Source organism: Lissotriton vulgaris, chromosome 4_1, assembly GCF_964263255.1.
Source record: "Lissotriton vulgaris chromosome 4_1, aLisVul1.2, whole genome shotgun sequence".
NCBI lineage: Eukaryota > Metazoa > Chordata > Amphibia > Caudata > Salamandridae > Lissotriton > Lissotriton vulgaris.
The window spans coordinates 1,847,761,882-1,847,906,060 of record NC_141691.1 but is presented as its reverse complement, the minus strand read 5'-3'; the positions used below and the strand labels follow the sequence as shown (position 1 = coordinate 1,847,906,060).

Sequence of the window (144,179 nt, the reverse complement as noted above, 5' to 3'; positions counted from 1 at the left end):
AGTGCGCTCTATAAATGTCACTGATTGATTGATTGACCTCTCTCCTCACCGTGGGCCTCGTACCGTAATAGTTGTGATTCTATTCTAGTGAGGTCATGTTGTAAACTCTTGCGAATGTTCCAGGTCGTGCCTAGACAGTGCCCCCGCATTGTGACCTTGAAGGCCTCCCACTCCACTATCTTGTCTCCGGTTGTGCCCTCGTTGAGTTCAAAATATTCGAGGATAGCTGTTCCCAACGAAGTGCGAAAGTGCTGATCCTCGAGTGCCGAGGTTTGTACCCTCTAGGTGGGTGTAGTTGGGCGCCCAGGTTCCCAATTAAGCTTGAGGAGTAGGGGGTTATGATCTGAGTGTGTGCGGTCTAAGTATTCTGTATGTTGTATCAGCGGGAGTAGCGCTGGCACCCCACTATCCTATCTAGTCTCACATGCAACTTGTGTACCGCCGAGTAATATGAGTATATCCTAGTATCGGGATTATTGGCACGCCATATGTCTATTAGTGCCCAGCATGTCAGCCAGTCTGTGACGGCCCTTGCGTTTGAAGCTGCAGTGGTCCTTGTGAGAGGCGGAAATGCTCTTATCCAGACAAGTGCACCCCGCGCATGAGCCGAGTAAACTGCGCCAGGTATGTGTCCTCTCCATCTACTTCACAGTCTACCGAGCTCTGCCTGCGACATATGCGTCTCTTGAAGGAACGCAATGTCAACTACTCTGCGCCGCATATAGGCGTAAATGGAGTATCTACGTGTTGGCGTGTGTATACTGCGCACATTCAATGTAATTATGTTGACTTGTACCATAATATAGCTGTTTGGCAGTTAAGGTGGAGCAGGAGGGGTGGGGCATCATGATGTGTGTGTCATGCGCATTGATTCCAACCCAGCAACATTAAGATAAACAGGGGGGGAAATGAAAACCAAGCTAAATAATGTTTAACTGTGGGGCGATCCCCAAAGAGGTGTTCATCCATGTGGATCGCCTCTTGTCGTTCAGCCTGTCTCTGTTCCAGGTTAGGAGAGGAGGAGGGTGCAGTGACCCCTATCCGGGGTCTGTTTCGCCCACCGCGTCAACGTCGTCTCCTGCCCGACATCCTTAGTTCGTCTGACCCAGGAGGCCTCGGTCCAGACAGTAGGCCGACTTCTCCAACCAGTCACAGGTGTCAGAGAGGGAGTCAAAGAAAAGCGATGCTCCACTCGCAGCTTGGCCGGAAAGAGCTGTGAGTAGTTGAGGCCCAGTTCACGCAGTTGTTTCTTCACCGGCACGTATGCACTTCTGCAGCGCTGCTCTTGCGCTGTGAAGTCTAGGAAGAACATGATGCGGCTATTGTCTACTGTTATGTGTGCCAGCTTGCGGGTTTCTTTGAGGATCGAGTCTCTGTCCCTGTAGTTGAGGACTTTGAATAGGAAAGGGCGTGGGCGGGCACCCGGTGGTGGTTTTGTGCAGGGACTCGGTGAGCTCTTTCGAATGCGAAGTGGCCAGACAACGCACCATCCGGGAGCAGTTCGCTAATCCAGCTTTCGGCGCACTCTTCCTGGCGCCGCCCCTCTTTGCCCTCCGGCAGACCCACCATGCGGATGTTAGTGCAGCGGGAGCACCCTTCTGCATCCTCCACTTTGTCTTCCAGGTCATGCACACGGTCGATATGGTCATGCAAGGCAGCCGTGTGACTTTGAGTGATTGGCCTCGGTTCCGAAATCGACTGTTCCTGTGAACACACTCTGCCTCTGAGTATCTGGTGATCGGCGCGAAGTAGGTTAAAGTCTGATGTGACTTTATCGATTTTGGACTCAAGTGAGGTGCGGGTCGGGTCCAGTGAGGATCCTATCTTTTCTACTGCTGCCAGCACTGAGACCAGTTTGATGGCCAATGTACCATGTGGTTTTTCAGTGATTGTACCTCCTTGCGTCGTTGATTGTTCTGCATTGCTGCTGCATACATTAAGGTGCTGATTGGTGGTGCGTAGGCGACCCTTCGCCAGTGTTGCACTGTTGGCATCCGGCACTCTATTGTGGGAGCAAATCTAGAAGTCGGGTCTTCTCAGGTGTGCACCATTCTGGTGATGTCCGGTCTCTTCTGCTGTGGGTCTCAGCGTTCTCTAATTGACATGCACTTCTCCCGTAGGTCCCAAGCTAATCTAGTGTGCTCAGGTCTTAATTGTCGCGCGGCGTAGACACAACCGAGGGTGGACCGGTGGCCGCTCCCAGCAACCCACACACAGCAGTTGCCCCGAAGTGCGGAGGGGGGACCTGGAGGAGGGCAGGTTTGCTTTATCAGCGAGAGGTGTCCGGTATCTGGCGCGAAGAGCCTCACCCCAGCGACACCAGACCAGGGGGAGGGGAGAGGAGAGTCACAGGTGAGGTAAGCGTCTCAGTATTTACGCATCTGTCACCTGTTACAGCTCTGTGGTGCATCCCCTACCGAGTTGCTGCAGGACAGCCAGTTTTCCCCCCAGAGAGCCAGAAGTGTAGCCCCAGGTGTCAGTCCGTGGCTGGGATTGCAATAAGGTGCAGAGGGGCTTCCATGTGTCGATTCGCCGCGTGCAGACAGGCGGCGGGAAGGCCAACCGATGAAATGGGCGCTCAGTCCTGTTCGCGCCAGTTGTCTGTCTCCTGAGTGCCTTTTCTACAATGGAGTAGCAAGCAATGCTGCCTTTTGTTAGTGTGCACCAATGTATTGATCAGTTGAAGTGCGAGATCTCGGCGCGTCACCACTCAGGATCCGTGAGAAGCTAGGGAGGCCCTCGGCTGAGTTGCGCCTCCCCTCGCGGTCTAGGCCCGTTCCGGCCCGAGCCCGGTCTATGTCAAGGCAATGTTGCACCGCCAAGGCTACTGATTGGGTCAGGTCCGGTGCAACCCGCTGCTCCCTCTCAGGGCCAGGCAACGAGAACGGACCGTTCCCAACCCGCATGAGTAACACCAGTCTGGGGGCAGGGAGAGAGTTTTCTCACGTATGGCTGCCTCACGCAACAGCCCACTCGCTCAGGTTCGCCAGATCTCCGGCCCAATGGTGTTCCACTCACCTGAGAATGATGACTGTGGACTGTTCTCGGGCAGTAGATTCAAGGTTGTGACCTCAGCAGCTGCGAAGGTGCCGCTCAGGCAGGCTCAGAGGCGCAGGATTACATAGCGCATCAGCAGGCCTCAGGGACGTCTTGTGGGGCCCGTGTGGAAGTCATGCCAAATTCAGGTGAGCTTCCCCAGATCGTGCCTGATGATCCTCACCCTCACTTTTGCGGCTACAACCGCTGCGTCGCAGGTACCGGGGAATAGTGGTCCGTCTCAGCCGCAGTGTGCGTGATCCGGCAGGGCCCAATTCCCAGGTCAGTAGTCTGGTATATTTTTGCTGGAGGGCCCCCAGTATTTAACCGCTTGTACTGAAAGCGGGGTTCAAGACCGGGGAATAGTGGTCCGTCTCAGCCGCAGTGTGCGTGATCCGGCAGGGCCCAATTTCCAGGTCAGTAGTCTGGAATATTTTTGCTGGAGGGCCCCCAGTATTTAACCGCTTGTACTGAAAGCGGGGTTCAAGGTTCTACCACGTCCAGAGCACCTCACCAAGTCCTGCTTCGGTCAAGGTTCCACTAAAGTTAAAAAACAGAAACTTAGAGCAATCAACAATATATATATATAAGGTACACCTAATAAACAGAAATTGTGTATGTTCAATAAGAATAAAAAGGTAAACTTATATACGCTAATAAGTATCCTGCTTGTTTACAGGTTGACAATAAGGCGCAGCGCATCCCGGTGAGGATTCAGAACCTAGCAGGTCCAGACGGTTACTGTCTCTTGTCTTTTCTCTCTCTTCCCAATTCCCCTTCCCTTTTGGAACATCTACCAGAGCTTCTGTTCTCATTCAGTAGTGCTGGGAGTTGTTCCAAGAGGACTGGAGAACTACCATCGCCCCTGCCAACATTCTTGGACTTCAGGTGAGTTGCTGGAGTCTAATTTAACATAAAGCCAAGCCACAAAATCCTACGTTTGCCTGGGTATGTATCTCCCAGTAGATAAAGACGCTTCCCTACAAGACCTGTCAAAAGCTTTTGCAGCTTTACAACATGAGGTTGCGGTTCTTAAACCAACCAACCACAATTTACAATGTGAACTTCAATGGTAAAAACCACGGGAGTGACCTTGGGAAGATGATTCAGTACGTCCAAAGCAGGTCCTCCAAACACCACGTTTCCACTTCACGCCACGCTCTCCAGATACTGCTACAATTTATAAAACACTTACTTAAAGTAACTAATTTCAGAAATGACTACTACATTTAATTATTCAGACACTGTTCCTCAATATTCACCTAACCCAGGATGTGCCGCCCATACACTCACCACTCTTATTTATTCCTCAACACCATGCTCGTTATAGCCATGCAATAATGTTGCTGGAGTGGTCTTTAAGAGAAGGCTGCAGTAGTTTGTTTTACATATGTGTCAGTGATAGTAGATACTATCATCTTGATTAGCAGAGGAATAGTCCACAACGTCACAACTTCTTTGCTTTCTGTAATAGTGTTTGGAACGCTGAAGTGATACACTGTAAAATAAGTACTGGCATGGTATGCACGCTAAAATTGGAAAAAGGGAATCTCAACAGTGTGGTCAGGTTTATTTTATAACCAAGAACAAGACAAGTGAAGGCATTACATATTTAAATTACAGGTAATCAGGTTCTCATGATAAACTGCATAGCTGGTATGAATTTCGATCCAAGTTTTAAGCCTCATTCACAAAAGACTGAGAGAAATTACAAGAGGGGACCGTGTAGGTGTCACGGTTTTATCTGAATTTTCTGACTACCAAACAGATGAGGCAGGGAGCCATTGCACCGTATGCAGTGGAAAGATCATGCAGTGCAGAGGTAATGAAAATAAACACCGGCAAAGCAAACAGGCCTTAGGTGTGACATCAATTGGCTTTTCCAGTACTCATTTCGAACCTCCCCCACCCCATATGGGGAAATGTGAGTAGCCCATTATAAGAGTAAAGCTGCCAGGTCCTCACAAAAAAAACAAATAGATAAAAATTTAAGTAGGTTTGGAGGGACCAGGCAGAGAGCAAGGAAATCACTCAGGCTCCCAAAGTCACTTGTGAAAGTAATGAACTTATCAATCAAAGATGATGTGTGGAAAATAGTCAGGAACTACATCAAATAAGGAACAGTTATTGAAAAAATAGTGTTTTATGAAAAATAAATGGACTATCCCAAAAGCTCACTATATGGACTGCATTTTGGACACGAAAGGGCATATTTACAAAAAAGTTGTGCTGCGCAGCAAGACACCATGCTGTGCTGCATGAAAGGGAAAGGGCAGGAGTGCGCCATATTTAAATGAATACCACACATTCCTGTCCTTGCCGTTTTTCCTGCCTAGTACCAATGCAGGCACTCTTGCACCATGGTGTAAGGGTGCTTGCGTTGCATACAGGATTGCTTTTGTGCAGGAAGGAGCACCTCCATGCACAAAAACAATCCCGGTAGGCAAATTCCCCTCGGTATGCCTCCCCTGGGAAGGCGTAAAACTTTGGTGCATTCCCAGATTATTATTTTTTTTTATTGTTTCAAACACGTAAAATTCCCAGATTTACAAGTATTTGTAAATCTGGGAATGCATCGAAATCCATGGGAGTTGTGCGAGAACACCCACCTCAATGCCCATGGAATGCCTACCCGATACAGACTCTCGCAAAGCGGAAATTTGCGCTGCATTGCACTACTCCAGATTTATGAACCTATTCAGAGCCACGCAATGGCTTTGCGTGGCTTCATAAATCTGTCTTAGAGGTTTGCATCGTGCTATACTGCGTTCTCTAGTGAAAATGTGACAAGTCTCTCGTAAATATGCCCCTTAGGGCCAGATGTAGGTAATTCATATCTACTGACTCTTAAATACCGAATTTTACCGATTCGGTATTTAAGAGTCGGTAAATATGAAGGGGGGAGATGTAGGTATTACAGATTCTGTAAATACCGAATCATTAAGATTCGGTATTTACCGAATCTGTAAATACCGAATCGGTATTGCCCATTGATTCCTATGGGCCTTAAAGCCCATAGGAATCAATGGGCAATACCGATTCTGTAATTACAGAATCAGTAAATACCGAATTTTGCAAGGGTGCAGGGGGTGTCACTGTGACACCCTCTGGCACCCCAAAAATAGGCATGTGCGCCATGTGGCACACAAACATGCCCTAAGGGCATGTCTGTCTGTCACATGGCTAGGTGTGCATGCACACATGTGCATGCACACCTGAATTCGGTATTTTAACACCCAATTGGATTGGGTGGTAAAATACCGAATTTGTAGGGCCTTTGGGACTCAGAAGAGTCCCGCCTACATCTGGGAATTACCGAATCGGTAAAAATACTGATTCGGTATTTTACAGATTCTGTCAATTTACCGATTCGGTAAATTTACAGAATCTGTAAAATCTGGCCCCCTACATCTTAAGATGCCAAATACCGGTCGGAAAAGGCCGAATTCGGCCGTTTCCGACCGGTATTTGCCACCTACATCGGGCCCTTAGTCTTTGACAGCAGCTGACAGTAGAAAAATCTTAAGCAATGTGGTTCTCTTAATTAAAACATGAAATGAATCAGCCTAAAAGATACCTCTGACTGAGTAAATATATATTAGACATCCAGATGAAACAAGGAATCACATTCACATCAAAATTATGACAAGAAGATAGTAGACAACAAAATGCTTAGACAGCACTATTGCAGCACATTTTTCATCATGAATGCATTTTCTCAATTGAGAAGACACGTCTTTTGAATGTGCTGCTTTTGAAAAAGCCAATTTACCATTTAACAACCCCCCCCCCTTTTTAAATCTTTTTAAAAAAAATATGTAAATTGGCATCAGCGTTTTACAAAGAGTTTGGATCCTGGATCTAGGACACCAAACCATTGTTATGGTATGTTCACACAAGATGGACTAATCAGAGGGAATAGGAGCGTCCCATTATTCAGATAAAAAGAGGGAGAGCAGAGGTTCTATCACAGTAAGTAAGGTGCATGTAGAAGGAGAAAACCTTTGGGTACTTAGACTATAGGTGCTCTACGCATGCAAGGGTGTGCACAGACATATACTTTCAGAGTTGCAAGACTTTGTGGCCTACCAATCGCCAAATTACTGGATAGCATGAAATAATGACATCCTTCAAAGAGGACACATGCCTTTCACTCACCTTCCAAGATATCCCTGTACCTGTCAACCATAGAAGGAAAGTATGGCTGGCAAGAGACAGAGTACACATGCAGAATTTAGCATGTTAGACTTTTAGTTCCCCGTTTTAAATAGGTTACCTGCCAGAGGCTTGAACAGTGTGTCCATCCCAGGTCGTAGAGAAGGGTTTTGAGTTCCTAAGAACAGCACCGCAAGCTGTAGAGGAGTGCTCAAAGATGTGGGCCCAAATGGAGGATCGGATCAGTTTTCTTTCAGATGTGTCCTTCGACAGACTTATGGCTGTGGACTTGGCAGCAGAGGTAGCCAGAAGAGAAATTCACTGGATGTTTCATGTATCATTGAAAAATCAAAATTCTTTTATGGGGATCAGCAACAGGGCAAAGTGTGAAAATCCTTCAAAATCAGCAGCAGATACAAGATTTCAAAGGCAGATAAAGAGTTCATCGTTAAGGGATTTCATTGGCATCAGACAAGGCACTATGGAGCTATATTTAAAACGTTGCCATTCATGATGCGTAACTTTCGACAGAATGCAGGGGACAATGCAGTCGGCACTCTATCACAGTAGTACTCGTTATTATGTTGCCCTCCTGACACATAGCTGATATGGGCTGCAACAGCTGCTGGACTTCTGATAGGGCTGGGAGGAATTGTTGTCAAATACATGCAGTCTCCATATTACCGGCAACAGCTACTCAATACAATTTGAGGTTGTGAGAAATTGGGTTACATGTTGAGGGGGGGGGGGGTTAAATCCTTCTCAAGCAAAAACCACAAACAGTCACTAAATTAATCAGTGCTTAGCCCTCTGGTAGCTTCGCATAAAAGCAGTCAGGCTTAACCTACAGGCAATATGTAAAGTGCTTACACAGCACTCAGACAGTAATAAAGTGAAAAAACACCATGAGCAAAATCCCAAACTTATTTGGAAAAACAAAGCAAATTCCAGAAGTACAAAAATCCAATAAGAAGAGCTGAAGACATACAATTTCAAAATTTTAGGTCAGAATAGCACTTAAAAACACAAAGTGCCATTCCCTGTCATCTGGTCTTGCTAGACTGGGGGAAAGTCACAAGTTCAGGTCAACAGTGCGAGTCACATACATTTACCAGGTCGCCTGCTGAAAAACATACATTCTCAAAATCCAGCACGAAGAGTCCAGTTTGCGGTGGAGGAGGCCACGAGGAGCAGGAAAAGGGTCATGGATAGTCCCCGCTGTAGAGGGAAGAGCAGGCCTGTCATTGTGGATGGTTGTCACTGCAGTGCAAAGATCCGGTCTGGCTTCACATATGGCTGTTGCTCGAGTTTCGCATTGGCAGTCACTGACAGCTGTTCTTCCTGCAGCACAAAGTGCAGGTTTTGTATTGCTTGTTGACACTGGTGGTCGCTGTAGCCCCAAGAGACATGTTCACCACAGCTTCGTGTAGGCGTTTGTCAAGTGCGACAAAGTCTCAACACAATCGGGCCCGTTCGGGGTCGCGAAGAGCCCAAAACCTCAGGATTTCTCCCTTTCTTTAAGAGGAGGGCGTTCTGATGCAGCCAAGGAATCAGTACTTGGGAAGGCACTTTTTGACTATCAGGGACTCACTGTAGCAGAGGTCAGCAGGTGGGCAAGTGTGCGTGTGTGTGTGTGTGTGTTCTTTGAAATGTAAGTAAAGAAGGTAACAGCTCCTCTGCAACCATCCTGGCAGGATGGCCCATCTGGCAAACAACGTGTCCCTTTTTGTCCTACCTTGGGAGGAATACAACAAGGCTAACAGCTAAGCTAATTCCAGTCATGTGACACAGGATACTAACAGGACAACAAAGTGCCAACTTTCTAAAAGCAGCATTTTAAAAATTGTGACTTAAAATCAGACATTACCATTAAAGATCGTTTTAAGTTACAATTCATTTGAATGTAGACATCATTCTCCTATCTGCCCCCAAACTTATGTTAGCACTTATTAAGTATAATAAGGGAACCCAATGTTATCATAGGGGGGGAGATAGGACTTGCAATAGCGAAAAACAACTACCAGGACATATAAGACTTAAACCTATATGTATAAAAAAAAGAAGGTTTAGGCCTGACAAAAGCATTATTTTGCCAGGTCGAAAAATGGCAATTTAAAACTGCCCTCACTACAGGCTGCATTGGCAGACATGTCTTAAAAGGCTACTTTGGTGGACGGCACAATGGGTACTACAGGCTCACTGGTAGCATTTAATTTAAAGCCCTGGGTAATTGGAGTACCATTTACTAAGGACTTACATGTAAAATTAAATGTGGCAATTAGGTGTAAGCAAATTGTACCATGATTAAGGGAGAGACAACAACTAGCACTTTAACACTGTGTAGTTCTCCTAAAGCCAACAAAAATATATTCAGCCAAACAGTAGGGGCAAATGCAAAATGTTTGGTGAACTATCACTGAAGAACGCCAGATTTAACAGAGGTGTTGCACCAGACTAAGGCTGGCTTGAAACACACTGACCCCTAAACTTTGCCAAGAAGCTGGCTTTGCACTCCATGTATTATTGTAATCTGCTGCAATTTTGTTGTATGGGGTACCATCTTCTGATTCTTAAGGCTGGGACCTTCACTGAAGGAAATTCTAAATGTGAGCTATTCTCATATATTGGCTCTTCACCCCACCTATTTGTATGTTGTGTGTGTCTTGTATATGTATTTGCATGTCTCGACGCCACTCCAGCTCCAGGCAAACATTTGGGTCCACATAAATGGACATCCTGGTCAATAAGATGCTCCTAAGCCAGGAACATGAAAATTCTGTCTCTTTTGACACATTTGTGGGGTAGGAAGATTCACTCACTATTTCTGTCCGGAAGAAGCATCACGGATCCTCCTGTCCACTAGGGGCACAAAACATATTGACTGACTAGAGTTAGACCCTAAAGAAGGAACTCGCATCAGATTACCATTAGTAGCATTTACCTATAAAGGTTTTTAATCTGACAGAGAGGTATAGTTATTAAAAGTAGTTGGTGGTCACCCAGAACTGTTTTAACCCACATCATCACACATCAGATACCACCCCACCTAGACTCTACCTTGCATTCATCATACATAATAACAATAAAAGATCTCCGCCAAAGTGACCCTTCGGGGGATCCGTTGGGTACTGCAGCACCGGCCCAACGAGGAGCAATAGCCCTATGATGAAGCATGACATTCCATTAGGATGTGTGAGGGGAAACATGAGACAGTCCTGTTGACTGCCACCGTACATAAGCATGAGTCCTGCACAACCGGTCGATATCTTCTCTTTCTCCTTAAGAACAGTAGCCCAAATTTTTGTTTGTAACATAAACCAAGGAGCACTAAGGGCACTGGACCGCTCATCCAGCTCCTAGTCTCCCACCTCCCCTCATTATACGGACAATATCTCATATCTCTTCTACCTCTAATTGAGGTGCTAATGTGCATACGTGCTTCACAATATCAACCATGTATCATCTCTCATGCTCCGGCACCCATATATTATGCACCTCGCACCGAGGCCGCATTGACGTACTGGAATAAAAAATTCCATCTTTAGTATTAATACAAATGGGCATGCACCCATATGCTTACACATCCTTTATATGAATAATTATGGAGGTGCGAACGAGGACACATGCGTCACAATTTGACCAGGAGTCACCCTTGACTCTCATGCACCGGCACTTTTGACCCACATATCATGCACCCCTCGCTGAGGCCGCATGGACATAGAATACATCCTCGAATAACCATATTTTTAATTTTCATTTATAATTTTTCCTTACCAACCTTATAACGCGAACGGGCATGCACCCTTATGACAGTAAATTCCCTACATGATTAATATATGGCATTCCTTTTAATAATGATCATGGGTAATCACCAGGCTTCTCAGCGATTACAGATAAGCATGCAACGATAATACTTGTTGCTATCGGCAGTGATGCCACGCCATCTGTTTTTACCGGGTAGAGCGCACTTCCTTAAATAACCTCCACACTGGAGACGGAATCACGCGGATCTCCTTCATCCCTCCGTTGATCCAAAACGAAGCTGACAAATGCGGCCTAGAGTATAATACATCGATGAATCATCCTTGACTCTAATCTCGGTAACAGCATATGGGAAATTAATAACGATCCCATAGCGGAGCGAACAAATAATATGCACAATACTGAACCATCGGTTTTATTACTTTTCTAGAATACCATACATCAACACGGATCTTTGTGGTTTAAACAATTATAGATACAGCAAATACATTCTTCTACGCTTTAAGACTGTCAGTTCTCCCCCTCACTGGGGAAAGTCCCTTTACACAATAGATATTGTACTTTTTCATTTAGTAGGTCTAGAATAAAGCTTCATTATTCCTTTATTTTTCATTCTCGCTAAGGCCCGGCTGGGTTCCACATGAGTACCCTCCTTTTACACTCACTTCCTTGTGGTGCACAATTGTCACTCTGACAGCGGATTCTATTTTCAGGTACAAAAACCAGTCTCTAATTAGCTTATCCTTTTAGCTTTCTTCTCCTGGGCCTTATACTGACCCCATGCATTATCATGCTTTCAGATGTCCCGCATTGTTAGGTCCTTAAGTGCCCCTTAGTGTTGGCGGGGGTCAAAACGTGGTCGACAAACCCAAAGCTAACCATTTACCAGCCTCTACCACTGTATTAGAAGGCTGTGATCATGTACTTCTCATAATCCGACATTGCATTTGAAAATTAGAGAACCAGGCGTCAATATTAAGCCCCTGCAGTGCAGTGACAACTTCAGCAGAGGTGAATCCCTACACTGGAGCTCTGAACAGACACATTTGAGGCAGCGGTCTACTAGAGTGAATACACCGGGACGTGGAGTAGATAGACCTGCTGAGTGCCTGGCATTGGTAGCTATGAAGTGGCTTGGATGCACCCCCACCCCTCGGAAACTGGTTTGGGGGGGGGGGCTGGGAACACGGAGTCATGTGCGAGACAGTGGGCGCCTCAGAGTGACTTAGTGAGGGGACAACCCTAGCCTGGAGGCGAGGGCCAGTTGGCGGCCCATCCACTGGATCCAAAGTAAGCAAATTGGGAGACCCTACAAAGCCCAACTGGCCTACCAGAAAAGGAAAAGTTGAACGAGAGCCAGTTAAGGTGATCAGGGGTGTGCCTGGTATATAGACACAGTACAAAAGGGGGTGGTGATGGACGGAGCATCTGAATCAATCAAACACTCACACCCAGTCAAAAGATCTGAGTTTAAATCCTTCACCATTCTTTAGCCCACTCTGCCACCCCAGTTCAGACATGGCTATATGCAAATCAGTCTGACCCTGTGCCTCATGGGAACAGTCCAGCCCGAACTGCCAAGCCATGTCTTCCCTGGACCGGAAACAAGCTTCCGAGGACCGGTTTCTGGCATTCCAGCCGTCTTCAGCCCGGCGTGCTTGAATCCAGTGGCAAAGTGAGCAAGGGACTCACGTCTGAGCATACCCTGCCACACTTATGGCGGCCAAAAGCGGTACAAAAGGGGGTGGTGATGTCCACCATAAGCGTGGAAGGGTATACTCAGACGTAAGTCCCTTGCTCATTGCACCATCAGGATTCAAGCAAGCCGGGCTGAAGACGGCTGTAATGCCAGAAACCGGTCCCCGGAAGCTTGTTTCCGTCCAGTGAAAGAATTGGCTTGGTAGTTTGGTCTGCCCTGTTCCCATGATGCACTGGGCCAGGGACAGACTAATTTGCATATAGCCAGGTTCTGAGCTGGGATGGTGCAGTGAGCTAAAAAACGGTGTTGGATTAAGCCCTGATCTCTTGACTGGGTGAGAGTATTCTGCTTAATTCAGAAACTCTGTCCATCACCACCCCCTTTTGCTTAATTTTTTTGTCCACCATAAGCGTGGAAGGGTATACTCAGACGTGAGTCCCTTGCTCATTGCACCATCAGGATTCAAGCAAGCCGGGCTGAAGACGGCTGTAATGCCAGAAACCGGTCCCCGGAAGCTTGTTTCCGTCCAGTGAAAGAATTGGCTTGGTAGTTTGGTCTACCCTGTTCCCATGATGTACTGGGCCAGGGACAGACTAATTTGCATATAGCCAGGTTCTGAGCTGGGATGGTGCAGTGAGCTAAAAAATGGTGTTGGATCAAGCCCTGATCTCTTGACTGGGTGAAAGTATTCTGCTTAATTCAGAAACTCTGTCCATCACCACCCCCTTTTGCTTAATTGTTTTGTCCACCATAAGCGTGGAAGGGTATACTCAGACGTGAGTCCCTTGCTCATTGCACCATCAGGATTCAAGCAAGCCGGGCTGAAGACGGCTGTAATGCCAGAAACCGGTCCCCGGAAGCTTGTTTCCGTCCAGTGAAAGAATTGGCTTGGTAGTTTGGTCTGCCCTGTTCCCATGATGCACTGGGCCAGGGACAGACTAATTTGCACATAGCCAGGTTCTGAGCTGGGATGGTGCAGTGAGCTAAAAAACGGTGTTGGATTAAGCCCTGATCTCTTGACTGGGTGAGAGTATTCTGCTTAATTCAGAAACTCTGTCCATCACCACCCCCTTTTGCTTAATTGGTATATAGACACAGCATCCGGGCAGGGCATCCACACTCAGCAGCACCTTAACTATGGCCCCCAATAAGCAGCCAGCGGGAGCAGGCTATGGACTTACTGGTGTAGGCCCGGGAGGAAAGACGTCCTCCTCTGGGAGTCCTTGCAGGGTGTGCTGGGAGCAGCAACTAGGCCCAGACATGAAAGTGTAGGTGGAGGGAGCTCACTTTTGAATTAAATTGACCAGTGCCTCACCAAGACTCGAATCTCCAACTGGTGCTTGAAAAGCAGCAGTGCTGGTAGCATTGCACCTGGATGGCCCCCTCAGACAGGGTGGAGGAGGCCCTGCCCGGTCACTCTCAGGCTGCACCTCCTGTATAACTAGACTAAACAAGCCTCCACATCGATTTGAAGAGTTACTGACACAAAGGAGCGGCCTGGCCCCCTGAAGTATAGCCACTAACGCACAAGTAACTACTTGTGTAACGATATATCTGTAAGAGACATTAGTTAGTGATAGATTCCTTACCTTAGAATATCCCCGGGCGTCAGACTGGATCCGGAAATATTTGCGTAGCAGTACCCTTGCACGACGGTAGGCATAGTCTGCAGCTCCGCGTCCGTCGTCTGAGTACATAGACGCCGCCTCCGCGTGCTGACGTCAGTTCTTAGACACAGCTTTTCCGTACCAGAAATGCAGAGCCATGCTAAAAACCAATACTGGTGCCATTGAAACTAGGGCCCTGAAAGGGGATGACCTTAACCCTAGATATCGGTTCGCAGAACGGGGAGGATGGGTGAGTCGGTAAGGAATCTATCACTAACTAATGTCTCTTACAGATATATCGTTACACAAGTAGTAACTTGTGCATCTGAAAGAGACACATTAGTGATAGATTCCTTACCTTAAAATAGATACCCCAGCAATACCAACCCCGGTGGTGGGTCTGCGAACCAATAATCACACCAGAAAGTCCTGGATGACAGAACGGCCAAAGAAGCCATCCCTCCAGACTTGGCTGTCCAGGCAGTAGTGTCTTGCGAACGTGTGCAGCGAGGCCCACGTAGCTGCCTGACATATGTCCTGCAAGGGGACTCCTCGGCCCAGGGCCGTAGTAGCCGCCGTGGCCCGAGTGGAATGGGCCCTCAGCCCAACAGGAGGTTCCTTTTTAGCCAAGGAGTAGCACGCTTGGATGCACAACATGATCCACCAAGAGATGGTTTGTTTGTGCACCGCCCGTCCTTTCTTAGCGCCCACGTAACCAACAAAGAGTTGGTTATCCACCCGGAACTGGTGTGTGCGATCCAAATAGAATGAAAGCGCACCTTTTGGGTCCAGGCGGTGGAGCCGCTCTTCCTCCTTTGAGGGATGCGGAGGCGGAAAGAAGGTGGGCAAGGTGATAGACTGCCTGATGTGGAAGGCTGTGACTACCTTGGGCAGGAAAGAGGGTTTTGTCCGCAACACAACCTTGTCCGGATGGACAGAAAGGAAAGGAGGTTTAGAGGATAGAGCCTGGAGCTCACTCACTCTCCTGGCAGAGGTGATGGCAACCAGGAAAGCAGTCTTCAGAGTAAGAAGGCGGATAGGACAGTTGTGAACTGGCTCAAAGGGAGCGCACATCAGGAAAGTAAGAACCAGGTTCAAGTCCCACTGAGGCATCACAAAGGAAACAGGTGGAAACATGTTTGTGATGCCTTTCAGGAATCGATTAACAATAGGGGACTTGAACAATGATGGTTGATCAGGCAGCCTTAGGAAGGCTGAAAGGGCAGAAAGATAGCCCTTGATAGTGCCCAGAGCAGAGCCCTGCTGGGCAAGAGAAAGAAGGAAGAGAAGAACCTCAGAGAGAGGGGCAGAGAGAGGATCCACAGCCTTTGCTGTGCACCAGGCCACAAATCTGTTCCACCTACAGGCGCATACTGACTTTGTGGAGGGACGCCTGGCTGCCAAAATGATGTTACAGACTTCAGGAGGCAAGTCAAATGGCCTCAACTGTCGCTGCTCAATCTCCAAGCATGGAGGTGGAGACTGGACAGGTTCGGGTGGAGGACCGTCCCCTGCTGCTGCAACAGAAGGTCCTCCTGAAGAGGCAGACAAACCGGGGGATCGATTGACATACTGAGTAGCTCGGAATACCAGTACCTTCGTGCCCAGTCCAGAGCCACAAGGATGATTGTGCCCGGTCGCGCTTGATCTTCGTCCGAACTCTGAGCAGAAGTGGTATAGGCGGAAAGGCGAACAACAGACCGCAACTCCACTCGCGACGAAAAGCGTCTCCGAGCGAGTGCCGCCTTGGAAATTCCAACGCGCAGAACTGATGACATTGCGTGTTCTCTTCGGTGGCGAATAGATCTAACCAAGGCTCTGCTGAAAGAGGCCTTGCGCCACGTCCGAGTTCAGACGCCATTCGTGATCCATCATGCACCGGCGGCTGAGTTCGTCCGCCCTGGCGTTCAGAGAACCTGCCAGGTGTTGAACCACCAGGGTCACACCCTGATGTTCCAGCCACTGCATAAGGCGCAGAGCCTCCTGGCAGAGGGTCCACGACCCCACCCTGCCCTGTTTGTTGCAGTACCACATGGCGGTGGTGTTGTCCGTAAACACCTGCACTACACTCCCCCGGACAGAGGAGAGGAATGCCTTCAGTGCCAGACGAATCGCCCACAGCTCCAAAAGGTTGATATGGAGCCGGGACTCCGCCAGAGGCCTCTGATCTCCGCCTCTCCCATGTGGCCTCCCCAGCCCTGGAGGGACGCGTCCGTCACATCTACGTGCTTCGGTTGGGGAAGGGAGAGGGATCAGCCGCTGACCCAATCGCGGTCCATGAGCCACTACTGCAGCTGTCTCGCAGTGCCCTCCGAGATCAGGACATGGTCGGACAGGTTGCCCTGATGCTGGGCCCATTGAAACTTCAGGTCCCACTGCAGAGCCCCCATCCGCCAACGGGCGTGATGCACCAGAAGGATGCAGGAAGCCATCAGACCCAGAAGATGAGGGTCAACCTGACCGAGACTCCGGATAAAGGCTGAAAGATCGGAATCAGAGCCTGTATATCCCGAACTCGCTGTTCGGGTGGGTAAACCCGAAACTGCACAGAGTCGAGAACCGCTCCGATGAAAAGGAGCTTCTGAGAGGGGCACAGGTGTGACTTTGGCACATTGATGGAGAACCCCAGCTGGTGCAAGAGGTCTGCCGTCTTCTGGAGGTGGATGACGACTGTCTGGGGCGAGCCCGCCTTCAACAACCAGTCGTCGAGGTAGAGGAAGACTGAAACCCCTGACCTGCGTAGATGAGCTGCGACCACCGCCATCACTTTCGTGAACACCCGTGGGGCGCTGGTAAAGCCGAAGGGGAGCACGGTAAACTGAAAGTGCTCGTGGCCTACCGTGAACCGCAGGTAGCGCCGGTGGGCCGGCAGAACGCGAATGTGGAAATAAGCATCCTGCAAGTCCAACGCTACCATCCAGTCTCCTGGATCCAGGGCAGCTAAGACCTGAGCCAGATTCAGCATTTTGAACCGAGTAATGTTGGATATGGGGCGGTGCTATTACAGGTGTCAGATAGTAATGAAACTATCATTGGGTTTGCATCACGCAGATTGCAGGGAGCGGAAAAATCTTATTCTACTATAGAAAAGGAAGCACTGGCGTGTTGTTGGGGAATAGCACATTTTAGGTATTATCTGTGGGGGTTGCCTTTTGTAGTCTAAAACAGATAGCAACCACCTCGATATACGGGGAGTTACACTTCCATCTAAACCCCGTCCACCTTTAAAAACATGGACCAAAGGTTTATGATCTGTTTTCACAACAAAAGGCAACCCCCACAGATAATACCTGAAATGTGCTATTCCCCAACAACACACCAGTGCTTCCTTTTCTATAGTAGAATATGATTTTTCCGCTCCCTGCAATCTGCGTGATGCAAACCCAATGATAGTTTCATTACTATCTGACACCTGTAATAGCACCGCCCCTAATCCAACATTACTCGCATCCGTGATCAAAATAGACTTTTTCTTAAAGTCAAAATGTCCTAATGACGGGGCATTGGAAAGACTATCTTTCACCTTAACAAACGCATCCTCACACTCAGCATTCCATTCAAACACCATTCCTTTTTTTAAAAGAAGCCTCATAGGTTCAACTAAATCAGCAAATTTGGGCACAAACTTAGAACAGTATTCAGCAAGACCTAAAAATGACTTTAATTGTTCCTTATTAATAGGAGAAGGAGCATCCTTCACAGCCTTCACAATACTACTCTTTGGTCTTATACCAATTGCTGATATCTGGTGACCCAAATAATTGACCTGACTCAACCTTATTTGACACTTCTCCTTTTTAATTGTCATCCCACACTGAGAAATTCTACGCAACACTTCATCCATCAACTGATCATGTTCCTCAAATGAATTTCCCACAATCATGATGTTGTCTTGAAAACACAACACTCTGTCCATTCCCTTAAAAATATTATGCATAATACGTTGGAATACAGCTGAGGCTGACGCCAACCCAAACGGCATTCTACAATACCGAAATGCACCCAAAGGTGTCACAAAAGATGTTAATGGACGTGACTCGGGATGTAAATTCACCTGGTGATAAGCTGAGGACATGTCTAGGAGAATGAATACACAACCCCCACCCATTCTACCTAGCATCTCTCCAATATTTGGTAAAGGTTGTCTATCCACCCAGATGTTTCGATTTAAATCTCTCAAATCAATACATAAACGTATTTTGTTTCCTTCCTTCGGTGCGACGACAATCGGAGATAACCATTCCGATGATTCAATCGGTTCTATAAATCGAGGTGGTTGCTATCTGTTTTAGACTACAATTTTGTGGTGGAGTATGTGCGTGGCAATAGAAATGTTATTGCGGATTGTCTCTCAAGAATGCCAGTGGAAGATGATTGTGTAGAAATTTTGGAGGATTTCGTTGTTAGTGTAGACAGTGAATTTGCTGCTAGCCAGGATGAGTGGAGAGAAGCTATGGAGAAGGATGAGGAATATAAGAAGGTGAAAGAATTGATTGTTAATTCTTGGAATGGATGTAGTGAAGCGACAGTTCATAAACAATACATGTCGATTAAGGAAGAACTTAGTTTGCAAGGTGACAAGATTTTAAGAAGAAATAGGATAGTTCCACCAGTTTTATTGAGGTCAAAGTTGTTGAGAATTGTACATGAAGGGCGTCTTGGTAGGAGTTTGACTAAACGAAGATTAAGAGAATCTTATTGGTGGCCAGAGATGGACAAGAATGTGGAAGACCTTGTGCGAGATTGTCATGCTTGCAGCAATAGTGATAAGGTAAAGGCTACAAGAGAACCTCTATTGAGATGTGTGGAATTACCTAAGAAACCTTGGGAGAAATTAGGTTTGGATGTTTTGGGTCCGATTGACAAGTTGGGAAGTAATAATCGGTTTTTACTCGTATTGGTTGATTACCATAGTAAATGGTTTACTTGCAAATCAATGGGGCAAGTCTGCACTGCAAATGTAATAGCATTTTCAAAAGAAGTTTTCTTGGAAGAAGGGGTGCCAAAAACTCTTGTAACTGATAATGGCGTTCAGTTAGTTTCTTCGGAAATGACCAGTTTTCTTTTAAGTCTTGGAATTAGTCATGAGAGAGTGGCTTTGTTCCGTCCGCAAGCCAATGGACTTGTAGAAAGGGTGAACAGAATTGTAATGGATTGTATTCAACTGTCTTTGGCTAATGGATTATCATGGAAAGATGAATTACGGAGAATGATGTGGGGTCATAGAATTACACCTCATTCTGTAACTGGAATTTCTCCTTTTGTGGCTTTGAAGGGAAGAGAACCGGGTACTAAAGAGTCTCCGATGTGGTTAAAGGAAAAAAATCAGGTTTGGGTAGATAGGGAAAGGATGAGGTCAAGAGTTGAAGACTGTCAGTGGCGTAATAAGAAGGATTTTGACAATAGGAAATGTGCTAAGGAGTTGGTCTTTGCGGAAGGTGATTGGGTTGTTGTAAGAAAATTTGGTTTTGTAAGGAAGGGAGAAAGTAAGTTCTCAGCCACATAAAGTAGTTTCTGTTAAAGGTTCTGTGGCTGAACTAGACGATGGCAAGAAATGGAGTTTTGTTAGTTTGTGTAAAGTATCTCATCTGTAATGTAATTTTTATAAATGCATTTGTATTTTGTAATGTTTTCTTGCAGAATGTTTTATTTATATACATAGACTTATTATTCTTCTTATGTTTTCTTATTTTTTTCTTTTAGATTCCATAGGGGGAAGATGTGTAGTAACTTTATTGTCAAAGTTCAGAAACAGAGAAGATCGTTTATGGGTATTAAAAAGGTGCTATATGATAAAGGAGTGAAATACTCCATGCTCTTTCCAGCAAAGCTGCTGATCGAGGCAGAGTGCAAGTCCTAGTCCTTTGAGACACCAGAAATGGCTTTGGAATGGTTGGACTGATGAACAATGGTGGGGGGAGCATTCCCAGATCACGAGACAGACACCTGAAAAGAACTTCAGAGCGCAAGGAGCAGAAAGCACACAACGCCGGATGAGAGAATTAGTTGAATACATGGTAACCATCCGGTGCAGGTAGGCCCCAATGAATGCTGTGCTAGAAAAGACTGAACTGTAGCAGCAGGACTGTGAACCTTCACATACTTGGCAAAAAAAGTACAGGTCCCATAACAATATAGCGGGAATGTGGTGGGCAAAGGGGAGAAGCCTCGGTCCCCCACAATTCAGATTGCGATAGGGTGACAGGCACTATGCAAAGTTGGGGAAGAGGGTTGTTTCAAATCCAGATTGCAGGGAGGTGGGTACATTACATTATGTTACTAATAGTTTGTCATTTAGATGAGCAAGAGGGTGGTAAAGGGAAGTCACTTCCTGCTATTTGATTTTTGTGTGAACAGTTTGACCAAGGAATGGGTGGAAGAACACTAAGAGATCACCATACAGACTATGGTGGGCGTCACATCATACCCGGGATTACAACTACTCTCCTGGAATATTAATGGTCTGGAAGATAAGCTGAAACAAGGGATACTGCTCCAGTACATAAAACGACACTCCCCAGATGTAGTACTTTTACAAGAGACTCACCTGCTCGGCAACACCTGTACGGCCCAGGACTGTTGGCTATACATACTCTTGCTCACGCAGGCTTCACCTAGGGGTCTAGAGGGGTAGGGATACTCCTGCGGAAGGTTTTTCCCCTGGCCATTGACTGCACCTGGGTAGACACACAGGGCAGGTATGCAGCGGTTTCAGGTAGGTGCGATAGTAAGACTATCACCATACTGACAATATAGGTACCCCCTGCATTACACAACATGGCCTTCAAAAGACCTGGGTGACGTGCTCTTAGGCTCTCCAGAGGCGACAACAATGCAACACTGTCAGACCGGAAGGACCGATACCCCTCCCCAAAATCCGCCACACGCAAACTCCTGTTTCTCAGATTTTCTCAAAGCTATGGGATTGGTTGATGTGTGGGGATTCACAACCTAGATGCACAACTCTTTATGTTTCAATCGGAAGCACGCAATAGTTTCTCCAGAATAGACTACATATTCAATCTGGCCAATCTAGCGATACAATTCAGGGAAATTTGTCACATAAGGGGGATATTGGATCACTCTCTGATCTGGGCAATCTATGCTGTAAATGCGCTGCAACCCAGAAAAAATAGTGCTGCTAAATCCATGGGAATTTGTAGCAGACATACCCCTACCCACTCTCACTACTGATAGCATTGATGAAGAGCAACATAACCGACAAAGAAGTGGCCCAGGCGATCAGTGGTATCTGGTCGGAAAAAGCGATGGGACCCAATGGCCTTCCAATCGAGCTATATAAATTGGTGGCCAAAAAGATAGCGCCCCCACCTGAAAAATATGTATCTAGAAAGTTGAACGAAGGGGAGGCTCCCAAAAGACCAGCGGCTGACATGAATAGTGGTAATACATAAAGAGGGTAAATCAAGAGACAGCTGCTCAATGCAGAAATCAAAATCCTTGCCAAATTGCTTCCCTCTCGCCCAATACAGATCATTCCGAGATAGATACATCCTGACCAATCTGGCTTCATGCCGGAAGGGAATACAGCACTTAACTTACGCAGGCTCCACAGGGAGCAGGGAAGAATTGATACATTATGAGAGAATGCAGTGGTCATGTTGCTTGATGCTCGAATGGTGTTCATTACGGTCGATTGGCTTGATCTATGTGCAGTAGAGGATGGGATTTGGCCCCAAATTCATGGCTTGGCTGCGACTCCTATATGAGGACCCAATGGCACAAGTGCTTGTAAACAATAGAACATCCCAAACATTCCCCATCCAGAGAAGGACAAGGCAGGGCTGTTCCCTGTCACCATTGATCTTTGCCCTAATACTCGAACCCCTGGTGACCTGGATCCGTAGAGATCAGTTGATGAGGGGCCTACGCTGGAAGGAATACTGGGAATAGAATATCCCTGTATGCCGATTATATCCTTCTGTATGTGACATCTCCCAAACCTTCTATACATAGAATATTGAATATATTCACTAACTTTGGAAAATACTCTGGTTACACTATTAATTGGTCAAAGTCCATTATCTACGTGTTGAGTGGAACGATCTCTTTGATGCCAAAGGAGTTTGATGTGAAGGTGGTGGTGGAGGGCTTCTGCTACCTCGGCGTATCCATCATCACTGATCCCATCCTCTTTTAAAATCTGAAACTTCAGCCCCCACTTCTAGACTTGCAAGGGGATGGGCTCCACTGGAGGGCCTTGCCACTCTCCTTGTTGGGGTGAACTTCCCCTATTCAAAATGATGGCGCTCCCCCATTTTCTGCATATATTGCAGAACACACAGTTTCCAGTCCCCTCTTCATACTTTAAAGCAATAGAAAGCAAACAAAGAGAGTTACTAAGGGATGGAAAACCCGAACGGATAGCCATACAGAAGCTAGAATGAGGATGGATTGATGGGGGGTGTAGGGTTGACTGACATACAGAAATATTACTAGGCTGCACAGCTAATGGTAATTAATCAAGGTTTACAACGACCCTTAGACGAACCAGCATATAGAATTGACAAATTTGTCCGGCGGACAGAGGGTTATGAGAGTGCACTTTACACTACTCCCAGACACCTCCAGCTCACGGTTCCACCAAATCACACTGTCCAGCTTTTGCACGATGTTCATAAAAGTATGGGATGGAATAACAAGATAACACAGCCACCCCGCTGTTGGATTAAGCACCCTGAGGAGAATCCCCGGGTTTCACAAATGGGACAAAGTAGGCATTTCCCTAGTGGGCGACCTGTGGTTTGGGGGGGGGGGCGTGGTTTCATTAAAACACTAGAACGAGAATATGAATTAGCAAACAGAGACATTTCATTATCTACAAATCAGACATGCACTCCAGGCTGCCACCCCCAAGGGAGTGGAACTCCCTGAGTCTTCCCTACTGGAAGATAGCATCCAGACAGATTATATGGGCCATAAGGCGATTTCTTTGACCTACCAAACATTTACCAATAACTCCCCTGAACACCTTCTCAAACTCTGGGAACAGTGGCTAATGTACACAGGAGAATTAGATGACAAGGACTGGCAAGAAGTATTGGCCTCCCCAAGGGAAGTGGTCAGCTCCACGAGATTCAAGTTAATACAATTTAAGACAGAGCATATTTTTCATGTCATACTCGAGCTTAAATGGATAGGGGGGGGTCGGACCCTAGTTGTAGAAGACTGTGTGGCCAGGAGGGTACATTTTATCACACAATTCGTGACTGCCCATACGTAAAAAGGTTTTGGGAGACAATTATTCACTATTTGAGCGAAGTCTTGGGTGTGGAGTTGGAACATACAGCCAAGTGGTGCCTACTAAATGTGTGGGAAGCAACCGACCTAAAGAGTAAAGAAATAACCTGGGTAACACAGGGAATGGTAATCCCTACGCACAATATCGCAAAACTGTGGGGAGCACCCAACACACCAAGACTGGATGAAAGACCTGGACTGGTGTATGGTAGCGGAGAAGGTGGTATATGAAAGTAGGGCTTGTCCCAGAAAGTGGGAACAGACCTGGGGTAAGTGAAACATGTATAGAGGGAGGATCCATGAATGAACCTCTTGATGGGAGCACACGATTTGCCAAGTAAGTAATAGAGAGATAGATACCCTGGGAGCGTAGCAGGAAGCAAAATAATAATTGTGTACAACAGCAATGTTGTGTTTATTACTTTTACCAAGTCATTCAGATGCTGGATGTTGCTGTTGCATGTACTGCAATATACCCTTATATGCCATCAATAAAAAGAGTCTACAAAAGGGGGGGGGGGGGCGGGAGTAGGAACATTCTCAATGCTATTGTCCTATTTCCTTGAATAATAAAGTGGTAAAGGTCATGGGCAGGGTGGTGCTTGATAGGCTGGCGAGCTGGGCAGCTGAGCATATCATCTCTGATGTCCAATATGGGATCAGGAAGGGTAGATCAACAATGGACCAATGCCTTAACCTATATTTCATCACCAAAAAGTATACTGTTGCAGGGCCGGAAAACATCCCCCTCTCCTTCATGGAATTAACATCCGTGTTTGATATGGTCAACTGTAGAACACTCTGGTATTGGTTTCTTACCTTAGGATTGACCCTTATATTGTCCACTTGTTGAGTGGCCTACATGCCCACACAACATCTTCTGTCCGATATTCCCAGACGGGGGCTTGTACTTGAACCTTTGGCACAAGGAGAGGGTTGTATCCTTGTCCCTTTCCGGTTTACACTATATGTCAACCGTCTGGAAGAGGCCTCTTGGCTGCAGAAGCTGGTTGCCTGTGGGTTGTCCAAGACAACTAATTAGCGTATTATACACATGATGATGCAGTCCTAATGGCAAAGATCGCAGTGGACCTACAATTGTTATTGGAAAAGTTTGTTGGGCTTATGGCCAGCTTGGAACTCTCAGATAATTTTACAAAATTGCACGGGATGGTCTTGGACCAAAGAAATACACGTTCAAAAACATTTAAGGTGGGATCGCACACATTAACCAAAGTTCCAGCATTTTCGTACCTCAGGGTATTCTTTGATCGCCATAGTAAATGGAAACCCCTGGCTGAATCAAAGAAAATGGAGCACCTTAAGGCATCGGCAACTGTCCATTGATTTGAATGGGGTCTAATACACCAAGTGCCGTAAATAAAACATATAAGGCTAAGTGTGCATTCAAGGGACTATACAGCAGTGAGGTATGCAGTAAAAAAATGTTTTAATGCTGTTGTTGCAGGTTCCCCACAGCACACCAGGATTCTCTGTACATGTGGCGTTAGGAGTTCAGTATATAGCAGTCATGATCGCTTGTATGCCATTAACATGCTGGCTCAAGATATGGCAAAACAGGGAATCTCAGGTGACCGAACTGATTTTGAAGGATTGTTTATCCATGGTTCAGGACATCAAGATTCCATAGAGCGCTTACATTAAGGTTTTTTTTAGCATCCTGTGTACAGAGGTTTTATTCTGAAGCCCAGAGACCACATTTATCGCAGAGGTAAAATGGGTTAAACACACATTTGTTGAACTGAAGGCACTCTACAGAGAACAATCTGAGCTTTTGAATCAGACAGTCAGGGTGCCACATGTTATTAAAAACTGTAGACTACATGGAACCATACTTGCGTAGTCTGGGAAGGGATAGATTCTTACTGGCCAGATTGAGACAATATATTACATCATCTTCTGGCCTCTCAGAGGGGCTGGAGCCCCCTGGGCTCCCTGGGTCTCTGTGGCTCAAAACCTCAGTCTCCTAGGATACCATCCACTTTACAGTGTTTGGTCTGTATTTTACAGGCCAAAGGAAAATGTTCAAACCTCTTCTGATATCTCTAAATTTTAGACAAGCATGACCAACACTGTTATATCTTCAACTTTTATCAGACACTCATGCTATTTTCAAGGTGTTTTGTTTTTTAAAGGCGGAAATGAAAGCCAGATATCCCATGCTGGATTCACCATGCTGTTGGCTTCTACCTTTTTTTAGGTCAGCTGTTTTTAGAATATCTTTTCATTCTGTAATATGCATCTGAAATGTTTTCATGCATTTTTTCAATTAAATGTTTATACTACTTTGTATGTGCTTTTCTGGTTATGTCATAACCGAAAGAAGACTATTTTGACTGATTGTGCATCCGTGTGCATTACAGAAGTTACATCACAGAAATACAAGGAAAATGCAAAATCTTTAGGCAAAGTTTGAGGTTTTGAGGGCATTGTGGATAAGAAACCATCAAGACTTCCATGTGAGGAACACCATCCTGGCTTACCCTAGGTATCTAGGTTGCAGAAATGCCTGGGTTTGGTAGGTTTCCCAGGATGGTCCTCTCTGCTGGCCCAGATGTAAAAACAATGCCCAAAAGAATCGAACTTTCCTCTCTTTTGCCATACAGATGGGTATGCTTTAGTCTTCAGGGGAGCAGAAAGATTGAGTCTTGTAGGAATGTGAGTGAACTTTATGTCAACATAAGCCAGACCCCAGTCCATTATTTTACTATTATTATTACTATTATTAGATTATTTTTTATAAAAATATTCCTGCCCTGTAGGACAAACGTCCTTGTTGACCTCAGAGGGGAAGAAAAGATTGGGGATATGTTGGGTAGGGGACTCCGCCCTCAGTCTGGAGGGGAAGCCTCCATCCCTTTTTATAAGCATCTCCCTGGTGTCTATTGGTCTTTTTGCCCCCTACCCCCTTCCAGGCAAATTGCACACTCCTATCTGCCCCAGGGGTGGGATGTGGTGGGGAGAGGGGGGGAAATAATTTTTTGATGAGGGGTAGGAAGGATCACTATCCCATTACCATGCAGACCGCACCAACCCTCAAACCTTCTCCCTTGTGTTTAGTGGGTGATCCATGCCAAGGGATCAACCTTCTGCAGTGATGCCCAAACTGAAATCTACTATAGAGAAATACCATTTGGAAAAGGGATATTTTCCCCTTGCCAAATGTACCTCGCCCACAAAAATCAGTGCTAGGGGGGCTGAGATATACACTAGAGTATCAAGACAGAATATGAAATGAGCCGATCTGCTCATTTTACTTTAACTTTTAGTGAAATTGATTGCCAAATAAAAAAGGCTCCGTGTGCTGGGAAAGCTCTTCCCTGGCAGCCCGACCTGCAAATTAAAAAAAGGAAACCCTCTGGTGAAACATGAGAGGCTCTTTTAAAGCCTATTATCTGCAATGGCAGACGGACACACTGGGGACAGAGTGTGGTCATCTGCTACTGGTCAACACCTGCATTTAAGAGGTTAACAAGGACTGGGCTCCACTGCTGGGTGCGAGAGAGCTGGCTTTCGTTCAGTTAACAACTTCGATCATGAAGGTCTTGTGTGAGAGGGACAGCATGAACTGCAAGTCATTGGTGTAGGAGAGGATGTTGGTGTTGTGCCTGAAGTTAACATTCACCAAAGGAATAAAGTTTGTGATAAAGAGGGTGGGACTGAGTGATGACCCTTGAGGCACTCCACAGATGTGTTTGCAGGCTTCTGAGGAGCAAGGTGCCAGACTGATAGCTTGCGTTTTATTTGTTAAGAAGTAGCATATTCAGAAGACAGCAGGTCTTTGGATGCCAATCTCATGCAAGTGCCTGATGAGTATGGGGTTTGAGACTGTTTCAAATGCTGCAGATAGGTCCAGGAAAATGAGCGCTGATGTGTCGCCTCTATCAAGGATCATGCAGATATCGTATGTGGTGGCGTTGAAAGTGGTTTCTGTACTGTGGTTGGCTCTGAATCTGGCTTGCGTGGCATTGAGGAGCTGGTAATTGCTGAGGCATCAGCTGAATAAATGCTTTAAAACCTATGCTGGGTATGGTAGGACAAAAACGGTTCTGTAGTTGGAAAGTGTGGCTGCGATAGCGGATGGTTTCATCACCAGGGACACAACATATGCATGTTTCCAGGTGTCCGGTAATATGGCTAGGTCGTTGAGGGCACTGCGAATGGGAATAAGTGCTTCCCTAATAGGTAGGAGTCCTATGAAGAAGGCATGGTGGGGTAAGGGTGAGATATCCCCCCCCCCTCCCAGTTTCCACTCTAGGGGCTCCATTTGGCTCTTACCCCACCACATGCAAATCTTACCACTTACTCCACTACGTTCAAAATGACATCAAAATCGCTGCCACCATGAAGAATATTCCTTCATGGTAGCAGCCATTTTTGACGGTGGTGATGGGGGGCCACGAGGCCAGGGCTCCAAATGTCTTGAGAGGGGGTGATGTTGCTGAAGGCAGCAGAAGGCACTGTGAAATCGTTGAGGATACTGGCTCCTATAGTACCAACGTCAATGCGATCTGCAAAAACTGTGCACTTGAAGTTCTGCATCTGCTGCGTTAGCATATTAGGGCTGAATTGATGATGTCTGTATCAGTGTTGTCTTGACTAGTTCTCCATTTGTGCCTTAGTTGCTTGCAGTGGCTTTTAGTCAGCCTTCGCTTTGAGGGAGCAGTAGCTAGAGAATACATTTGGGGTCAGGCTCAATTGGGGGAACTAATGAAGCATATGCAAGGTCACAAGAGACTGGCTTCCAACAACTATGAGGTGGAGATTATGGTGTCAAGGGTGTTTCAAGAGATCTGTGTTTGCAGCTCTGTTCAAGGATGGTGGCTTCCTGCATTGATCTCCAGATTGATATTAATAATACTACTGTTCCCAAGAACAAACTAAGAATTGAGATAACAGGAAATAGCTTTCCAGTCATTGCAGAATTAGTCTTGGCCAGAGTCGACTTCTTTTTCTCATCCATGCATATCTGGGGAGAGGACAACAAAGACGTAGACAGTCAGAATTTTTTACGGTGCCAACATCTTTGAGATGAACCCTACCCTATTCCTAATCTGCAGGAGTGTTAAAAGGTCACAGTTGGATCTGGTTGTGGATCATGCACATATTTTGCTTGGTCTGTCTCCAGATTCCCTTCATGAAGAGCAAATAAGGTGAATTATCTTTGTCTCTCCAGGTTTGCTGGTGTACATTCCTTTTATTTTCTGTGATCTCTAGGTTACCCCCACAGATTGTCAGGAAAAAGACATGTTGAGTAAGTGCCTGCTTTTGGCCCCAGATGTGGTGAATCCAAAGATTGCACCTATCTAATGACTGGTCCTCATGGCGTTACCTTTACCTTTTCCATTACACAGCCCAATCTGCTTAGACTTTTCAGACTAGAAGTTTAGAGGACACACTGGCAGCATACTAAATTGATTGAAATTCCTTCTTTTTGAGGGGTTTCAATAGAGCACTCCTGGGATGTCCACTGGGCCTCGCTTTACGCTTGGTGTAAGGAACCAAAAGAGGCAATCTTACTTGCTTAATTCATTCAGGGCAATTCTGACTTTTGGTTGTCAGTGGCGATGTTAAACAATATGTTTTTCCGGGTGAGGTGGCTCTTGGGAAATAAAACATCTGTGTATTCATTGGTTATTAGCTTAGACCACAACACCTTACTCCTCAGTGGGGCCATCTAGTCTTGGCTTCTTTCCAGGGCCCTACGGTTTTAAGACGACAAGAGAATTCCTCCCCCCAAAAACCTGGTCTGCAGCATGAGCTTCCACGTGAAAGGGCTCTTGTGGCTCTGTACTGAGGAGTAGTGAAGCGGAATTGAAAGCGGACTTTGATTATTGAAACACATGGCCAGTCTATTTTGACCATTTGACCTGGGTTCTCTTCTCTAGGACTGGTGTAATTAAAGTAATGATGTCCGAGAAACCCGGAATATATCTCCTGTAGAAGTTAACCCCTAAAAAATCTGTCTATCTCCTTTCCTATATTTGGGGTTGCACCGTCAAGAACTGCTTTTATCAGCGGAAGGTTCAGAACTCCCTCTGGTAATAAATCAAACTGTAATAATAATAATTTCTTTATTTAGATATATAAAAGCATATCTTTAAAAGATTCTTCCAGCACATTAAGTACAATTTTACAGATTAAAAAGAGTTAAGAGAAAACAAAATAAAATTTGGCCTTCCAATCAGTGCTTACTGCAATGTGTCAAATTTAAAAATTAGCACTCCCGGACAATGCAGATGAGGTTAAAATACATAGCATTCTACACAGTTATCAGCAAGGCATTATCCGTTTCCAATTTTTCTAAAAGACTGTAAGCTTGCTGAACGAATTTGGCCAATTTTATATTTAAAACAGTGTTCTCTAAGGACAGAGCAGCAATAATGGCGTGCCTACAAGTCCGAACTCCCAGCCTGTTCCATTCTGGCCTGAGAAGGCGTCTGCGTTGGAGAATAAATCAAACTGTAGAAACTCCACTTGAGTAACATGAAAAATTTTTTGCAAAGAGCCAGTGCTCTACGAGTTTTGTTAGGACTACACGAGTTAGGTGTTATTTCTTTAATTGAGAGTAGACGAATATGTTGTCAATATATACCACAATACATCTGTCTATGAACTACTCCAGTATACCACGACGATGAAGTGTTGAAAGGCAACCAGCGAGTTACAGAGACTAGTAGTATATTATTAAAAAAAAAACATTTGGTTCTAAATGTTGTCTTCCATTTTTCTCCCTAATACACTTGTGCCACATGATAGGCCCCAAGTAAATCGAATTTGGTGGAAAGCTGTGCAAACAAACTGATCTAGTACCACAGGGATAATGGTAGAAGTATGTGATTGATCGCCTCGTAGACAGTACACATTTTCAGTTTAGTTCTTCAGTATTCAGAAAACAGGTTAAGAGACTATGGAAGTTATTTTTGGGTTTATATTTTGAACATTGCAAATAAATTACAGTCAAACAATGAATGAATATGTATGTAATTGAAACAAGTGTGATATATGGTTCTCCAGAATTGGGGTGTCTTCCATAGATTCACATGCCTGAATCATTCCCCGTCGTCTGAGTGGGAGTCCCACGGTACATAAAAAAGCAATCGTATGCCTATAGAAAAACCAAAACCTTGGTAATAACAAACCAGGAAGTAAAGTAGCCCTAAGCTACAGTGTACAGAACTTCAACACTCATGACTATCCTAGTCATTTTGTTAGTCCAAACTGCAGCCAATCAGGCGACAGCACCCACAAGAATGTTCTCCTCAGAGACTCAGGCTCTCAGATTTTCTATCGCACGTCGTATGAAGGGAGTCTCCCTGAGCTCTGCTCAGTTTCTTCTTACTTTGGTTGGTTTTTTACCTTCTAAATAGGTCTACTTCTAAATCCCTTTTTAGGGCTTGTGATTCTTGTGGAAAGCTAAGGCTGTTTAAGGAGGATCCTCACAAGAAATGCATATATTGTCTATATCCAGATCATGAGGTGAAGGAGTGTAAAATCTGCAGAACCTTTCCTGAGAAAACCCTCAGGGACAGAGAAGGTCGTCTTCTCCTGTGGCTACAGAAGATAAAGGACCACAATAACCCCGTTTCTGAGGTAGGGAGCATAGCCTCGGGGTCTTCTATATCCTCTAGGAAGAGGAAAGCTGAGGTTGAGTTAGCTTCTCCTGGGGCGAAGGTGTTGAAGAAAGCCCAATCCTCTCAGGATTCTGGCTTGTCTTCTGCTTCAAAAAAAGGCTTCTCCACCTGTTAAATCTGTTCCTGGTACGCCCTCAAGGAAAACTGGAAAATATACATCTTCCAAAACAGCTTCTCATAAAATTTTACCTAAGACTACACCTTTGCCCACTTCATCGTCAAATACAGCTTCACCGTCGCCATCTCTTCATGTTGTCACCTCGTCAACATCTACAGTGACTTTCTCCTCACCAAAACCAGCTATGGTGAGGTCTACAGCCTCCTCACCGTCAACGTTGGTTCAGGTCCAAGTTCGACCCATCTCGTCGACGAAGATAGTACCATCAATCGTAGACGCCCCTCCGTCGACGAGGATCCTGAAGGTACCGTCGTTGACTCAAGCGTCGACGAAAATCATGCCGTCGACGAAGATAGTCCTACCGTCGACGGCATCCTTGTTGGCGAAATTATCGTCGACGACATCCTCGTCGACAAAGTTCCCGTCGACGAAGAAAATACCCCCGTCGACGACCTCGTCGTCAACGAAGGCGCTTCCTTCGACGTCATCGTCGACAAAGAAGACACCCCCGTCAATGAAATCATCGCCGACGACAATGTTACCGTCGACGGACACACCGTCGACGAAGGTTCTTGCTCAACAGTTGGATACAGGTTTTTCACTGTTGACGGTGGCACCGTCGACGCCCCCACTGTCAACCTGTACAGAAATGCAAGTATGGTCAGCCAAGCCATCCACAATACCTCTGCCTTCACCGTCTACCACAGCTTCAATTTTAGAAAGGCGTGGTTCATTCTTAACAACTCTATCTCCATTAAAATTGCCAGAAAAATTACTAAATTCTGAGGAAGAGGAATCCTATGAAGATGACACTTTCCATGCAGCCAGAAGCCCATCTGAGCTGCTTATAAAACTTCAGGATGAGGAGCAGGAAGAGGAGGAACAATTCCTTGAGCCTTCTGGTCGGGCTCCTGTGTCTGCGCCTACCACGCAAATGCCGCTGGACTTGTTGCCTAATCTCCAATATATGTTAAGCGATTATTATCGCCGATTTCCTCCATCCGAATCAGGTGATTCTCACTCCTCTACACCTGTGCCAAGAACATCTACTGCAACACTAAGACCTCCAAGACCAGCTTCTCCGCTGCCAACTATGAAGACACGACCTACAATACCTCCTTCGCCAGTGCCATCTCATCATATGCAGAGTGATAATACATTGAGGAGGAACGAGAAGAAGGCGAAGTGGACAGCAAGTCAGTATCGTCGGAGTGGGACGAGTATCAAGCACAAACTCCTTCTCCAGCTAGCCCACCTACGGCAGATTCTCCGCCGGTCGACATTGCAACCTTCCACCAAATCATGGACAGGGCAACAAAAAGGTTCCTCATCACAATGGAGGCTAAGCAGGATGAGTGCTTCCTATATGATTTTAAAGATTTACCGCAAAAACAAGTCAGGTCCATCCCAATAATTGATTTTATCTGGAAGGAAGGTCTGAAGGTAATGGCCACGCCAAACTCTCTACCTGCAGTTCTACCTCAGGTAGATAAGTATAAGGCGCCTAGCACGTCACCGGCATGCCTTATTGGCCAGGCTAAAACGGATTCAGTGGTTACCCAGGCGGCTCAGAGGAGAGCCAAAAATCCATCTACGCAGGTCACTGCTTCCCCGGATAGAGAGGGAAGACGCCTCGACTCAATAGGAAAGAAGGTCTCAACTATTGCGGCAACTACTGTCCGTGCCGCAAACTCCCTTGCAATACTTGGGAGATATGACAGGCAGATGTGGTCGGACATATCGCCTTACATTGAAAAGCTTGCAGAGCCTGATAGATCTGAAGCCAGAAAGATTTTACAAGAGGGAGAATGTGTTTCATCTGAAATTATTGATGCTGCAGTGGACGCGGCAGCCACAGGTTTCAGACAGCTGGCAGGTGCAGCTGTTCTGAGAAGACCGGGATGGTTAAAATCTACATCCTTTTGCCTGGAGGTCCAGTCTAAGATCATGGACATGGCCTATGATGGAGAGTTCCTTTTTGGGCAACATGTGGATGAGGCTTTACAAGCCATAAATAAAGACACGGAGACTGCACGGTCACCGGGATCTCTTCAATTTCATAAATCTTCCTTTCGTGGAGCAAGAGGAAGAGGCAATTTCTCTAACAGAGGAGGTTATTCACAACAGCGTTCCTACAACAACTCGCAGGGTAACCAAAGATACCAACCATACCGACAACAAACGTATGGTCAAAAGAGAAACAATTACTCCCAGTCAAGAGGAAAAACCTCTTATCGAGGAAGAGACAACAACAAGAGCAAGTGAGAAACACATCCTGCCACCACTTTTACCCAACCTGAAGCAAATTGGAAGAAGAATATCCCTATACTACTCAAATCGGTCCAACATTACTATGGACAGATGGGTCCTGGACGTGGTATCCAAGGGTCACATTCTAGAATTAGTCAAAACCTCTCCAAATTCTCCCCCCAAAAAAACCACCACCAGCTCATCTCAAGGAGCTGTTCTCCCAAATATATTCCATGATTCGGAAAGGAGCAATCGAAAGGGTACCTCAACATCAAAGAGGAAAAGGATTTTATTCGAGATTTTTCCTGATTCGCAAGAAGTAGGGGGAATGGCGCCCCATCCTCGACCTGCGTGCCCTCAACAAATACCTCAAGAAATTATCCTTCAGGATGTTGACGCTTCAAGAAATCCTCCAGTTTCTTTCAGAAGGGGATCACATGGCAACACTCTACCTTCAGGACGCATACTTCCATGTGCCCATTTTTCCCCGACACCGGAAGTTCTTACGGTTCAGAGTGGCTGGTAGGGACTTTCAGTTCAAAGACTACATTCAGCCCCCAGAGTTTTTACAAAGATGTTACCTCTGGTGGCAGCCCACCTGCGATTGGAAGGAATTCTAATTTATCCATATTTGGACTCCCCCCTGATCAAGGTCAGTTCTTTCGTCACAGCAAGAACTCACATCAAAGAGGTCTGTCTCTACTTCAAAGCCTGGGTTTCTCAGTGAATTTCGAAAAGTCTCATCTGACTCCATCCCAGAAAAAGTCTTTCTTGGGAGCGACGCTGGACACAAAGCTCGCCCAAGTTTTCATTTCAAGAGAAAGGCAATTAAAGATTCACAAGATGGCTTCTACATTCCTAACAAGAAAGTGCGATTTGGTTTGCAAGTTCAAGTCTTTCATAGGGATGATCTCGTCCTGTATTCCTCTCATCCCCAACTGCCGCCTAAGGATGAGGCCCTTGCAAGAGGAACTCAGTCTTCAGTGGGTACAGGTAGTAGGATCATTCGAAGACATTATCAACATAACCCCTCAGATGAGGAACTCCATTCAATGGTGGATGCAAAAGTGCAACCTACAGGTGGGATGTGCATTCCCGACAGGTGCCCAGATTCATCGTGACCACAGATGCTTCTCTGGAGGGCTGGGGCGCCCACCTCCAAGGAATGACAATCAGTGACAAATGGAACATACAGCAGAAAAAGTGGCACATAAACCTCCTAGAGTTACAAGCCATTCTACTCGCCCTGAAATCCTTTCAAGGAATTTTTAGAGGGTTCTACGGTTCTAATTCGAAAAGACAACACAACCAGCATGCATTACCTGAACAAACCGGGAGGCATAAGGTCGGCCCGATTATCCCATCAAGCACAGGAGATTTGGAACTGAGCCCTGGATCACAACATCAATCTGTCGGCGGTCCATGTCCCAGGGGTTGTACTAGCCAATGTACTAGCCCTCAGCAGGTCTGCTGCATGCAATCACGAATGGGAGCTACATCAACCAACCCTGGATCACATATTCCAAGAGTGGCGTCACCCCGACCTGGATTTGTTTGCGACGAATCAGAACCGGAAATGCCCACGCTTTGCAAGCTGGATTCCCCACAGGAACTCATGCGGGGATGCCCTTTTGATGAACTGGTGTTGGATATTTGCATACGCTTTTCTGCCGATTCCTGTAATCCCCAAGGTCATCAGGAAGATGAGGAGGCAACCATATCCTCTAATCCTGATTGCTCCAAGGTGGCCCCGGCAATATTGGTTCACCGAGCTTCTCCTCCTCTCGGAGTGCAGGCCAATATAGCTGCCTCGAATACCGAATCTCCTGACAATTCAGGAGGGCCAAGTGTACCATCCGGACCCAAATTATCAGCTTGGCTCCTCAACACAATGAATTCGCCCACTTAGACATTCCTCAAGATTGTCAAGAAGTTCTCGCTAATGCTAGAGCGTCAGCAACGATTAAGACCTACGGACTCAAATGGAAGCGTTTCTGTGCCTGGTGTCAAGCTGTTGATCTGCATCCTATTCAAGCTAGACCGGAACAAATGTTGCCATTCTTTCTGCAATTGGCTAGATCGGGTTTGGCACATTCAACCCTAAAAGTATTTCTGGCAGCCATTTCCAGATTCCGTCAGGACGGATCGAACTCTCTGTTTTCGTCAAGTATAATCCTGCAATTTTTTAAAGGTCTATTTCGTATGTTTCCTCTGATTCGACGACCACCTCCATCTTGGCATTTGAATGTGGTGCTAGCCCAACTCATACGTCACCCCTTCGAACCTATCCATAAGATTGAAGGTCCCTTTTCTATTGGCTTTAACATCAGCTAAAAGGGTCAGTGACATTCAAGCATTCACTTCAAAACCGCCTTTCTTGCAATTTACCTCAGATTCTGTGGTGCTACGTACCAATCCTAGATACATGCCCAAGGTTTCATCGGATTTTCACCTAAATGAGCCGGTGATAGTCAAGACATTTTTTCCAAATCCACAATCACCGGCTGAAAGAGCTTTACACTCTTTAGACATCAGGAGATGTCTCAGGTTCTATCTTCAAAGAACAGCAACTGTTCGCAAGACAGACCAACTGTTTGTGGCCTATGGAAGACTGCACTAAGGCTGCGCGGTATCCAAGCAGACTATAGCAAGATGGGTCTCTTCAGCAATTGGACTCTGCCATCAACAGGCAGGAAGACGCTTGCAGTCCTTACCAAGAGCGCATTCTACAAGGGCGGTTTCTTCTTCCACCGCTCTATTCGCTGGTGTGCCTCTTCTGCAAATCTGCAGGGCTGCAACGTGGTCCAGCAGGCACACTTTTACAAGACACTACTGTCTGGACTCAGCAAGTGATGCAGATGCTTCGGTGGGAAGAGCAGTTCTTCTCAATCTTTTCAAATAAGGTGAGCCTCTGTTCTCCCTCCTCCTCTATGCTCTTGTTTAGAAGCTTCTAACATGTTATTGGTTATTACCTTGCATACATATCTGCTGTATACTGTAAGCGTCTTACGAGCATGATGCTTTTTTTTTCTTGTACTGCTATCTACTCTGATTCAGGCATGTGAATCTATGAAAGACACCCCAATACTGGAGAAGAACATTAGTTACTTACCTGTAATCTGTGGTTCTCCAGTATTAGTGTCTTTCATAGATTCACATGCACCCGCCCACCTCCCCTCAGAGGCTTCCTCAGGCAATTACTGGGTTCCACTCCTGTGCGAGAAAATCTGAGAGCCTGAGTCTCTGAGGAGAACATTCTGGTGGGTGCTGTCGCCTGATTGGCTGCAGTTTGGACTAACAAAATGACTAGGATAGTCATAAGTGTGGAAGTTCTGTACACTGTAGCTTAGGGCTACTTTACTTCCTGGTTTGGTATTACCAATGTTTTGTTTTTTCTATAGGCATATTATTGCTTTATGTACCGTGGGACTCCCACTCCGACGACGGGGAATGATTCAGGCATGTGAATCTATGAAAGACACCAATACTGAAGAACCACAGATTACAGGTAAGTAACTATTGTTCTTCAAAAGTGTGTTTATTAACATGTTTTAGTTAGGCCACATTTTAGTATATGGCAGATTAGTTAAATGGATGCCATTTCTCTAACTCTCACTCTGTTTTCACTTCTGAAAACACCCCTCCCCCATCAGGACTCTCCACGTCACTTCTCTCCCCACAGACCTCGCAGAACAGAAAACAGAATGATATCATATAGGGTGTTTTTCCAAAATGTGCATGTATGGTGAATCAACTTTCTGATGCTCTAAATATTGCAACTGTCCAAGAACGTTTCTGCTGTAATTTGGCTGCAGGGGTAGTACTCTTGTACTGGTGTATAGCCCATTGTTTTAGAAATATTGAATTTCAGCTGAGCTTTCTATAATGAAGTGTTGTTGAAGCTGCTCAGAATGGGTTAGTGCTAGAATTACTTATGTGACGCTGAAACCTCCGATTTGTTCAATTTTAGTCATGCCTAGCTGAATCTATTCCTTTAGCTAATTTTCTATACAAGAACGTGTATGAGGAACCCTTGGTTTTAGGGATGAGCCTGAATTTCCTTTCAGACTTTCCTGTGCTGGCCGACCTTTCTTGATTTTGCTGCTCATCTGAGACTTGGAATGATGTGGCTCTTTCACTATTCTGTACAACTCCGCAATTCTGAGCCTTCATGGCATTTATTCTGTATGGCTTGATTTTGAGATTTTCTACAATAAAAACGTTTCCCTTGATCGTGAACTCCGTTAATGAGTGGTCTTTATGACTTATTATGTATTCTGCTAAGCTTATGATGGTGTAGTGTTCTTTTACACGAGATCAGATCTGAAGTGGAACCTCCTGAGGTAAATGGTGAGATACTGAAATTCTAGGGTGTCATCGTTATTTGGGTACAAACCAAATTATTCGGGTAAAGGGCTCTTCTCCCAAAAAACACGATTGAAAGTGCCATATGAATACATACCATATTTTTGCTCAATGTAATCAAGTACTTATTTTGTGCACAGGTTAGTAAGTATATCAATCTATATGGTGATCTAGCACTAGGTTCGTGGTCTATGGGGTGGCAACTTTCAGCCCTAATTTTGCAAAAATAAAATTTTAAAGTAGATATAAACTGCTGCAAAAGCCATTGAATTTACTATGGTGATTAAATGAGCCTTGATTGCTAATGATATACAGTTCCACAGGTAGTTGGGACTTATGAATGTAAAAATTTTGGGGATAATAGAATCCAAAACGATGGTTCCTTCTTCCAAATTAATCCTCGAGTTGTGTTCAGATAAACACAGGAGCCATAAAATCAATCAAAACTGCGGGGCATCTCCGAGTTTAAATTATAATTGATCAACATGAGTGGATAGCAACCTCAAAAGTCCCAACAGGTTCGCTGACTACCTTTTTTTATACCGTTAAACTCAATGTTGGTCACAAAATACAGATTTTTAAAATTCCCCGTAGTCCCTGAACCAATTAGAACATTCATGCTTTACATTTCCAATCTCGAAAACACAGATTTACTTTTATAGTCAGATATGAGCAAGAAGCCTGTAAATATATGCAAAGCTGTATAAATTGGTGAGCAATGAGTTTTATGGAGGCAGCCCTGCCAGAAAACTCCATCTACAGACGGGACTGCCAACTCCTTTCGGTGGAACTTTGGGCAAGAGTTACAGGAACGGCCAGAGTCAGCACAATAAAGGCAAAAAAGACCTATCCATGGTCTGTAATGTTCTTCTTCAGACAATAGTTTTTGATTTGTTCCAGTTTATATTAGTGCAGCACTTGATTGATTTTTGGTGTTTACCTCTTAATGTTGTCAACGATAGGTAAAGAGGGACACAACTAAACTACTCTCACTTTCCATCATCCAGTGGTCAATTTGCAATCTAAAGTCTAGGAGATATATCAACTATTTGGTTGCTGGGAAATGAGAGACACGTGGTCTCAGATTGCCAATTAAAGTTCTCTATAAAATATTGCAGCTCTTTTAGACTCTGTAGAGTTGGTCTCTTTTTTTACTTTTGTTGAACTGGGATAGATAACTAGTGAAATTCCTATTGCCGAGCTTTTACTTAACAAGTTAATTATTCCCCCCTCTTATAAATGTATTGAAACTCCACCAAAATGGTGTAGTCATCAAGGTTAGAGTTGTTTTGTAAACCCAAAACATTAACCAGGCGGCTATACTGCCTGTCAAGAAAGCTTAGACTGGGGCACACAGATTAAAAAATAGTTACATCCTCTGAGCGTTGCCTGAGAACATCTCTCTCGGGGGACGGGGAGGGAGGTGGGGTAACATATTGGGTTGGAGACAGGAACTTGAGCCCAGAGTACAGGATAGGTGTAGGTGATCTTCTGGGTATAGAATGGGGTTGATTTAAGGCAACAGGGCTGCCCGAGCCTCACCACTTATGCGTTGAATGCGAAGATCCCAGGTCTTATTCTCCATTTTCAATTAAGAGGCCAACAGAAAATGAAAATGTCATTCAGAGCAAGGAGTAGCCAGAAAAATGAAATACCCCCCACTTGGAGCCATATGACACTACATGAGCGAGTAAAGAATTCAATGTCAAAGCTATCTGGGAAGGTCCATTACAACTGTTCCCAATGATATATTTTCTGGATTCCTTTCTTTCCTTCTCTTTTCCTCTTTTCACATTCTTTCCTTCTTTCTGTTCTTCTTCCATTCCTTCAACTTTTATTCTGTCCGGTTTTCCTTTTCTTCATCCAGTCCTTCATTCCTTCCTAGCATTTTACTTTCCTTCTTTCTTCAGCACTTCTAATCCTTCTGCCTCACTTATTTTTTTCTTTGCAAATATAATTTCTTGTACACTCATAACCCAGTTTTGTTCCTTGCCACACCTTGATCACCTTACCCACAGCTGTACTATGCAGTCATCTTTATTTCAGCATTATTTGTAAGGGTTCTGCTTCTGTCTTATGATCATCAAGCCCTAGATCAGTCAAAATAAAATAAGAATTTGATCGATCTGGCAGTGCCCACGCTGAAGCTGGTATAGCAGGGGCTTCACTATGCCCTTGTTTCAGGGAATCAGTTCAGGATCTAGTCAGGTCAAAAAACATATACGAGAACCCAAATACAGGTGATCCCTTTCTTTTTTACCATTGTACTAAACCTCTATTGCATTAGATTACCACCTTCAACCGAGTTGCAAGGATCCATTGAAATTTACTAACATGAAAAGAAAATATTGACCCTGCTCTTTCAACCCGCATTATCTTTAGCAACTTCAAATGGCAAGGAAAGGATAGTACACATTTGATTACATGCGCTCACCAACACCATAAATACAAATGGAAACAAAGCAGACTGGCAAAAGTTTTATATTTCTTTGAAATAGTTGCCATGTAACCAACATTAAAATTGTTCATGTGATTTATATGTAAACTATAGTTAGCATGTCACAGTATAAACTGTAAAAAATAATAATACACTGTACAGCACTGTAGAAACCAAATATGATAAAATGTTCCATTCTTACACAACATACATCTTTTCTAATCAAATACTGGCAAATATAAATGACCATCTTCTGTTTCAGTACGTCACAAAAGAATGCAGACTTGCCACATATTACAGTAGGTTGGTAGCTAAACAAAAAGACTGTAGACAACAGCGAATTATGAATATAAATATATTTTTTTAAATCAGGCCGAATTTCTCAGTACATAACCAGAAGCATTAGAACCTGTGACAGACCATATGTAACCAAAATATTTGTTCAGATTTAAAATATAAACACCATTCAAATATGATGAAAAAACAATGAAGAACTATCCATAAAAATATGATGAAAAAAGTAAACTAGTTTGGTATTATCAAACTGGCACAAAGATCTAAAAGCAAAAAGAAAAATGTAAACGAAAAAACAATATATACATATGATATCAAGAGAGAAAAGGTCTAGCCATGACAATATCTGAATTCTAATATATAACTGGCCCAATATCTGTGTCTTGGACAAACAATTAAAAACATTGCATTTAAAAATGTCCTTACGAGTTTTATATGATTGGCACATTTGCACTGCAGCGAACATTCAGTTTTATTTTAAAGTCACAATCACCCACGTTATTACTAGTAGTAAGGCAGACGATTCCATGTTTAAGTCTTCTTATAGACTGTTTACCATTGTATAGAACCACAACAATGCTCAAGACTTGTGCAGGCTGTAAGACTGCAGTAGCAGGAATTATGAAGGGTCACCACTGTATTATTAGGAACAGACATTTTAGATAATACAGTGCTCGTTAGAAACACTGCCTAACATTTGTCAAACTATAAACCATGATAAAACCTCAAGTGTGCTATGATGCTCCTAAATACAAAAGACTACATACACAGAGAGGCTGTGGGCAACAAACAAAACATTCTCTCTCTGAAAAGTATGTATACATAAGCTTCTCCAATAATTAACAGAGTCACCCACCAGATGGGAAGGATTCCTTAAACTGCAGTTTGTTAAAATAATAGGATTTATTCTACAACATTGTTGTGAATGAGGAAACCTAACTTTTTGAACTGCATTTGTTATTAATATTCCATTATCTCATAGTCAGCATATTTAAATTTGACCCCCAACACTTTGTAGAACAATGGACAATCGTCAGAATTCACGGTAAAACTGTATTGAAGTGCTTCTTCCCAAACTGTTGGAAGATATTTCTTTAGGGATAGTTTTTTGCGTTATACTTTCCATCTGCGAAATCCGAGGACCATACTGCAACCATAACATAAAGTAACCGCAAATGCAAAAATCTGAAAAGAAATATGAAACGTCCAAGTCATTAATGTATTCGAGTTGTCAAGCTTGAGATGTTAATACATTATTTTGCATTACAAGATTCTTAGAGACCAGCAAGAAAAAGATGCTTATTTGCAAAAATGTTCTCCCACGTTGGTACAATGGAAGGAATCACATACTCTTTTGAACTGCCTCAGTTTGATTAGGGTCAAGCCTTAAATCTTCGAGAGAACATTACAAATGCTCAGAAGCTTTCTCGCCTTTGTGACATTTGTTAAAGGTGTGACTTTAAAATGCTGAATGCACATGCATTTATAACAATTCTTTTGAAATACAGGAATACAGAAATAAGTTTTACAATTAGACATTTCTTGATGGTCTCATGTGCCATGCATGGAGTTTGTACATCACATTGTACTACTATAACATCCGTTGTTTTTATTGGCGGTGCAGTAAAAAAAGAACCGACCCGTCATAAAATGAACCATTTTGGAGTTAAGCATTTTCTGTAATCATTTTTGTGTAACCGTATGTATTGCAGGACTAAAACAAGTCAAATATTTCTAAATAAGTTTAGTCCGAACTTCTACAGGTCACCCCAATGACGAGTTAATTGTATAGAACTCTAAATGTAACTGAAGAGACATGTTATCTAACACCAATATAAAAAAAGTTTAAGATCCAAACACAGTGAAAGATTGTCGGGTCAATCCGCATGGCAATGGGATAGTGTATAGGCACACTCTATATCCCATCTGCAAGAAAGGCCACTTTCCCATTTTTAAAATATTTTTTTAATAATTAGCAAAAACAGTTTGCATTGAAGATTGCTTGTATACATCATTATAGAAAATAATGTTTACGACCATAAGACTTTCCCCTCATTCATTCGGTAGGGCAAACCTAAATTTGAAGCCTATCAAAAAAATACATCACATGACATGCTCCTTTATAAATATTAGATCCAACCCAAATTGTCCATTGCCGATTTACCCCGACGTCTCTGTGTGAATGTCACTTGTCCCAAACTTTAAACTACAGGAATATTTTTTGTTTTGGATTGGAGTCCAATATTGCACCTTAAACCTGCTGGATCTGGCATGAAGCCAGATCCATCATATCAAAATATAATTGGTCTGTAAGGTAACTGAGAACTAAAGTCACAGCAATACATCTTTCAGTGCCTTTTTTCTTGAAACAAATGGCAGTAACTTATGTTCGAAGAGAAAAAATCTTCGAGCTTTCACTGTGATCTATAATATCGCAGTTAAAAGATGACCAAGCAAGTCTGCTTTGTTGTGTGAACAGCCTCTTTAGCATTAGTCTGACAGCCCTTTGCTGACTTTGGAACTTGAAGGACGTAGCAACACCTGTCAAACATTCTACTTGGAATCTCGGTTTATGTCCATGTAGAGTCCCATTATGGAGCCTTTGTAGGCAAACCCCAATCTTCAACTCAATCTTTTCCCCCCACTCGAACCAAAGGACTTAAATCGAATCAAAGGACTTAAGAGCCCCCAACAGTCCTCCGACACACTTCCTAAAATTTGCTAAAATTAGTTAAACACATTTTCTTCTTTTGGCTCAGAGACAGTTTAATAAAGCACTGTTCTTGATTGGGATCAAGCTTCTGGACCAAGTAAAGATTCTCCATGGACTTTCACTTGTCACAATGCTCTCAAGCTATCAACCTGGACGTCTTGCGTACGATGGTACAGCCCAATTTCAAACCTCCATTTGTATGCCCATTAACAATGTAGCTTTCAAAGTTGTTATATCAAATTGAAATCTTATACATTTGGCACCTGCTACAGACAATGTGCAATCCCCTGAACTCAAGAAACTAGTTCTGAGGTTGGTCCCACAATGCAATGCTGGTGGGTTGCTATGGCTTCAACATTCCAGTGCTCGGATACAGTAAGGGCTGTTTGGAAATATGAGTTTTCCTAAGGATGTACAAAAATTTGTTTTTTTTTACTAAAGCACTGTAGTGTAGTTCCTATATTCCCAATAGGCTCTGCGCATTGGAATAACATATACTATAGTTTACACTTAGGACTGAGCCAAGTAGGTCTCTATCGTATATATTAAAATTAATTGTGAGTGCCAGCTAGCTCAGAGGTCACTAGAAACTTTCTTGAATAAACAAGAAGGGATTCGTTTCTGACAACCGCATAAACATGACAACTTTGTTTCCCAAGAATAAGAAATCAATCTATAGAGTCGCGGAAACAATAGAGAACGATTTTACTCAGTTAATCGTGCATGCTTCGTTTCACCAGAGGTGCTGAGAAAATAGAGAGACTGGCGTTTTCAATAAAAGGAATTTATTGAACAGTCTTCTTTCTCAAGCATAAGAAATGTACTGCTACAATCGTAATATACTTTATAAAGTACAGGGCATATAATACAAAAAGTATTATAAAGTAGTACTGTAAAAGCAGGATATGGTTTCTTAGCCATAAGTTGCTTAAAACGTATAAAATACATACAGTAATAAAATAATGATTAAAAGTACTCAACTGATGCTTCTAAAATACGCCTACCCCGGTGTACCTAACCCAAGTCTAGTACGATTGAAGAAGTAAGTGAGGAGTTGCTTAAGTTTAATATTTCTCTGCTAAGGATCTATCCAAGAATTCTCTAAGGGTCTAATCAGCTCCGTACCTTGGTTTAGAATGAAGGAGGTCTTGTATCTCTCTCTCTCAGGACTCGATTTCCCAGCAACACACAAGGGTAGCCTGCAAACACTGGAGCTGGATTTCTCAGCAGGAGAAAAGACAGCGTCTCTCAGTGTGTCAGCTGGAGGGTCGGCTTCCTTCGGCACTTGCTGCTGCAGGGCGTCTGGCAAGTAGTTAGTCTATCTGCTTCAAACCACCGTTTGGCGCCAAACGTTTGGTAAGGTGATAATTTAACGCTAGATACAAGAGTAACTCAGTCGTGCTTTTCACACAGACCCCTTTCTCCCATAAAAACTCCAATAGACGTTTGGAGTGGGTGAAAGGCTGATCTCTGCCAAAACTGAGTAGGACGAAAAATCCTATGTATACAGTGTTCCAAAATATTGTGCACCTAATCTTTGTTTCCTTGAACCTATTCTGCAAACTCTTCAGTTGGTTAAATAATGCTTTGACGAAGAATTAACTGCAGCTGCGGCTCAAGCAGTTTTAGATGACAGAAATAGGCCAGATAATGACCCGGATGCTATAATCATCCGGGTAAATGTAAGAAAAACTGTAACTTACAAAGTCATAAATAATGGGGTACCATCAAGAGGTGGTAAAGTAATCTTTGTTATAGAGGCACATGAATATCGGCAAACCGAGGTATTCTATTCATGGATTCACTTTCCTCCAGAAGATGGAGGAACATACGAGGAACATAAGAGTTCCACTACTACAAAGTAGAGGAACCTCCAGAGGAATATGTTCCTTATGAGGACATCAAAATTCCATTAACTTACCAAGAGCATCAGCTCTGGTTTAAAGGCGCCCTAAAACATGAAAATCACATAACCAGGCTCGGTCCACTAGGAAGACCAGGAGCTACATGGCCGGTACTAGCCAGCTATACACCACATCCTGACATAGAAAATATGACAGGTCAGGAACTGTTAGCTCAGCTGAAAAAGTTAATTAAAATACATAGACAATTGGTTCAATATGTCATGCAGACCTTAACAGTCCAGCCTACTGTACGGATTCCACAGCACACCCCTCACCAGGGGAACACAAACAAAATCACACCACAGACTATACAATCAGTCATTGGAAAATTGCCCGCCAAAAGGGAACAAATTCAGTTTTGGTTAGCACAAAAAATAAATACTCAAATAGAGGCAGTATTCCCTGATAGTACACCTCATGAGAAACACAGAATTCTGACAATCTGTTTACCAATGGGGATAGCACCACATGTGGAGGACTGTGACACTTGGGGTACAGTCTTTGCTTCAATCTACACAAAAACACATGGTGTACCGTCCATGGCGGAAATACCAGACGTTCTGAGGCAGATTCAAAATGATTAAGGTCCAGAACCGACCTTAAATCTGGGTATGGAATTACTAAAGGATTTCAAACAAGTCTTGGCTAATTATTAGCTAACATTAAAGGTGAAGCAGCATCAGTGGCAATCCGCCAAAAGTTAAAAGAAACAGATATAACAGACCAACCATATGAGCTTGCAAGAATTATTGAAAAATCATATGAAGAACTAGGTAGAGATAGTTTGGGTGGGAAACCAGTAAAACCCGAATTAACAGAAAATCCTGAAAAAGTGTTTATTAAAAAGAATCTCACTACTCCTAAGAAGAAGTGGGAAAATAATAAACAGACACTTCCCAAAGAGAAACGTTCTTAATCCAGAGGAAGATCTCCCCAACGGGGAGGTAGGTCGCCCCAACAGGATCCCTCTGAAAAAAGGTATAACCTTAGAAATAGGGATACTTTAAGAAAACCTGATAGATATCAAGATACTGATACACGTTCCTCTCGTACCTTTCAGACTTCCTCACAGAAATCCAAGAGGAGAGGACGATCAAAACAGAAAGAGGAACGCGTGAAGTCCAAAGAAGAACAGCACGTTCCAAAAAAATAAGAAAACTCAATTCACCAAAAAGAAGGTAGCAAGCGTAAAGATCAGACATGCCGAGGATCTTGAGAACAACTCGAGAACGGGGAGTGGGCTCAGACAATGCTAGACAGCGCAGCAGAAGTGACCATAGCTCGCAGGTTTCTGATGGATCATCTGGAGATAGTGGATTTGAATGAATGCATTCAAGTTGAAACTGCAGATACCAGGGTTAGTGTACCCCACAAGCTATATGAAGTAACACTCCGGATGGAGAGGGGACATAACTAGAAAAATAAGAGCACTCTTTTGGGAGAAGCTCTCTAAGGGCTATGACATTCTTCTAGCTGAACAAGACTGGCCACCTGAATTTGTCGGGGAGTGCCCACATGGCGAAGAGATAATTATGCCAGCCTTCTCAAATCATATTCCAATTCACAAAAAATACACATATGCCAGAAAATGGGCTGTGGCCCAGGCTCCAGCATTATATAAAAATCATGTAGGATTGGATGAGGACTCTCACCATAAAATACAGTTAAAAATGCAACCTACTCCACAAAGGCAGTATCCAGTTAAGCAAGAAGCTAAAAAACAAGTCAGGGAGATTTTAAATCAACTTGAATACCAAGGGGTGATTGAAACATGCACCTCGTCAATGACAATCCTTTGTTTCCTGTCTCCAAACCAGACAATTCATATCGTCTAGTTTTGGATTACAGACATCTAAACTCCTAAACATCTAAACATTTGCAGTACAAAATGTGCAGCACTGATGAATAACATTGTGCGGAAAAAATATAAAACCACATTGGATATTTCGAATGGGTTTTTCTGTCAAAATATTGCACCTGAAAGCAGGCATTTGACCGCTTTCGCAATTATGGTGACACAGCAACAGTTTTGCCGTCTCCCCCAGGGATTCAAGAATAATCCAGGGTTATTTTCAGCCACGGTAACAGAGTTACTAGAAAAGGAACGACGATGAGGCATTATCTTATGTCGATGACATCTATCTTACAGACAATGATTTGGACATACACTTGAAGAGTGAACACCATAATACTTGTGTTCGCATCTGAAGGGTATAAATTCAATTTTAAGAAATCACGAATTGCCCATCTCAACGTTCTATTTCTAGGCTACGAGTTATCAAGTGAAGGGAAAAGCCTGGAAGCTAACTTTCTAGAGAAATGTGCGCTGCTCCAACCTCCAAAAAACGCTGAAAAACTTACAATCAATTCTTGGTTTCCTGAATTTTGGAAGAACGTATGTATTAAATTACGCAGAAAGGGTTAAACCTCTCCACGAACTATTCAGGTAAGGGGGTGGTGATGGACAGAGTATCTGAATTAAGCAGAGCACTCCTACCCAGTCAACAGATCCGGGCTTGATCCATCAACGTTTTTTAGCTCACTGCACCATCCCAGCTCAGAACCTGGCTACATGCAAATTAGTCTGTCCCTGGTCCAGTGCATCATGGGAACAGGGCAGACCAAACTACCAAGCCAATTCTTTTACTGGAAAGGAAACAAGCTTCCGGGGACCGGTTTCTGGCATTACAGCCGTCTTCGGCCCGGCTTGCTTGAATCCTGATGGTGCAGTGAGCAAGGGACTCATGTCTGAGCATACCCTTCCACGCTTATGGTGGACAAAAAGATTCAGGTGAGGGGGTGGGGATGGACAGAGTATCTGAATTAAGCAGAGCACTCCTACCCAGTCAACGGATCCGGGCTTGATCCATCACCGTTTTTTAGCTCACTCACTAGAATTGGCTTGGTAGTTTGGTCTGCCCTGTTCCCATGATGCACTGGGCCAGGGACAGACTAATTTGCATGTAGCCAGGTTCTGAGCTGGGATGGTGCAGTGAGCTAAAAAACGGTGATAGATCAAGCCCTGATCTGTTGACTGGGTATGAGTGTTCTGTTTAATTCAGATACTCTGTCCATCACCACCCCCTTTTCTGAATCGTTTTGTCCACCATAAGCGTGGAAGGGTATACTCAGAAGTGAGTCCCTTGCTCATTGCACCATCAGGATTCAAGCAAGCCGGGCCGAAGACAGCTGTAATGCCAGAAACCGGTCCCCGGAAGCTTGTTTCCTTCCCAGTATAAGAATTGGCTTGGTAGTTTGGTCTGCCCTGTTCCCATGATGTACTGGGCCAGGGACAGACTAATTTGCATGTAGCCAGGTTCTGAGCTGGGATGGTGCAGTGAGCTAAAAAACGGTGATGGATCAAGCCCTGATCTGTTGACTGGGTATGAGTGTTCTGTTTAATTCAGATACTCTGTCCATCACCACCCCCTTTTCTGAATCCTCTCTACGAACTAATCAAACCTGATTTCAAACCAACTAGTTGGACTCAAACACACAGAGAAATTGCGTGTTCAGTATAAACAGACATGTTGGCAAAAACACAGTTAGAGACCCGCGACAATGTGTGCAACCTTGTGATCCGAATCATCCCAGGGAGATGCGGATTCACGTATCTAACCTTTAATGAAGGAGAAAAGGTACCAATAGCTTACAAATCACACTTGTACACACAAGCTGAAGTAAAATTCACTTCTGCAGAGAAAATTCTGACACCGCTTCAAACTGCAGTAGCAAAGGAGAGAGCCCTAGCGCAGGGTAAACACAATGATCGGTACACCTGTACCTGCTTTAGAAGCAGTGACAAAGGCTAGCATTCCAAATGCTAAGGCTTTACATCCAAGATAGATAATGTGCAACAGACGTTGAATACGTTTTGGACCCCTACTTGAAGACACAAGAATTCCTACAATACGAATACGAATGTCATCTGCAACCCGAAATTCTGCCTCTAGAACATTACAGCTGTATAATCTATACAGACGGATCAGCACAGCCCGCAACTGCGGGTAAACAAGCCTATAGTGCTGCGTGTGCGATTGTTAAAGGTTGCTGGCGCGAAGGTAAATTTAGACCTATGGTCACTAAAACTCAATCACTCGGAGACTGTACAGCTCAGCGAGCTGAACTACAGGCTTTCAGGATGGCGCTTGAAAATACCGATCGCGAATTACCCACACTCATCGTGTGTGATTCATATGACTGCGTGCAATCTTCAATGAGTATCTGCAGAACTGGGTTCAAAACGGTTTCAAAGACGCAAAAGATGCCACAATCAAGCATAAAATGCTTTGGGAACAAGTAGTTCTTTTGCAAAAGGAACTACAAAAGACTCACGTGATTCACACACTGAGTCATCAGCGTGATGGCGTTCACGTTGCAGGGAATTCTTTGGCTGATGAGGCCGCGAAGGCAGCTGTGCAAACGGTTTCCGTAGCAGCAATCACTCGGTCAAAAAACAAAAATAGACAGCGAAATAATGCAAGCTGTCACTGCTTCAGTCAAAGACAGTGGTAAGACACTCCCGATAGGCTTTCCAGTAAAGTACTCATATATAACTGATGCCAATAATGTTCCTTCTGCTCAAATCCCTGGAGTGGGGGATAGGGCTATTCCAAACATGGAACATAGGTTAGGACTAATCTCAGCAGCACATGAAGGACTGGCCTCTGCACACGCAGGAGTTTCCGCCACAGTATCATTATTAAAACAGATATTGGTGGCCATGCATGAGGAAACAAACTAGAAACTATGTTCTAGAATGTGAAAACTGTCCAAAAATGAAAGTTTCTACAGTGAAGCGACCAGCACAGACGCCCTTTCTGATTTCAGATAAACCACTAGCGTGTGTTTACCTGGACCACTGTGGTCCCTTAACAAGGGATGGCAACTATAAATATATCATGGTCGCAGTGGATTCCTGCACAAGATTTCTTTGGATGTGGCCCCAGCCCTCGGCTGACGCCAGAACTGTTATAAAGGATTTGCGAGTCTTTATCGGCACATACGCAATAGGCACACTACATTCTGACCAGGATCCTGCGTTTAGATCTCGAGCTTACAAGGAGGCTTTGGCTAGCTTGGGCGTTGCATTGCGGTATTCTAGGGCCATATGCATCAACACATTTTCCCAAAGACACAGCATGGGCAAAACCCTTTGATGCATCTGGCCCCAAGTCTCTTCCATTCTGAGGGTAATGCGGTAGTGGAAAGAAAAAAACGTGACCTAAAGCAATCCATAACAGCTAAGGTATTAGGTTCGGGTGAGGGGTGGGTCAAACATTTAATAAGTGTCCAACGTAGTCTTAATAATCTGCAAAGAAATTCTCTAGGAGGAATCACTCCATATGAATTACTATTTGGTACTAGAATGTTAATCGAAGACCTCGATTGTCAAACTTCAGTGGTGGAACAAAAACCCTTTGATGCCAAAGATCGATTGGCTGTCTTACAGGACTTAAATGAAACAAGAAGGAGTCTGAGTAACAACTCAGAAGCGAACGACCACTGAAGAAAAACCACCTGTCCCAGCAAGCCCTGTCTGGATTCCAAAGATTGGGAATCTAGTCAGGGAAAAAAATTGCGGTAAAGAAAGAATTTGGGCCTTCTTACAGACAAACAGTACCTGTTTTGGCAATCCAAGGAACAAGATCAGTAGTACTACCGCCCCTTGCTGGTTAAAGGGAGAACAGTTGTGTCCATCGACTTGGTCAAACCACAACATGTGGCCAGTAATAAGTAGTAGGCCCAGTGAACTCCCAAGATGTAGCAGAAGACCAAATCTTGCTACTATCCAAGAGGTTCAAACTGAAAGACTTATCACCTTTGATAAACCTGCAGAAATAAAAGGACTATGTAACAAAGCTATGGAACTCGTGCCTCTTGAAACCCAAATAACAGTTTGTCAAGAAATACCTGTCTACAATGATGTAACCTCTGACTATACCAATATGACAAAGGAAGAAGCAACTCCAAAGATTGATAACAATCCTGATGCAATTTCAACAATCGACAGAACTCTGGCTATTTTATCAACTTTGATACTTTCCATGAGGATCCGAGTGAACCTGAAGAAACGCCAGCAAATAAAACTTTCAAAGAAAAAATAACAGAACTCTTTCATCAACTTGAAAAAAGATATCTAGTTTCACCATGGATTGAATTTTGGATTGCGTTAGGTGTACTTTTCCTCCTGCTCTGACTCATTCTGGTTTTAAGCTTGGGAAAAATGATAGATGGAAAATACAGTACAATACAGTACAATGGACACAGCAAGTCAGAAAATCAACTTGGTCCTGAAACCTCACAAATCATCTCATCGTGAACGAAGAGACTGGTCATCAGTAATCATCACAGCAGTTCCTATACCTGGTGGTATAGCATGGGACAGAACTGATTACGACATCTATGGACCGGTGGAGCTGTTGAAGATTCCACACCAGTTCAAGGTTTCTTTGAGTGACTTTCTATCACCCAGCACATTTTCTGATGATTTGAACTTTTGAGACTATTAATAATAGGATGTCAGATTTAGAAATGTCATCAAAACTTACAGAACATGATTATTTAGAAGGGTCATCAGATTATGAACAAATGTATTGTTTTAATCATTATGGTCATCATTATTTGCATAAATCTGCAAACCCTAGAAATGTTTTTACATATAATCAATGGGAACATTGGCCAACGCCGTCAAAGGGCAGCTCAAAAACATTTTATGAAAAGTTTCCGTACTTCTCAGGGTTTAATGTTACAAATTCAGAAACGTTTTATTTAAAAAATATGAATAAGACAGAAATGAAAACAATGTTGACCAATACTAAACAAATTTATTCTGCAAACTTTTATGCTCAGCTGTCTACATTAGGTGTTGACTTTTGGAAAGACAACATTGAGACAAAAACTGTCTGGGGCACAAAAGACTGGCAGGTGCAAGGTTTAGAAGCCCTGTTCAGAGCCTGCATTATACCAGAACAAATAAACACTGTTCAACAAACTTCTCGTCTTAGCCTGGCTAAGATAAAAGATTTAAATAAACCGTCTATACCTAAACCCACATCTGAAAGTAATGATACTACATAAAAGGAGGTAGACGTACCATATATTTTAAAATACAACAGAAGTAATCCTGATTGGAGAAAATGGTTAATCTGGCCCACAGACACTAATAACGGTCATGATAGATTCCTGAACAAAACACAGGGGTTCAAAATGAACAGACCAGATCAAAGATATTCCCAGAGACAACATCCAGGTATAGTAACAACATACAGTCTAGGAAAACTATGCCTTGAGTGGCTACAGACATCCACACTTCCAGAAATCAAACAACACTTATCTTTACTTAAAGAAGGCAATGATTAGCGAGATATCTTAATTGGGCCTCGCAAACCACGTCAAAAACGTTTCATATACGCCGGTATATACGCTGCATGCAACGAAGCTTGGAAAATAACGCAAATGGAAACTGCAGAAAGAATACGAGAAATTGATCTATTAATTTAGAGAAAGCTCTCTCTGTAGTAGACAATGGGTTAACAACTCTGCCCTCCAGAATATATTCGTTGGACAGCATTGTATACTCTGCAATTAACATTATGGAGCAGGACTTGCTAATGTTACAACATGGCCTGTCTCAATTACGTTCCATAATGCAGTTTGGGCTGGACGTTACAAAATCTTCGTTCAGGCTATGTGCCATGGCATCTAATCAACACAACGTCATTGTTTGCTGTATTTAACCCTACAGATAAACAAATCTGTTTGGCACAAAGAGGAGCGGACTATACGGTGCTGAGGATTGAAAAACTGGAAAGATTACCATTGACAGTTTCCGAGAAGCCTGTCACTGAATGGATAATACATGGCACCATTACAATACCAGTCACTATTTTCCAATTTCAGTATGGTCTACAGCATATACCAGCCGGCCTGTATGAAAGGTTGGGTAAAGAATACATTAGGTCGACCTGGACTTTACCTTACACACACAAATGTTGAAATAAGGGAAAGGAGGTATTCCTTAGTGGTAAAAATTGTCAAAACTATCTAAGTGGTACACTTTTGTGCCAAGGTATTAATTTACACAGAGCCTGGGAAAGATCTGCAAATAACCTCTCTTGCCACCTGCACGGTACACCCGCCACAGTGATAGAACCAATTTTCAGGCAGCTATCCAATGGCAGCTACGTTATGCTCAATGACCACCGGTGTTGTGGCATGTTGCCAGGAAAAACTTCTCGTTAGTGTGTCATCCAGGGTCACGTGTTGTATGCAAGTATTGTATCCAAAGAGCAAGACAGACAGGGGTACGGTATTATGGCCTTCGCTGAATATCTCTTCTATACAAATTGATAATTTAAGCAGAATGAAAGTCATTCTTTTGCAAAAAACAGTGCCACTGACCTCGTCTAAAGAAACGTATGATCTGCAAGTTGCAAGGACTTCTGCAGAGATACATGCATTATTATCAACAAACTGCCCAGTACATTTCGCAGAAATGTTAAGTCAAATCTTAAATATGTCTGATACCAGTGGCATCGCACATGTATTTAAGACGATTTTTTCTGGACTGTTAACCCCATTTGAAGCAGTCCTCTGCATTTTTCCAAATTTCGTGCACTCTGTGTTCACCGGTTTGCCTCTCATTTTGGGACTCGTAGCAGGAATTCTATTTTTATTCCTTCTACTCCGATATGGCAAGTCTGGTCACCAGCGATACCCAGAATACCCTGGAACAATGCCTCCTTGCCATGGGTATCGTGAGAGAATTACACAGATTCTTGGCTTGGCTCGTTTAAGAGACCTGAACACAACTTGGTTTCTATCTTTCAGACCAATGTGGCAAGATTCCATCTTACCTGTTCTACGATGCCTGCTTTGCGGAGAGGAATGAGCGTTAGACATTTGTCTTACACTTCCATCAGCCCTGCCATCGGATGTATATGCCTTGCTAGGCCCGGTAACGACTCATGCATCGTGTTGTCCCCAAAGGCTACCAATCCTGAAGACGGCATTCTTTGAGGTCTCACCAGTAAGTCTAACTGAGGGTGAGATATGAGGATCAACAGGCACACAGGTACCATCTGATATGAACATTGCTAACGCGGCACTTGGCGCTGACGACAATGCTCCTTATTTGTGCACATTTGATCTACTTGATGAAATAGTTCCACTTTCACCTACTGTGGTAGACTATTTCTTTGCCAGCCTAGACGATCTGATGTTTTCTCCTGACACCGAGAATAACTCTTGATTCATGCACACAGCGTTCCCTGAACTCTGAAATTCGGCCTTCCCGTTTTCAAAACTAAGACTTCTTACTTTGGAAACTCTATTTTTCTCAAACGATTGCATTTACTTTTTTCTATCGCCCAAAGCATTGAACTTTTGGCACAGACTAATCTGCTTAAAGTAGAACTATTCTTAGAGAACAAGAAATTCTTTTTTGAACACTTCCTAGGAGGAAATATTTTGCCTTGTCCTCAATACTATAAATATTGCTATGTTATATTATGAAATGGTCTTGACTTTTTTTTCTGTATTTAAGAGCTATTTTCATAAATGTAATTACATGGTTCATTCAGTTTGTATTTCAGATATGATACTTTATGCTTTGAATGACATAATTTTCCTTAAAATGCGTACAGTAGAAATGCTCAATTTTTCGTGTACAACCATTCAAGTGCATTTAATGTATTTTGGGGTGGGATTGTAAACACATGCCTTAGATATGTTCAGTGCTTATACATTTAGTTTATTGAACTCAATATCGTGGAGTGGGTGTAGCAAATGAATCTAGGACCCTAGTGTAATTCATGCCCTTATATAGGTATAAATTACCCGATCCTTATATAGGCATAGAAATCATTACCATATTTAGACAGCCTATACAGCCCAAATACGGCATGGCTACTTCCACTAAGTTCCAAGAAACAACAACGATTTCTTAGAAAAACCCGCCTTCAGAAGCTAGGGACTTCCCCTCGCCTGAATACTATATTATCTAGGAAATCATGGAGTTTTCACAGAACTGGGTCTTTGAGTGACGTTATTAAATCCAATCATACGTCAAACTTGGCACCTTCAAAGTATAAATATGCCTACATTTGCCCAGACAAACACATGCTGGTTTGGAGCAGATTGACTAACTTCTTGCCTGACGCCCTGCAGCAGCAAGTGCCGAAGGAAGCCGACCTTCCAACTGACGCACTGAGAGACGCTGTCTTTTCTCCTGCCGAGAAATCCAGCTCCAGTGTTTGCAGGCTACCCTTGTGTGTTGCTGGGAAATCGAGTCCTTAGAGAGAGATACAAGACCTCCTTCATTCTAAACCAAGGTACGGAGCTGATTAGACCCTTAAAGAATTCTTGGATAGATCATTGGCAGAGAAATACTAAACTTAAGCTACTCCTCACTTATTTCTTCCCTCGTACTAGACTTAGGTTAGGTACACCGGGGTAGGCGTATTTTAGAAGCACCAGTTGAGTCTGTGTGAATGTCACTGGTGCCCAATTTTAAACTACGGGAATATTTTTTGTTTTGGATTGGAGTCCAATATTGCACCTTAAACCTGCATGAAGCCAGATTCATCATATCAAAATATAATTGGTCTGTAAGGTAACTGTGAGAACGCACAATACATCTTTCAGTGCCTTTTTTCTTGAAACAAATGGCAGTCACTTATGTTAGAAGAGAAAACCTTCGAGATTTCGCTGTGATCTAAAATATCGCAGTTAAAAGATGATCAAGCAATTCTGCTTTGTCGTGTGAACAGCCTCTTTAGCATTAGTCTGACAGCCCTTTGCTGACTTTGGAACTTGAAGGACGCAGCAACACCTGTCAAATATTCTACTTTGAATCTCTGTTTATGTCCATGTAGAGTCCCATTATGGAGCCTCCGTAGGCAAACACCAATCTTCAACTCAATCTCCTCCCCCCTCGAATCAAAGCACTTAAGAGCCCCTAACAGTCCTCTGTCACACTTGCTAAAATTTGCTCAAATTAATTAAACACATTTCCTTATTTTGGCTCAGAGACAGTTTAATAAAGCACTGTTCTTGATTGGGATCAAGCTTCTGGACCAAGTAAAGATGCTCCATGGACTTTCACTTGTCACAATGCTCTCAAGCTATCAACCTGGATGTCTTGCGTACGATGGTACAGCCCAATTTCAAACCTCCATTTGTATGCCCATTAACAATGTAGCTTTCAAAGTTGTTATATCAAATTGAAATCTTATACATTTGGCACCTGCTACAGACAATGTGCAATCCCCTGAACTCAAGAAACTAGTTCTGAGGTTGGTCCCACAATGCAATGCTGGTGGGTTGCTATGGCTTCAACATTCCAGTGCCCGGACACAGTAGGGCTGTTTGGAAATATGAGTTTTCCTAAGGATGTACAAAAATGTGGTTTGTTTTCCTAAAGCATGTTGACGTTATTGAACTTACTGGCAGTTTACAACAGTCCTCTACATTATGCTTATATCAACTACAAGGTCAGGTAAAGTCAATAGAACAAATATTAAGATAACTTTCACATATTTATGCATACCACAATCAATGACAATTCGAGCTTTAACATTTTCAATGTACCCAAATACAGAGTATATACACACACAACACAAATACTTACGGTGGCAGCTACATTTAGACCAATCTGGTTGTCCTTTAAGTTTATAACAGAAGAATTCTCTTGTCTCATAAGGGTGGCCAATGAGGCGGTTGCAGCTTCCAGTACAAAAGCGCCAAAGTAAAAAACAAAGGCAAAAAAATGGAAAGCAAAATCCTGAAAGAAGCATAGAAGTTGGTTACATTTTTGCATTTCAATTCCTCCTAGTACCCACAGTGTAGTTCAATTGTTGCCCACAAAACTGAATTAAAACAATATATAACATTGAAATGTAAATGAACTAACCAAGATACTATTTGATATCTTACTACACTGTGACACAATCAATCATAAAGCACTGTTTATATGCATAATACTACAAGGGATGCATAAAATCCCAGATTCAACTCCATCAGTAGGGAAGGATCTGGAGACCACCACTAAGAGACCTGCTATATGAAACAAGGAAGAAGGCTGTGTTGCCCTGGATAAGTAGTGTTCGGAGCATGGGTGCTTGAGCGGCACTACCTACACTGAGGCTGAGCACATTCAGGGTCTTTGAAATGTACACAGGATATTCTACACAAGCTATTAGTAGTGAGTAGAGTTGGTGGTTAGGTGACACAGTAGGACTAGTAGCATAAGAATCTGCATGGAGAGTAACTGTTACATACTGGTATAACTTCAACACATTTTCTGTAAAGAGGGATTATCATAAAACCAATTGGTGTGGGGCCAACCCAAAGTATTATGAAACCCAACAAATCTAGCCAAATAGCTATAGGCTTGACCAAAGTGTAAAATAAATGGGTAAATTAATTCTGCGATCGCATCACTTCTAGACTTAAAGCTCTCTACTACTTCAGACTTTAACAACATGCCCCTGGTATGTTGCAGTGCCAGTTTCATCTTCAGTAAGAAGCCATTGTGAGGATTATGACTTATGAAACAAGCATTTGCAATGCAATAGGTCTCGCATTAGGAAAGTTTGAGCTATTGGTATTGTAAATGGCAAAGTAAATGGCAAAGTTTTTATTTATGTGTTGTTTTTGAAAATAGCGAAATTAATAGCTTTGTCATTTACAATGCCAATAGTTATAGCTTTCGCAAATGTGATACCTATAGCATTTGTAATGCAATATGTACTCCTCTGTAAATCTATTATCTTATTTATCATAAAATGCAACTGGTTTCCCTTCTTTAGACCTCTGCCTAACATATATATCATACGGGGAAATACAGAGCTAACCAGAACTGCCGGCGTACATACCACACATCTACAGGCGTGCTTTTAACTCTCACATTCCATTCCATCACAATGTTAAGCACACGATCCTTAATAACTCGATAACTGCACTTTGGTACTCATCCTGGAGAAGTGGAGAAGTGTGGCTCAGGGGTTAGAGGCGGCAGACCCGGAAGCTGAGATCGGCCGTGGACCAGGGTTCAATTCCCCGCTTCGGCGGGTCCTGGGCTCAAAAATTCCATGGACTCGATAATTCTCGCTCTGGTGCCTTCTCGACTCACGGGTTCACACTCTGCGACTCTGGGCAATAGCTTGCTTAATCTCCACAACGGCCCCTCGCGGCGGGATGCCTGGCTTTCACCTTGTGGATACCCTGCGGGGGTTATCTCACAGGGGAATACCAGGACGGGTTCCCTAAGCAAGCGCCGGGAAACCCACTGCGGGTAGCTGTGCGCTATACAAGCTCAAATACATACATACATACATCCTGCGCAACCTACAACTACTTCCCACAAACGCTCAAAACAAGGAACGCACCCTCCCAGCCACATTCCCACATGGTGTAGCTTACCATCCGTGCCAGTAAGGGCTTTAGCACTCCACGGAGGGGGGCTTCATCCTCTGGATTTCCATGTCATGCCCTGGCCTTGCAGCGCTGGTTGCTGGGGGCTCGCAGGAGGTGCTGCAAGGGGCGGGTCCGCCTCGGTAGCACGCCATCCCTGGGCTGCATAAAGCTAACCAGTATGCGCGGAAGTTTCTTTTCGAATCAGCAAGTCACCGTGCGCCGGGTGTGTGTGACTCACACAAGGTCGGAAACTGTAGGTGGAATGCCCAAACGGGTGCCTCTCCCCTTGCGGCACATCGTCCTTGTTTACTTTTAAAGCTAGCACAGGTAACAACCACAGGTGAAAAGAAACAGCTGATTGGCTGGCACAAAATGCAAGCTTTCTCCTTATCAGGCAATCGAGTATGGAGACGCGGGCGCTTCAGATCTAATCAGTATAACTAAAAATATTTATAGAGGGCACAGCTACCCATATACGGGCTTCCCGGCGCTAACAGCACACAGTCAGGGCATGTGGAAAGTATTACTCTGTTTGGGTGAAAAGACACGTTTTCAGATGTTTCTCAAAGCGGAGAAAATTCGGTCTCATCTTAAATGAATGAATAGTAAGTGTGTTTCAGAGTTTGAGACGAGGTAGCTAAAAGACCCGCCCTCCTTCTTTAGCCGCAAGTCAGAGTTTTAACCCTAGCATCCCCTGAAAGGTGGCTGCCCGTGGTGACCCTGGGCTCGTCGTCTCCATGTTCCTCGCTTCTTTCTATATCAACCGTGGAAGATAAGGGCTGCCCTCGACTGTATAAACAAGTAACATCACAAAATGCAGCAAAAAGGAGTGAGGAGACACGGTAGACAAAGGATGGTGAAGAGGGCATAGGTAAACAATACCGCAAGTCACCGCCTTCCGTCACTCTGCCGGCCTGCGACCAGGAAGTCAGGCAGGCCGGCGCGACAACAGGAAACAGGAAGTAGGAGGGCGGGAGCCTACCCCGCCTCCCACGGAAGAGCCGCGATTGCATGGAGCCGCCGTGTTTGGAACACCGGAGCAGGCAGGAGCCTACCCTGCGCCCCGGTGCCGAAGGAGGGAAGAAGAGTCCTGCTGCCGGGCCCTGCAGCTGAGGAGAGCCGCCGCACGAAGGAAGCCGGTGAGTGGGTTGCTGAGCGGGGGAGGGGGGAGGCGGGGGAAAGCATGTGCGCGCGCGAGTGCGGGCGTGCGGGCTGTGTGTGCGTGCGTGTGACTGTGGGGGAGGGGGGTGTGTGTGTGTGTGTGTGAGCGAGTGTCTGTGTGGGTTGCTGAGCGGGGGAGGGGGGAGGCGGGGAAAAGCATGTGCGCGCGCGAGTGCGGGCGGGCTTTGTGTGCGTGCGACTGTGGACGCGCGCTCCCGCGGTGAAAACTGCGAGCGCGTAACAGATTGGTGTACCGTTTTTCAGCATTCTCACTAACGGGCCACAATAGGTCTGAAGCAGACACCTCAATGCTCACGCATTGAGGGTGAGGTCTGCTCGACCTAAAAAGACATAGGTGGGAAGGTCTAGGTAAACAGACGTAAGCCCTCTGACCAGGAGAAACAGTTTTTATACTGCTACTTACTGGCTCTTCCCTACTCCTATCTTGGAAGAGAACAGAATTGAAGGAGCAAAGAAAAATCTACATCATGTAACCAAGAGAATAACCTCAACCACGCCTTAAACCCTATATGGACCATGGTTATAAACTGCTCTCTGAGCAACAGGCTGACACCTGACTGCTTCAAACAGAGCCAAATCACCCCCCTTTAAACAAAACCTGCATACACGAAAGATACCAATAATCGCCCTCGCACAGATTCCTCATATACGCAACTGCCGCACCGGAGAACGATCTTGCTTCCATCTTGTCGCCAAAGCCTGGAATACCCTCCCCTCTACAACCCCACTCTGGCTGCCCGACTTCAGAAGGGACTCTAGACCTGGCTATTTGATTGTGACCTGCAGCAAGTGCCTGGGTACCCTTTCGGGTGACAAGATGCGCTCTACAAATACGACCTGATTGATCAATCATTTCAGCTCCATCACCAACCTTCACTTCCTGGCAAAAATTCAAGAAATGTGTTCTCTCCCAACTCAACCAAAACATGGACTCCAATATCCTACTCAACTCACACCAGTCAGGGTTCGGGAAGGGATGCAGCACTGAAATAGCTATACTGAGCATAAAAGATGACATTCATAAATCCCTAGACACTAACAGATGCTGCCTGTTCACAGTCCTAGACTCATCTGAGGCCTTCGACACGGTAGACCTTAAGTTACTTTTGGAAGCCCTGCAACAACAAATCAGAACATACAGCACTGTTCTGCAATGGTCCACCTCATTTCTGTGTAACCGATCCCAACTAATAAAAATTAACAACTCGACGTTCAATATTTCACCTATCACCCAAGGTGTGCCACAAGGCTCAGTCCTCTGACACTCTTCAACATTTACATGGCACCCTAAACTCCATTCTTGGACAAGCAAATATTCCTCATCACCTCTGTGCCAATGATACTCAGTTCTACCTAGAAATATCCTCTCTGAATGACATACGCTGGCATAACACCACACTCATAAAAGTGCAAAACTGGCTATCACACAACCACATCAAACTCAACCAAGGAAAAACTGAAATTCTTGTCTTCACCAACCATGGCCACTCGCCTCAGGTCCAAGAATAGATATACAACCTGGATGCCCTGAACTGCAAGATTACCCTAGTGGACTTCGATCAATCTCTGTGAATCTCTCAAGAATAAACCTACGCTCACACATAAGGTCCACTGAAAAGGGTGTTTCTATAGCCTGTAACTCTTCAACAAAATCAAGCTCTTCCTCCCTCCAAATGACCTAAAACTGCAATGCAAGCACTAATTCTATCCATATTAGACTATGATTAGCACACACAGCCCCAATGAGAGCCACCCTAAATGCAGCAGCAAGAATCTTTACCGGATAAAAGAAAAATGATCACTTCTCCCCCAAACTGCAAAATCAAAAGTGACTACCTATCGAAGCATGCAGCTGCTTCAAAACTGCCCGTCTCACCTATGAAGCCCCTACACCCTGGTAAACCGGATTAGCTCACAGCCAAACTCACAACTGGAAGCAAGACAAACGTGAAACCCAAGAAGTTTCAGCACACTTCTTCTCATCCTCCCCAAAAGACAAACAAAAAGCCCTTTCTCGCTCTCTCTCTGGAATGCCCCCGAAATCTAGAACTCTCTCCCAGTACAGATCAGAACTAACCCCTCCTGCATGAGCTTCAAGAAATAACTAAAAGGATTCCTCCTAAACCGGCACCTCTATCCCTCAGTAAATAATTAAGATATCACACCATGGAAACTCCACCAATGCTTATGTTCCTCTCCTGCAAGTTCTATACAAGGACTAGACACTCAACTCCACAATCGTAAAACACTATTACTGAGTGACAATGACTAGACCTTTGAAACATTTTTTCACTGCTCTGTGATGGTATGATAATTGTCTAGACTCTTGAAACTGCATTTTTAATGTACTGTGATTGATAAATGTTGTGACGTTGCTATAAAGTGCTCTGATACCCCTCAGGTCTCGTCAACGCTATATAAAAATCCAAAAACAAAAATAGGTAGAAAGATGGCCTTAAGACCTCATGGTCAAAGAGTGCCTCATGAGGAGTGCTTTCAGAATGCATAAGAGGCTGACTATGTAACCCCCCTAGAAAACCTCTTAGACATGACATTACTTGAGAAAACAAACAAAAGTGCTAGAGGTCTGGTCAAATATGCACAAACATTTGAAGAAAAGAGTAATGGAAAAGTACAGTTAATAATACATATTAAAGCTGCTTTGGAAGAAGCCTTGCCTTTGGTGAAGTCACCCAAATCACATCAAATATTTGACCTGTGATATTTCTGTGTACCACCTCCTCAGCAGTGGAAGTGTGGGACTGCAGAAAGACAGAGGAAAATCGCACTGAGGCATAAGCCTGAAATCTTTAGACAAAGTATGGAAGGCAAGGCCTTGCATTTCTTTGCACTCAGAACATGTGTGCTGATGCCGGGAAGCCTAATTCATTACGTCAAATCCACTACGATGGTCTTTAGGGAGGTTGAACCTTCCCCAAATTATATAAATCAGAGTTGCAATTTTGCAAATTAGGGTATTAATACAATCCATGTCAATGATTTTGATTTTGATTTGGCATTTGATACGGTTTCCCATGCCATCCTTATCAATGCCCTCAGATCATCTGGTATTGTCGGCACAGCTCTCAACTGGTTTGTTAGCTTTCTTTCAGACCGTACTTTTCAAGTTTTCTCCTCGTCCTCTGCCTCTCAAACCTTTAAATCGGCGTACGGTGTACCGCAGGGTTCCATCTTGAGCCCCTTGCTGTTCAATTTGTATGTCAGACCTTTGGCTGCTATTGCAGAGCAAGCTGGGCTCACTATTTACTCGTACGCCGATGATACTCAGATTATTTACTCCCTTTCCTCTGATTCTCATTCCTCATCCTCCTCCCTCCGTACAGGTCTGAGTAACATTGCAGCCTGGATGTTAGACAACAAACTACAACTAAATGGGGGTAAAACTGAGGTTCTTCTGTTCGGTCCCAACACCACCTTATGGGGACCCCAGTATTGGCCTTCACAAATGGGCCCTTTACCCATTCCATCTATAACTGCTTGCAACCTTGGCGTCACCTTTGATAACCAACTGTCTATGAAGAACCATGTGGTTAAAACATCATCTACTTGCATCACTATCATTAAGTGGTTGCGAAAAATCATTTGGATGCTTCCCTTGCATACTCAGAAGACAGTGGTCCAGGCTCTTATTACTTCAAGACTGGACTACGGGAACATCCTTCTTCTGGGAGCAAGTAAAGAGGTGACGCGTAAGCTGCAGACAGTTCAAAACATGGCTGCACGACTTCTCTGTAAATTACCTAACACTTCTCCTACCTCCAATGCCCTTCGTTCCCTGCACTGGCTCCGAATTGAAAATCGGACAAAATTCAAGGCCCTCTGCATCATTCACAGAATAAACTCCGGCTTAGCCCCCTCTTATCTCAACCCCCTGGCAATCATCATACCATCCCGCTCGCAATCTCCGATCTTCTAATCAAAACCTACTGTCGGTTCCTAGAATCAAGAAAGCCAGAATGGGTGGCCGCTCATTCGCTTGGCTGGCTCCCTCACTCTGGAACTCTCTCCCTCATCATATACGAACTGAACCTAACTATCTCAGGTTCCGTGGACAGATAAAAACCTGGCTATTTGACATCTAACAGCTCTCTTCTGACTCTCTCTTCTCATTTTGTTTTTTTTGGTTTTAGCGCCGGGAAACCTACGGGTAGCTGAGCGCTTTAGAAATTTAATTATAATAATAATAATAATGATGCCCTGAGTGTGAGGCCATAGGCAAAAACCACTAAGAGTTCAACAACGAGTTCCACAGAGGTAACAGCTGTTTCTAACAAATGGTTAGAAAGTTTATAAAGGAGAGTGAACACCACAAAGCTAGTGGCCCCTCTGGAAGGGAGAACATGGCATGAAGTATAAACCAGGCAAGGTAACTGACCTAAATGGGTATAGCCCAGGGGGGAACATGTGAACTATTTGCTCTTCTATAAGAACCTATTGGTGGGTGGGTGAAGTATCCCCTCATCAATGCTATAAAATCCTGCTCATAGGGAGTTGACGGGCCGTATCATAAAAGAGGTGCAGGTTTTTAGAGAACAAGAATTCAGTGGATGGAGACTTGACTGAACACAAGTGTCAGGCCCCATCTTTTGAAAGGACCTCAAAGTAAGGAAGAGGTACAAAATAACTAGAATTAGAGGTGACCTGAGAGAACAAACTCCCCTTTACACACGAGACAGCTGTTTAATTTTGATTGAAGGTTTCTCGTTGATCGGTTTATCAGCTATACACCAGGCCATGGAGATGGTTCCAAATCTTGCTTGGCTCCCTTGAGTGTGAGTGAACGCACATTCTGAGGGTGTCCACTTAAGTTAGTGCACTACACCTACAAGTAAACCACTCAGCATGGATAGAATTCTTAGTTTTTTCCCTTTTTAGGCTCTCAGCTATTGATCTTTGCTGGGACTGAAAATCAAGCCTATAATAGTACATCCAGCATGTAAAGTGTCACTGTGGCTCACTTTTAATGCAGTCACTGAAATGGTGGACGAAGTTCAAAATTAAACTGACGCCTGAAAGGTCTGCAATAATCATACACCAAGTTACCGATAGATATAAAGACAGCTTACAACCTTATGTCAAGAATTACTAAATTCAAAGCACATTCAGTTTAAAAGATGGCAGAGGGCTCGAAAAGTATTTGATCACTTTCCACTTCAAAGCATAGAGTAAATTATTTTCTGAGTCTCAGTCCAGTTGCATGGATTCGACCTCTTCCATATGTGTGTTTTATGCTAAGCACAAATGAATCTAATAACTAAATTATTCTAATTACTAAATGAAAACCCCAAAGTCTATCGCTTTAGGATTTGATGGAGCGAAAAAGGTTGCCTCTATCAATTCTCACCATCAAATGAGATTTACGACAATTTTTGATAAAATCGTATAATAATGGTTGAAAACTAAAAACATGAGATTTTCTACTACGTAAAGCATGCGGAAAGGTCTTGAAACGTGGAAATGTGAAAAACGAAAATAAAGAGAGAAAAAGTTTGTGCTTATGAAATGTAATCACGTTTGAGAATCTAAACATAGCTAACCTAGAAAATGTGCTGTTGATTACTTCTAAATGTGACAAATGAAATTAATGTTAACATGAACACATGAAAATGGTTAAAATGCCTTGTATATAAATGCTTGATAACATGAAGCTTTGCAGTTGTACTTTAGCATTGTGTGATACAAACGTGTATAACAAAAGTGACGCACATTAATTTGTTTGAAAATGAATAACATGCAAAACGTTTTTTAGTAGTATCTAATATGGACATGCAACTTTTGAAGAAAGAATAGTAAGTATATTAACTAAGAAAACTGAATTTTTCATATTAATGTGTGTTTTATATTAATCATGACATGATAATGATTCAGCAAGTTTTGATGTAGGCCTCAGATGCTTCTATTCCTCGTTCGAAAAGCAGTATCTAGCTGAAGTTGTCATGTTAGACGCTGTGAGAACTTTTCATGAAGTTTCCTGCTTATGCTCACAAACAAAGAACTTGCTTTTGATTCAGCAACACTTTTGACAGACATGTATTGATACAATTGCAAACCCAGAAAGAGCGTCTGGGACGGACAGACAGTGAACAAAGTGAATTTTCTTACTTCAGAGGAAAGGATGGAAATATTAAATTATTGCATTTGATGATTTTAGAAAATGATTATTTAATGATTCCGGATTTCTTAGTGAGATGTTGATCCCACCGTGAACAGCCCACTGTGGACAACCAATGGAAACCATATACAGTGATTCAAGGGATATGTTGTGGGCATAAACGGAGAACTTTTGGAAGTATAATTGCCGCCAGGAGGAGTGTGCAGGTATAACTCTTTGGCTGAAGAGTTTATGGACTCTATCCTGCGACTCATTGCGCTTCAACTCTGAATATTTGGTTTGTATAAACTAAATCCTGAAACTTGATCTTTCCATGTTCTCTCGTTCTTCTTTTTTCATGGTAACCAGAAAAGGTTTTCTTGATAAATATGTATGATATTGTATGACTAATTGCACCAAATTATTCCTATTAAATCTAAATATATAAAATGTGATTTGTGTTCTTGATCATTTAAATTGAAGCTTAGATAAATAGTTTACATGAGCAAACTTTATCGTATTTGAGTCTTTCTTGGCGTGAAACTTCTTGTCGTAGGTCTTACCATTATGGGATCTAAAGAAATGGTTGTTTGTTTTTAGCATGCATTTGACACTTTCTTATTCCAGGTCCTCATGAGGAATTGTATCACGTTCTCTAAATTTCCAAATCCCTATTAGATCACAAAAAAGATCCATTGGAGGACCAATGGCAGTTTGTTGATGTGTTATGGGTCCAGAGAAGCAATTGCTTATTGTGATATATGTGATGCAAGTATAAAGTAAACATTTTTGCCCAGCCTTCCGCTGCAGCAGAGTTCATGTTTATTTTATCATGCGGAAGGATATTTTTTCAGAATTCTCAGACCATCAAGAATTACTGGGCCTAAACTGTGGCAATGAGTGTCTTTTACCTCCGTGGTCCTGGCGTTGTGCTTACACTACTCAGAGACCCAAAACTGTACAACAAGTTCACCCCTCCGGATATTATATATTCCTCTGGGGGACCAGTATGTTACAAACTCGTGACACTATTATATTGAATTGTCAACACCATTTCAGTCTAAATCGCCCCAGTGTCTGTTATAGTCCCCATAATGTCATCATTCTCTTAGGCACTCTCCTTTAAATAGCCAAACACTGGTTTAGCCACTTCCATTTGCCAGGGTAGTCAGGAGAGTAGGCTATGCTGGTGTGAGCCTACACATGAACCACGGTGAGAGGGGCTGCATATTGTAGCATCGGCAACCCCCGCTGCTGGCAGGTGTGTGCCAAGGAATCTGAAAATATGAGCAGGCAGGGCTATGCAGACACTATCAGGGCAGGACCACACTCAGTTCTTTCTTACTGGAGGGAGATCCTTATGGATGCCCTCTGGTTCCAAACTGAGGTCCATCACCCAAAGAAAATGAGGAGCAGACCCCTGGTCGCAGTGGTAAAGCTGGTCAAAGATGTAGAGGACCCCGCCAAAAAGGAAGAAATCAGTATCATTACCGATCCAATAAAAGCACTTTGTTATCTTTAGATAATACGGCAGACTTTGGTTGTGATTCTTCCTGGTGCCAAGACATCCAATACAATTTCTTGTTTCATTTGTTCAGTGCAGTCATGCTAGGCTTCACTGGACACCTCCAAGAGTTCTCCATGGACTGGTCAAGAGTGAGTGTGACAGGGGAGGGGGAAGCTACATATACTCACACAAGCACATATGCGGGGTACACGTTGCCCTACTCGGGGGCCAGAGTCACAAGGCCTCACAATATAGCTTGGTGGTGAAGATCCTTCCTTGAGCTACAACGGGTTAACTACAATTCTTCCTGTGTAACCTCTCACGTTCCAGCCTTTCCTTCATGCAATGATACTTTCACAACTCCTTTGTTCTCAACAGTCAATGGGCTCTTTCTCTTAAGATGATCTCAAGGCTACCCTTTCTAGCAGGATGTACCCAAACCTAGCAAGGAAAGTTAGCAATTAATGACTCAAACCCTGACTCTCAAAAGTAATTCTTGGTCTTCACTGGGGTGCCCCACATTTACTCAGTTTGCCAACACAAATTGTGGATACCATAGGCCATGTCCTAGGTCTAGTTTTAGGAGGTTTCTGACTTTTTGTTGATCACTCCTAGACTGGACACGCCACTGACTTTGTCCTCTAGCATCAGCAGAAAGTTGTGGTCGTACTGATAGCTCCGTGTCGGAGAGACTAAAAACAAAGGCAGAAAAGAGTGAGTAATTTCCTCAGTCAGCTACCTCAAACTGCAATACTAACATTGCTTCTCATACAAGTTCTGTCACTCCACTGAAGGAGCATGCCTTGAAATTGTCCAAAGAACTGTGCAAAATAGTAACCCTTTTAAAATAGGTCAGTATGCCTGTTCTGAATAAAGACTGCAGCTAACCCACTCCCATCTCCTCGGTCTCTCTTGCCAGAGCAGATGGCATACAAACTTAAATGACAAGAGGACGTCGGGGAAAACTATGGTAATGGGTATTTCAGCCACCATGGTATCACGTGAAAAGCCAAAAGCCATCTAAAAACAAGTGATAAGGCAGAATTGGTCATGTGCTTTCTTATCTGCAGTACTGCTACATTTTTACACATTAATGTTGAGATAGATTTTCTACACAATGTGCACATTAAATAAAGCATCAGGGTGCTTCCCTGAGGTAAATAACTGGCATTTCTTACACAGTGCTACATTTAAAATGATAATACCGTGTGCCACAATTACTTCTCCATTTAATTTTGATTACAGTCCCAAGGATGAAAGGCTTGTTCTATGGTCACCAACAAGAGAGCTGCAGTGTTTTGCAAAGCCAAGATTGCACTGATAGGCACCCCTACTACTGGCTGGACTACTAATAAGTAATCTTCATTACTCAGATTCTCCCTAACTCCTCTCACCATTTACTGTCTGGACCTGCACAGCACATCCAAGTTCTTTCTAGCACACCAGGTTAATTCCCTATCTGCCCTACAGCACACCCCGACCATACCAAGTCAACATGTAAAGATTGCAGGTGCAGTACTTGGATGAGGAAGAATGAATCAGAGAAATTAAGGACATTGGTGAGTAATCCACCCATTACCTCCTCAACTCATTCCTGTTCCATATTCACTGATGATGAACTAAAGACATAAGAGTTTGCTACAATCATTAGGTCGAAGGGAAAAAAATACCTGCAGACAGCGATAATGCAGCATCAACCATGTATCGCAGCACCACCAGAAGGAGAGGGAAGAAGACTGGCGACCTCCAGAACATTTGTGAGCGAAACAATGAGGAGTACTCTAGGTTGCAATCCAGAAAATGTTAAAAAGGAAAGCAATATGTAGGTGCACCACCTCAATGCAGAGCAGACTAACCTATAATCCAATCCAGAAGGAAAGAGGGTGAATTGGGCAGGAATCAACTAATAGAACAGGAGCCAGAAAACGGCAACAGATAAAACATTTCCATTTTCCTAGCCACAACTCGAAGCCTTCTATGACTCCCTTCCCGTTTAAACATTAGTTACACTAAAAACTAAACTTGTTAATCCTTTTTTCGTCTGCGTAAAATTTCACTGGCAAAAAGGTTTATAGCATACAGTATTTACTAACCGTAAGGGTTCCCATTTATCAGCATTCACCTTATATCCAGATAACTCTCCACATGTATTAATAAAGGCAAAAGAACATCATTTGCATGAAATACTATCTTGTATTCTTTACCCAGAAACGTAATTGTTTGCATAATTTTGTCTCATCGGCGCCACCAAAGGATCAAGGTAAATGTTGAATAGGGGCTGTGATACCGGCCATTGTTCCCTTGTACCCCTTTCCCCTACCTTGAAATCTGAGGAAATCAAATTGGTATTATGTACAAAGGTTTCCACATCATTTTACAATGCACTACACTAAGTTACAGGTCTTCTCAGAAAAAGCAAGGTGTTTTAACACTATAAAATGGGAACCCCACTCAGTTCTTTCAAAAGCCTTATTCACATGAAGAGATATTCCTGCAGAACATTTTCATCGCTCTGTGCCAGGTGCATCAGCCCAGAAATACTTGTTTCTAGCTTGCCTCTTCTGTAAAAAACACAGTCTAACATTTAGGATCAAAACAGTATTACTTTTTAATTCCGCTATCACTGATGATAAAAAAATTGATAACTAATGTATCAATTGGGGTCTACAGATTTAAAGACAAATCTTTACACTTTTCTGAAATGAATGTTGTCACAGTAACTTTCACTGATGGCGGAAGAGACTAAGAGAAAGATTGGAAAGCACTCAATTAAATAAGGGAAGTTTTGTGTTGATTCCCCAGGTATTCAATCTAGATAAGAAGACGAGCCTAATTTCAGATTCTTCACTACATCCAAGTCTTGATAATTAATTTCTAAATCTAAGCCAGCCATCTCTTCCTGGAAGTTTGTTTATGTTCAAGGGATGTCAGTGTGTGTGTAGGGGTGAAAATCGAGGTTTCTGTATTACTGGACTATTGGAGGTTTGTGTAGTTGTGATGGAGCAAGGATTCGCACGTAAAGCGCCTTGCTCCCATACAAGAACCTCGCCTAATGTATAATCCTATTAACCCAGATGTTCGTCATTTATTATACGCTTTCCCAAACACGCGGGTGTCCCCAGGATGCTTGCTCGTATGTCTTTTCCATACTAACGAAGCTTGCACTAAAGAATCGGCTGTTTCGCTGAAATTCAGTCTGCGCATGCGTCGGTCATACCCATGTGATGTGACGCACTCGCATTCTGGAGGGAATCTATTGCACATGCGCACTGTTGCAAAAATGGCCGCTTGTCCTTTTACCACGCTCTACGCTTGCCACAGCTGCTTCAGCTTATCTGTCCTTTCGCACTAAAACGTAACCCTATAGCTATTATAAAATAAGGGATGTTTAGAATTTATCATGGTATACAGTGTGATCATTTTATATGTGATTTTAATTTGTTTTCGCTTACTTTTCATGTACCGCGTCTCTGGGGCTGGGAAATTCGGGAGTGGAGCCATACTTGAGGCTCTGCTGGGCTACATCACGTGAACAGGGAAAAAACTCTACTGCGCAGAAGCTGAAACAAGCCAGCTGGCTCCTGAAGCACAATGCGCCTGAGAAAGCTCCCTGGGAAGACGAAATCTCACCTTGGAAGAAGCAATTCTGTTGCTACCTATCATGAACATATTGTATTGCTGTATGCTTGTGCATGGGAACGTGAACCCAAGGGGCGGGTAGGAAAATTATAATATTTAGGGTGAGAAAGTCGAATTCTAGGAGGTGGTAATGACCGCACCACCTCTCCTGACCAATCATAATGTGGGAAACTGTCACTTGCAACATTAGTGGGTGGTCTAAGGTACCCCAAAACAGTATAACTGCCCTAGTTTAGCTTAGGAAAATTGTCCGACTTGTCCGAGTAGCAGACCTGTCACTGACCCTACGAACTCTATAGGTGCTCAATCTGAGAGTGCTGCGGTACACTCTGTCCATACTTTCCACAAACTCCTAAGGGGTGGAAATAATCCTAAGTGCTGGCGAAGCACTTTGCTGGGAAATTCGAAAACCCAATCGGGGTTACTGGCGGATTACTTGCAGGAGAGGGGGTAACGCAGGCGTTGCTGTCCGAAGCTGTAGGTGTTGGTCGTACCCTGGAAGGCCCAGTCTTGACCCAAAACCTGAGGGGTATCCTGTCCTGAACTGTCCGTGGGCTGTACCTGTTCGCATTCTGGTATTCCAATTCCTCGAGGGTCCTGTCCCCGTCTTTCCAAACTGACCCGTGGCCAGGGTTAGTCTTCACTCCTGTTTAGGTAAATATAAGGTGTGGGTTTGCGTTTTCTCATAGTCTTTTCTCACTCAAACTTATGTCCGGTTCCTTCTTCTTAAAGGGAATAATCTTGATTTTGATATTCGTTCTTGAAATGCCAAACTATATATGTTTTGCTTATTAGACTTGTTCCACATCTCTCCCTTCCTTTAGAACTTTGCTGAACTGTCAAATTATTAGTGTGTTCCAATTTTTCCCTTTCTTTAGTACGATTGCGGTGAACTTAGCAAGAATAGTTTAAAGACTTTAGGTTAAGTACATGTTTTAGGTCCCATTCATATCCTATGTCCTAGTATTAAGTTGCAGTGACTAGTCTTGTTCTAAAATTCCTACCTTTAGTCTTCCCATTATACTCAAATGGTCCTAGTCTTAATTCACAGTTATCTGGCGTTTTTGATTTTGATGTTTGACGTGTTATTCTGCTTATCGCTTATTGCCTTGGCATATTCTCTTTGAATTCCTATATAAAACTTTTAACTTCATCAGGTGTCTGTGGTCATTTTACAGGAAAATGTGGATAAGTATGTTCTGAAGTATAAAGAATATTTTTCCTAGGTTCCCTGTCTACTATTTTCCCTAATAGCTCCAGATCTGTCATATGTATTTGTGCCTGGGGTAAGTCAGGTACATGGTAAGCAGAGGTGTAAAACCAAACCTTAATTGCTCATAGAAGCGTGCAACCGAAACCATCACCCAGTTCACCCCAAATGTCAATGGTGTAATAAATTTTTGCACGCCAGGGCCCAGTGCGTGTAAGTAATTGGTAAACTCGGTGACCTGGGTGAATTGCGCGCTCTATCAGTAATTTTCTGGTAACCAGAGGATGGTTTTGACTAGTTAGATTAGGTAGACAGGATAGCTGATAAATAAACCGTGAAAATAAAATGTGCTGCTGATTTTCTACTGTATTGGTTCAAATATTTTGAAATGTTTTAAGGATTTATATGTAAATGTACATGATTTTTGCATTGCTGCTATAAATGTTATATTAACCGAAAAATTGTTTGTAAATGTTCAGTGTAGTCCGAATCCCCGGGGAAGTATTTAGCTAACGGTGAGCAGAATCCGGTTAGCTGTTGAAGTCACTGGTTTGAGTCATTAGTGCAGGGTTAGGAATAACTGGAAGCACTAATTAGGACCTTTGGTTGCATCTGAGTAAATGATAGCTACGAGTCCATTATAAAACTTTCATTGTGATATCACCTAGTAAGGGTCGCATACGGAAGGAGTAGTAGGGTTTCCGAGGCTTGAATGGTAAGTAAATTAGTCCGCTGGTGAAAGCCTGACTTAGTATATATCCCAGGAAGAAGTGGATAAGTCAGGGGAATAACAGGTTCTATTTTACGTATGTGAAAGGGTAGGCAAAGAAGTCTACCTAGAGTGAATGAAAAGTAGACAGAAGTGGTTTACTAGCAGCAAAAGAAAATTCTTTTATCTCTTTAGAACACTCAGACATAGTGGCAAACGTTGCGTGTTGTTGACTAAGATTTGCATTCGCACTTTAGAGAGAGTAAAAAGTTTCCGTTACCTTGTGAAGGAGGGAGTCGGTCGGAAGACTGCTCTGACGTCACTCCGTGCCGCGCTGGTATTGGTCGAAACAGCGGGTGTGTAGTGAAGCCGAATTTGTGAAGGAGGGGTGAGTGCCGAAGCGTGAGACTCTGTCTTGCGAAAAGGCCGCGCACCCATTAGTTAAGGATTTTGTATTCTCTAAGTTGATTGGGTACTACGAAGTAAAAGTCACGCTAGCATTGGAAGCATAAAGGTAAACAAAATTAATCAGGCCGAGTTAGAAGAGAGTCTGGAAAATTATATGTGGTATCCAGATTTTATACCAAATCCAAAGTATCTAGGATTTCATAAGGATCAGATTTTACGAGGTAGACCACACATGATGTATGGAATAAAAAGGAAAATGTCATTTACTGATAAAATAAAGAACTTTTTTAAAACTGATAAACCCATTAGAACGAGGGAAGGTGTGCTCATTCCCCCGCCAAATACTCCTGCCTCCTTCATGATGTTTGATAAAGGGTACTATACCTGTGTCTGGCTAGAAAACTGGGCAAAGTATACTGCAGATGACGGAGTCCTAGCATTCCCTGTTGAAGGTACATTTAATGGTCGGATCCTGTTTAACTTAAGGACCCGCATGAATGAATTACACCCTAGACCTAGGTTGACCCAGTATGAAGCCCTGGAAGAATGGGAGATTGAGGCTCTGGAGAGAGATAGGCCCCGGATGGACAAGGGAATAAGTAAATGGTATCCGAGGGTTCAAGCGCAAACCAAAGAGCAGAAAATGAAACAGTGGAGGCAAAACATGATGACAGAAGGATTGTTTCCAATGATGGGGGTGTTAGAAGAGAGGAAAGGAAAAAGTAAAGAAAAGACCCATCATTTAATGCCTGTAGGGGACTCAGAAGATGAGCACTTAGAAGATTTGTTAATGAAAAATCCACCTCCCTATGTTGCCGAATCAGAACCTGTGCAATCTCCAAACCCATTTTCGAAATATCCCAGATGTCGGAGGGATAGTGATACAGATGGAACGGGTACAGACAGTAAAACTAGCAATGGGGATGGGTTTTGCAGACCAAAATCTACGGTCCCAAATTATCAGCCGTTCGGAGAAGATCCACCTCGGTTGGTTACTCCGACTGCTCCAAGTATTTATCCTCCCTTGGTACCTCAGGTATTGCATGACAACTCTGCAGAAAAAGCTTTGCGAGAGAAGGAGAAAGAAGCCCTGGCTAGACAGCGAGATGATTTAGTTCGAACCATTGCCCAGATACATCCCCATCCTGATTCCCTGACTATTCCAGTAACTATTGGTCCAGCTATTCCACTGTATAGGGATGACCTGGCTAGTCCTCGTCCTCCTGTTATCACCCCAATTATGCCAACTCCTAGCATTCCACTCCTGAGAAAAGAAATGCTCATAGATGATGATCAAGAAAGTGAGTGTGAATCCGTGGTTCTGATGGATATGCCCATCAGGGAAAACAGAACTAGCATGTCGGGATCCAGAAGTCAGAATAAGGCAAAAGAGGTTCTGATTGGGAGCACGTCGGGAATTAGGAGTGCCACAGTGGTATCCCCAGAAGAATTAGACAGATGGACCAAAGAACTGGAGAAAGAGACCACTCCTCAACCCAAAGCATTAGAAATATATAAATTAAGAATAGAAATGGAAGAAATGATGGCTGGAAATGTGGGAGTGGAACGCCTGAACTCTTTCAGTGAAGAAGAGTTACTGTTCATCAGTAAAAACCTTACCCGAAACGCTAGGTTGCTCCATGAAAGGTTATTGGACACTGCCACAGAAATGGGGATAGATATCAGTCGTTCCAAAATTTTTCAGAAACCCTACAGAGTAGATTTTTCTGACAAAGACTTGGAAAGCTTAAATGTAATGGGAAAACAGATCCAAATAAAAGAATTACTGAAACTCTTACAGAAATGGGGGGATGTAGGAAAGTGGAGAACCCGGTGGGCAAAGAAAAAGGAAGACAGCAGGGCTAAGTCTCAGGCTTCAGAATTCGTGTTGAAAGAAGTAAAGCCGACAGAAAAATTGTGTCCCATGAGAGAGGTCCCAGGAGGAAAATATGTACATGTCCCTTGGTCCCGACAGGATATTGTGTCATTTACTAATGACTTCCCGAAATTACGGAAGAAACCAGTTGATTGGTACAGGCAGGTAGAACGCTTCATAAAAGTTCAGAAATGCCTCTTGAAAGACCTGGATGGGTTTTTCGACATCGTAGTCCCTGTAGATCTATGGACCGAATGTAAAATAGAAATTGATTGGCCTACTGATGAATACCCCAGAGATGAGAAAACCGGAGCTCCCTCACCTGAGGTAATGAGGAAATATGACCAGGTCATACAGTACCTTAAGAAAAAGGTGCCCGCAAAAGAGACAAATTGGACCAGAATAGTTAGAACCACCCAAGAACGTGATGAAACTGTACATTCCTTTTATGAAAGATTACTGCAAGTATTTAAGACTTACAGTGGAATCGATAATGTAGACATGAAAGACATGACCCATTTCAGTTACAGATTTGTGTTAGGATTAAGACCTGAAATATCACAATGGATTCGAGATAATAAAATCAGTTGGCAGGGAAAACCCATAGATGATGTTCTGAAGTATGCAAAATACTGCGAAGATGAAATCGAAAATAAAAAGAAGGCTCTCAAAGAAAAGGTAATGTGGGCACAGGTGAAATTAGCTGAACAGCAGGAAAAACAGTTAAGCAAATTAAATACTAATAATAATGCTCAGAGTGCCACTGTTGGGGGAGGAGGGAAGCCCCGAACTAAAATGAGTCGAGAAGAGGCTATGAAGAAGTTTCCGTGCCACGGGTGCGGCCAGATAGGGCATTGGAGAGACGAGTGTCCACACCTGCAGGCCGGTAATGCCCCTGTAAATGGTTTAACTCCACAGGTGCAGAAAGAGGGAACAAGAAAGAACCAGCAACAGGTAAAATTACCTCCAGTACCTTGCGCTTCTAGACAAAATTTTAAGAATCAGGGTCTGCAGAATGAGAGGGCGGAAGTATGGGAAGTCGAGAATGAAAGAGATGCAGTCATTCCACAGTATTTGTTAAATGACACCTTCCTCTATGAAAATCAAGATTGACGGGGCCTGAGAGGGGAGGACGAGGAGTGCGTGCTTGGCGCCTCCTTACCGGTAGACCAGACTGGACCATACATTGAAGGAAAGGTTGAGGGAAAAGACGTCACCTTTCTGTTGGACACTGGTGCTACCAGACCTACTGTAAGAACAGTGGATGTTCCTAACCTACCCCTCTCGGGAGAAGAGATCCAAGTAGTGGGTGTTTCCAATCAAATAATAAGTACTCCAGTAACTGAACCAATGGAAGTTTTTATAGGAAATTTCAAGGAAATGCACAGATTTGTAGTCTGTGATTCCAGTCCCGTGAACCTGTTAGGACGTGATTTGTTGTGCAAGATGCATTGTACCATCTATTGCACACCAAAAGGCGTCGAAATTCAGACCCCCGATGAAGATGGCCTGTACAAACTGATGTTGGTCAGACAAGATTCTGATATTAAACCCTTGACAGTTGAAGATTTACCTGAAGAGCTCCAATTAAGAGTAGTACCAGAAGTGTGGGATTTCACAGGAAAAGATGTAGGCTTAATGGCAAATGTGGACCCAGTTAAAATAACAATAAAAACGAATGCTGTATACCCCAAAACGAGACAGTACAAAATGAGTGCAGAAGTAAAAGCAGGAGTAGCGACTGAGATTACCAGGCTGCTCGAAGCAGAAATAATAGAGGAAGTGATGAGCAGTCCCTGCAATTCGCCTATCATTGGGATCAAAAAGCCTAGCGGAAAATACCGGGTGGTGCAAGATTTACGCAAGGTAAACCAGATTGTTGTGCCTTGCTGTCCTGTGGTGCCTAACCCTGAGGTGATACTATATCAGATTCCCTGGAATGCAGAATGGTTCACTGTCATCGACCTGTGCCATGCATTCTTTTCCATCCCATTGCATCCAGAAAGCAAGTTCCTTTTCAGTTTTGAATTTGACAGTCATATCTATGTCTGGAATCGTGTCCCCCAGGGGTACACCGAAAGTCCATCGATTTTCAATCAGATACTAAAAAAGTGCCTTGAAACCCTAGTGCTGCCAAGAGAGTCGGTTTTGGTGCAGTACATAGATGACCTGTTAGTGGCATCTAAAACCCAGACGGACTGTGTCACTGACACAATTGCCTTGCTAAATCACCTAGGAAAAGGAGGACATAAAGTGTCACCTGACAAGTTACAATTTTGTAAAAACTCAGTGAAGTATCTGGGGCACCAGATAGAAAAAGGAATCAGGAAAGTTACTACAGAAAGAATCAAAATAATTAAAGCAATGGAACTGCCCAGAACTCAGAAAGAGGTGAGAATGTTCTTAGGAGTTGTAGGTTACTGCAGACAATGGATTGTAGGATTTGCGGCTCTAGCAAGACCTCTGATAAAAATGACAAAGAAAGGAGTAGAAGACCCCGTCAGTTGGGACAGTGAAAGCGTGAACGCTTGGGTAACTTTGAGAAACTGTCTATATACCGCTCCTGCATTGGGTATGCCTGATTACTCTAAGCCCTTTGAGCTATTCTGTGACACGAGAGAGAATTGTGCTCTTTCAGTCCTGACCCAGGAGCACGGATTAGTTAGACGACCGGTGGCCTATTTTTCAGCCACCCTAGATCCAGTAGCTGCTGGATTACCTGGATGCCTGAAAGCAGTTGCTGCTACTTGCGTCAGTCTGGAACAGAGTGAGAACATTGTCATGGGACATCACGTCACTGTATATGTTCCTCATTCTGTTGTAATCCTACTGACTAGAACTAAGACCCAGTACCTCACACCTAGTCGGCTGACTAAGTATGAGAGAATTTTGATTGGCGCTGAAAATGTAACCATTTCCCGGTGCAATGTCCTAAACCCTGCGACACTGTTACCTGTCCCTCTGGATGTAGAAATTGAAGAGGGAGGGGAACATAATTGCATCGATTTAACTGAATTCAGTACCAAGCCCCGTCCGGACATCCGTGAAATAGCATTACTTGATGGGGATAAGACAATGTTCGTGGACGGCTCATGTTTGAGACATGAGAGTGGGAGTCTGTGTGCTGCCTATGCTGTGGTCACATTGACGGAAACCATAGAAGCATCTTACCTGAGCGAGGTGAAATCTGCACAAGTGGCAGAGCTCATCGCGTTAACCAGAGCATGTAAGAGGGGTAAGAACAAGAGAATAACTGTTTACACCGACAGCCAGTATTGTTTCGGGGTTGTTCATGACTTCGGCCAATTATGGCTGCAAAGAGAATTCATGACTTCCTCAGGCACCCCTATCAGAAATGGAAAGGTGGTGCATAACTTACTGGAAGCTATCCAATTGCCCAAAGAATTGGCTGTGGTCAAGTGTGCAGCTCACAAATCTGGGAATGATGATGTGACCGCCGGTAATAGGTACGCTGACCAAATTGCACAGTTTTGTGCCCGATACCAAATGTCCCTCCAAATTGCGTTGTGGGGTGGAACCAGCTGCCAACTTATGTTGTTTGAGAATGTGTCAACGTGGGAAGAATTAAAGGATTTGCAACAGGCAACCGACAGGCAAGAAAAAGGCAGGTGGGCAGCAGATGGATGCAAATTGAGAGATGATGGTGTGGTGGTAAACTCGACTGGGGTGCCTGTACTGCCTGATAGCTTGATCGACCCCATGATCAGAATGATACATGAACCAACACATATGGGAAGAGACGCAATGTGTCGAGTGTTTGACAAGGTGTTCTGTAATACAAAATTCAGGAACCAGGCGGAAAGGCTTTGCCAGAGGTGCCTAGTGTGTCAGCAGTTCAATGCAGGAAAAAGGACTGTGGTAGAACAGGGTACTGTTGGAAAGGCAGTAGGTCCCTTTGTCAGAATGCAGGCAGACTTTATAACAATGCCTAGGTGTCAAGGGTATAGATACATCTTAGTCATAGTTTGCCTATTCTCCCGGTGGGTGGAAGCATATCCCGCAAAGAAAAATGATGCCCTCACTACAGCCAAGTTATTGCTCAGAGAGTTTATACCTAGGTACGGAATTCCCGAGACAATCGAAACGGACCAAGGTGGGCATTTTGCCAACGATGTCCTAGAAGAACTCTGTAAAGCATTCAAAATGAAGCAAAGACTGCATTGTGCCTACCGTCCAGAGGCTTCTGGGGTAGTGGAGCAAATAAATGGCACCCTGAAATCCAGATTGGCAAAGATGTGTGATTCCACAAAAATGAACTGGATAGAGGCTTTACCCCTTGTGCTGATGAGTTTGAGAAGTATCCCGAACAGAAAAACTGGCCTAAGTCCCCATGACGTGTTAATGGGAAGAGTGATGCGACAGGCATGGGTACCCGGACACAAACTGCTAAGCATTTCTGATGATATGGTATTAGAATACTGCAAGCAGCTGGGTGACCAAGTGCGTTCTCTCTCTCAGCAGATTGGAGAGACAGCTGACGAGTGGCCAAAGACTCCAGCACATAAACTGCAACCAGGAGATTGGGTGGCGTTAAAGAAACACACCCGGAGCAGTTGCCTGAAACCAAGGTGGGGAAAGCCACGACAAGTGATCCTCGTCACTACAACTGCTGTAAAGTGTGCTGGTGTACCGAAGTGGATCCACGCCAGCCACACAAAGCGGGTAACTGGAGAAAACGCGACTGGAGCTGAAGGCAGCGCAGCTGAAGAGGCTCCCGAGGAGGAGAGTCCGGAGCTAGCTGACATCGAACTGCCGAGCACAAGTCGAGACGTTGAATGGTTCCCCGCCGACGACCAGGTTCATGATCCAATACGAACCAGGAAATATTCCTACTTAGACAGTGAGTGGGATAGTCCAGGTGAGCTAGAAATAGAAGAGGAAGATCAGGTCAACAAGAACCACATCACACCTGATCAGGAAGTAGGCCAAGTAGGGTCAGATCAAGACATCGAAACTCCTCCTGAAACTCCGGAGACTGGAGAGGGACAGATAGTAATTAGAGCTGACGTTCATGCAGAAGAAAACGAAGAGATCAAAGAGCATGAACAGGAACAGATAGAAATAGATCAACATGCTCAGACAACCGAAATAAAAGCAACCAGAAATAAAAAGCAAGTGCGATTTGAATCTGAGCAGGGTCAGATTAGGGACCAGGCAGAAGAAATAGATGAAAGACCTGGAACTAGTTAGACAGGTAGGGAAACAGGAGTGCCACAACAAAAGGTAAAAAGAGTGCACGAAGAAGGCCAAGTTTCCTCAACTACTGGGAGGCACGGAGGCAGAAGTGCACCCCGATACGTCAAAAGACTGAGGCTCAGACTAAAGACAGTCGAAGAAAAATTGAAAGACCGAAAAAGGGCTGAAAGTGAAAGAAAGGCAGCCCAAGGCAAGTCGCTAAGAAAAAGCGACAGAGTAAAGAAACAGAACCGACTGTATCGGAGCCCTGAATGGACTTACTTTGTGTTGGAGGAAATTGACGAGCCCCACCATAGTGGCAACAGTGACGAAGAGTCCATCGCTGGTCGGAGTTCTGACGAAGACCCTCCTTGAGAAAGCCCCGAAGTGAGCCACTGGTACAAAGAAACGAAGAGGGGTCGCAAAAGCCACCTGTAAGCTAAACATGTCTGATCCGAATGTCTCTGGAAGGTCCCGATGTGGGTGTCTTAAAACTTGCTGTAAAATATGCTTGTGTAGTATAGCAATGCTAATAGTAATGTGGATAGGACTAACGGTTTTTCTACCTTTTATGAGAAGTAAAAATCCTAACTTGTCCCCTACTGAACCAGAAGCAGTAGACGTAGGGGCTGTACAGACTGCAGAAACACCACGAAGCTTAGAAAGACGCGACAAACAAGTAAGACTGACACACACACGACCTAATTTAGAAGCATCAGATGAGGATGGACTACACTTTCACAAAATGAGAAACAGGACACATTTAAATGTTTTTGCTAACTTGTTAGTGCATTACGTAGAAGCTATGGAAATAGAGGACTGTTATGTCTGCATGAAGCTACCAACCTCAGTGGCTGAAGGCGTGACATATCACCATCTACCTTTAACTTATGGAATTTCCTGTAGTATATTAGCTAGCTTGTTTTATAGGAGCACTTTACAGTACTATTATTCAAATGCTGACGTAGTATTTTCTGAGCTTCCTATTAGAGGACACCTGAACCTTGTACATACTAAAAGTGACGTGACCCGTTATATGGGAGAATATTTTCTGACTATAGGCAACATAGATTTAGATGAAGCAAGACAAGCTAATCTGACCTGTTCTCTGCACGAGCAGGAAAAGATGTTCATTAAGATGGCAGACAGAAGGAGAGAAAAGTTTCAGAAGAAGGCAAATGACGAAAAGGATAGAGTCTCTAGGTGGGCTGAGCACATGGATAACACCTCGCAAGGCGAAGCTAATCCTGCCTTGTTGTTGGATTTTGAGCGACAGGGGAAACTTTGTATCCATAGGGAAAAGACAGAGTACTATAACAATGTATTCATCGGTTCCAGCGAGTGTGAACATAATTACAAGGTAATTGGAGGTTGGGGGTTCAAAAATGGATCAGAACCTGTGTTTCCCGGAATATATTATATATGTGGGAACAAGGCTTATTTCAAATTGCCGGACCACTGGTATGGAAGCTGCTACTTTGGCATTGTTTTCCCGAAAATATACCATGTGAATAATGCTGCTGGAAGCGATGAAGAAACTAATGGCTTAGTGCGTAGTAAACGTGAAAGTGTAGGTGAAATTATAGGTGATATTTTTAGTGCACTGATACCTGGAATGGGGGTAGTTCTGAACACCCATAGAATCTGCAAATTGTCTACAGTAGTGGACCGGCTATCAACGGACACTGCTGCTGGATTCCTGATGGTCAATACTGAAATGGTTGCGATCAGATCAATGGTTTTGCAAAACCGCCTTGCTCTTGACACCCTATTAGCAAAAGAGGGCGGAGTCTGTAGAATGCTGAAAGCGCAACATTGTTGCACTTACATTCCTGATAAAAGTATCGAATTAAAACAATATGTGAAGAACATAACTAATTTGGAAAAGGAACTCAAACCATTGGAGGTTGACAGTGCCTGGACGAGCCTGACTGGAGGTCTCTCCTCTATAGGTAGTTGGTTTTCTAACCTAGGTAGAAATATTTTGTGGAAAATACTGATGCCAATAGTTGTGATAGGTGTGGTTGTATTGATTATCTTCATCTGCTGCAAATGCCAGAAATGCAAAAAGAAGTCTCAAGAAAATAAGAGGGGGGTGAAGAGAAATATTGATGAACTAGAATTAGAAGAATTAAGAAATGAAGTCTACAAAAAGGTGAAAAATCACCACTCTCATAGAGAAGCTGAAAGAAAACTCAACAATAAGTTTGTTGAAATCCAAATGAGTGATGTGGATGAATGAAAAAGTTGGCATCTGTTTCCTTTATGTGGTGATGATAGTAAATATCATCAAAGAGGGGATTGATGGAGCAAGGATTCGCACGTAAAGCGCCTTGCTCCCATACAAGAACCTCGCCTAATGTATAATCCTATTAACCCAGATGTTCGTCATTTATTATACGCTTTCCCAAACACGCGGGTGTCCCCAGGATGCTTGCTCGTATGTCTTTTCCATACTAACGAAGCTTGCACTAAAGAATCGGCTGTTTCGCTGAAATTCAGTCTGCGCATGCGTCGGTCATACCCATGTGATGTGACGCACTCGCATTCTGGAGGGAATCTATTGCACATGCGCACTGTTGCAAAAATGGCCGCTTGTCCTTTTACCACGCTCTACGCTTGCCACAGCTGCTTCAGCTTATCTGTCCTTTCGCACTAAAACATAACCCTATAGCTATTATAAAATAAGGGATGTTTAGAATTTATCATGGTATACAGTGTGATCATTTTATATGTGATTTTAATTTGTTTTCGCTTACTTTTCATGTACCGCGTCTCTGGGGCTGGGAAATTCGGGAGTGGAGCCATACTTGAGGCTCTGCTGGGCTACATCACGTGAACAGGGAAAAAACTCTACTGCGCAGAAGCTGAAACAAGCCAGCTGGCTCCTGAAGCACAATGCGCCTGAGAAAGCTCCCTGGGAAGACGAAATCTCACCTTGGAAGAAGCAATTCTGTTGCTACCTATCATGAACATATTGTATTGCTGTATGCTTGTGCATGGGAACGTGAACCCAAGGGGCGGGTAGGAAAATTATAATATTTAGGGTGAGAAAGTCGAATTCTAGGAGGTGGTAATGACCGCACCACCTCTCCTGACCAATCATAATGTGGGAAACTGTCACTTGCAACATTAGTGGGTGGTCTAAGGTACCCCAAAACAGTATAACTGCCCTAGTTTAGCTTAGGAAAATTGTCCGACTTGTCCGAGTAGCAGACCTGTCACTGACCCTACGAACTCTATAGGTGCTCAATCTGAGAGTGCTGCGGAGCACTCTGTCCATACTTTCCACAAACTCCTAAGGGGTGGAAATAATCCTAAGTGCTGGCGAAGCACTTTGCTGAGAAATTCGAAAACCCAATCGGGGTTACTGGCGGATTACTTGCAGGAGAGGGGGTAACGCAGGCGTTGCTGTCCGAAGCTGTAGGTGTTGGTCGTACCCTGGAAGGCCCAGTCTTGACGCAAAACCTGAGGGGTATCCTGTCCTGAACTGTCCGTGGGCTGTACCTGTTCGCATTCTGGTATTCCAATTCCTCGAGGGTCCTGTCCCTGTCTTTCCAAACTGACCCGTGGCCAGGGTTAGTCTTCACTCCTGTTTAGGTAAATATAAGGTGTGGGTTTGCGTTTTCTCATAGTCTTTTCTCACTCAAACTTATGTCCGGTTCCTTCTTCTTAAAGGGAATAATCTTGATTTTGATATTCGTTCTTGAAATGCCAAACTATATATGTTTTGCTTATTAGACTTGTTCCACATCTCTCCCTTCCTTTAGAACTTTGCTGAACTGTCAAATTATTAGTGTGTTCCAATTTTTCCCTTTCCTTTAGTACGATTGCGGTGAACTTAGCAAGAATAGTTTAAAGACTTTAGGTTAAGTACATGTTTTAGGTCCCATTCATATCCTATGTCCTAGTATTAAGTTGCAGTGACTAGTCTTGTTCTAAAATTCCTACCTTTAGTCTTCCCATTATACTCAAATGGTCCTAGTCTTAATTCACAGTTATCTGGCGTTTTTGATTTTGATGTTTGACGTGTTATTCTGCTTATCGCTTATTGCCTTGGCATATTCTCTTTGAATTCCTATATAAAACTTTTAACTTCATCAGGTGTCTGTGGTCATTTTACAGGAAAATGTGGATAAGTATGTTCTGAAGTATAAAGAATATTTTTCCTAGGTTCCTTGTCTACTATTTTCCCTAATAGCTCCAGATCTGTCATATGTATTTGTGCCTGGGGTAAGTCAGGTACATGGTAAGCAGAGGTGTAAAACCAAACCTTAATTGCTCATAGAAGCGTGCAACAGAAACCATCACCCAGTTCACCCCAAATGTCAATGGTGTAATAAATTTTTGCACGCCAGGGCCCAGTGCGTGTAAGTAATTGGTAAACTCGGTGACCTGGGTGAATTGCGCGCTCTATCAGTTGTATGCTGCAGAAATGACCAATCTATGCATCCAACACAGACACTCGCAGATCTAAAGTCCATCCTGTATCAGTGTGTATTTACTTGAGCATGTATGTGTGGCTACGTGTATGAATATGGATGATTCTAAAGATCTACAGCTTTGTCACTTCTAAATAAACAAAACCCTTTTTAAGGGAGGTGTCCCCTGCTTCTCGTTCTCTCTCTCCTATCTAATCCATACTGCCCTGAGACCAATGTATCGATTGTTCAATCCTTGCTCACAGCTTTGCTTGGTGCATTGTTCCCGCTTGACCCTCCGATGTCTCTCCCACTACTTGATCTTTTCCTGATACAAACTCCTTCCCTGTCCATCCCTTCCACAATGTGCTGCTCCTATTCTGCCCTCTGCCTCCACACCATGAACCTGAGCCTCTCTTCGCATTTAACTGAGCTGCCTAGCCACGGCCCGCACCCACTTTTCTCTGATTCAGTCTTTAATTGGAGCCCTGCTCCCATTTTAGTCCAATGCTCTCTGTTCTGTCCTCAGTCATTTATCCATTTCTTGCTCTCTGCTCTGCCCCAGACATCCCCTACTACACGCTGTACTCCCTGCTCGATCACTTACATTGTTTTTAATTAGTCTCATTATCGTGCTATTATTTCTAATCCTTCCCCTTTGCTCCCAAGCCCTTTCCTCTGCTGCCTCAAATCTACTTCTCCTCCACACTGAGACCCAAATAAGTCCCTGACTCGCCTTTGTGTTTCCTACTCCTAATTGTGTCCTGGATTCTAACCCTGCTCTCCGTTTCTCTGTGTTCTTCTTCCTGTATCTCGACTGGGATTCTCGCATCTGCCCCTTTTGGCCCTGTAGTCCTGCAGCTCTTTGGTTGATCTGCTACAATCGTCCAGACTGCTGTTCTCCCACTCTGCCCCTGCTCTTTTCTGTGATCCTATATAATTACCACATCACACTCCGTCCTCTGAGGGCTGCTCCGAGTCCAGTACATTTCCTTGTTAATAGTGTTCCAGTTCTTCCGCTTGCTTCTGTGGTCCACGCTCTATTTAGATCTACCCCTGCTCAGTTATCCTCATTCTCTGAAACTGCGAACGATTACCAAGCTCCCCATGCCACACAGAGACTCACACCGCACAGCAGGTGATCCGAAATATGTGGATCTGGAGAGCGACTGAAAATCTTCGGACACAAACCTTCTACCCTCGGCCAGAAAAGTGGTCGCCAGAAGCCTTAAGCAAGAAAAATAATAAATATAGATAACATTTGGTTTCAAATTGATTCAACTCTCTTACCATAAAGTTCCAGTTGGCATTAATTTTACTGGCGAATCCGCAAAGAAAGATGGAAAGGTAGCAGGCAGAGATGAAAAATGAAGTCACCGATACAAACATCACCCATCCCTGTAACACAGGCACAGGAACTTGAGAGGCAGCTACCAAGATCCACACAAGTCCTCCAAATATCTAAAGGGGGAGAAAATGCAATCAATGAAAGTATTTTTGGCACATACATACATACTAAATGGCACCATTATTTGACAAATTGCACAAACAAGTGACTGAGCATCCATTTCTCAGGGTAGTAGGGTGGCCGTGGTGTAAAGTGTGTGTGTGGTTTTGAATGCAGTTTGTGCTCATCACCTACAGGATGTGACTGTATACTGTGTGCAACGAAAAGGTCAATGTCTAGGACTAAAACGTTTGATTGAGCTACCTGAGATTTAAAAGCAACATTGGTACAACGCAAAAGTTATTACGAATTCTTCGTAAGAGGAAAGTATAAAACGGCATAACAGATCTAGCACTTTAATTTGTTAGATCAATAGAAAAAATAAAAATATAAAGATAAAATAATATGTGGGTTTTTAAATTGATCTAAAACACACAAGTGGTTCTATTCTGAGCGTGCCAGGGTTATTATATACACCTCCACTCCCAAAGTAGGCTCTGACTTTGGAGATCTTCATAAATACACAGCAATGCACTTTCGTCTGAATAATAGCAATAACTAAAATGTTTGGTATATTCTCGCCAATTTTTAGAGTCTCTTCCCTAGGGAGTAGAGCTTCACGTTAAAGTATTTCCCACTTTAAATCTATTTCCCTTAATCATCTCAGAACAGTAACACATCTCAATCATGCTCCCTGAAAAGATCAATGAACGATGTCGAATATATAGCATTGCACAAAACAGTTTCATTAAGAATCCGTTAAGTCGAATTCAACGATTGCTAAACAAGGTAACAGAAACAACGACACTTGTGTGATGCTGGCTACCTTTTCATGTTGACAATATTTCAGCAGTGCACGACAATGCACTCACTGCAAGAATGAAGACTGTTATGTCATATACAGAAAATGTACTATGGACTCAGTGGCCTTTTTGCCAAATCTTGAATTCCACTCTGACCTGTGCATTAAAGGTGAGATAAGCTGAACAATTTCATAAACTGTGGGCAATGCTGCAAAGGAGCAACCAGCGGTGGTGAAGTAGAATGTGCATCTGGATGCGATACTTTCATATAACCTGATCGCCAATTAAAGGTGTTTGCATGTAGACTTCAAGAAATGTCTTCAAATGAGCTTGACCAAGACAGCGAAGACATATGAGAACAGCCCATAAGGAGGTGATAAGCCTTGAGAAGGAAATCCAGAGATGTTATAACCTATGACTCTCTGTACACAATTCCAGACCGCATACTTTGGAGACCAGAGGCATCGCACTAGAGAGAGAAAAAAAACCTATTTCTCAAGTATAGGACTACTTGCTCCATTCACAAAAACAGGAGATTTCACATAACAAAAAAGCCTTTTATTTCACATTAACATAGCACCCGAGGGATAGGATTTCACAAGCATCCAGTATTACTAAGCCGAAAAGAAGAAAAAGTATAGTAGAATCGAATGGTAGAAAATATCATACAGCAGAAACTTCTGTGGCGGAAGTGGCTTCGTAGATGTTAATAATAGAACACCTCAGCAATCAGAGGCCATCCAAAATAGAAGAGAACTCAGTTCAAAGTGCCGAGCCTATAGGCCAGGTGAGCATTATTTCAGACCATTAGGTGTTGCACAGTGACTGTCCACCACAAGACTAGAAAGTAAAGCAGAGGATGAAATGTGTGCCAACACTAATATCAACTCCAATATCAATCAGTTGATAGAATATACAACCACTCAAACACCCATCCACACCACACCCCTACAACCCCTGACACCGCCATACAATCACAGACACCCATACAACCACTCACACATCCAGAAACTTCTCATAACCCCATTCAGACCCATACAGCCACTCACATACCCACTGACAGAGCCATACAGTCACTTACACACTGATAGTCACACAGCTACTCAGATGACATATACGTTAAAAATACATTAGTAGTACAGGAAGAATATTAATTTACCTTATGGAGTAGCTAAGTATATCTTTAAGTCTAAGAAATGTTGATGAAACACTCATTGGATGATGCCATCAGTGATGTCACTGACCAGGTCATGTCATGACTGATGCAATATGGGATATAATAAGCGGTGCATTGAGGGGTGTAAGTTCTAGTTAGGTCAGTTAACTATAACTGCTGAAATGTTATGGTTTTGTAAGAGCAAAATTTGAGCCGAACTAGAAAGTCCCTGCGACCTTTGGTTTTTGCAGTGAATTTCTAAAGTTTTTAATTTCTATTTCCCAACTATAAAGTCCCTGTAACATTTGTTTTTTAATGTGGATTTGGTAGGTTTCATTAATTTTATTTCCTAACTGTAACCTTTGAGACTGGGTGTGTGTAATTGGCTTAATGGGTCTAACTGGGCCTGTGGTTGGCTTAATGGGTCTGTAAGTGGGCCTGTGAATGGCTGTATGGGTCCGTGAGTGGGTGGGTGTGTGTGTGTGTGTGGGGGGGGGGGGCAGAGTGGCTGCGTGGGGGGGGGCAGAGTGGCTGCGTGGGGGGGGGGGCGAGTGGCTGCGTGGGGGGGGGGCGAGTGGCTGCGTGGGTGGGGGGGCAGAGTGGCTGCGTGGGGGGGGGCAGAGTGGCTGCGTGGGGGGGGGGCAGAGAGGCTGCGTGGGGGGGGGCAGAGTGGCTGCGTGGGGGGGGCAGAGTGGCTGCGTGGGGGGGGGCAGAGTGGCTGCGTGGGGGGGGCAGAGTGGCTGCGTGGGGGGGGGGCGAGTGGCTGCGTGGGGGGGGGCGAGTGGCTGCGTGGGGGGGGCGAGTGGCTGCGTGGGGGGGGGGCGAGTGGCTGCGCGGGGGGGCGAGTGGCTGCGCGGGGGGGCGAGTGGCTGCGCGGGGGGGCGAGTGGCTGCGCGGGGGGGCGAGTGGCTGCGCGGGGGGGCGAGTGGCTGCGCGGGGGGGCGAGTGGCTGCGCGGGGGGGCGAGTGGCTGCGCGGGGGGGCGAGTGGCTGCGCGGGGGGGCGAGTGGCTGCGCGGGGGGCGAGTGGCTGCGCGGGGGGGCAGAGTGGCTGCGTGGGGGGGGGGGCGAGTGGCTGCGTGGGGGGGGGCGAGTGGCTGCGTGGGGGGGGGCGAGTGGCTGCGTGGGGGGGGGCGAGTGGCTGCGTGGGGGGGGGCGAGTGGCTGCGTGGGGGGGGGCGAGTGGCTGCGCGGGGGGGCGAGTGGCTGCGCGGGGGGGCGAGTGGCTGCGCGGGGGGGCGAGTGGCTGCGCGGGGGGGCGAGTGGCTGCGCGGGGGGGCGAGTGGCTGCGCGGGGGGGCGAGTGGCTGCGCGGGGGGGCGAGTGGCTGCACGGGGGGGCGAGTGGCTGCACGGGGGGGCGAGTGGCTGCACGGGGGGGCGAGTGGCTGCACGGGGGGGCGAGTGGCTGCACGGGGGGGCGAGTGGCTGCACGGGGGGGCGAGTGGCTGCACGGGGGGGCGAGTGGCTGCACGGGGGGGCGAGTGGCGCACGGGGGGGCGAGTGGCGCACGGGGGGGCGAGTGGCTGCACGGGGGGGCGAGTGGCTGCACGGGGGGGCGAGTGGCTGCACGGGGGGGCGAGTGGCTGCACGGGGGGGCGAGTGGCTGCACGGGGGGGCGAGTGGCTGCACGGGGGGGCGAGTGGCTGCACGGGGGGGCGAGTGGCTGCACGGGGGGGCGAGTGGCTGCACGGGGGGCGAGTGGCTGCACGGGGGGGCGAGTGGCTGCACGGGGGGGCGAGTGGCTGCACGGGGGGGCGAGTGGCTGCACGGGGGGGCGAGTGGCTGCACGGGGGGGCGAGTGGCTGCACGGGGGGGCGAGTGGCTGCGCGGGGGGGCGAGTGGCTGCGCGGGGGGGCGAGTGGCTGCACGGGGGGGGCGAGTGGCTGCACGGGGGGGGCGAGTGGCTGCACGGGGGGGGCGAGTGGCTGCACGGGGGGGGCGAGTGGCTGCACGGGGGGGCGAGTGGCTGCGCGGGGGGGGCGAGTGGCTGCGCGGGGGGGGCGAGTGGCTGCACGGGGGGGCGAGTGGCTGCACGGGGGGGCGAGTGGCTGCACGGGGGGGCGAGTGGCTGCACGGGGGGGCGAGTGGCTGCACGGGGGGGCGAGTGGCTGCACGGGGGGGCGAGTGGCTGCACGGGGGGGCGAGTGGCTGCACGGGGGGGCGAGTGGCTGCACGGGGGGGCGAGTGGCTGCACGGGGGGGCGAGTGGCTGCACGGGGGGGCGAGTGGCTGCACGGGGGGGGCGAGTGGCTGCACGGGGGGGGGGCGAGTGGCTGCACGGGGGGGGGCGAGTGGCTGCACGGGGGGGCGAGTGGCTGCACGGGGGGGCGAGTGGCTGCACGGGGGGGGGGCGAGTGGCTGCACGGGGGGGGCGAGTGGCTGCACGGGGGGGGCGAGTGGCTGCACGGGGGGGGCGAGTGGCTGCACGGGGGGGGCGAGTGGCTGCGCGGGGGGGGCGAGTGGCTGCACGGGGGGGGGCGAGTGGCTGCACGGGGGGGCGAGTGGCTGCACGGGGGGGGAGAGTGGCTGCACGGGGGGGGCGAGTGGCTGCACGGGGGGGGCGAGTGGCTGCACGGGGGGGCGAGTGGCTGCACGGGGGGGCGAGTGGCTGCACGGGGGGGCGAGTGGCTGCACGGGGGGGCGAGTGGCTGCACGGGGGGGCGAGTGGCTGCACGGGGGGGCGAGTGGCTGCACTCCCGTTCCTTCCAAATGCCTGAAAATCCCTAGTTTATTGTACTTTGTACGGTTTGTCTAGTACTGTGGATACAGGACTGTGTCCCACTGCTCTATTGTTCTGTTTGATTTGTCTTATTTAATTATTGAATACATTTTGAAGTCCGGCTGGACTTCCTGTTCATTATAGTGCATATTGTGGCCTATAATTATTGTAAATTGTTATTTCCTCCTTGTCAAGGACCGTTGTTTTTTGCTAAGTTGATACCCTAGGTCCTTGCTTACCTAGAGGGTTCCATTGATCTTTAATAATAATACAACAAGATGCCACAGCAGCACAAATACGCAATCCAACCCAAACACAGCAACACCGCACGTCAGACCACCAACAGCAAGAGAGCAGCATCCAACTCAAATCCAAAGATCGGAGGGAAGAAGGAAACAAAACCCATAGGTCCGAGCGGACAACCGAGGGCAGAAGAAACACACAAAACAGTCCCGCAGGAACCACAATAACGGAGGGGAGCGCAGAAGGAACCCAGCACCATAAATCCAACCAGCAAAGAGGAGGACCAACAAACACCACCAACATGGCAAAAAACAGGCAGGCAACCGACCCCAGCGTCTCAAACGGACCCCCCAGAAGGGAACGCAACACCAACGGACGAACCCCGGATGGGGCAAGGCTAACAGCCACAAGAAGCTGCAGGAAACAACCCTGATGCAACCGGCCACAAAAGGACCCAAACCGACCAACAGAAGCAAGCGGAACACCTGCAAGGCCATCCAACGAGCGGGAAGAACAGAAGGGACGAGGCCCAGGGCAAAGCCACCTGCAAGGCATATTCACACAAGAGCCAGGGATGAAGAAGACGACGACGATGCAGAAACCCCACAGGAAGGAAGAACTTGGAAAGCCCAGCACCACCGGACAACCAACTCCCACAGTGGAGCACAGCAAGGGAGATGAACCTAGGCGAGCACCACAAACAGAACAGATGACCCGTCCAGGCCAAACAAGCCTAGAACCCACATGAGCAAAGGGAATGGAGAAAAAGCGCTAAGCCGGAGCCCGGCCAATGGGAAGACAGCACCACCAGCCACTGAGCCCTCGAACACGGGAGGAGCAAACAAAAGAGAGGCAAATGAGCAGCGAACCGAGTAAACAAACAGAGCCACTGCCATGGAGAAGGATGCCATGGGAGGAAAAATCCGGCACCAGAGAAATCCCATGCAGCACTCCTACCACGGTAGAGAAACCGCCATGAGCAACAACCACGTCACCCCAGCCAAGAACAGAACAAAAGTGGCAAACAGCCAAAGGGAGCGAACCCAGCACCACCCCAAAGAACAAGGCAGGTGAAAAACGTTTGGCCCACAAACAAGAAATACCTGCAGGGCTGGGGACAACCCCAGACAAACCAAAGGAACGGCCCACAAAGACGGGACGAGAAACCCGCCAGCAGGAGGACCAATCGATCCAGCACAGACCGGGAACCCAAGTTCGCCCCACAGGCCGGCACAGGCCTCACCCCCCGGGGAAGGGGACACCAGAAAAGGAAGACCACACGCCGTACCCGTAGACAGGGCAGGAAGGGAGCTGCACGCCGACCCACAACCCAGAAGTGGAAGAAATGGACACCACCAAACCCTAAACCAGATCGGACCCAACCCGCGGTGACAACCACCGGCCGCACAGAAACCGAGGGACAGGGAGACCACCTGGACAAGAGAATGCACATTGAAGAAAACCGCTGAAGACGAGCCCAGGAGAGCAACAGGCAGCCGCAGAAAGCAACAGCAGTACCCCCAACCACGGGACCCAGACAAGATCACACAAGGACTAACTGGAACCCAAGACGGCCCAGTAGCACCCAGAATCACCAGTCGGGAAGAGCCCCAAAGAGAAAGACAAAGCACAGCACCGGCAGTCAACAAGGCACAAAAGCACCCGAAACCACTCCCCGCGGAGAAACCCGACCAAGGCAGCCAACCCCAACACGAAAGCCAGAGGGGCAGAGGACAAACCAAGGGGGAAGGCCCAGAACATCATGTTGGTGTGGAGCTGAAGCACCAAGTTGCGAAGTCACTGGCTGCGCGGGAACGCCGGACACGACAATCTTGCCACACCTGCACCGCAGGAGGCTCGGACAAAAGACCTACAACCGTAGCAAAGGCGAGAGGCGAAGCCCCGACCCAACAAAGCTGTCGCCAACAAAAAGGCCGCAGACCAACCAATGATCAACAGCGTTCCAGCCACAAGCAGGTAAGCCGAACAACAAAAAACAGGAGATATCAGGGCGGCAAGGCAGGAGGCAGGATCCACAGAACTGAGACAGAGGCCACACATGATGTGAGGACAGGTAAAAGAATGCCCCCAACAGAGCCCCAGCTCAAGATTCCGGCCATGAAAAGGCAAGCCCTCCACGAGCAGAAGCAAAAGTCCACAAGGCGACCACAGAAGCAGCCAGGGTATGGAAGGACCGGCGCCCAAGGCAGCCCACCCCACGCAGTAGGGCAACAGCACCTGCAACTTCAGGTGGACTCCCAAACAGGCGAGAAGGGAACAAACCAGGCCCAAGATAGCCCAACTTCCGAGAGAAGAACAAGCGTACGTTCACCCAGAGGGTGTTTGCCGCCGAATAACAGACAAACTGATATCCAACATAATGGCACATATTATATCGACCATAGATGGAAGAAAGGCTGAGAGGACCCGCCATGACTCGAAGCGTGACCACGAGGCCCGTGCAATGGATGCAGTAGGCCACTGAGTTACCAGGCCTGTCCGAGATCATGAGATGACAGGGCGGAAAAAGTCAGAAGGAACAAGCCAGAAAAAGGGAACAAGCAGGCAGGGACAAACACAGCAATTAAAAACCCATCCATGGCCCCGTGATACACACCATTAAATGCCAATACGTAGAAAAACCTGCCAGCCCCATAGAAGCAACGAAATCCCCCCACAAAAAGCACAGCTGCAAGGGTCAATACATGCCACTTATGATGTTATTGTCAAGATAACACAAGTTAAACGCATGCATAACTCAGGCAACTTGGCGCTGAATAACAAGTGTGCACAGTAGTAAACCGACAAAACGGCACACAATAAACAACCTCAGAAGGAGAAAAGGAAAAACGGACCTGCCGGGATTTGAACCAGTGACCATGAGGGCAGATACAGGAAGCGGCAGAGAATGCAGGAGTCCACGAGCCACCAGAACCCGCAGCGAAAGAAGGGAAAGGGAACGGAGATGGATACGGACCTCAGTTAGAAACTTGTACGCACCCCACGCACCCCCGCAACCACAAGTGGCATGAACCAGGACGGGAAGCAAGGCCATCCACCCAAGAAAACAGTAGGCATGCCAAATCCGCACCCCCTGGAAACGCACAACCCCACAAACAAGCACTAAAATGGAAGTGCCAAAGAGCAGTCGATACAGTCCTCTTCAAGCTCATTGAGAGTTCCGAGAAGAATGCCAGTGTCTGGGGAGGCCGAAGAGCCACAACCATCACTGGCAGCAGGTGTCCCTTTATCGCTTTGTTCGCCCTAAGTTGGCAGGGTATGCCCAGACGTGGATGCCTTGCTCACTTTGCCACTGGATTCAAGCTAGCCTGGCTGGTGACGGCTGAATAGCCAGAAACTGGTGCCAGGATGCTTGTTTCCGGTCCAGGGAAGACATGGCTTGGAGTTCGTGCTAGACTGTTCCCATGAGGCACAGGGTCAGACTGATTTGCATATGGCCATGTCTGAACTGAGGTGGTAGAGTGAGCTAAAGAATGATGGATTAAACCCAGATCAGTTGACTGGGGGTGAGTGTTTGATTTGCTCAAAACGCTCCGTCCATCATCCCCTTTGGTATTGCTTTGTTCACTCTTGGCAGGGTATTCCCAGACGTGGGTCCCTTGCTCATTTTGCCACTGGATTCAAGCTAGCCTGGCTAATGACGGCTGAATAACCAGAAACCAGTCCCAGGATGCTTGTTTCCGGTCCAGGGAAGACATGGCTTGGCAGTTCGGGCTGGACTTCCCATGAGGCACAGGGTCAGACTGATTTGCATATGGCCATGTCTGAACTGGGGTGGTGGAGTGAGCTAAAGAATGATGATGGATTAAACCCAGATCAGTTGACTGGAGGCGAGTGTTTGATTTGCTCAAATGCTCCGTTCATCATCCCCTTTGGTATAGCTATACAAACAAGGCGCCCCCTAAAATAGCCAGGGAGCAACAGGCACAATGTCCGGACCACAAATGGCCCAAGGACAACGGGCCCAGGAGCCGCAGGAGTAGCGGCCCGAAGGCTCAACCAACCGGAAAACACAAGGCAGACCGGAGGAGGGAAGAACTGCCTTTGCCCAACCGCCACATAGGAAGAAGCGGAGGAGAGCGTCCCATGCCACACGACCCCGCCGAGAGACGGACCGGAGGCAGAACGTGGGAAGAGGGGAACATACACAGCAGCCGCCGGCCAGAAACACAATGCTGCTATGCTTGCGACCACCACTGGAGCAGAGCCAAGCCACAGGAGAGTATGCAAGCATAGAGGAGCACAAAAAGGCAAATATCCAAACGGGCAGAGCCCCCTAGAGCAGGGCAGAACTAAATGCCGAGCCCCAACCCTCATTGCCCGCTAGTGCCAGGCAGACGCCAGCGCCACCAGCAAGAGCAGGGCATGCCCTGGAAAACAAATCCAGGGGAAACACTTCAGTCCCCAGCAGCAGCTACGAGGCATGGGAGGGAAAATCGAGGGGGGAACCCACAAATGAGCAGTAAATTTTATTCTTGCGATAAGACTAGGCATGCCATTAAACAATTCTAGTTTGTGATATAATTAATTTGGGTTGAAAGTGTTATTCTGAATTTTTTGTAGCACTATAATCGAACACACACATTTTGATTCAATTCAAAAAATATCGAATGTTCCTATCATTCCAGTACCCCATTTAAAAGACATGGGTTATACAAAATAGACATGTATTTGTGGTAGTAACTGCTGGGTTATTAACTAATTGTGCGCTTAAGGGGCTCTTAACTTCAGCAAAGACAACTACTGTGAGGTCATCAGGGTCACAGTCATGTGACCTCACTTCCTGGGATGATTCAGTGTCAAAGATCAGATCAATTCCTCTAAGGTCATTGGGTATGAGATGTAACCCCAGGCATTTTAGATAATCTATCCAATCCTCCAGCTTCTTACATTTTTACAGATGTGTCGGTTGTATGCCAAGCGCTTCGCTTCTCCTGTGCCTATAAAACGGAACATAATTCTAAGGCGGACTCATAATAATAGGACAAAAACTACCCCAGAACCAGTTAACAGAATACATGGCGTATCTATACCAGTCTTTTTGTGCAAGACAGGTTATAAAAGAAAGATAAATACTACTCTAAAGATTAATTTACACATTGAAAAAGTACAGGTTTCAGAAAGAAAGATCTAGAACGGAGGAGGAGTAATGAGGGCAGCAGGAATGCCATATTCTCATGTAGATGCGTTTGTTTAGCTGTTCTTTGAAGTGGCTCAAGTTGTCCTTGAATACATGAGTCTTGAACTCTTCCCGGAAATGAAACTTAAAGGGTCCAATCTGATATACAGGCATTCTGTTCCACAGTATTGGGGTATAAACTGGTTTGTTTCCAAGTGTAGTGGGAGGTGGGGGTGTTGTCATGGTGCGCAAGTGACTGTGGCTGGCACTGTGAAGTAATCACTTGGATGACAAGCCACCTTTGCTGCTCTTTCCCTGGCTATGAAAGGACCCTGCATCGCCAGGGTTACTGCTGGAGCTGACTATATGTGAACTTACACACTTGGGTATACACACAAAGGCCAGAAGGGTGATGAGGTTGTGGGGCATGTGGAAAGTGGCTGTGGACAGGTACCTGCAAGACGGAATAATCACACTTGCCCCTAGTACCATCCATACCAAACAGTACACGAACGTAAAGCAACCTATATTACCTGGAAAATATACCACTCCGTAAAGGAGATAAAAAACGACAATTTATTATACAACAGTAACAAAAATCAGGTGAACAAAATGCTATGTCCAATACATGGCTATAAAGAAATATATATGTTCTTGCATATCCATAAAAAGCATTGGCATAGCCAATAGGTCTCGCTTTTGAGTCCTTCTAGGTATTTAGTTATGCAGCACAATATCCTTGGTGCAACAACATCAACTGTTGCATGGCTAAACACTTATAAGGTTCCAAAGGCGAGACCTATTGGCTATGCCAATGCTTGTTAGCATCAGCTGTTTCAATATAAAAAATCTTTAGTGTAGAGCACAGGAAACTCAGCCGATCAGGGGGTGGGAGATGGGGGCTGTGTGTTTTTGGGAGAACTGGGTGTCCGGGGAAAGGTTAGGAGGCGGAAGGAGGCAAACATCTCTTAGCGAGGGGCACAGGGAGGGTCAGAGGAGCGTGTCTTGCCGCAGGGAGCGAAGGGACAGAGTACAAATTCTGTGAGGCCGAGGGTTGGCAACTGTCACTGCATCGTTGTGGGACACTGAATCTCTCAGAACAGGAAGCCGCGAGGAGGAGGAGAGTGAATCTCTACAGAGGAGGGGGGAGGACGAGAGGTGTTAGGAATGGAGTATCTGATATTAAGTGCAGGGGGAAAGTGAGGACCAGGAGGCTGCTGCCCTTAGTACAGTGAACAGCAAGGGTTGCAGAGTATCAGAGGAGCCAAGAGGACGGAAGAGAATAACCGAGGACAGTGTATCTCCTATGGTCCGGGAGTGTCCAGAGCGGTAAACAACAGAGCTGGGGGGCAACTGCATCCCTCTGGCAGCATAGGGCATCTCGGCTAAGGGGGTGGGGAGGGACTAGGGTATGCGTCTCTTAGTGCAGGGAGGCCGACAGGAAGTTGAACTATTTGACTAGGACTAAACTGGAATCACTGACCCCCATAGCTACCTAGAAGGGTTCCATACGGCGCTTCACGTAAGCAGCGGCACCCGCCACCTCACTGACGGTTGACAAGGGAGAGGGTGACACAGGCAGGGAAGACAGAGTAGAGAAATGTAAACAAGCGCGCGCAGCCATGCTAATTGAAAACAGATGGACCCTGCGCGCTGCTGCTCGCTCCCGCAAGATGGATCCCGCCACAAGCACGATTGCTTGAAAAGTGCAGACTGATTCCAAAAGGTCATCTCCATGAGGAGTGCATGTGCACTGTGCTGCGCTAAGCTCGACCTAATAAGGAACCTTTTAGAAATAAAGTGCAGTTTCTGCAACTTTCCTTAAAGTTCCTAGTCCCCAGAATGTACCCAGTATATACGCAACCTGAATACTGGAGCACTGGTGGGGGTGTGCACAGTATGTGCTCGTAGGTTGGAGCTGTCTGTACTGCAAGGTAAGCGGATGTATAAAAAAAATGCAGCCATACAGTACTGAAATAGGTTACATTCACTACAAGTGGCTCAGTCAGATGAGAATGGCATTGCTGGCAATGGGAGCACTAGTGGCAGCAAAGATATCTTGAAGTCGGTACCCCTTGGCGGATGATGACATGGGATCTGAGATCGAGGATGATTGGTTAATGTCCGATGAGCTGCTTGCAATAATCACGGTCTTCGGGCCTCAAAAGATAGTTAGCTTGCTGGATAGCAGTACAGGGATGAAGCAGCAATTTGCAGATTTATTTTATTTTACAGGGTTTTATATAGCGCGAACTTGACCCGAAGGTTTTGGGTATCAGAGCGCTTTACATAGCACCAGTTGCATCACATGTGGACACATTCATTTTTGTGTGGCACAGAGAGATTAAGTGATTCGCCCAGAATCACAAGATGTTCAGGGTCTTTGCGGAGACTCGAACCCAGTTCCCCAGATTCGAGTTTGACTGCCCAAGCCGGTAGGCCAACTCCTCTCCCCAAAACAAAACTCATTCCTGTGGTGAGAAACCCTCAAACAGCCTACAGAAAACAAAAGAGATACATATATCCCAACAGGTGGAAAGCACTTCACAGCAACAAGCTCTTCAGCCTTTTGTTAGGTATGAGCACGTAACAGTCTGCCGAATCCATAAACAGCTTATGAGTCTTTTAAATGCCTAACGCGTTTCAAAGTACAAAACTTCTTCCTCAGAGGCAGCGGACTGCAGGTTTCTGGTCCTGCCCCTTCTTTTATTGCACGCACCTGTATATGCCGCTTAGATAAGAGATTTTATACATACATATACATATATAAAAAGAAAACTCTAAAGATAAATAACTATATAAATGTATTTAGTGGTCAGCTCCTCTTCAGGCCTAATGCCTTCTTTGAATTGTCAATAGGCATGCTTGAACCCTCAAAATCCACAGCCACCTTCACCCATTAGGTCTTCCGAGACCACCACAGAGTCCTCGACGTACGGTGAGTGGGTGATAAAAAGAATGGAGGGTCTTCAAGTATCTAGGCAGACAGATCAGAAGCTGCACGCAGGCAGGACAGATCCAGTAGGCACTGTTTTGCAGGCTGGGTCATAGAGGGAGATTAGTCGGTAGCCTCTATAGATGCATAGTGGAAAGAAGTGGCAAGTGTCACATTCCAGGCGATGGATGCACCAGTTCATGCATTGGGCCACCTCCAGTACAGTGGCAACAAGCTGTGGTACAGCCAGCAGCTTCTCTCCTCACAAGACTCTCGTCAGGGGGGTTCGAGTAGACCCGCTCTTTGTCAGGACTATTGAAAGGTCAACCAAGCCATTCACTGAGAGCAAAAGAAAGCTCCAATCAAAGGCAGCCCTGCACCAGTCAGTGGAAATCCATGCTCTCACGAGGCTGTCATGAGGAGGTAACTAGCATTACTTGACTCCAGCAACCAATGAGGTACACCCTCTATCCTTACACATAACATTGCTTAATTACTCAACAGATCCTACACCTCGACTAAGCTTGCATTGAGTCAGCAACAAAATTAGCTAGGCAGCATGCAGACGTTTCTAGGTTCCCCAACCCCCAAGACAACAACCTAAGCTCTAGCCATAATCAGCATGTCCTTCACTGGGGAAGCGTCCATAAATGGGCCACAGCAAGTCACCAGTCCCCCTGGCCTGTAAAGAATGCCAAATAAATCCAATGCAGGCAAAGCCATCCTCTCTGGCCCTCACCTAACCAAGTACAAATAAATACCTGAAGGCGTACCTGTCATGCAATTGTAGAGACCTCTGGTTTCAAGGTAGACAAAGCAGGACCTGATGACTATGGGCAGATTCACAGCCAACTGGGCCTTTGGGAAGCGGGCAGGGCTACGCACTCAGCATCTGCTCAGGCCATGTTGGTGCCTAAAGGAAATCCACAGGTAGACAATTGTCATGTGGTAATGACATTCACGCAAAAAACAAACAGGGGCGCGCACTATGATTTGCTAGGTGCACTATGCCCACTGCCTCTTCTCCAGCGAAAGTGGGCTGTTTTTTTGCATTCTCCAGTCAGAGTGGACAAGTAATGTGGGCAACTTGTCGCAGCAATACTGTTGCAGTCCTCGACACTGGTGAAGAGGAGGCAGAGGTTCAAAGCTGTGCAACTGCAGGGTTACAGTGATGCCCTTCTGAAAGATATAGCCACCTTAAAGTAAGAGCTAACCCTTTGACCCTCCACCATTGTAGGATGAAGCTGAACTCTCAATGTAACCGGTTTACTAATACGCACACAAAGGATCTAGGGGAGAAGCCCCAATAAGAGAGTGTACTGCTCCCTGTTCAAATTATAACTCACAAAAAGTACGTTCTCTAAAGAATGACATAATGTATGTCAAAGGAAAGCTACTAAACTGCAATGGCATTTCTGAAATCACACATTAAATATCTTGTTGAGGATAGGAAGGGACCTTTTTTTTTTTTAAGGACGAAAACCCTCACTCACCTGAAGGGGACATGCTTCATCATAGGCCTCCTTCCTCACGCCCGGGCCGCAAGGCCCCAGGTGTGGGCTACAACTCTTCGGAAAAAATACAGAAGAGGGGCTAAGGTGTTTTAAGTAGAGGGGACCGAAGGACTCAGTGAGTGAGGGGCAGAGTGCAAATGAAAAAATACATTGTGAAGATATTAAAACTGTCTCCAAGGGACCTAATAATTTAATTGAGAGGTGCCCTAGCACAGAATAAAAAACAAAGAGGGCTAGGGGTTACCAACAAATATACCCCTGCAAGAGGTAAACGTATTTCTGCCCTTCTCCGACACCAACTGTGGTTCATGGACATTCCTTAGTTGACTTTCTGGTAATGCAGAGGACCCAGGTCTTGAAACGAATCTCAACATATGCTGCAGGAAGGGCCACATTTGGACCAACTAAGATTTTTTCAAAACCCAGACGCACACGGTCATCGTAAAATGAACACCATTTCACAGTATTTTTAGGAAAACGCCAGACATAAGTAGGTGTGGTAGAATGGTTTTCATAGGGTGTTTAGAACCAAGCAAGCAAGAAGTTTTAATCTGGCAATTACTTGGCTGTGCTGCTTCATTCAAATAAGGCACATTTATCAGAAGTAGAATGGTGTCTTGATCATCACCCTCAACTTATACTGCCTTCTCCTCTTTTCCCTCTAATACACTTTTTTTTACCATCTTCTTTCCCCTACCGTCTCATACTTGGGTTCATCTTCCTGTATTCGTATCTTGTTTCTCCTCTCTGACCACCCCATTTAATACCCATTTCCCTTGCCTTCCATTTCCCGCCACCCCTTTCCATCACCATTCCTCCTTTCATGGCTATGTAATCCCCACTCTTGCATATGAAACCTGCAGCTTCTAAACTGGTTACTTCTGCTCTCTGTAAATCCAAAACTCGGCCTGATAAAGCAGCAAATCCCAATCTCAGTGAATCATGACCACTAAACAGCTGGTGCAAACGTGTACTTCAGGACATCCTCTCAGCACAACTTGAGAAATGTGCCTCTTCTCTTGTAGTGTGGGCCCATGGTGTATGACAAAAGAAAGAGCTCGGTTAATGCTCAATGACATCAATGCAGTTATACCTGCTTTTTTTGAAGCTCATAGAGCAACTAGGGACGCAATAAATCATTTACTCTCGCAATGAAAGGACGATAATCGTGATATGCTTCACGGTATACAGTATCTTGAAGTAAATTCTCAACGAGGAGCTAGCCAGTTTTCTAGAGCTTTGAAGAAATTTGGAAAACTTCTTCATTTTCAGTTAAGAAAGGAACCTCATCATTTTGAATAATTTGTAATTTCTGTATTGAAGACTTTTTCTATAATCAAGTCAGTATGACCGAGGCTCTTGAAGGTGCTAGCTGATTTGTCTGAACTAAATACGGGATGAATTATGTGAAAAATGTGTTGATTAAAAAGTGTGTGCGGGTAATACAATTCACCTAAACCATCAAAGACCGAGCAACATCCTTGTTAAAGACCAAGTGTCTGACAACAGGATGCTAGCCAAGGCGATAACTTGTTCATCTACAAGAATAAAGGGTGCCTGTCACTTCCAACAACAAATAGAGCCTTGTTTTCCTTTGTGTTAAGCTTCGACAATTTAGAGCCATCATGTTATCTTACAGCCAAACTACATACCCCAAACTGCCTGCTGAGCCGCAAATCCCAATGCAGTGGAAGGATGATACGGCAAACACTAATGCAGAAGTGCAAAAGGATTAGTAGTGAATAAATAAGGATTGGAAACAAGTATGTTTGTATGTATGGAATGGATGTTGGTGGGGGGATGGCATGAGGGGCTGAGATTCGTAAAGTGCTATTTTATCAATCCTGCTGAGCTACTGATCAGGATAGAGTGGTTGACAGTGTTGAGTGATACTGACAATGTTTTACGTAGCTACACACTCGAACTGTGGGAAAGAGAAAGGAAAGTTTTGGAGTAACATAAGTTGGGGGAAGATGCTCAGAGGAGTGACTTGCAAGATGCAGTTTTAGACTATGCTGGTTTGCAGAGGATACAGCAGTCTTGTGCTATAAGTCTAGCACTAAACTGGAGTGTAGCTTGCATTTATAATAAAGATGATGAGAAGCAAACATGACAGTGTTCTGCCGTGGTACATCTTCCACAAATGTAATCCACACTAAGGACAGAAAGGTCCTATTTCCTAGTAAAAAGTGCAGGGATACAGTGACAGTAGAGCTTGTAGAAGTAACTGTACAGCGATTTGGAGGTATGGAGACATTTGGTGGTGTTGGACCTAGGCCCTTTTGCAGGGTCAACCCCAAATGTTTTGCCTTCAAGCCTCCTACTTTTTGCTGAATTCCCTTTTGTTGGTCTTAGGACTCTGTGCACTTTATCGCACTTAACCAGCACTTAAGTGCCGGTGCTCTCTCCTTAAACCATGGTAACATTGGCTTATACCCAATTAGCATACTTCTTGAACTACTTATACGTCCCTTGTAAAGTGCACTACATGTGTCCAGGGCCTGTAAATGAAATGCTACTTAGTGGGCCTGCAGCACTGATTGTGAGACCCACTTAAGTAGCTCTTTAAAGAGGGTTCAGGCCTGCCACTGCAGAGCCTGTGTACACAGTTTTAAATGGTCATATCGACCTGGCTAAAGAGACTTTTTGCCAGGTCTGAACCTTTTATACATATAAGTCACCGCAAGGGTAGGCCCTGTACAGCCCAGAAGGCAGGGTAAATTCACATTTCACTACTGCAAGGCCTATCGCTACAGTTGGAGAACATTGTAGTTGCATTATTACATTTTATACCTGCAATTTCCAAATGGGAAGAGATCACCCCTTCAAGTTTGGGGCCTCTTGACTCACAATTTAAAATTCTAATTTATGGTGAAGTCGAATTTTAAATTGCAAATCTGAAAATGATGCTTTTAGAAAGTTGCCATTTTCTTGCCCTAGCCATTTGGTGCCTCTGATCATGTGATTGGGTGCAGTTGGGCTTTGCACATTTATCCCCGATAGCCACACACAATGGGGAGGTTAGGTGTGACTGAATTGGCCATCGCAGGCAGTAAAGGAGGGGCTGGTCACAGCCAACTTGAATAAGCTGTGTCCTGTCTGCACAAAAAGGGTCTAACAACCCTGCATGGTCACTTCAGCCAGCTAGGGGGCAGGGGAGGTAGAGAATTACTTGCACTTCAAAGACACTGTCTAGAAGCTTCTCCCACCTTCCAGAATCGCACACCCATGTATAAAAAAAAAAAAAAAGACCTCGGACACAAATTCTTCAGTACACTTCTGGACCTGTGGATACTCTGCCAAGAAGGATGATTGATGTGCTGCTACAAGAACTGCAACTCTACTGGAGTGCTCTGTAGGAGGTGCTGTCCTGGTGTGCTTGCCTGCTGGCTTTTTGACTGGGGAGGAAGAACTGGCCCTGCAACACATCTTGAACCCCGGACCGCAGATTGACTCAAAGGGCTAATCTGCTCCTAGACCCATCCTTAGAAAGTTCCTGATCCCCCCCCCCCCAAAGTGTTGCCCTTTAGGTCCTGGACCCTTGGTGTGGCTCAGTAGTCTCTTAAATCAAGCTTTTGGGCTTTTCGCCACCAATAATTGGCCAGTTCGTACTGGAACGGTGCTGCTCATACTGAAAATCAGCGTGAGCCACCACTAGCCTGTCTCTTTGCACAACAGCATCAACCGCTCGTGGGAGACTGCCAGTGTGAAGCACGCACCTGCCCGTCCGCGACATTGGGCCAGGCCTACTCCTCGTGCCACGTCGATCACAGCCCGTGACACTCTCCTTGCGACCCCCTCCAGCGTGAAAGGGATTCCTGGCACAAAACCTGAGAAGGTAAACCTTTAATGGGCATTATCTGGACCTGTATTTGTCCTGCACTCTATCGTGGTCGGCTTAAACTTTTTACTTCACCCGGTTCAGCCAGACCAGATAGCTGCGGTTGAAGCTTTAAACTTTTAGGCACTATATTGCAGTTTATTTTTGAAAAATACATAACTCTGGGTCTACCGATTGGATTTTTGTAGTTTTGGTCTTGGTTTGTTCCTTAAATTGCGCTCTATTTTCCTGAACTAGTGTGAGATAGTTTTGTGTGGTGTTTTCAATGCTTTACTGTTTGAAGTGTTGCACAAATACTTTACACATTGCCTCCAAGGTAAGCCGGACTGCTCTGTGCCAAGCTACCAGGGGGCCGAGCACAGGTTAATTCAGGGTTTGCTTGTGCCTTACCCAGACTTGGATTGTGGTTGTTGTTTGACCAGTGCTCATACCCCAGTCAAACAGTAACCACATTTTTAACAGTTAGCATGACGACGATCAGAGCAAAAGCTTTATACAGATTGCACTTTAGTTGTTGGTCTTGTTGGGAGACAGTTTGCACACCTCGTTTTGAGAGATGGTTGTGGACGTGTGGGAAGAGTTGTGGCAATCCAGAGACAGTTTGACAGTTAAGCATTTAATACATATTTGCTTGTAAGACAAAATAGACCCATAATGGGTAAATATTTTAATCACTTTAAGTTGTGATCTACAACTCATTTGATTACCTAGAGCTTTCGGATATCCCTCTTCAGCCACTGGTCTGTTCAAGTGTCACTCACATTTCCCTTCTGCCCACCACAGCACAAAGCATGGGGCAAAGGGTCAGCCCAATTTAGCCTTTGGATCTTTTCACAGGGATTGACAGCATTTTACTTCTGCACATTGGCACATCTGTCTAAAAAGTAGCCCATTTCACTTCAAGGGGAATAAGACTATCTCTCCAATCACTTGGCTGTGTTTCATGCTTTTTAAAATATGTTAAAAAATTGTGATGGATCATATTTTACTTTTTTTATTTTGCTTATCTACATGAGTGAATATTTAAATTGTTATAAATGGGTTTTAAAAGTATGTTTCTTAAGTCCCTAACTGTCGGGCATACACACAACAGATGGGTTATTGTTTTATTAAAATAGCCGCATAAGCAACAGTTCACTGTTTGTTTGCTTTTCCATGATGGCAGAAGATCCTTCGAGTCAAGCCTTCCTAATCGTTATTGAATGAAGCTCTTTCTCTAAATACGGAAATAGGATGCTAAATAGGCTTGAGGCTTTGTGTGTGTATAGGAGTTTCACTGTCCATGCAGGTCGTCGTTTGGTCAGGATTTTTTTTGATCTTCCAAGAGGGATTTCTTCTTTGCAGAATCGTTGCAAATCTTATTGAATTTTGCCTTCTTCCATGCTATCCCACGCCAATTGAATGTCAAGTTCCTCTAGGGATTTTCTCAAGTGGGCATCCCATGTATTGGGTATTTCTTGATCCATTTGTGCCTTGATCTCTGCCCAGCATAGACTCTTCAGGGAGCCCTGTTCAGAGACTCGGAACTTATGGCACAGCTTCACGAAAGAATTCAGGCTTCGGAATTTCTGATTCCGGAGACCAAAATTTTAACCAAACCTGTGCTGGGGATGCGGATTAGGGGAGACAAAACACGGCCTTGAAAACCTTAGTCTGGAGCTCATTCAGTAACTCCGATTCCTTGCCACACCATGTTTCTAGGCTGCATGACAGGCTGGGTAAAGTTTGCGCTGCCATCACTTTCAGGAGGTGGCTATAGGCCGGACAACACAATTTCTTGTTCAGCAGTTTGTATGCAAAGATTAGAGATTGTGCTTTGGCTCTTTAATCAGTTTTATGATCCTTGTGTGTCATACCTCGCCCCAGATTTATGCCCAGGTATTTGTATGAAGCTTTCTCTTTAACTTGGTCACTGTTGACGTAGCATTTGGACTGGTTATTCTGAGGGTATACTAGGTGTACGTCCTTCGTTTTCTTTTTGTTCAATTCCAACCTTTTGTGGTCAAGTTAAGTTTCCAGGTTGTTTATTGCTCTTTGCAGGCCAATCAGACTTTGGCTCAACACCACTATGTTGTCTGCATATTTTAGATAACGGAATGGCCCTTTTGCCAGGATGGGTGGATGACTCTTGGCTGATAGCATATGCTTGGTTATATCAGCTAAATACAAATTGAATAGACTGACAAAACGCAGCCTTGTTTTAGGCCTTGCTGGGTGTTCATCCTGGCTGATACACTACACCCGTCGCTGTGGAGGGAAATCATTGCATCGCGTAATTCAGTTGGTAGCCCCCATGTTTTTTGTTTTTCTCAGAATCGATTCCTGATCACTATCAAACGCGGATTTCAGATCACTGAAACATGCGAGTAATCGTGTTTTTCTTCTTTCTGCTTTTTCTATTAGAAGTGCCAGTGTTGACAGGTTTGAGGTTGTTCTCATACCTGACCTGAAACCTGTTTGGAATGTTGGGATTACGCTCTTCTCCTCTATCCAGGCTTGGAGGTGAACTAGAAGGTATGATGCATATAGTTTAGCCTCTACGTCGATCTGGGATATCAGTCCGTAAATCCAGGCTGGTTACAGTTTCCATTTTTAAAGATGGGATGGATTATGTTCCCTATCCAGGAATTTGTTAGCTTGTTCTGACTGTATATGTAATTAAAAAGGGGGGTGAGGTTGTCTGCCCAAAAATCAGGCGCTTCTTTAAATAAAGCATTTGGGAGCCCGTTCGGCCCTGCTGCTCCCTCAGTTTTTGATTGTTTTATTATTTCTCTTAATCGTTTTGCGTCAGTTAGGATATTTTGTCCATTGCTACTTATCTCCAATGCTGTGACCGGATGTTTTTCTTCCTGAGGTTGAGGGCTAATCTTCATTTATCAGTGCCTTTGATCTAGTGATGCTTCATGTGCCGTGATCTCCTTAGCAAGCTTGTTGTGTTCCGTATGGTTATATATCTGAATGACATGTTTCCATGTTTCTTCACTTATTCCTGCTTCTTGTTGGAGTCTTGGTCCCTTTGTCAAATTATTTATTATTGCCCACAATTCCCTGCTATTTGGCAGTCTAACTGTCCAGAGTAATTTGTTCCAGATGGATAACTTGTAGACTGTTTTGCTTCCCTGCATTTTCCTTGTAAGTAATCCTCATTTCTTTTAGCTTACTCTTTCTTGTCTGTTATAATACCCTTTCTTGCTGCCGCTGTCTGATACCTCATCTCTCTTGCGATCCATATTTTCTAGTCACGCAGCTAAATATCAAACCATGGTTCATTCCTGGTTTCTATTTTCTTCTGGCGTCCGGGATTGACTGGGAATTTTTGTATAAGAATTTGACCTAAGTTTTCCCAGTTTGCTACTGTTTCTTGTTCTCTCAATGTTCCCATGTGGTTCACGTAGTCTTGAATATTGTCCATGATTGGTTTTATGTCTGACCCTTGCCACTTTAGTTTCCTCAAATTATTCTTTTCTGGATCTTCAACTATTGTCTTTAATATGCATGTCTGAACCAGTTTGATTTTTATCTTCACAATTTGCAGGAAGTAGTCGCGTTCTGGGTTAGGACAGATTTGAAAGGAATCAATAATCAGGGTGAGGTTTTTGCTAGCAAAGGTAAAGTCAATAATTGGTTGCCTATTTCCACTCAGGTATGTAATGGTGGCTGGACTGTCTCCTATTGCATTTCCGTTAAAAATTATTAAGCCCAGTGCTTCCAACTCTTGGTTTAATGTTTGATTTCTGGGTCGTTTTTCCTCTTCCTTCTGATCACTCATGGCGAGATTACTGTTGAAGTCCCCTGAGATGAACAGGTTACTGTGTGTGTGGGTCCTTTGCAACACCTATATCAGGTTCACCAAGGTAAGGAATTTCTTTCTTCAGGATGGATATATTCATTGATGAGTATTAATTGGCAAATTGTTACTTTGGAGGGAAGTTTATCAGCGAGTTTGTGTACTTGCAATCAGTTTTCTCCGGCATCTAGCTCTTCTGTGGACCAGTCATATTTTACCGTAGCATAAATTGATAGTCGTTTCCCCCCCCCGAATGCCCAAAGTTAGAACAACTTTCTGCCAAGATGTGGTGTTTTATAGGACCCGGAATTTAAGTTGGTTTCAAGTTCCATGTTTCTTGAGCAATATTAGATCTTGGTTATGCAGGAAAAACGAAGTTTCATGATTTTGGCCCATTTCTCTAAATCCATGGACATTCCATGAACAGATCTTGGTAAGTCCCCGTTGTTTGAACCGGAGTGCGCCCCCGTGATGTCATCAGGTTCTGTCCATGTATTTTCATCAGGTGCCTTTTTGGCACAGGGCCATTGGCACCCATGACCAGTCCTGATTGTTGCCGGGCTGATATTCGAAACTTGGTAGACTTGAGGTTACTTCTTTCTGGGTTGAATATCATATGTTTGTCAAAGGGGGAAAAACAGCTTTTCCTTGTTACGGGCTTTGCCAGTGCTGGATTTTTAACTTGCAGCATCGATAACATTGTTCACCATATTAGAATGATAACACATAAAAACTCCATCCATAACGGCCAATCTTTGTTGATCTCTCGGCTCCAGTGATAAATTCTGCAAACCAGGAGTGAGGACGTTGCGCGAGAGTGCTGAAAGTGGGTGAGTGCAGACTAGGGAATGGAGGAAGGTGAAGAGTATGAAGGAGGTGGCCTCTCAGACTCCGAGATATGAGGAGGGGAGGCTCCAGAGTGCAGAACTGGCTAGCTTAAGAAACTACATCTTTTCAATGGAATAAATATTACACTGTTTTTGTACCAAGTTTCTATTGCTCACATAAAGCATCCTAACCTGATCACCTAATTTCAGACTAAATTGAAATGAATACTGGAACACGTGTATATAAATTGGTTCAGAACAATTTTTCAAACATTTCAATAAATATGAACAATGCTATGTTTACATTAATTCAAAATAGCTCGCATAAGGGCTCGGGATACATTGAATTCATTATTTTGAAATATTTGTGGCACAACTGGAACCAAAAAAATCTATACTGAACATTTGCACTTTCATTTATTAACTGTTCAATTAATTAAAATCATTACAGTAAAAACAAAATCACCATATAAAGCTAAAACCATGATCTGAAAAACATCTGTTTATCTTAAGTAAAATTGTGTGCCCTGCCCCTGTGCTAACATGATCGTCCCTCCCCGGGAGTTATAATCTGTGTCGTGTGGCCTTACGCGCATTCATCAAGTACCCTTCGAGCCTCACTGGTTAAACAGCAATACGGGATGATGGACGTCGCCTCTTGCATTCCTTTTGACCCTTGCTGATGTTCGCGTGGTCATAGAACTGGCGGGCTAGGGAGGTTTACGGCCGCTGAGCTTGCTTCCACTATATTTGTGGTACCCTTCGCCATTTTTTTATTGCTTTCGTTAGCAGCTTTTATGGCAATCCTGATTTGATGGATGAATTTTGCCAGTCTTGCTAGTGTTGTTGTGTCGGCGGTGGATAGGCACATAGTGTGGCTCACTGGTTAGAGGCGGCAGACCCGAGAGCAGAGGACGGCCCGGGACCAGGGTTCGATTCCCGGCGAGGCAGGTTTCTGGACCAGGGTCAGCGGACTCGATAATTCTCTCGCCTCGGTGCCCACTCTGATCAGCGATCACACTCGGCAACTCTGGGCATTAGCTTGCCTCATCTTCACTAACGGCCCCACCAGACCGCCGGGGATGCCTGGTCTCACCCTGGAGATACCCATTAAGGGACCATCTCTCAGGGAAGCCAGGAAGGGTTTCGCAGCGGTCGAAGCGCCTTGGGACCCTCCGGGTAAGTAGCGCGCTATATAAATGCCTATACATATACATACATTTACATACATAGCTGACGCTTCACTGCAGACCTCTATCCCGTTCATAATGCAGATGGACACAGGAGTCGCCAACAGTCGTTAAGGTGTGGGCAGCTGCTAAGGAGATGCAGTCAGGATTCTCTTGTGTAGGGGCAAAGTCTGCAGCTTGTAGATTCCCCCTTGCGAGCCCATGCGGGGTTGAAGTCAGCAATTCCTGGTGTAGTTAGCCTCCTGTAGACTATTTTGTTTTCGGGCCAATGGAGTGAGAGCCTCACATAGGTAAGGTTGTGCTCTGCCTGCTTTGTAGGAGTTATTCAGAGGATCCAGGTGGGGGCTTGAGCGGAGAGTTTTAATGTCCAGATCAAAGGATGTTTCGCGCACTTGCTGTTTATAGATCTTTTCCAAGCGTTCAGAGGCATGTCCAGCGTGGTATGCGGTCTTCCTTGATCTTCAGTGTTTTGAGCGCTTTTCCTAGGCTAATGTGCCAGGCTGTGCCTGGCCCCTCAAATATTATTCTCAGGTGATGTTTCAGGGAGAGGACCGGGCCCTCAGTGTTCTTAAATAGGATTTTATGATCTCCCCCTGGCATGTTAGGTCTGGCCTTGCTAAGCCTAGCTCCAGTCTTAGCCTTGCGTTCCTGGTTGACCTTGGAATATGGAGCACAGCTTTATATGCCTTTACTTGGGCAGAGTTAAGGGCGGCATCCAGTAGCCCGGGGAAGGCCAGGTGGCCGTGGCTAATAGCTGGTAATATTTTAGTTTTCAGGACCGTTAGTATTGAACCAGCTATCGGGCTGATCAGATGATGGCTTAATTCTTTTAATAGGTGTGTGACCTTGCTGGCCTTGGAGCTCAGTTATTTCAGGTAGGCCTTCTCCTTGGCCCACACAGTAAGCCAAACTCCTAGATAGTTGTGTGCATCCACTGTGTTGATTTGTAGATTGCCCATTAGCCATTGTGTGTTCTTCTAATGTATGTCCCAAAAATGACCACCTTGGCATTTCCTTGATTGTCAAGTTGTTGGTGTTGTTGAAACGGTTTAGTGCATTTAGGACTCTTTGTAGGCTCACCCTTCTGTGATCCAGTATAGCTGTGTCGTTTGCGTATTGTAAGACTAGGGAATGGAGTAAGGTGAAGGGAATGGAGGAAGGTGACCTCTCAGACTCTGAGATACGAGGAGGGGCAGCTCCTGCAGAACTGGCTAGCTTAATAAACTGCAATTTTTCAATGTACTAAATATTACACTGTTTTTGTACCGAGTTTATACACATAACGCATCCTAAACCCGATCACCTAATTTCAGACTAATTTGAAAAGAATACTGTAACACGTGTATATAGATTGGTTCAGAACAATTTTTCAAACATTTCAATAAATATGAACAATGCTATGTTTACATAGTTCAAAATAGCTTGCATAAGGGCTCAGGATACATCGAATTCATTATTTTGAAATGTTTGTGGCACAACTGGAACAAAACAAAAAAATCGATACTGAACATAATCAGTTCGATACTCTGGATGGAAATTTTAGAATGGCGATCGTAAAGGTTCTCGATGCTCAGTGCATGATTCTTTAGCCTCTGAAGATGCGTTTCTATGAGAGAACTGGCATTTCATCCCACTGACCCTGTATGGAAAGGTATCATATTTGATAAGTGAACCGGATACGTATACACGTGCAAATCGCCCAGGAAATTAGAGGCAGCTGAGAGAATGAAACACATTTTAGCAGATGCATGGAGTCAATCTTCCATTACAGTTTCCATCTCAGGTCAAAATCTAATTGAACACCATGCTGGCTGTAATGCATTGCAAGTTAAGACTTTCCATTTCAACGAGACCCCTTAAGCAGAGCAAGGATGCCCTCTATGTAGTTCTGGAAAATCCTGACATGGAAAGCTCAAACACAGTATTGTCTTACTGCATACTATTTGCCATCACAACCCTCAAGTAATTCCTTTACAAAACATCTGTGATTATTTATTTTACATTTTTCTACACCGCCACTCTAACCAAGAGTGTTGGAGCGCTTCACAGAGAAATAATATCAAAGAGAGCTGAGTCTCAAAATGACATTTCCCAAACTGAAGTAGGTGAAAACAATACAAAGAGTGGAGACCCATCAAAATGTGGAGCTGATGGAGGGAGAGGGGTGGCAGAGAAGGAAAGGGTTGCAATTAACCAGAAAGTAAAAACACTAAAAGCGGACAACAAACCAAGCTTGGAGGGGAGGTCGAAGTTGAAGGGGTGGATACGGCGAGTAGGCTGGTGGGGATTGGTCGAAAAGGGGGTAGGGTGCTTAGTTAAAATAGGAGAAGCAGCAGGGAAGGATGGTAAGTGAGTAAGAAATTGAAGATCTCATCGCTCATACGATGAAGGAAGGAGAGGGAAATGTAAGGGAGGAGTTAGAGGGTAGTAAAGAAAAACATTAAGGTGGAAAGGGCAGAAGGGAAAAAATAAGGCACATGGCAGAGGTGCAAGAATTGGGTATGAAAGAGGCGTATATGTGAGATAAGAAATACAGTAATGTGAAGTGTGTGGAGGTGTGGAAGAGGGGGCAGAGGCAAGGGCCTGGTGGGCGAGAGTGGTCAAACATAGTAAAGAGGAGAGGAAGGGGACCAAGGTGGACTGCTGTGAGGGTGAGAATGGAGAAAGAAGAGGGGAGAGGAACAGGTGATGGAGGAATTATAGGTGTTGTAGGAACTGTTTAACTGCCGGGTTAAGTTTGGGACCGGAGCTAAATTAGTGGAAGAATTTGTTGTACAGAAATAAAGGATGGGTGGTGATTGTTTTGTGTTTCCTAAATTGCCCATTGAAGTTCCTGGTGGTACATGCTCTTAAAAGCACCAGCATCAAAACATAGTTAATAGTTAAACAGGGCAAATGCAGCTTCCTTCACAACTATATTGATTTTTTTTACATTTACCCACGCATTTTAGGTTTTGAAAAAAATTCAAGCACTATAGTCTCCACATATAAATAAAATATAAGGCAAGTGGATCACTGCGTGAGCTAAAACTCTGCTTAGCACATCAAACCTGTTGCAAAAGCAAATATATCACTAACAATAGATGAAAGACGTAAGTTTACAGTATTCTGAAATACCATGCTATTGAGGAAATAGAGGTGCATAGCTTTGGTTTACTTAAAGCGCGTGACTGATAAAACGTAGCAGGATTTCGATAAATTTCAAGACAGTTTGGCACCTGTAACAATCCAAGAAAAAGCTGTTTGAATATTAAAACGTTCTAATTAGCCCTACGGAGTATAGGCAGAGAGCATGATTTATAATGGAAGGGCTTTCAAAGTTGGAAATGTGCACGCATGGGACTAACCTTAACTAAACAACCTTGTCATTTATTCACAATGCATCCTAGGAAAGCTTAATCTAATATTTGTTTCAGAACTCGAATGAATAAAAATGTATGCGTGCGAATATTCAATTAGGAAGAGAAATATAAATGAGATACAAATGTGCATCTGCACATTTCTTTCCCAGCAGCAACATTTTTTCTGGAGGACAAACACATTCACCTATACTTCAATTAACATGATAGTGCTCCACCAATTCTCACCAAGGAAATGCACTTGCTCTTTATCCGTGGTGGGAATACACGTTGTACAGTTCCTAAAATAGATATGAGAACACCTCAAAATGTTGATGTTTCTGGGGGCGAAACTACTTTTGCAAGTTGGCCAACCAGGAATACCCACCTACCCCAACTTTACATTGGTGACTAGAGAAATTCCACTACACTGGTGGAATTTCCACCTCTGTAAATACAATTTAACATAGAATTCCACCAATCCCAATTCCAATCTATAAATATGAGCCAAATTGGTTAAGCACTGGAACGCACGTGCAGCAATTGACCGGCATTGTCTCTTTGACATGATTAAGCATTGGCGCTGAACTTTTAAAATACACTTCTGTTTAAGAGAGAAAGAAAAATTTAAACTCAGCATTTTATTATATCAGCAGGATATGAACTCAACTACTTAAAATTTTTACCGCTTGCTGCTCAATCCAAAAATCAATCCAGGCCATTTGGAACACGCTCTCAAATATCCAAGAATCTGAAAGTTGACACTGGGCTCCTTCTGACTCTTGCCCCCACCACTCCATCGAAGGATTCCTACAAATCAGCGAAGTACCACACCCATCCTCAATGCCTCCACTTGACTGTCACATTCTTGACAGATGCCACTGCTCATGAAACCATCCGCTTCCCAACTAGAGACCCATCTACCTTCTACAGTACCACACAAAGGTCTTAGAGAAAGAAGCCAGCCAACACCTCACCAACCACCAGCAAATCGATGCTACAAAGTCCTGATTCAGGCCCAACAACAGTACAGAAAAAGCCCTCATCGCTGCCACCAACAACATCCATATGTACCTTGACAGAGGAGACACTGCAGCACTCATTCTAGTGGACCTCACTGCAGCATTTGACATGTCTTCAAACCCCATACTGATCAGGCGCCTGCATGAGATTGGCATCAATGGAACCACTCTGCAATGGATCTGCTCCTTCTTAACAGACAGAACACAAGCGGTCAGCCTTGAACCTTACTCCTTGGAAGTCTGCAAACTCCGATGCGGAGAGCCTCAAGATTCATTGCTCAGCCTCACCCTCTTCAACACATACAAGATCCCTCTGGCCAGAGTAATCCATGCACACAAACAACCTCTCTGCAGATGAAAAACGCAACTCATAGTCTTCCTCCTGGACACGACCCCCAACACAAGAAACAAATTTACCACCTGCATGACTAGAGTCGCTCAGTGGATGAAAGTCAACTGTCTCAAGCTCAACACCGACAAGTCAGAAGTAATGCTCTTCTGCAAAAACACTTCACCATGGGACTGACCTCTGACCCATACCCACGCCCAGAACTCGTGCCAGAAACCTCAGAATCATCAACAGCAAACTGGACATGAACACACAAGTCAATATCATCACCACATACTGCTTCCATACCCTGAAGATGCTGAAGAAAATCTTCAACTGGCTACCAAGCAACTCTAGAAAAACTGTCATTCATGCCCTAGTCACCAGCAAGTTTGAATATTGGAACACACTCTACACCAGGATGACCAAGCAACTCACTTTAACACTACAAACCATCCAGAACTCGGCAGCCAGACTCATCCTCAAATTCCCACACAGAACTCATATCAAACCTCAGAAAACTACACTGGATTCAAAAACACAAATATGCTCAATTCATTCTCCTCATGCACACACATTCAAGGCACTACACAACTCTGGCCCCAACTACTTAATCAGATGCATCTCTTCCCACCAACCACCCAGACATCTCTGCGCCACAGGACTCTTGCATGCACATATCTCGAGCATACACATGCCTATTTCCACTCGGGTACGTAATGGCAGCTGGTCTGTCTCCTATTGAATTTCCCTTTAAAATAATTAAGCCCAGTGCTTCCAACTCTCGGTTTAATGTTTGATTTCCCGGGTCGTTTTTCCTCTTCCTTCTGTTCACTCATGGCGAGATTACTGTTGAAGTCGCCTGAGATGATCAGGTTACTGTGTTCATGGGTCCTTTGCAGCACCTATATCAGGTTCACCAAGGTAAATACATTTTTCTTTCTTCAGGATGGATATATACATTGATGAGTATTAATTGCCAAGTTGTTGCTTTGGAGGGAAGTTTACCAGCATGTTTTAGTACTTGCAATCAGTTTTCTCCAGCATCTAGTGCTTCTGTAGACCAGTCATATTTTCCCGTAGCTTAAATTGATACTTCCACCCCCCCTACAATGCCCAAGATGTGGTGTTCTATATAACCCGGAATTTAAGTTAGTTTCAAGTTCAATGTGACGTGCGTTCTCTCAAATCGCTCCTAAAGTGTGACATGACCTTACACTCCCAAGGCAAGCGCCGAGATGCCCAAGAGTAAAATCGAGCGCTATATAAGAACACACATACATACATACATACATACTCCTAATGAGAGCAGTATTCTCTCTTCTTGAATTCCGCAGGAAGCTGAAGACCTGACTTTTCAATTAATCAAACTACCATAGGCAGGGCGAGTCACACACACACAACTGTTCATCGCCAGGATACCCTTGAGGGTGATAGTGCACTTTGCAAATTCACACGAGTTTTAATGTAAATCTAAGGCTGCTATATTCGCTCACACAGTGCTTTCTTAATGTTCTGCTTACAGCCGTCCTTGCTTTTCTTCTGGAAGGTGGTGGAGTGGACTATTTAAAAAAACAGAAGGTGAATAATGTCATATTACAAAGTGGAGTACTATATAATCCTGTGCAACTCTTACTATAGATTTCATTGAACAGATGCTGTGATGTGTGAAAGACATCCTTTTTTTCATAACAATCTCTAGAAAGCATGTGACACATTGTGTGTGCAACATTTAATAGAGTCTAAACTATTAGCCTCCTTATGTGTTCCATTACAGATTATTAGGATTTGAAAAAGTGTGGTATAGGACAAAATTAATGAACACCAAATACAAAGTTTAAAGACTCCTATTAGTCAGATATACCAAATTCAGATAAAACTCACAACCAAGCTTAAAACGAATGAGAAATAATCACTTGCATTTTTGGTCAATTAAAACATTAGTGTACTAGTGTCTTAAAGGACATGTAAGGTGTCTGGACCGAAATTTGTTCCAGCAATGTACGGTGCCAAGCAGCACATCTTTAAGTGACGGCAGCCACAATGGTATGCTTCATTAAGGATATCACAATCTTGTGTAAACTACTTAAGCGCATGAAGGGTTGGCTACAGTATCATGATTACTAACAGCACTATATTCTAAATGTACTGGAAGTGTTATTCGATTGTCTCTGGGCATAAATCTGTGAACCTTCATTATTCATGCTGGCTATGGTGGCCCAGTGGACTAATGAGTCTACTGCAGGGGCCTGTGTTCGACCTCATGGTCACAGGTTCAAATACCCAGCAGGGACACTCAGACTTTCTTTCATCAGAGGTCGATAAAATGAGTACCATTGAGTTGGGTAACAATAAACATCTGTTATTCAGCGCCAAGTTGCCTATGGGTGAACGCACACTTTAAAAAATACACGTTACGCTATGTTATATGCTGTTTTATACCGCGCTCAATTACTACCGGAGTATCCTGGCGCGAATAGACCGCTGGGGAACCCGTCCTGGATTTCCCTGTGAGATGGTCCCTACTGGGTATCTCCAAGGTGAAACCAGGCATCCCCGGCGTATGTGGGGGGCCGCTGTGGAGATGAGGCAAGCTAATGCCCAGAGTTGCCGAGTGTGATCCCTGGTTAGAGTAGGCACTGAGGTGAAAATTATCGAGACCGCTGACCCTGGTCCACGACCCTGCCGCGTCGGGAATTGAACCCTGGTCCCAGGCAGTCCTCTGCTCCCGGGTCTGCTGCCTCTAACCAGTGAGCCACACCACTCCACAGTACTATGTTAGGTTATTCATGGGAAATACCTGTTGCTAATTGATCTGGCTATGCTATGTACATGCATAATCACAGTGAGCCCTGTAGATTCTGTGAGGTCTGGATTTATCGAGTTTTGACCCGAAACTCTGAACCACTGGTATATTATTGGGCGGCGCTATCATTGGGTTTCGCACGTAGGTACTCGCTTACCTATGTTAGTACTGCCTCCTTCAGAAAGAAAGTACTAGTGGAATCCATATTAAATAAGTAGATTTATTAAGATAAGATGTCATGAAGAGCCCCACCAGGTGCAGCCTTCCTGCTGCTCAGCCCATGCACCAACTGCCAACCTTCCACACCATTGTGACGCTCCAACATTCTACACCACATTCACACTGGCTGAGCAGCAAGTACAACACATATCCTTTCCTTACGGCGAACAAGACACTATGCAATAGTCCAAGTAAAAGTAACATTGGTAAAATACACATGCATGGTAATAACATGAGGACACATTGCAAAGACCTGAAGATGACAATAGGGCATACAAGTTAAAATCAAACCAAACGAAGCATAGTACAATGTGCATGCAAGGTTAACATCAAAATGCAAGCAAATCACAGAAGAATATACCAATATACTTGAATGTGAACACAGGATAGGAAATGATGTAACACCACAATGCCTACCCATGTACTCACTTCAATATAAATAAAGAACAGAGCAAAATAAAACGCAATTACCACATCTTCTCCCTTTTCACACACAAAACAACTAAAAAACCTGCATTCTACTACACCAAGCGTAATCAACCAAACCTCTTTTGCCACAAACATACCAGCTGGTCAGGCTGAAATGAACGTGAACACACAGGAAACCAAACCTCAATGGTGCAGTAGAGTTCATCCTACAACCACACACGTGGAAGGAGTAAAAGAACAAACACGCAAACACCACTTAACAAAATGCCACACAAATTGGTGATACCCAAAGTCAACCACCAACCACAAAAATGTGGCAGCCACGAGTGACTTCTATACAGTCAACTCTAAAACAACGCCAACAAGCATTTACAATGCAATGGTCTCGGCATCATTAAAGGTAGAGCTTTTGGCACTGCTTATGACATTTCTTTTCTTTTTTTTTTTTAAATCATAAATAAATGGCATTGTCATTTACAATGCCAATAGCTTAATCGCTCGCATATGCATGACCTATTGCATTTACACCCACACAGAGCCACAAACCCACAAAGAGCCACCCACACAGTCATGCACATAGAGCCACCCACACACACCGAGCCACCTACACAGAGCCACCCTCACACAGACAGAGCCACCCACACATAGTGCGCCTTCATCTGTCGAATCCCCCTCTCCCACCCGGCACCACCGCTCTTACCTGAACGGGCCGCTCCTGGTACCAGTGTCTGCCCAGCTAGTATCCACAGTACCAGTGTCTGCCCCGCCAGTACATTCAGTACCAGTGTATTCTCCGCCAATACCCTCAGTACCAGTGTTTGCCACACCATTACCTGTCTGCCAGGCGCGGTGCGTCCATTGGGGCGCGGGGCGTAGCCCCCCGCCCGCAGCTCCCTCTGCATTTCTGTTGAAAGACGCCATGGCAGGAGAACTGACATTCCAATCATGTCAGTCAGCATGACATCACATCGCCCACCCCCTTCAGAGTCTGAAGGGGGTGGGCGGGGTGGCGTCATGTTGACTGACATGATGATGTCACCAGGGCAAGCAACACAAGTACGCATGAGTGGGGACGGAGGCTGAATTTTTTACCCGTGCCCACGCATGCGCACTTACGTTTGCGCTTTTTTGCGCATGTCCATTAGGAGCCCTTTGGGCTCCTAATGGGCGTGCTGTGGGCGAAGAGAAACCTGTGCCCCAAGCGCCAGGATTGGCTGCGAGGGCTGCCAGTCTCCATTTGTGCCGTGAGGCGCCAAGAGGTCGGGGAACAGAGGTGGCGTGGACACTGACCGGCGGTAACTGAGGTAAGTTTTGTTTTTTATATTTAGTATAATATAGTCAGCACCAGGCCAGGGCTCTATCCAGGAGCACATGCACATCACACGATTCCTGGCAATCAATGAAGTAGAGGAAATGGAGAGAATAGATAAGATAGGGTGGTAGTGAAAGAGATACACCGCAGCGACCCAGATAGGGGGAGTCAAGAAAATGGGGTGGGGAGGAGGGGGTTAATAGGGGATTGGAAGAACAGTGTATGTCCTCGGTGTTCAGTTTTTTTTCATCCCGTTGTTGCGGGCAAGCATCTCTTCTTTGTGCTCAGACGGGGTCACTCACGCATGCCCCCCCCTTGCCATAAGATTTGCCGGGAGAGTGCCACTGCTGGGGGGCGAGGCTTTTCTGGCAGGAACCACACCACAGCCCTCGAGTTCCAGCACACCCCCAGCACACTGCAGCCCCCACCACCGGCAGTCAACTTCCACATCTGCTCACCTGGGTGTCACCTGCATCGCCTCTGGGCCCCCTCAGCGTGCTCCCCCAAAGTTCAGCAAGTCTGAGGGGGCAGCATGCCAGCAGAGGTTGGGGGCCACGGCACCCAAGAACTGCAGGCCTCCCAGAGTTGCTCTTATATCCACGGTGCTGCGAGGCCAACAAATGATGTATGGAACATTCTAGCGCGGCCCTTCTAATGGGGGAAAACCTCACGGAGCATTTTAATTCCCATTTCTCTTTTCACAGCAGAAAAGTAAATCTGTTTATACTGATAAAGTTAACTGTTCGCGCCCGGTTCATATAACTCACAATATTGATATTTTCAGGGAAAAAACGAACATTAGGTTAACGCAGGCCTGTAAATTTCCCAGATGGCTAGTTAAATTATGCAAACATCCATAATAAGGAAAGTAATGTGTGGAAATACGCTATGGGAAAATCACTGCATTTAAGCAGACCAGGAATCCATTAACTTAATTTTGCAAGTTCGTATTTTAATACTAATCATGCTAAATTCATGTGCCACTTTAGATAGCGCGTCTGTGTTTTCTGAGTGGGATGCTGCGCTCAGCCCCACGGATCTGTGGAAGGAAGGCGAGGATCCGTGGAGAGCTGACTGCGGAGTGCTCCGAAGGACTCAGTGACCCAGGGGCAGGGGCGTGCGGGCCCCGGGGGAGCTCGGCCGGCCAGTAAAGTGCGCACCGTCCCGGGGACTGTGAACTGAGGCTTCTCTGGCATCTGTGCCAGGTCCGCGGAGCTACACGAGTGCGTCTGGCATCTGTGCCAGGTCCGCGGAGGTATGCAAGTGCCTGGGAACCTCGGGAAGCTGTGGGTGGTCCCGGGAGAGTGGGGTGTTCGAGCCCTAAGGGGAGCTGTGTCTGTTTTAGGGTCTTTCGAGAGCTGTGGGTAGAGGCGCTTCAGAGAGTTGAAAGTGTCAGGGCGCTAGGGAGAGCTCCGAGAGCCAATGTCCTATCGGGTAACTGTGGGTTCCAGGGTCATCGGAGAAATGGGAGTGTCAGATTTCTAGAGCGGAGCAGTGGTTGCTAGGGCGCTGGGACACTGCGAGCGGCAGGGGCCACAGAAGATTGTCAGTGCCAGGGCCCCAAGAGAGCTGTGCGTGCCAGGGCTCTCAGAGAACTCTTAATGTCGCGACCCTCAGAGAACAGCCAGTGCCAGGGCCCTCAGAGAGCTATGAGTGCCTAGGCCCCAAGAGAGCTGTGAGTGTGAGGGTCCTCAACGAGTTGTGAGTGCTAGGGCCCTCAGAGAGCTGTTAGCGCTACGTTCCTCTAGCGCTTTGAGGGCAGGAGCCTCAGACAGCTTAGAGTACAAGAGTGTTAGAGAGCTGAAGCTTACACTCTCTGTGGAGAGGCGTGGATGCCCGGGCCACCGGAAGGAGGATAGTTCCAGGCTGCAAGTGTTGGGGTTGACCGATCCGGGTGCATTGTTCCTCGATTACTGTGTTGTTGGTGCCAAGGATGCTCTTGTAATAGTGAAAGCCCGCAACCTCGAACAGCGTCATTAAGTAAACAAGCAAAAAAAAACAGGGGACACAAGCACGAAAAACGGCACACGGGAGGAAGGGAAACCAGACGTGCGGGCGGAGGGAAGGGGTTGCCAAACAGGGAGTCAGAGGCAAGAAACAACGACACAAACAGGGGGGGGGGGCACGAAGAAAGCACGCACGAAAAACGGCACACGGGAGGAAGGGAAACCAGACGTGCGGGCGGTGGGAAGGGGTTGCCAAACAGGGAATCAGAGGCAAGAAACAACGACACAAACAGGGGGCGGGGGGGGGGCACAAAGAAAGGCACAAACAGGGGAGCAGAGGCTTACCTGATGTCCTCGGTTGACGCTGCTCGAGCAGCAAAATGGCGTCCGGCAGCTATGACATTTTTCGGATTCGGAGTTACTGCAGACTCGCTCGCTCGCTCTGAAGGCAAAGCCCTTAGCCTGTTGTTGGTGCCAAGGATGCTCGTGTAATAGTGAAAGCCCGCAACCTCGAACAGCGTCATTAAGTAAACAGGCAAAAAAAACGGGACACAAGCACGAAAAACGGCACACGGGAGGAAGGGAAACCAGTCGTGCGGGCGGAGGGAAGGGGTTGCCAAACAGGGACGGGAGGAAGGGAAACCAGACGTGCGGGCGGAGGGAAGGGGTTGCCAAACAGGGAGTCAGAGGCAAGAAACAACGACACAAACAGGGGGGGGGGTGCCTCGTCTGCTTCTCGTCCTCGCTCCTCGATGAGCTCATCTGCTTCACGTCCTTGTTCCTCATTTGGCTCGTCCTCGTTCCTCAGGAGTGCTCCGGTCTGTTCCCTCCGTCTCCCGAGTCCTGAGCACGCACACCTCAGCGTCCTGCAATTATGGTGGGCGTTCAAGATACCAGTTGCGATGAGATCCTGTGCGGGCGGGACAGGACCAGCGGGAGGGGGCGGGAAAAAAGACGGCGGGAACCAGACAGCGGGAGGGGGCGGCAAAAAAGACGGCTACCACTGAATGATTTATTTAGCGGGAGGGGGGCGGGAAAAAGAATACAACAGCACAGCGGCCGACCTAATCAGCGGGAGGAGGGCGGGAACAAACACGGACAGTGGGAGGGGGGCGGGAAAAAGACCAGGCAGGGAAAGAAAACAACGGCCGACCGATTCAGCGGGAGGAGGGCGGAAACAGAGACGGACAGCGGGAGGGGGGGCGGGAAAAAGACAGCGGGAAACGAGGACAGCAGCCTACCTCATCACAAGAAGACTTAAAATGGCGGCCACAAGCTTCAGATTTTTTTTCGGAATTGGGGGCGTATTTTGCTGTTCTGAGTGACGGGCGACGTCACTGTCTAAAGAACAGCAAAAATGACGCCCCCAAATCCGAAAAAGACGGGGCTTCTTTGGAGTGACGCATCTCTCCTCCAATGGCTGGCCTCCGTTTAGGAAGCCAGCCAATGAAGGAGAGAGGGGGCACGGAGGCGGGACCTTCGCCGCTACTCAAACTCATTAAATCTCCGGCCTAAGACTGCGCAAGCGCAGCCTTTTAGGCCTTCGACCTAAAAAGGTGATCTGCCTAAATGAACCCACACCCACAAAAATCGTGGGATACCAGAGAGGTTTAGCACCTAAAAGCCCTCTCACACACACACACTACCAACAGTGAGGAATCTACAACCACGCCAGAGTGGTAATCCTGGGTGACCCAACAGCAATAGTCAACTCACACACTACACCCAGAGGGTGATTTAACCAAATCAACCCTCACCCACAAAAATCGTGGGAAACCAGAGAGGCTCCGCACCTAAAAGCCTACTCTCACACACACCACCAATAGTGAGGGATCCACTTACCCCACAACAACACCATGGTGGCAATCCTGCGTGACCTAACCCCAAAAGTCATCTCACACACTGCATCAACAGAGTGATTTAGCCAAATCAACCCTCATCTACAAACAAACAAAAATTATGGGAGACCAGAGAAGCTTAACACTCACTCTGCAGAACCATAAACAAGAAAGGATAGCATAAAGCCCCATGCTAGTTGAACACAAGAGACAAACTTACGCCCAAAAACAATGGCACAATGAAGCCCCAGGTCAATGATTTTCTTTTTTTCCTTTGTGCCTTACACTCATACTATATTCAAATTACAATATGCAAATCATTTACATTAACTGGGGTTAGAGAAAACATATATATAACTTCATGAATAACATGGCAGTACTAAACTAGCAATGAAACATTCACTGTGAAACAGCAGACTGATCCTTCACCTCGGTGAGTGACTCCTCACCCGATGTCTCTCTTAATCCTAAGGTACCTCGGCATGCATTTCTAATGCTACTACCAGAAAATTGTAAAATCCATTGCTGGGGACAAACAGTACTGCAACGTAGAGAAAAGTCAAAAGTAAGAGTATCAATTTAGACGTTATCAAGGATTACCATGATGACTGAGCACGTAGAGAGAGAAAGTCTAAATGTCAAAATGCATGCAACTCAAGCAAGTCTCCTAGACAGACAACACTGAATAACTCCAGGGATGCAGCACTGCGTTCAAATGACATGTCCAGCCTATTTCGAGAAGCGTGTTAAAGAGATGCCCTACCGGAGATCGACCGTACTGTACACAAATCTGCGCCACTGCAGGTTAGTGAATCACTCCAACTAACTCTAAAAAAAGTAAGGTCTGCGCCACCGAAAGCTGTGTGCGATGCAGACCCATGACGACCTCAGATTGCAGAACAGCAGGAAACAGAGATCCAAGATGGCGTGACGCAAGAGTAAAGGGTTCTGTGTGGTTTCACAGCTGAAGCATGGTTTAATAACATAACGCGCAGCGCGCTTTGCCGAACGCAAACATCAAGATGTCACTGGAGCTACCCACGTCGTCTTCATCACGTCACCACCACTGCAGTGTGCATCCTCGCGATCAATTTGAAGAGTAAGCTTTATTTCTCCACGGGCTGTAATAACGGTCCACTGGTCGTGCAAGTCTGTTTCCTTTTTTTATGGCCGTACTATAGGTTAATCCACTTGACAACTGCCAATTCCATAAAGAGTCAATGACTGCCAACACTGCACATAACATGTGCTGACTGATCTCTATAGGGTCCTTCACAAGCCATACCTCAAGTAACACAGCAGCACTCCTTAGTCTGAATTTCCCAGGATCACTCAAATGTGCAGATTGATCTCTGTAGGTTTCTCCATGGGCCAAACCTATAATAATGGCATCCCTCCTCACAGGTTCACTCTAAAAGTCCAGGAACACACAGCAGGATCTGGGACGCCCGGGTTGGGGCTGGCCGGTTTTAAGGTCACTGGTGGGGCTCAGGGCTGCCACGTTTGGCTACCAGAAGCCAATGAAGGCTCTTCATCAAGGGTCTAACATGTTGATGCTAAGGTTGGCGAAAAATGAGCCTAGCTGCCTGATTTTGAATGAGCTGTAGGCGATGAAGTTGGTATGCTGGAATGCCAACATAAAGAGCATTCGCATAATCCATGCGAGAGGTGACCAGGGCCAAGATGACAAGGGTAAGGGCTTCTGTGATCAGGAACCTACAAAATTTCCGGATTCTGCGAAGATGGAAAAAGCAGGGGGAAACTACCGCATTGATTTGAGGCTTCAAGGACATGTCGCTACAGATGAAACTCCAAGACTTTTTACAGAGTTGACTGGTCGAGTAGGGGTGCCCAAAGATGGAGGCCAGAAACTGGGGTTCCAGGGGTTGGTGGACCCCCCTGTTAGAACAAGCTCAGTTTTAACGGGGTTAAGCTTTAAGGAGTACATCCATTCACTAATGGAAGTCATACTGGATTGAAAATTACTAATGGATGTGTTGGAGGAATCTATGTTGAATATCAGCTGGAGGTCATCTACGTAGTTAAAGGTTGTGGAGGGGCTGTTGCGTAGGGACACAATCAAGGGTTGCATATACAAGTTAAATAAAAGGGGCGATAAGGCAGAGCCCTGAGGGACCCCGCAGGTCAGCTTCGTATTCCCTGCCACGAAGTTGGCCAAACGGACTGCCTGGGAGCACCCATGTAGAAAGGAGATAATCCACTTAAGGGCCAGGCCCCGGATGCCAGCGTTGCCGACACGGTCGAACAAGAGTTCATGATAGACCATGTCGAAAGCCGCCAATAAATCCAAAAGCACCAGGGCCTGGGTGATGTTTTTGTCAGCTCCTCTCCTAAGTTCACCCATAACAGCTAGGATGACAGATTCCGTGGTGTGAGCAGGCCTAAAGCCCACCTGCCGAGAGTCAAGAAACTGGGAATGCTCAGTTGGCAGGGTATGCTCAGACGTGAGTCCCTTGCTCACTTGGCCACTGGATTCAAGATAGCCTGGCTGATGAGGATTATGAATCCGAAACCGGTCCCAGGATGCTTGTTTCCGGTCCAGGGAAGACATGGCTTGGCAGTTCGGGCTGGACTGTTCCCATGAGGCACAGGGTTAGACTGATTTGCAGAAGGCCATGTCTGAACTGGGGTGGCTGAGTGAGCTAAAGAATGGTGATGGATTAAACCCAGATCAGTTGACTGGGGGTGAGTATTTCATTTGCTCAAACGCTCCGTCCATCATCCCCTTTTGTATCAATAAATGAGCTGAGGCAGTTCGTAACGTGAGCCTCCAGTATCTTGCTAAGGTAGGGGAGCAAGAAAATAGGGTGAAAGTTGCTCAACACCAAAGGATCGGCATTAGGTTTCTTTAGTATAGGGACAACTACAGCGCATTTAAAGGTGTCCGGAACAATGCCTGTTTTAAGGGAGTAGCTTGAGCATGAGATTTTCCGATCATGCTGTCAAATAATGTTAAAATACATTATATGACATGCAGGGTGCATGGGTGAGACTTAAGAGGCAGTGGGAAGTGAGAGGACTGCGGATTAATAGGACTAATAAATTAGAGAAACACAATATTTTGTAAAATAAACATTTTTAGGGCTTTCAAACCAGAGATGAGAGGAGTGCATGTGCGTTTTTATCTGTGTATGTATGCAAAAAGTCCTAGGTGAAATCCCACAGACACCTCACCATACCAGACTGAAAGTTCCTATACCCAACTACTCATCTGAAAATACATTTATTCCGGAGGGTAAGGGTGGATGTAGCACCCCAAACACCCCCTGCACGAAGCTACATGCCCCTACAAACAGCAGCGATGATAATCCAATTCGCTCCCACAGTTTAATGCCAATAGGCAATGCTGTTACCGCCATTTCAATGTAAAATCCCCACATCATAATTTTTAAAAGGAGGATCGAGCATTGAAATAAATCAAAAATAATTTAACATTAAAAAAAACGTAAGAGGGTTGTGGTTTTGGCTAGCAGCACTTGCATGTTTCCATATTGGCTAACAATTGACTTATCATAATGCTGTCAGCTCCTGGATATTTGAACGTGTTTAACGGCAATACCAAGAACAGAATGAACCAGAGAGTGAGACAGTTAAAGATGTGCCCCGACTCTGGCGCCTTCTGCCACTCCCCAAGGAACCTGTTCCAAGACTACGACAGACTCACCAGCTCAAGGCAGATAAAAGCTCCCGAGTACGTTCTCAGCACCTCTGGTCCGTAGGGTAGGGTCACTGGGACTGTGCCATAATTGAGGGCAGCCGCAGGAATGGGAGTCGGGGGTGCTCCCAATTCAGCCATGCTCACTGTTTCTGCAGATCGGGTGCGTCCTGGAGGTACCTGGTACCTGGCTCGGATTGCAGCAGCAACAGCTACAGGTGAGCGGGGGCGGGACCAGAGAAAGTGGCTCAATCACTGCATTGACAGGGAGAAAGGACAAGTACCTGAGCTTGACAGCAGAACGACCATCTTGAAACGGTATATATCCATATAATGTCGTAAACTAGATGTTAAATTAAACTCCGTTTTGAAAAAAAATAATAACTGTATTCATATGAAGCGAAAACACTTAATGTTATTCACAAAAGCGCATTTAATATATTTAAGAATATATTTACTGACGGTACTATTGCAACTTTGGGTAATATATGTGCCCTAAACTAAAACCTCCACGGTATAAGGGTTACTCTTGTGAAAAGATGGCATTTAGATCATAGGTATGCCTAAATATTGGCATTTTGATCATTCTAATATGGCCGCCTTATTCGCCTATTTTTGGGGCACGCTTGTACGGTTTGGGCGTCTGCAACCTCGGCGCAAGTCTTGCCCAGGTGAGGAGGGCGGTATGGTTTTGAGAGCAGAGTTGCGTAGTGTGTACTGGGCGCACCTTTTAATTGAGAACAGTATTGTTGTTCCCAGTAGAAGGGTTGGGTGAGCTTCCAGTTGTCAACCGTTACCAACCGATCCGCTGCACCCATTGTGAGGCGGGAGCGTTGTGTACGCTTGCTGCTTAGAAAGCTTTTATTCCGGTGGTGCCTGCGCTGTTTTCGTTATAAATAGTTTTTTTTATTGCTGGATAGCGTTCGGTGTGTGATTGTTCCCGCTATACGTGCGTGCTGTAGTTCAAACACCGACACTGCTGCTTACTGCACTAGTTTGCTTAGATAAGGTGTGCCGTGCACATACATGCCAATATAGACGATTCCAGCGGGTGAATCCCGATTTTGGAAGCCACAAGTGGTTTTATTTTATCTGTCTCCTGTCTGAAATGTCCTCCTCTTCAATTCAAGTGGATGGGAAAAATACATTCTCCCGATTTTTTCCCCGAGATCTCACACATTCCTGTTCTAAAAATGTTGACGTCAATGCGTGCTGAACCTGATTAACTGGTTGAACCCGCCGGACAGGCTGAACCAGTGAAAGGGCACTCAGGGCTGCCGTTCCCTAGATGCAAGTGCAGCTGTAGCTATTCATTAACAGCGCAGCTGGCTGGGAGCGAGAGGCACACGACGACGTTGCCTTTGGGTGTTTCCAAAGCACGTAAAACGGAGGACACCATTAATATGTAAGATAAATAAAAAATCTTTATTCGATTATAAAATATAATCATAAAAGTACGTATCAAATTCATGCAATAAAACCACAACACATTTATGCATTTAAAGAGGATCGATTCTCGACGTTTAGGATGCTACAGCAAAACAAAGATCCTCTCTAGTCCACATCTGTAAAAGACGCAAGGCAGATCTACATTATGTAACATTGTTGCACGTCAACAAAGTTATTAAATATAGTTTTTAATACATATTATAAAACCTTCAGATGGATTGGAGGGGGAGTTAATTCATCCCACCGTTAGGGTGACCAACTGGCATAGGTGCAAATTCAGGATGGTGATTGTAAAAATTCAGGACAAAGGGACAAAATTTAGGACAAAAATTCAGGACAAAGGGTCAAAATTCAGGACAAACCTTTGGGACAAAAGTTAAGTTTTACAGACACGTCAGAGGTGGTCGCGCAATAGTGTATAAGTAAGTAAATAGAAAACCACCTAAGTAAAAGTCAAAATAAGTTTACATTAGGACAACTGTGCACGTCACGTCACGTCGCTCCAGCAAGTACATTAGTCACCAGACAATGGTGAACCACACCTGAATATAAGTGAGGCCTCTTTTATTGCTGATTGAAAACTACTGGATATACAAGGAGGTTTGCAGTGCCAGCCCCCAGAAACAAACCCTCCTCTTCCCCCCTTTCCAGTCTCCCAGGGAAACACCCAATGCCCAGTCCGGCCTTGCTACCAGCCTTCAATGGTGCCCCTCATCTTCACTTAGACCGTCTCTCTTGTATTTAATTTCTTTTATAGTGTTACTCATCCCAAGTATGTAGGGCAGGGTGTCGGAGTACGTTTCATCACACACACATTATATAGAGACAATGACTCATATTAACATGAAAGTCATTGTATGGGAAATGTTACTTGAGATAATGGGTGATACAAGGTGTAATCATTCTTTCATCTATCATTCAGTCTTTCACCATTCATTCTGTCCTTCCATCTGTGTGCCCATCTATATCCAAAATTATTCAACCATTTGAAAACCTATCCACCATATATCATTCCATCCATCATTTCACTCATCCATCCCTTCATCCACCCTTTCACTCATCCATCCATTATTCATCTACCCACCCTTTCACCCCATCCATCCGTACACTCATCCATCCACTCTTCCACCCATCCATCTATTCACTCACCCATCCAGCCATTTACCCTTTCACCCATCCAGCCATCCATTCACTTACTCATCCATACATCCATTCACTTGCCCATCATCTACCCTTCCACCCATACATCCATCTTTTTACCTTTTCTCTCATCCATACTTCCACTCATTCACTCATCCATCCATTCTTTCTTTCATTATCTATCCATTCACCCTTTTATTCATCCATTCAACCTTTCAGTAAACCATCCAGCCATTCACACATTCCTTTACTTTTTTACTTTCCCACCTTTTCACATTATGAGCTGAGCCTTTGTCTGCAGAGTCACAGACAGAAGAGGCCCATCAAGAACTTCACCTCACTCTAGTTCCTAAAACAAGGGGTAGGGGAGAGTTCACTATGCCCCTGCACATAGGCAGTCTGAAAACGTAGAAGTCATGAGTCATGCATGATGCACAGTGCCAGAATGTGAGGTGACTGTGACATGGTGTTGTTTCCACGCCTTTAAGTGGTGTAAAAAAACTTGGGGGTCTCTTCAAAGTGTGTCTTCGATGTAATTAAGGACGTGGTTTAAAACACCTAGGTAAAAAATCTGCGCTTAGCATAGTCTTCCGCCCGACGGGTATTAAGTTGTTTCTGTCACTGCATCCAGATGTATAATACAGCAAGTATCATTACACCAACAAGAAGCCAGGACTATTGGTTTTGTCAATGGGTGTTAGTTTTTTAAAACAAAAAAAGCAGTAACAAGGGCTTTTTTAATATAGTATTGAAAATACCTCACTCTAAAATGATGGGACAGTAAAAGAACGATAACCCCTTCTTTTAAACTTGTTCTTCAGACTTCTTTAAATAAACAGTTTTTTTCATGTTGCAGCATAGGCGTTTTAGCTTTTTTCTAACAGATTGCCCTGCTGTACACTAAGGTAGGAGGAGGCCGCCACATGCTTTAACACCCCCAGACTGCCATATTGTCATTCTGTATGTGGCAATCAGCCGGCATACAGAATGACAATGGGCGGGTGGGGCTGCTCTTGTGCTCCAGGAGGAGCGCGAGGTGCCCCATCAAGGGGGAGGAGGCCTCTCGCAGGGAGCAGTGCTGCTCCCTGCAAGGCCAAAATTATGGACAAAAGGCGCCCGTAAAAGGGATCCTCACGGACAACGGACGTGAGGTCCCAATTACGGACGGTCTGTGAAATTTTCGGACGGTTGGTCACCCTATCCACCGTGCATGTTTCATCGCCCATTCTCCATTGCCTCAGATTCGTTATCTGATGTCACTGTGTCTGGACAATCCTGGTTTTCTAGACTCAGCAGAGGAAGAACTCTATTTTGTGTGGCAATGGCGCTCTCAACTAAATGGATTGTCTCACTACTGGGAAAGACAACTCCCGCATAATGCAGGCCTTCTGGGGGCCTGTAAAAGTAACCAAGGGCCCAATTAGGATGGCAGTCGGATTGCCCCAGCCGGGCCGGCGGTAGTCACTGCCTGGCCGGCAGAGGCAATCCGCCCACCATCCTCGCAGCAAAGTCCCCCACCATATTACAATGGCTGGGGGGTCCGCGGCGGACGGAAAGACCGTCCGCCGCTTTTTCCGCCCGGTCGACTGGGTTCAATATGGTTGTGGTGTCTGTTAGAAACCGCCAGTCATATTAGGATGTGGCTTCGTTGCCATTCTTTTGTTTGAATTACTTGCATTCTTCCATAACTGACTTCACAGGCATGCCTTTTAAATCTCTCCTATCAAGCAAAAGCCTTTTTTGGACCATGCCAAACCTCACAGTCAGCCCTCCATTTCCAACCCTTGGTTGCCTTTAAGGTCACTCATTTGCTTTCTTCTTATTCTATGAGTCACCTTCTTGTGCTTGATTGAGTTCTTTACCATTCTTTTGATTGGATGGATGACATGTATTCTTTCACTGATCACAGTTAGGCACCTATATTTTCTTTTTCTTTCAGCACTCCATGACAGTGCATTGTTTTCTAGCTCTCTCCTTCACGTTTACTGCTTCCTGTCCCGAACATCCACACCACATGCATTCTCCATGTTGATCCATCACTCCCCCAAAGCTAATCTATTGCTTTACCCACTCTCTCCCCAAGCACAGCCTCAAGTTTCTGCTTTGCCCCAACCACTTCCTGTTTCTTCCTCTCCCTGGTTCCCACCCAGGTCCTGATTTGCCCTCAACCTCTGTAGTCCTTTAATTTTTTTATTCAGTTTGTTGCCACCCCATGTGGCTTTACAAAAAGGGATTCAGTCTAGAATTTTTTTTAAATTTCTGATATTCATAGGTTTCTGCATGGATGACAATGCATGTGGATTCATACGTCTTCATGCACAGCAGAGTCATTGCAGCCTTTTTTATTTTAAATGATATGCATCATCAGCAAACAGAATTGCTGAAGCCAATAGGATCAAAAGGCGAGCCCAATTGGCTTTGCCAATGATTGCATTTCTTGTGCCATTGCTCAATGGGAGTGCATTTGTTTTCTTGCTCTAGTCCCCCCTGTGCTGCTTCCACCTACATCCCTTCCTCCTGCTGTCTTCCTTTTTTTTTTACTAACCAGCTGGTTTATTGCTTCCTCCTATCCCACTTTTTTTCAGTGCCACAACATATGCTGACCTCCTCACTTACTCCTGGACACTTAGCAGTATTGGCTCATCTCTCTTCTCTTTTTTTTCTCCCCTGCCACTTTCAGTGGTGACTCTTCCCCATCCCTACTTCTCCACAACCTTCTTTACTTTTTATTTATATTTTTCCCTTCTTTAGAAGTTTCAGCAGCAACAACTTGCTGCTGAGTCACTTTTTTCCCTTCTACGCGCTTTCACACACTTTTTTGTTTAAATCTATTGCTCCAAGATGAATATTCGCCATCGTGGAACAATAAATCAAAATGGTTGCTGCAGACTTAAGATGCATAAGTGCCAATGTCTGGAGACTTTGTGTGCACCATTATGCTGGGGCCAGAAATTAATTTTTCGTTGCATATGCTGTTTAGCATCAGCATCAACAAGCATTTTTATCTTGTTGCCGAAGCTGTTCAGCATCAGCAAAAAGTACTGGCAAATCCGAAAGGTTGGCTAATGCCTTATTAAGTTTCTACCTATTTGCTATTGTGGCATTGAGTAGTCATGGTGCATCGGGTGGGGTTCCGCGCGATGCACGTACATGTTGTTTTCCTTTGATTGTATTGTTTGCGTGCTGCGCACGCATGTGTTATCTCTTGAATGTGTTGTTCTCGTGCGGTGTGTCCACTCAGCTGTAGGCTGTCAACGTTACTTGAGTCACCGTTGAGCTGCCTGCTGAGTGGACGCATCGCGCACTGGGTGGAGCTGAATTTCCAAATAAACTCACCTTAATGAATATACTTCTTTGTTGTGGATTCCTCTTCTTACAACATTTGGCGACGATCGGGAGTCTCCACCCACACCCACGCAAGAGGCTTCGTGAATTTCACCATTTTCACCATTTTCTTCGTGAAGACGCACCCGCCTCCGGACTCTTCCCATTGACTTTCTTTTCTAAAAGTGTTCCGGTAGGATTATCAAGGGTTCGTTTTTATTAAGGCGCGATTGGTCCAAGCTGGAGCCTTTTGATTAAATTATTGGATGTTCAATTCTTGATTGGCTGTTGGAGGTTTTAAAGGCCGTTAGCCATTGGAAGTTGCTTGTGACTCATACTGCCTGTGATTGGATATTGAATTTGGATATTGGATTCTCATTCGCCAGTGGTTCCAGGTATTTGATCAATCAACCTGCACGTTATTGGTCGTTGGATTACCGTTATATCATTGGTTCCAAGTATCAGCCAATCACCTCAGCAATTCAACGCATTTTCTGTGCTTTGCTACGACGATTCAATTTAATTACTGTGCTTCACTACCAAGAAGGATCTCGTATTAAATCGAGCCTCACAATGTTGTAAGAAGGAGAATCCACAACAAAGAAGTATATTCATTAAGGTGAGTTTATTTGGAAATTCAGCTCCACCCAGTGTGCGATGCGTCCACTCAGCAGGCAGCTCAACGGTGACTCAAGTAACATTGGCAGCTGAGCGGACACACCGCACGAGAACAACACATTCAAGAGATAACACATGCGTGCGCAGCACGCGAACAATACAATCAAAGGAAAACCATATGTACGTGCATCGTGCGGAACCCCGCGCGATGCACCATGGCTACTCACTGCCACACCACCTTCCCCCTTACAATAACAAAATACACAAATGAACAAGAAAAAACATGTTCCCTAGAATCTTACAAAATCCTCAAATTTCTTAGGAACTCTGATATTCCTGCCCGAGAAGAACATAAAGTAACATTTTGCACATTAGAGTGGACATTAGAATGACCCTGGGACTCAATAGCTGGAATGGGACCAGAGCAGATCCCTGGGAAATCCAGCTAATGACTCCAATCCGAATCATCATGAACTGTACCACGCCTATTCTGCATGATTCCCACTTGCTGTTGGGAAACTTTCGCAAGGTGGCGCTTATTGCACCACTCCTTTCCATCAACAAATGCAGCTCCTTTACTGACTTTAAGAACTTGGACTGGCACCTAGAATTTTGACTCCCCTTTTTATTACTCTAACAGGTTTTTTAATTAAAAGCCAGTCCCCATCAAAAATGTCCACATTCATAGAACTAGATTTCTTATCAAAATATTTTTTCATGTGAATTTGCTTGCCCTCCACTTTTTTCCGTATGGCACTTGAGTCAATACTGCTTCCGCTAGATATATTTCTCAGCCAAACAGGAAACAAATTTGAATGCACTTCCCTATTCCTTAACAAGGAAAATGGAGGTACGCCTGTAGTATAGTGTGGTGCTGTATTATAATGCCAGACTTTGTCCCTAATAAAATCCACCACGTTAAGCCTACAAGTTAAAGCTGTTTGAATACCCTCCTTAATCACTTTATTTCCTCTCTCCACCAATCCATTTGACGAGGGGGAGTACAAAGCAACTTTCAATTGTTTAATATCCAGATCATTTAATTTACACACTTTATCCGAAGTGAAATGTGTACCCAACCTGTTACACATAAAATTCGATCCGTTCCCATGAGTGTTCGAGGGGAATTGGAAAGACCATTGAATGATTTGTGTAGTCAGGGGATCATACAACCTGTTGACTCTTCACAATGGGTCGCTCCCATTGTAGTCGCGCGCAAAAAGTCTGGCGCGATAAGGCTCTGCGCGGACTTGCGCGCCTTAAACAAAAATATTATCATAGATTGTCACCCCCTGCCAAAAATCCAGGAGCTCCTCGCGAATCTGGGTGGCCGAAATGGTTTTCGCTGATTGACTTGAAATCAGCATACCATCAAGTCGCATTGTCAAAAGAGTCCCAAGAATTAACTACTTTTATTACCCCTTTTGGCGCGTATAAGTTTTTGCGCCTTCCGTTCGGGTTGGCGTCAGCTGGAAGTGTTTTCCAGAAACTCATGGATTCTCTTTTTCAAGGGGTTAGGGGTGTTCAAGCATACCTTGATGATATTTTAATTTTTGCAAAATCTTTGGATGAGCATAATGTGATTTTGAGGCGTGTGCTAGATATTCTGAGGTCTAAAGATATGACCGTTCGCAGCAATAAGTGCAAGTTCGCGGTTAGAGAATTAGAATACTTTGGTCACACCGTCTCTCAAGAAGGAATTAAACCAACTTTTTCAGTAATCAGAGCCATTGTAGATGCTAAGCACCCCACTGATAAGGACTCCCTTCGCTCTTTTCTTGGTTTGGCGGAATGCTATGCTAGGTTTGTTCCATCTTATTCCCAGCTAGTGGAACCTCTTCGCATGCTGTTGAAAAAGGGTTGTAGTTTCTTTGGTCCCCAGAAATGGATAAAGTCTTTGCTGGTGTGAAAGAGATGATTGTATCTGCTAAGGCTCTTCACGCTTTTAGAGATGATTGTGTTTCAATCATAACAGTTGATGCCAGTATGTCTGGACTTGGTGCAGTGCTTACTCAAAGGGTGGAAGGTCACAAACAAACTGTTGCTTTCGCTTCTAGGTCTCTTGAAGCTTTTGAGATAAAGTATAGTACCATTGAGTGGAAAGCATTAGCTTGCACCTGGACTGTACGGAAGTTCAGAACATATATTTGGGGTCGGAGTTTTGAACTGGTTACCGACCACAAGCCGCTGATTTATATTTTTAATAAGGTAGGCTCTTCCTGTATGTCTATCACCAGGAGGACAAAGTTCCTACGGGCAGGTGCAAAAGTCACCAAGCCCTAACAAAGAGAAAGCAGAGGGTAAAAGAATTCCTAGATTAGAGAACCACTCAACTGATGGGAAGACCACTTTTTGTCCTCTGTTGCCCTCACACACCCCGAAAGGTGTCATGCTTCATCATTGGGCGGTTGCTCCTCGTAGGGCCGGCGCTGCAATTTCCTACGGGCCCCCGAAGGGTCACTTTGATGGAGATCTTTTTAGGACCGCCGGATGGTGCATGTGGGTGTGTGGGGAGTGGATTCTATAAAGAGGGTAAATGATGTGCGTGCTAGTGAGTGAACAAATGTTTGATATAAGGGGTCATCAGGCAGCGAATTTCATTTGATGTACCCTTAGCAAGAATTTAACTGTTAAAACATTTTTTTGTGTAACCCTAGGGGCACTCTATGCCCAGGGGTCATGGGTCACAGGTCAACATGTTTCGCGCCTCTGTCGCCTCTAAGAGGTCGGTTGCGCTTCATCAGGACCAAACTATTAAAAATAAGTGCACGTGAGAGTAGGTGAAACAAAATGAAGTACCCTCAATATCGATCTGGGCAACAGCCTGTGCCCCTCACTGTGTGGTCACAGTGCAATGATGGAAATATAGCTCCAGGTCAATATCTAGGAAAATGAAAAGAGAGGACAATGACAGGGATGTGTATCAGAAAAACTTAATACAACATATATGTGCTACAATCATATACACATCTGACCCACGCAAAGGCAGGAAGATGAATCCATGATTTCATGGGGGCACCACAGACGTACTTGGCATCTCACTTAATTACTCTTCTCGCATCAGCCATTTAATTGGCATGAGAAAAATGATTTCTGAGTTCCCAAATTTGGCTAGTGCAAGAGAATCTCACTCAGAATGTGTAAACACTCACATCCACATGGAACCTCCCCCATAATCAGATTCACTCTACACAGAGGATACTTGATTGAAAGGAGTCTTACCTAACTGGTAGGACAAATGTACTCCAACGACTAGGCGCATGGACCGCCCGTACATTATCGGGCTGAAACAATAAATGTGTATAGTCGGTTTAAGACACATTTCGTAATTAGTCAGCCATTTTGGTTTAAATTCACCTTTCCTAATCAAGTACTCACAATTTAGCCCAGATGGTCACACTCGCATACCTGCTCCATCCATGCGACTGCCGGTCGTGAAATCCCAACGGTAGCACACGCCACTTTTATAGGTGACTTGGACTCCTATTGAGTTCATTTCCTTTGCCGGAAAGCTAGCTCGTAACAAAGTTAACTGCGCATGCGTGCAACAAAGTCAACTGCGCATGCGTGGGGCGTGATTGGTAATACGCTTGCGCGTATCCAAGATACTACTGCCCCTTATCCCCAATGAGGGCATCTCATTGCGATTCAGACTCTCATTAAATCGTAATGCTAGATTGTGACATTATCTCCATGTCCCCCACGTGCGACAACCGTTGCATCCCTTGTGTTTATACATTTTGAATCTCGAAGCATATTCTCTCTATTCACAACGTATGTATGTGAGCCACCCCCAAACATGCAAGGTGAAAAAACATTCTAATTTCAAACCGGTGTTTACAGCGATGTGAATAAACTGGATTTATTTAATTCTAGGGCCATTAGGATCGCTATTCCATGTGATGTGTCGTGAGGAGTGAGTTAGAAAGGAGGTGCCAGATGTTACTACATTCATTCTGTGGCCATCTCCTGATACCGAGGATTCATATACCCAGAGAAAAAGAAAACTGACAGTAAATGATCCCACGACAAACTGCCGTACTATATATATCACACACAAAAGAGGGGGATCTGGGAGCTATAAAGGTCCAGTTTCCATGCTCCCTAACTTCGATGTCTATCACCAGGAGGACAAAGTTCCTACGGGCAGGTGCAAAAGTCACCAAGCCCTATCAAAGAGAAAGCAGAGGGTAAAAGAATTCCTAGATTAGAGAACCACTCAACTGATGGGGAGACCACTTTTTGTCCTCTGTTGCCCTCACACACCCCGAAAGGTGTCATGCTTCATCATTGGGCGGTTGCTCCTCGTAGGGCCGGCGCTGCAATTCCCTACGGGCCCCCGAAGGGTCACTTTGACAGAGATCTTTTAAGGACCGCCGGATGGTGCATGTGGGTGTGTGGGGAGTGGATTCTATAAAGAGGGTAAATGATGTGCGTGCTAGTGAGTGAACAAACTTTTGATATAAGGGGTCATCAGGCAGCAAATTTCATTTGATGTACCCTTAGCAAGAATTTAACTGTTAAAATTTTTTTTGTGTAACGCTAGGGGCACTCTATGCCAAGGGGTCATGGGTCATAGGTCAACATGTTTCGCGCCTCTGTCGCCTCTAAGAGGTCGGTTGTGCTTCATCAGGACCAAACTAATAAAAATAAGTGCACGTGAGAGTAGGTGAAACAAAATGAAGTACCCTCAATATCGATCTGGGCAACAGCCTGTGCCCCTCACTGTGTGGTCACAGAGCAATGATGGAAATATAGCTCCAGGTCAATATCTAGGAAAAAGAAAAGAGAGGACAGTGACAGGGATGTGTATCAGAAAAACTTAATACAACATATATGTGCCACAATCGTGTGCACATCTGACCCACGCAAAGGCAGGAAGATGAATCCATGATTTCATTGGGGCACCACAGTCGTACTTGGCATCTCACTTAATTACTCTTCTCGCATCAGCCATTTAATTGGCATGAAAAAAATGATTTCTAAGTTCCCAAATTTGGCTAGTGCAAGAGAATCTCACTCAGAATGTGTAAACACTCAAATCCACATGGAACCTCTCCCATAATCAGATTCACTCTACACGGAGGATACTTGATTGAAAGGAGTCTTACCTAACTGGTCGGACAAATGTACTCCAACGACAAGGCGCATGGACCGCCCATACATTATCGGGCTGAAACAATAAATGTGTATAATCGGTTTAAGACACATTTCGTAATTCGTCAGCCATTTTGGTTTAAATTCACCTTTCCTAATCAAGTACTCACAATTTAGCCCAGATGGTCACACTCGCATACCTGCTCCATCCATGCGACTGCCGGTCGTGAAATCGCTACGGCAGCACACGCCACTTTTATAGGTGACATGGACTCCTATTGAGTTCATTTCCTTTGCCGGAAAGCTAGCTCGTAACAAAGTTAACTGCGCATACGTGCATCAAAGTCAACTGCGCATGCGTGGGGCGTGATTGGTAATACGCTTGCGCGTATCCAAGATACTACTGCCCCTTAGCCCCAATGAGGGCATCTCATTGCGATTCAGACTCTCATTAAATCGTAATGCTAGATTGTGACATTATCTCCATGTCCCCCACGTGCGACAACCGTTGCAGCCCTTGTGTTTAAACATTTTGAATCTCAAAGCATATTCTCTCTATTCACAACGTATGTATGTGAGCCACCCCCAAACATGCAAGGTGAAAAAACATTCTAATTTCAAACCGGTGTTTACAGTAATGTGAATAAACTGGATTTATTTCATTCTAGGGCCATTAGGATCGCTATTCCATGTGATGTGTCGTGAGGAGTGAGTTAGAAAGGAGGTGCCAGATGTTACTACATTCATTCCGTGCCCATCTCCTGATACCGAGGATTCATATACCCAGAGAAAAAGAAAACTGACAGTAAATGATCCCACGACAAACTGCCGTACTATATATATCACACACAAAAGAGGGGGATCTGGGAGCTATAAAGGTCCAGTGTCCATGCTCCCTAACTTCGATGTCTATCACCAGGAGGACAAATTTCCTACGGGCAGGTGCAAAAGTCACCAAGCCCTAACAAAGAGAAAGCAGAGGGTAAACGAATTCCTAGATTAGAGAACCACTCAACTGATGAGAAGACCACTTTTTGTCCTCTGTTGCCCTCACACACCCCGAAAGGTGTCATGCTTCATCATTGGGCGGTTGCACTTCGTAGGGCCGGCGCTGCAATTCCCTACGGGCCCCCGAAGGGTCACTTGTATGTCAGCAAGTAATGAGACTTGTCTCCAAATTACAAGAATTTCATTTCGAAGTCAAGCATATTCATGGCGGAAAAAATTTCCGGGCTGTCTGCCTTTCTAGATTGTCTATGGTGAAAGATGGCGATGAGGATATCTCTACAGAAGATATCGAATGTGTCGCTGTGATTGATGCGGTGCACGAGATGAGCCCAGTTGTGTCTGAGTCAGAGTGAAAATATGCTAGTGAGAGGGATTCAGTTATGAAAAAGGTCATTGATTTTTCTACTCGTTACTGGCCCGAACCCAGGAGTTTAGAGGGTGAGTTACGCAAATGTGCGCAAGTATCTGATAAAATTTCTGTTGAGAATGGAATAGCACGCAGAGGAGATAGATTTATTCCGCCATTCGATTTAAGTAATGCAATCATTAACAAGATCATCAGGGACATTTGGGAATTACTAAAACTGTCATGAGAATTACATTTAATTACTGGTGGCCCTCTTTAGAAGGACAGGTTAGGAAACGAATTGATTCTTGTCCTGAATGTCTCTTATCAGACAAGCATTGGCGTACGTTGAAAGTTCCTTTGCACCCAACTGAATTTCCCAGTAAGGCTTGGGAAAAAGTTGGTATAGATTTTTTGGGGCCATATTCGGTGTTGGATCAAGATAACAAATATGTAATTTTGTTGGTTGACTATTGTTCAAAATGGATGTACCATTAGTTTGTTAAGGCTCCTGATTCCGATTCTACAATCTCTTTATTAAAGAAAATTTTTGATGTGGAAGGCGCACCGAGTGTGATTGTTACTGATAACGGTACACATTTCACTTCGGATAAAATTTGTACATTTTTAAATGATCTGGATATTAAACAATTGAACGTTGCTTTATACTCCCCCCCTCGTCAAATGGATTGGTAGAGAGAGGAAATAAAGTGATTAAGGAGGGTATTCAAACAGCTTTAACTTGTAGGCTTAACGTGGTGGATTTTATTAGGGACAAAGTCTGGCATTATAATACAGCACCACACTGTACTACAGGCGTACCTCCATTTTCCTTGTTAAGGAATAGGGAAGTGCATTCAAATTTGTTTCCTGTTTGGCTGAGAAATATATCTAGCGGAAGCAGTATTGACTCAAGTGCCATATGGAAAAAAGTGGTGGGCAATCAAATTCACATGAAAAAATATTTTGATAAGAAATCTAGTTCTATGAATGTGGACATTTTTGTTGGGGACTGGGTTTTAATTAAAAAACCTGTTAGAGTAAAAAAAGGTGAGTCAAAATTCTATGTGCCAGTCCAAGTTCTTAAAGTCAGTAAAGGAGCTGCATTTGTTGATGGAAATGGGTGGTGGAATAAGCGCCACCTTGCAAAAGTTTCCCAACAGCAAGTGGAAATCATGCAGAATAGGCGTGGTACAGTTCATGATGATTCGGATTGTAGTCATTGGCTGGATGTCCCAGGGATCCGCTCTGGTCCCATTCCAGCTATTGAGTCCAAGGGTCATTCTAATGTCCACTCTAATGTGCAAAATGTTACTTTATGTTCTTCTCGGGGCAGGAATATCAGAGTTCCTAAGAAATTTGAGGATTTTGTAAGATTCTAGGGAACATGTTTTTTCTTGTTCATTTGTATTTTGTTATTGTAAGGGGGAAGGTGGTGGGGCAGTCAGTAGTCATGGTGCATCGCGTGGGGTTCCGCGCGATGCACGTACATGTTGTTTTCCTTTGATTGTACTGTTCGCGTGCTGCGCACGCATGTGTTATCTCTTGAATGTGTTGTTCTCGTGCGGTGTGTCCGCTCAGCTGTGGGCTGTCAACGTTACTTGAGTCACCGTTGAGCTGCCTGCTGAGTGGATGCATCGCGCCCTGGGTGGAGCTGAATTTCCAAATAAACTCACCATAATGAATATACTTCTTTGTTGTGGATTCTCCTTCTTACAACAGCTATATGTTAGAATTGGGATTTCTGGTTGGCTAAGGCTTGCGCCAAAGCCAGGCAGAAACCACCACTCTAGTCAGGGCAAGGGTCTCACACGCCAAGATAATCCCTGCTCACCCCCTTGGTAGCTTGGCACGAGCAGTCAGGCTTATCTCGGAGGCAATGTGTAAAGCGTTGGCGCAACACACACGGCAGCAACACACTAGGCACACCACACAAAGGAACTCCACACAAGGTTATATATATAAAAATAGCCTTTGTATTACCATAAACACATTAGATCATAATCACTCAGATACAAAGTGCCAACTGGCACCGGGCAATATTTACAGGGGATTATATACAAAGGACAGGGCCACATGGGCCACCATCAGAATTAGCACTTAGTTGAAATAGCACTTAGAATAACTGTAGCACAAAATAACACTTGTAGAACACAACCAGTAACCACTGGTAAAGGGTAGGAACACACTGCGCAATAATAATCACCATACGCATAGATCACAGGAGGAAAACATAAACTCACTAGTATAAACTAGACTAGGCAAAACAACCTCCTACGCATAAAAATACAGTTAGAGGTCTAAAACAAGCATAACAGCACTGCACATTACGCATAAAACACAGTAGGCAATTATAAGCATAAACACAAATCACCAATCACCTTGCGCAGAATTACATTAGGCATAGACCCCAGGCCAACTGGCCATCCATGGGGCTCAAATGCCCTTAGTCCAGAATGTCCGGGCTGGCTGCGCACGCAGCGAAAGCACCAAGGGAGAAGAGCAGCCTAAACGTGGCAGCTGCCGACTAATTGCTGAGCAGCTGTGAAATTGAGCATAGGCACCGGAGTGCCTTCTGAGCCTCTCCCTGGGACTCTAGCTTGAAATGCCCCAAAAGAAATGCTGCAGCTGCCCCCTGCCATGTGGGGCAGCTGGAAAGATCAGCGCGGGCCCCACCGGCTGGTGAGCCCCACTCGGGAGACTCCTGAAACCACTTGCCCCCAAGTCCTCTTTGAGACTTTGCTACCAATGTTGCCCCCACACGTTGGAGTCCCGCTTTGGGGACTCGGAAGACAATGGCCCCCAAAGATGTTGGAGCCACGGGCGCTCTGAAAATATGCCCCCTCAACCGTTGGAGCGGCCTGCAACGGCGGGCACGGTCAGGATACCAAGGTACCCAACAACGGAGGAGCTCTCACTCACCTGGATTCCTCCGCTGGTCCTCTCAGTTGGTGCCGCGGGGCTCTCCTCTCCACAAGGGAGCCCCACGTACTTTGCAGCCATTTCTTTCTGCACCGGAGCGCGGGTGGGCTCCCGTCGACTTCCGGCTTTCCTCTATGAGCAGCACGAGGCTCTCCTCCAACACAGGAGCCCGCCTGCACCTTCAGCCGCTCTCTTCTCGCTGCTGGGCCCCACGGCAGTCCGGGGCTCTCCCTCGCTGCACCGGGACATCCTGGGAGGCGGAGTAGGCTCCCGTCCTCCCTTTCTCCACCAGCACTTCCTCTCCCTTACGCGACTGCACTTGCGCTTCCGTCCGCAGGTGCCGCCCACAACCAGGCAGCCCGCGGGCAGCGGCGGCGATTCGGGGTATGCACCCGGTTGTTTTTAAAAAGAATACTACGGGCAAAGTCGCGGGGTGGGCAATCGCGCAGAAAGCAAAGTCCCTGGCGGGGTGAGCACCCGCTAGGGATATTCCAGAAGCAGCACACGCAGGGTGAGCACCTGCTCTTCCAAAGTATGGGGGAACCCCTACGTGGTGCAGCTTCGCACTGCAGGCCCCCTGCATTCCTCTGGGGGCAGAAACAAAGTGCTTCTACAAGATGAAGCATAAAGCACTCTTCAGGAAGTAAAAATAAAGCGCTCTGCACCAAAAATAAAGCGCTTTCCAGGCGCTAGGATTGCAAGTCCAAAGCAAGTCTTTCAGTAGGCAGGGGGGCAAAGGCTGGGCCGAGGGGCCAGCTCACAGGGCCCTCCAGCAGTGGTGGTTCCTCCTGGTGCCCATCAGCAGCAGCAGCCCCCCTTAAAGGCAG

General features: G+C 45.1%; 1 protein-coding gene across 1 annotated transcript; it reads right to left on the bottom strand.

Moving 5' to 3' along the window:
* Nucleotides 1-40,373: 40,373 nt before the first annotated feature.
* MAL2 (mal, T cell differentiation protein 2) lies at nucleotides 40,374-127,744 on the bottom strand. The gene is made up of 4 exons (XM_086966146.1): nucleotides 127,458-127,744; nucleotides 86,226-86,396; nucleotides 56,889-57,041; nucleotides 40,374-41,824 (listed from the first exon to the last, which is right to left on the bottom strand). The coding sequence occupies exons 1-4, from the start codon at nucleotides 127,587-127,589 to the stop codon at nucleotides 41,753-41,755; spliced, it is 528 nt and encodes a 175-aa protein (XP_086822272.1). The 5' UTR covers nucleotides 127,590-127,744; the 3' UTR covers nucleotides 40,374-41,752.
* Nucleotides 127,745-144,179: the final 16,435 nt, after the last annotated feature.

Coding starts and splice junctions, on each gene's coding strand:
- MAL2 (XM_086966146.1), bottom strand. CDS start 127,589: ATGGCTGAATTGGGAGCACCCCCGACTCCCATTCCTGCGGCTGCCCTC. Junction 86,397..127,457: donor CTTTTATCTGCCTTGAGCTG/GTGAGTCTGTCG, acceptor CTCCCCCTTTAG/ATATTTGGAGGACTTGTGTG. Junction 57,042..86,225: donor ATGCCAACTGGAACTTTATG/GTAAGAGAGTTG, acceptor TGCTTCTTTCAG/GATTTTGCTTTCCATTTTTT.